A 119,036-nucleotide genomic window follows, 5' to 3' on the forward strand; every position below is an offset into this window, starting at 1 on the left:
CAATTGTTCAAGTAATGGAACTATTAATTAACACAGTAGCTCCAACTTGATTGGTTATTGTACATCTAAATACATGTGTGTACACTGGAATACCAATTGCTAGTATCTTATACCATGACAGTGCACATCTGTCAGATTTAGACTAAAGGCCATTTCTCAGCTATATTGGTTAATTTGTAATCACGTTTCATGGGAAGACGGTTCCTTTGCTTGTAGTGACGCTTATTGTCTCCATGTTCTCTAACGAACCCTATTTTTACCCTTTCACACTCACATGGTTAAGAAGGCTCCTGTCAGATCACAGACACTGGCATTGTGTTCAAAAGCAGCGGCTTCAGGCGAGATCTGGTAGCGCTGACAGGAGCAGTGAGGAAAAGCGGAAGGAGAGGAAGAGAAGAGCTGGTATTTTCTTTCTCCTCAGTCCCAACTGCTCCATGCAAGATTAGGACAAAAGAAACAAACGGGACCCTCCAGAACAAGGTCAATAGGAGCAGCCATTTAATTGATGTCTCTTCCACACCAGTAAACGTGGTCAGAGAAGTTATCTGACGCATTGGGAAGTTATTATTGGATGATAGAGAACCTGTGCGGTTGAATCTTTGAAAAGAGTGTTAGGTGTGCTGTTTTTCTACAAATGCAAATGATGTGATTTTACTATGAACATTGAGCTTTATATGGATGATAACTCAATACATTTATGCTACTTTGAATTAGTCTCGGTTTAAAAATGTTAGCCCAACCAAATTAATACCATTAAGGGTATTCATATGTGAGCCAAGAGATGTATTGACCCCCAAAAGGATGTTTTTAAACACCAGGAATGAGCAGGTGAATAACGACAGACGTGTCCTTGTAGAGGAGCTTTAATGACCTAAAGCTTCTCCATGGGAGTTTTCTTAGTCATATATTTGGACCTCCTCCTGTAGAGCGGAATAATGTGTATCTCAGCCATAATCAGCGGTGAGCCAGGAGACCAGGAGAGAGCTTTATTCATGTTTGAGAACTGGGAGAAATGTAGCTGTCTGAGGATGAGCTGACCTTATATCCTGAGATATCCTGTTTGGATCTCATGGAGCTGAGTTCCCCATACAATATTTTGGTGACTCATTCTGCAACCATTGAGTGCTGTACTGTCTCCTGCTGCTGAGTGTGTGTAATGGGGTTTGGCGAGGAGGCTCCCAGATGGAGCAGACCAACCTCTAATTACTCCCTCGGAGGGATGAAACCAAACTCCTGTGTGTGTGTGTGTGTGTGTGTGTGTGTGTGTGTGTGTGTGTGTGTGTGTGTGTGTGTGTGTGTGTCTAAATTAAATGAGTGTAGGGGGTAGTTTTCTCTTTCTCCCTGAACACTTTGGATATTTCTAACTCTCCAGAACAGGCTGGATGTCTCAGTGAAGACAGTGGACACTGTCTCTTGCACAAAGATGAGAACACTGGTGGAATTTCCATTTGGACGTATATTTACTCAATTTGGCTTGAGTATTTCCATTTTATGCTACTATAATACTTATAATATATATATATATATATATATATATATATATATATATATATATATATATATATATATATAATACTCTACTACATTTTCAAAGCCGATGTTTTTCCTTTTAATTAACATGTATTTGACAATTTCAGTTAGCCAACTAGTAGGCTTGCAGATTCAGATAATTGGTACAAAATGTAAATCGACTAATTAGCTGCTGCTGTTTTAGTCGGGTTTTTAAAATCTTAGCGGGACTAAGATTAATTAAATAAAGGTTTTAATGTGCTTTGTGTAAGATTTGCCACACGCTTTAAACAAGTAAAGGGCAGCATTTCACCTCTACCACGGGCCGTTGGCGCTAACCCAGCGTGGCTCCAACCTGTGTAACAGCAGCAACAGAAAGTGTGCTGATCCCACAGGCAGTTGGGGCAGTTTGCCAGGATCAGATCCCAAAAGCCAGATGGCTTCTTTGCCGAGAAGAGTGTCAGAGAAGCTCTTTTTTTTCATCCTCTCATGTTGGTCCGAGGGCAGACTGGACCCTTTCAACTAAAATGTTGGCCATATTTGACATAATTCCCCATTTAATCAACTATGAAAAATAGTCTGAAACTCAAAGGATAAGTTGGTCTAGTCATGCTTATATGTGAGCTGCTAATTGTTCATTGTCTGGGTGTTCAGACAACTGTTTGTAAACTCTTCTGTTTTCATGCTTATCAAAACCTCCTGGGATAGGCACTGATTAATCTGCTGGCCCACGTGAGAGTTTATCTGCTTTCTTCTGGGGTCATTTTTTATCTTGTATGATGGTGGTGCTCTGATTCTCAAGAGCATGCTGAGGACAAGCAGACGCTACAATAAGCCCAGTTGAATCACAAACACCAAAACGTTTAGCTGTCTCTTTAACACTGAATTACTTCCTGTTTGGATTGGAATAAATAAGTAGGAAGACACCGTTACACGTTAACGTTACACTACCGCCTAGATGACAAGCTAAACATTCCCTAAAAATACCGCAGTGCAAAGGGAATTGCAAGTTCCATATTAGGAGAAGTGGAAAAAAAATCCTTATAGTAAGATTAACATAGTTTACATAACATTAATCTTGAAACACTATTGCACAAAGTAAGCTCAATATATAGCGAATGCAGGCCTATCGCTACATGTTGAAAAATTTATAATTTATGCTACCAAGAAAGATTGACATGAAATGTCTGTCTGTGTCTCACTCCACTCAACCATGAAATATGCAGGTTGCGCAGAACGCTTGTCAAGTAATGAGCCGTTGTTCTCGGTTCATCTCTTTAATTAAGTAGCTGTTGTGACATTGTTATCCATGTCATCAATAGCATCTTAAAACATTCGCCCAAAAACATATACTTATTTTTCATTAAAAGAATCCATGAGTATGCAAATATTTTTCTTTTCAAAGGTTCAACTACAGGACACAAGATGTCTCCTACGTTACTAAAAAGTGAGGTTTGTATCTGACGTCATGACATCCTGTTCGTATTATTCTGCACCATGAAGGTCAAACACCAAATGAGCAAAAACATTTTTTTGAGTCAAGGGTGATGATGTTGATGAAAAATTATAAAATATACATATAACATATGCATGGATTAAGTTGCTATAACTAATTAAATCAGATAATACAGCATGGATCTATATACTATTTTCATAGTACATTTATATGCACACCCTGAGCCATTCTAAAATGGTTGATATATTTAGCTCATCTACACAGCAGCTCAGTCAGTGGTTTATCACAGCAAAACAAAACAAAAACAACTGAACTGTACAAACTGAGTAATTAAAGTTAATTTCACGCATCTGCAGTTCGTGATCCAGCAGACGCCGAGGCATTAATCATAATTAGTTGCGATGCTCAGATGCCCTCCAGACCTATCAATCAGCAGACCACCTCTGGCCCTGACGCCAAGCTGAGTGCTGTCTGCACTGCTGAGCAGGTCATAAGCTGTCAGCAGCCACGTTGACGAGTCCACTGCCACCAGCAGAAAGAAAAGGGCAGCAAAGACTGTCACCAACCTTTTCCACCCAGGCAACCACCTGTTCGAAAAAAAAAACCTTCCTCTGGGAGACGGGACCCGTCCGTAAAGACCGAGACCACCTGTTGTCTCAGAAGCTTCATGCCAAGAGCTGCCACCTAACTACCTAACTGACACCTAGTCCTCGAAGGATTCACTCACTGCAAGCCCACACATTTCTGCCAGTTAGCCATGTTACAGTCAAGGCATATCACATGCAATGCCCTTTTGAAAACAGCCTTGTAAAACTGACTGTTTAACATATTCACTAAACTGTGTACCATTCATCTCCAGGGATGAGGCTTGGAGTCAAATTGTATTGTAGTGCTACAAAGAACACAAATGATTTGACAGGTTGTTTATTGATCTTGTTTGTGACATATATATCTTAGATGTACTGTATATTTCTCTTTGAATTTCCACTGCCATGTGGGTTCTGTCATTACCCACACCTAGGAACAAAAACAAAACACACGTAACACATTGGTCTGCGGCTTAGGCTTTAAAATGTAAATATAAAATGCACTGATTGCAAATTAGCTACCAGCAACAAGACAGTAGCCACATCAATATCTTTTTTTGTATTCCTTAAAAGAAAATCTTATTTTGTCTTCATATTTATTTCTTAATAATGTTTCTAAACAATTATGCAGCTTCAGTATCACCTGTTAAGTTATCCACACCTGCTCTTAGGAGGAGCAAGGGATGCATTTAATTCCATGAGAAAACAAATTTCCTTCATTTATTTTTGCAGATATTTTCTCCACTTCTTCTAATTTAGAACATGCAATTCCCTGTGCACTGCAGTTCTTGTCACCACTAACTATAGTGTTCATAAGGAGAGAGTGGAGACAATCATGTGCTAGTGCCAGCTGCTTCTCTCTACTACAACTGATGAGCTTCACTGGTAATGGGCGGTTCATGTTTGATCCAGCCTCCAGTCTGCAGGTGCTTTAGCCAACCAGTAGAAGTCACTGGTCTAGTAACACAGACTAGAAACTTTTAATTGGAGCTTCACGTTCGATTCTGGATGGAAACATTCAACTGTACCACAACTACAGCAATTATCTTTTGTAGGGAAGGAACACATTTTCTTTCAGATGGCAGATTTTTTAAATATTGCCTGCAAAAAATGGAGAAAATCAAATACATATATATTAAACACTTTTACCTGTGTAACCGCATTTTGCGGACAGTCATTATTTACAATGTTAACGTCCTCCAGACTTGTCTCCACTAACTATAACTATTGACTGGCAAACGTTTACTCAAATAGGAAGAGAGCGGGGCGTAGATGTTATCCTTCTCTTCCTCTGAAGAATACGGGAATTCTGTGAATCTTCTTTCTGAAGATTAAAGTGGCAGAAATTATCCGTTTTCACCTTCGGGATCTAAAAACGATCTATTGTCCGACCAGCAACTTTAAGACTATCACCTAGGGCTTTCTTTAAAAGCATCAACGTTGCTACACCTCCTTTCAGTCACATGGACGGCCCAGCGTCAAGGTGAGCTGTGATCACAGGGACTTCCTGTGGCCTCATCCAATGTTTGGTTTGACCCATATCTCATGCATAGGTGTGATTTTAACGTCTGATGGGGGATCGTGTGGTTAAATCCCTTCAGGCTTTGGGATGTCTGAATCACATTCAAATGTCTATATCTCTGCTACTGTGTGTCATCTTCTGAGTCGATTCCCTTTATATCTTGTGACTACTATACAAATGGAAAAAAAACTATGGGATCTTCAGATTCTGAAGAAAAGGACATTTGTGATAGATAAACAAAAATGGGATAACTACAACTTTTTTTTAAGCTATACAGAACATAAAACACGTTGGCTTTCACAGTACAGGGACAAAAAAAAGCACTTCTTGTACCATCTCAGCTCTGCTTTGTGGCTAAAGAGAGGGGAAATAAAAACAGAGGGTTAGCAGTGAAAACTGTAGGGATGAATACCTGCGGAGTTGTTTGGGTGTAGGGCCGGAGTTGAGCACTGGGGCTCAAGATGAAATTGGGACTTGGAGAGAAACCTGTTTTCTTCTTGGGCCCTTGACCCAAACACACACACACACACACACACACACACACACACACACACACACACACACACACACACACACACACACACACACACACACACACACACACACACTATAGACAATTGCTTTGCGGTGCTAGAAGCTCACAATGCAATTCACATTCTGCAATCCAGCCTTTGTTCAGCACCATGGACAGCAGCCAAGGGGCCAACTTTATCAATTTAACAGCCTGCCCCAGACTCAGCAGCCAAAAGTTAGGGGTGGTTTTGTGGTATTTGGGTTGCCCGCAGAAAACCCCCTTTGATTCTCCAAAGGGAAAAACTACTTCGGACCCTTCATGGGCCAACCCACAGGGGGCCCAAATGGGATTAGTGAGGCTTTTCCCGTGCCCACAGTAAACCCACAACTATCCACAGCACGGACACATTTGCTCGGTCTTTTTTAGTGCTTTGAACTAAATTATATTCTCTCCATGCTAACATGCTGGTGTTTAGCAGGGCATATAATGCTCACAGTGTTTACCATTTAGTGTGTTAGATTAATAATAGCTAATCAGCACTAAACACAACATGCAGCTGAGGCTGATGTGAATAGCTTCTTGTGCACATCATGATCATTTGGATGCTTTGTCAAAGTACATTGAGGTGTAAATTCCTTTGAAGGTTTAAGCTGTGTCTCATGGAGGCTTATGTCTTCTAACCTGGTGAGACACATGTTATCATAACAACAGGCTTGATATTAGGAAAATAAAACACGTTTTAATTTTTTCTTAGAGAGCCTTCATTGTGTAATGCCTCTGAGTATAATAATATACGTTGTTGGTAGAAAAACTCAAAGTGGCATTATCAATCTCACACAAGCTAATATCTCATTTGGGAACATTATCAAAACATGTAAATAAGCAGGTTTATTCATTTTCTTTGAAGCTTCTTCTGGAGGTTTATTGGAATGCTTTGTTCTTCTCCAGTAAGGATATGTGGCCTGTCATTTTCATATCTTGTTTAATGTGTTGTTCAATAATGTAGTGAATATTAAAGCCCTTTGAGGCAATACTTGACTTACTAAATAAGCACTTTATTGACTTGCAGAACTTTTGTCTTCTTCCTTGGGGAGTGAGAGTTATTACCATACGGGAAACACAAAGCACCAGCTGGGAGTATGGCAGAAGCTATAATGGAAAAACCTAAATATAGTCAAAGAAAAGTTTCTGAAGTGGACTCTCCAAATAAAAATAAAACAGTGTGTTCATAATAATGATTAAAGCAACAAAAAAAATTAGCAGGAAGACTTGAAGAAAGCACCCTTGCAGGCGGGAGAGATGCGACAAGCTCACTGGCAGGAATACCTGCAGCAGCACGGGAGAGTCACCACTGACACCAGAAATACAACAGGTATATTGTGAAATACAGAAGGCTTTCCCTGTCGGCGATAGGCTTTATCAGCATTGCATGAACTTGTTTGGCTTGAATGTTATATATATAAAAGTTCTATTTTTACATCAAATTATATTTGCATGAATGTGCATCAGCTTTGGCAGCAGGCTGGGTCTTTCTAGCAAGTATAGATTTATACCTCATAATTGGCTTGCTGGTTGGAGTTTAGTGAAGTTTAATTTAATTTAAGTTATTGATCATTTCGATAACCCTTACCCGAATAGCAATTGTTCAGTCAGTTCAACAATCCTAACTAGGCATGTCAAGCTTTGTGTGTATGGGGCTCTATACTTGGGATTTAAAGCTTGGAGAAGTGTCTTTTTTATTTTTTAAAAACAAACAAGACAACAGCATCTTTAACAATTTTAACAAAGAGCGAGAAAGGATTTCAATTTTAAAAAAATAGCTGAAAGATGCCGGCTAGTCTGTCTGTTGTGCAACCAAGTTCCGCTTTAAATCACAGCAGTCTCGATGCTTGGTCAGTGGCCCTCGGCACTAATATCGACATATCACAATAATGATCTATACAAATCAAGACTACAACTCAGAACCACAGAACCTTCTTCAAACTTCAATTTCTCCTGATCAAGCTGTCCATAGAGCTATCAAAGCCCAGAGGAACATCCGACTGTGCCAACTCAGGTTAAAACCCTTGAGACTGCAGCTGCAAACAACACATCTAAACTGCAGCAAGGCCACGAACCACGGAGGGAGATGTTGTAGACGGGTGTAACAAGGTGCTTTATGTTGTATGTGGATTCAACTGAACCGTGGCTGAACAAGAATGCCAAAGCAAAAAAAACTTTTCTTTCAAGTTCAGGGTGGATGCCAAGCCATGGTGTTCTGAAAGGTTTTTCAGGGAAAATGATGCGGCTCAATGGATGATTATATTATTATATTATTAATCTGGAATTTGAGAAGGAATAAGGATGATTGAATAGGTGTTTAGCTGTACATTAAAAGACGTATAAGGCAAAACGATGAATTGCATCAATGCTCTAAGTCGTTGATATGTACAACAATGAAATGTGAAAGAACTAGTTTTACAAATTATCTTATCATTCAGTTACACCTATGAAATATTTTGAATCGGGAAAAAGTAGCTGTCTTTTTTTTAAACAAAATAATGAAATTTGGCCTTGTGTTTACTGGTTGAAACACTGAGGCTATATTTTCACCCCACTCTTCTCAAGTGTCAGAGAAAACGAGTCTAAAAAAAGGGGGCCTTGGCTGATTTGCTGAAATGTTTCACTGTCTCAGAGAGTTCAAGCCTTGGAGACTATTAATCTATCAATGACTTGGCTCCCCGGCCCCTCCACTCTGACCTTGGGCCATAAACAGCATTACTGATGTATTACAGGAGCAGCGACTGAATAATTACACAGAGGAGTTGAGGGAATGACGCATAGCATGAGAGGCTGGATGTTGGGTATAAATAACATATGTATTTGATATGTATTCAAGATACTGTGTGGGGTGAAATCCCGGCGTCGTGCATGATTATAATTAATGATGGTTTATGAGCCATAAATATAACATTACAAAGAAAACACTGTGTTGGTTAGCCTGAGCACGTTATAACACCATTAAGACCACACCATTAAGATCACAATATGCCTTTTACTTGGTTCATTCCTCACCATGTTCATCAGCAGCACAGCACACGCATGTGCTCCTGGGTGAGGAAAACTTCAATTGCAGCATTTTTGCATACATATTGATGTGACCTTCTCCCCTGCATACAGATGGAAAGCACAGGAGCAGCATCTATTGTAGCTATGGTTCAATCTGCCTGATGGGGAAGCTAAACTTTATTCTTCATTCCCACCTGGCCCATCCTGCTTCTACAGCTGTGCCTCCATGTGTGAACAAATGAAGCAAACAAACTCATCTTCACTTTTATATTTATTTATGGATTTATCTGTGCCTTCTTCTCTGGCATCTCCTCCAACAATGCCACAGTTTTAGAAAGATTATAACTGCAATAAACAAAAACATACAAGTTGCAAATTTGTGCAAATACAACTAATATGGAGTTCAGAATTGTGCAATGAATTGTCAGCATAGCAGACTTGTTATTATATTTCATTAACAGACCTCCCCTATATTTCGATGAGAAAAACTCTGAAATTCTGACTCCTAAGTGGAAACCCAACTAAGTACTGAACTAACATTAGCTAGCAAGAGTATAGCTGCCGCTAATACAATTTCAGCTGAGAAAGAATAGGGATCGAAACTGAAGTTTAAACACAGCTAACAGACAACCTTTTGATTGTGGGGAATCAAATATATATTTTTAACAAATATGTTTGTATACTGATAGTGGACTGACAGCCGATGAAATTCACTGTGCACTGAAGGCAGAGTGTCGTTTCCCAACCACATCAAGGTTTTGAGCAGCGCTTGGTATAATCAAAAGGGTCTCCCACTGGTGTCCTCAGAAGGATTTCACATGATATTCGTTTACTTTCTTTTACGACTGTGATTGACTAAATAAAAACTAATGGAATAAAAACTAGGTAGATGTGATATTTTATAATGTGTATTTAACTGGCAGTTGGTTGGACAAGACAATTGCATTTTAGGAAATGTAGACATGAGTGTGCCAATACGTGACAGGCTGTAGTTAAAAACAATGTTATCTTCACAGCAAGTTGCATTCAGTCAGTGTTGTGGGCCAACAACTAACTATGCATAGTATTGGGCCATGACCTATGTAACAACCGTTGACCCAGTAATAGCTTTACTACCAAAATATTGGAATACTACTTCCACTTCTGGACCAATTCTGGCATATACACAGAAAATCTGTCCGTCAGTCAGCCGACACTGGCGGAAGACAGCCAGAGTCGGCCCAGAACTGACTGCTATCTGGAAAGCGACCGCCGTGTCAACTACCTGTGGGTTTGAGAGTACGGTGGAGTTGTTTCAATTTTGTTATGTTGGACCTCCAACCACTGGGGGGCGTAAGGCAGAGGTCAGATGAGACAAGGCAATATAATCAGGAGGGGCACTAGGGCCAGCTGTGGCTTAATTGCAAAGTTTTTGACCCTGGTACAGCTGATGTCAATGTGGTAACATACTGTAGATAGGAACATGTTTTGGATTTATTTTATGATTTTGATTATACACAAATAGGTTGTGCCAGGACGTGGTTATCTTTTTGTTTTGTATCACAGAAGTCACAGCTACACAAGAGACGCACACTGGGTCCAACCAGTCTGTGTGACAGAGTAACCTAATCAGGTTACCCTAACATTAAGGGGTATTTCCATTTTATATTCGTAGTCCCTCATTAAGAGAAGTTTAATTCTGTATTTCTAGAATTTCTAGTTCTATTTATGTCGCGAGCCAAGAGGCTTAGTTGAAGATCAATATAGATTGTTGTGTATTATGTAAAGATGATGCATAGCCATTGAAGACCAGGGCCCTATTCTTCGTACCTGGCTCAACAAAGTCAAGCAAATATCCTATTATCCATCTTAAATTAGCGAGATGATTGACATCAGACTAACTCGGTTTCTCCACGGCTGATCCACAGGGGCTTTTCCGATGTTCTCTGCATCGCCGACACTGTACATAAATGTACCGCTCGCAAAAAAGTGCAAGGCTGCATAGAGTCTGTGAGACGGCCAATGCTCTGCTGCGCTGTGTGCCATTCGCAATGTACGGCTCGAGGAGGTCCCGTAAATACATTATTCCTTGTCGGCAGAATCTATAGTGCCACGTACAGTCATGATCATGTGAGAACAGATCTTGGCGATCTTGAAAAACTCTCTCCCTATAAAACTAATATAAATAATATCGCTCTTTCCTTAATGAGGAAGGGAGCTGCCTTTTTTGTCCGATGGGATTGGCCAGTTTATCCAATGAATTTCAGTAAACCTGCCCACGAGCAGGTTTACATTTTTGGCTGTGTTGCTATGGTGATTTTTCTAAACTTGCTTCGAGGAATCGAAAAGCCTGACCTACGTCATCTAATCCTGAAAATTTGCCCGCTAACTCAGTAAGCCAGCTACGAAGAATAGGGCCCTGCTTTTCAAAATGACATTCATTGGAAAATGTCGAAAACAAAAGAGAAAGCACATTAATTCTTCAAGTGAAAAAGATAAAAAGGTAAGGTATTCAAAGTGTTTTGTTGTTAAAATATTTCCAAATGGAAAGGGAGTGTTTGTATTTTTTTTCTTCTTCCAAAATGTGTTTTTCTATAGATGCAGAAAAGCTCTTCATCCAGAAGAGGGAGCTGCGGACAAACAAGGTACTCCGGGGCCCTACACCTGACCATCCTGAAGGACACCATCCAGCGGAGCGCTTTGGACTTTCCTAGTTTCTGGGCTAAAGCACGTCTGGGGTTGGATGTCGCTTGGGTGACCTTCTCAACTGCTCTTCCGGCCTGGCCAGCTCCGTGTGTCCCCTCGGCGCCCCACCCGACCCCACCGGAGCTGCGGCCTGTTCCTGACCCCGGTTCACCCGACCCCAGCTCTGATTACCTAAAATGAGGAAGAGGCATGTCCGGTTCCGTAGCGCACAAGGCAACTCCTGCCATCTCGTTCATATACAAAACATTAAAGAATCGGGGACCTCATTGTGAGGGCAGTCTATGCAGCAGGACGTTAAGAGCAGGAGTGAGTGTTTTGCCTTGTTTGAATTGAATTGCCTTGTTGTTGAAATGTGCTATACAAATACACTTGCCTTGCTTTCCCTTGCCGAAGGAAAATATTATCATGGTTTGATTTTTTCTTGTATCCTGTTTTATTTTGAAGTCTGTGTCTCTTGTGTCCTCTGTTTCCCTGCACTTCCTGCCACTGACTGGCCGGCCAGCGTTTCTGAGATTAGAGTGAGACAAGGAGAAAAGTTGATGTTGTGATCTTTGCAATAAAACACATTTGATGTGACGTGTCGAGTCTTGGCCAATCAGCGTCAAGATGTCTACAGCGTCTTCATTTCCCTCCAACTTTTATTTTAATGGAAAGCTAGTCAACTTGACATCACGTTAGCTAACGTTTTTGGGTTGTGCATTGGCGCACAACCCAGTTCAGTAACGTTCAGTTCTGTAAAGCTTCCCACTGTCCCAGTATTTCATAAAAAATGATAAAGCAAGGTATGCTAAATGCAGCGCTGCTCCAAGGAGATCAATTACAATAAAAAGGGCTCACATGCCCTCTCTTCACACTTAATAAAAGTCACCTTTTTCACCCCCTATGAGTTTGCCGGTATGGCATCTATATCCTGCTCAGCACCAAACAAAAGAGAGACACAGTTAGGGACAAGCTAGAACTTCCCTCAGGAGTTTTTACCAAAAACGGAGCTACAAGAGTGTGGATTTTGTACTTACAGTTGCAACATGGACAGAAACTGTGTTGCACTGCTAGATGTGCAAATAAACAACTGTACGCTAACAGCTTCGCCACAGCAACTAAACATTTGTTACGAGAAGTTTAAGATCAAATTCATCACCCAGGCTCAAAATTCTGCTTTTAAAACCAAGAACTGAGAACTTTCTAGAAACTCTCAAACCAAGTGCAAATATTGTTAACAATAAGCTGTCCTCAGAGCTTTGGAAGACTTGAGGAGCGCTGAACTGTGCCAACTCAGGTTAAAACTCCTGGAAATGGAGCTGAAAACAACAAATCCCACCACGGCAAGTCCATAAGCTAAAGTGAGTGGATGTAAAAGCACTTGTTACCTCTGACAAGTGCTTCATTCATAAATCAATTTTTCAAATTAGTTTAGTTAGAATACCATTCATTTCTAATTGCAATGTCATTTAACGTTTCTCTATAATTCTCTGGATGTGTCATCTTGTGTCATATCAAGCAAACATAACCTGCGTTCAACAGGGAACTTAATCCTCAGGATTGTTTGGTTTACATCCTGTTTAAAGCTGCAGGATACATATGCCAGTATTAATGTTGAATGTCACTACAGTTGTAGTAAAACACCCATAAAGTAATTACAAAAGAAAATTCACCTTAGTTCAAATAATGGACTATTAAACGTTGCAAATAAGATGATTGCTTCAATGCAATAAGACCATTGCATTGAAGTAATTAAATCATGGGGATAGCTGGCAAAGATAATGAAAAGTTGAAAGGGAGGAAGAGAAATACTAGGAAAAAAATATTTTCAGTTTAGTTGTGTTTGACTAAAAGTACTTAGGTCAGGGTAATCTTTTTGAGATGCAAATTACACAAATAATGTGAAAGTTAACTTAACAAAGGCTTCACATGTCAGAACCGAAGGTTGCCGCCCGGGTTGGCCTAAGAAGAAAGAAAGTAGAGCTTTGTTAAAGAAACATATAATTTGGTTTCAAAAAAGATATTTCTATTGTCTGTAGTTTGTTGTTGAAGTAATAAAAATTCCTTTATTGCAAATCCCTCCCTTGGGAATTTGACCCTGAGGGACTGCCCTGACTCACCACCAGATAAGCCTCTTCACATTCTTTTGACAACGCTGAATATTATGTTTATTTCAATAATGTTTTACCATAGTTCTAAAGAACACTGACCAAAGGCAACTGTCTGTAACTCCTTTCTATTGTGTTATTGGACCAATGCTACATGTTTGCCCTAAACATGCAGTATAACACTCCATGGCATAAATCTTTTTTGATACCTCACACAAAATCAAATCATTTTCTTTTCCTGAAGAAGAGACATAATTTTACTGGAAAAAAAGTACACATTAACTGTATATAAATCCCAAATTGGCCATGTACCATAAATGCAAAAAGGCCAAAGTAAACAACCAAGCATCTATCACATATGTACTATATGTTACTGCAACACATCATCTGTCAAGACACCTGGAGGTGAGACTGAGGTCCCGCTGACATCCTGTGTGATGAACTGAAGCAGTGAACAATCTGAGGAATGAACTCCGACTGTTTGCGTGCATAATATCAATAAAACATGAGGTGTTGGAGACTTTGTGTCCGCCAGATCGCTTTTATTTATGAAGCTTCTTCTGCATAATGCTGCTGAAGATGTAATCAGTGGAGCAGCACAGCCAAGTGATCTATGTCTGTACTCTTATCTGATCACTGGAGGGTTGAACCCTGGCAGGGCAAGGTGATGTTGAAAAAGACATTTTTTTTATCTAACGTTGAAGCACCAATGTGGCTTGATGGTGATAATGTATATGTATCAGGAGGATTATTAATTCCCCTTGTGGAAGCATCCACAGTACCCTCCACATGTTCCCAACAATCGCTGTCTCCAAATGACTAAGATCCTAAAAAGTAGCAGAGGCAGAACCACACTCTTGCATTGTTCTGACTGAGGAAATATGACCCAACGTTGGTTTCTCAAGATGCCGCTTAATTCTGACACTTTTGGAAACATACCTTCTCTAAATACTGTACACTAGTGAATCAAGTCTGTGTTATGAGACATGCTTGCTCAATCATATGTTTTTCAAACCTGACACAATGTTTTGCCAACGTTGAGCCCACATTGCAATGCCAGATACATTTTCCAGAACAATTCTGATAAATACAAGCTGACAACAGAGGTCTGCGATGTCGTTTATAATCAGGTGGGTGGCGATGGCGGTTCTGCTTGCAGCTATGCGGTCTCATCAGATCACTAATCAGGGAGAAGGCTGCTGGTAATTATCCAGCCCACCTCCATTCTGCAGCAGGAAAAAGCAGCCGAGTCACCACACTCTCCACCTAGCCTCTTCACTTCTTACCACTAATTGCTGCTGTTTCATCTGCACGGAGAAACATTAATCAACTCTCTTCATTCAAGTGAGAGCCCATTTATACATCACACTTGACACCAACCTTGAGTGAGCAGTGTGTTAAATTCAATTAACATTCCTGTGAGCCATTGAATGCTATTGCACACACGTTCCTTTTAGAGACAAGCAGAAATCCTAATGGTATTTAGGTAATTTGGAATCATGTAAGCTTGTAGTGATACTGATTCAAAATGATTATTTGAAAATGACAGCAGCAGTGACGGAAGCTCTGAGGAATTGTAAAATAATCTGTGACGGGCATGTAGATTAAATTGCTGCTTTTGGGGAAGTGGAACCCTCAGGAAAATCTTGTTCAAATTATCAAGTGGAAAAGAACTTTGAAAAGTAAAATGACTTCCTCTGAGGAACAAAAGTGAGCGATGATATACATTGAATACACAGAGGTCCACTTTTCAAACTTCAAAGAACAAATCCAAAACCTCTTTCCATGTCAAGTAGACTGGGTTTAATTTGTAGATTGATTATCAGATGATATTTTAGAAAATGCACATTTGAATAAAGGCCATTATTTTAAGTTAACTCCAGGCTGAAGGCAGTGTTTTACGTTTGCACAAGTCTGTTGCACCTCTGACCACACACTGAGTTTCATTGATGGGTGTGGCCGGGTGTGATCAAAAGGGTGCCAAACTACTACTTATTTACACTTTTCAAGAAATATGGTCTACCACCTGCTAGAATCAGACAAAGCATTATCAGCACTCTCAAATTCAGCCATATTCAAACCCACATGCCACCTTGCACATGCTGTGAAGCACATCAGAGGAAGAAACTTTACCCAACACCAAAATAGTCATACTCTCTGTCGCAAGCACACATCTATCACACAACTCAGAGCACTGTATAAGCATCTACCTTCCCCAAAGCCGAACATCTACTTCCCTATAGTGAACTAACTCAAATTAATTAACACCATCGCAACACACTTTCCGCAAGAGGCATGCTGTGTACGGTAATTAAAAACAATAAAGCATCTGATCTCAAATGAGCCGCAAACATGCATTTAATATTCTTGTTAAAAATTATGTGATGCAGCTGCTGGCGTAAGAGCCTCGGCCGGTGTATTGCAAGTTTGACATGATGAGATTCCTGTATGTCCTTCTTGAGTGTGTTCTGTATTCCTCACCTGGGTTTCAACCAGATTGAGTCTCAGCCCCAAGACTGGATTCTGTACCACCCACCTGACCTCTTAGAGATTATACTTCTAGATATACAACACATCTTAAACAGCAAATATATTTTGAAGGAAACATAAAGCAGTAGATTTTGTTTTCTATTAACATAATGAGGAAATATTGTTAATTAATGTATCCTGCAAAGATGTTAGTACTGAACCTATCAGTACAATGTTCACTGGCAACATATTCAATTTATTTTTTGCAAAAGATTTGATCTTGCAATACAATGTATGCTAGTAGGGAGCTTTTTTTTTGTTGCTTTTTCTATGATCATATTTTTGGCAATGGCAGCTCTTTTTTAAGGTTAGGAGAAGATCATGGTCTGGTTTAATAAAACATGGTTTAAAATTGTTACACAGGTGAAAACAACTATTCAAACAATTCATTGAGACGTGTTTTACCCAACACAGAACCAGTGCACTGATGGTCAAGGATCATCTTGATGAGGCACAACTCAACTTGTGTCTCTCTCAGGTGTGCTACATCAGTGGTTTATAATGTCACGCAGATCCCCTCATGTCAGCCTTGATCCTCCCGCATATCTTTTACACAGAATCCTCACTACAAGATAAAAGTGCAACTCTGTTGCGCAGTTTAAAGCCAGTTGATTTCAGGTTACATCTAATAACCATTCAATGTTTTAAGACCAAGAATTGAGAATAACTTCTCAATTTTGAAGCACGTCAGACAAAATCATTCTCACATGCTATTTACATTATGATGAGATATTAGAGCACACATTCCATTTAAATGTTGACTATTTCCTTCAAAGTGACTGTTAGAAAAATAGAGGAAAGGCTGAAGCCCACAGACCGAGAAACACAGAATATGTCCTCCTCATTTATGCCCTTTTTCAAAGTTTCTTTTCTGTTTGATCTTCTTAGATCAAACAGATGCAAGATTTTCTTGAGATCTCAAAATTAAGACTTGGGCCTTTACTGATAAATTGAAGATAAAGACCGGAATACAAACAATTTCCAAAATAGCAGGAAACATCACATGGTCCAGAGAAAATGGTATTTAGCAACTTTAATCTCTATCATCCCTTTGGTTTTCTCTTAAGCAACGAGTTGGTTAAGTGCACATTCTGTGGGCTGTTTATGTAATGTTATATAATATTTGGGTATTGAAGAGTTGTCAGAATGCCACCTACAGCCAATATTGCCCGAGGCCGGTTTAAATACTTTATGAACATTACAGACCATAATGAGCGGCAGGAAAGCAAATATTTCATGAAAACTAAGATGATGAAATGGACTTGCTGTATTGGCAATTGCATTGTATCATAGCAGGTTATATGCAGATTTATGGGATAAGTGATGAGGGATTATTTTTAGAGTTATGTATTATTTTTTATCTGCCAAGGCTCAGATGATATACATATTAATTTGTGTCAAGGTCACTTTCTGTTACTTGTTTCAATCTAGATGTGAATAGACTGAATATGTGTTGTGGTTGAACTCTGCTCTCTGTTTAGCATCACTAAGCACAACATTAAAACTGCTTTCATTTCATGCGAGATCTTTAACCTCCAACTTTTGGATTTGGGAGGGAATGTCGTCATGAAAAATTACTTTGCCATTTCCATCTCCTTGATGTTTTAGTCATTAAGTCAGCTGTCTTTATCTCCACTCCGCAGACAGAAGCATATTAATACCCATCAATAATGTCATGTACTGCACAGAACCCTCGCCTGGAAAGTTTAGGAGGAACAACGATCTGTGATGTAAATTTATGTTAATTAAATTTGCTCTAGAGAGGGAAAGTCTTGCCGTGTTTCAGCTTCATTAAACAAGGAAACAGAAGACCGCAGCTGCTCACTGTTTTTCTACCACATCTATTGACAATGCAGGGATTTTAATTTTCATTAATTTACTTTAAGCTCATCAATAAAGAATACGAGTGAATCCAATACAAAATCAGGTCAAAATTTAGAGTAACTTAATTTCAGCAGTTGAACATATTGGCAACATTTTGATTACAAAAAAACTAAAAAGGTACACAACAATGATTTGGCAAGCTCATCTGACTGATGACATGCTTGAATAATATCAAGGGCAGCCCCGTCAGTCATGATGGGTTTCACCAGAAGACTAATGCAGATAAAAGGCTGCACAGACGTTCAATTGGATCAAAGGCCGGGAGATAGAGAAGGAGCAGTTTAAGTTGGTGTTATACCAGTTAAGAAGGTTTTAAAGCTCATATGATTTAATTTTCTGAGTTGGACCCAGAAGGAAATGTAGTACTCAGATTTAAAATATACTGCAAGTCTGATGAGGGAAGTGGGAACAGGTGAGCGGGTAGGTGGCGTAGTCAGGTGATGGGGAATGGAGGGAACAGCGGTTACTGAAGGTCACAAGGGAGTAGCTGTGTCTGACAGCAGAAATAATTCAACAGTGTGCTACAAACAAGTATTGATGATAATGATTAATGATAATGCTTACGAGGAATATGTTGGTCTCTATGCAGCTCACTTTCCTGATTTTGTTTTAAGGTGTTCTTTACAACAATATTTTAGATTAAACAAATGCATTTTTTAACCAGCATAATGGTTAAGACTGAATCTGGATAATGACTTATGCTTTACAGACCTTTTGCATTCTCATTATCTTGATCCACGATACATTTTTACTAATAATATGCAAATAAGTTAGCTCAGGATGGCGGACTTGTCCGCAACCGTAGCCAGTCCCAGAATAATGGAAGTCATGGAAGGTCATCATTTATTTTTAAATCACTTACCTACACTCACTTTTTAGAGAAGACTTGTTAGCTACTGCTATATTTGCATCTTTTGCAGTGCTTAAGCTAACAGGAAGAGGCCGATTGATGAGTCCGATTGATGCAATCGTTGCATGTTTTTTTTTATTCTACAAATAGTATATCCAGATACAGATCAAATCCGAAAATTAGGTGTTAATGGGTTCAGTCAAATTAGCTGTAATTGGTCTTGAGGCTAATTTCTGAGACTCGATCAGAAGGCTTTCACCATGCTTTCATACTACACTTGTTACAAACAATGAGCTAAACAGCAGGCTGGTGGCCAGCAACAGCATTGGCTCAACTCTAAACAGTCTAATCTGTCAACTTCCTATCAAACTAGTCACCGATCTACGGGAGTAAGGCAGAGGGGCTGCGGGTTCTGTTAGCTATTTATTGTTTAATTTGTGGTCTGATAAACAGTGAACTACTCCAAACAAACCGCGCCAAGGGAGTTACACTCCAGGGTGCTGTTTAACCGGATTAATAAAGCTGGTGTGAACACGCCCTTGGTTTAGCTTTGTGGTGCTCCAATTGTTCTTGCCCAGAGGTAATCATGACACCAGCTAACTACCCAGGAAATATGCAAATGCATGGCTTTCTTGGCAGCACAGGCATTTTGAAAAAGAGATACCAAAAAGCAGGGGTCAAGAGTATGCTAAATGCTTTCATGAACCATCATTGTTAATCCCACACATCCATTATTATGTAGGAGTATTCTGTGCTTGAGAATCAAAGAGACATTTGTTAATTTGAAAAACCATAAAAAAAAAGCATCTTGAAGACAGACGTGGGAGATAAAGAACAAACACCTTAGCAGTAAGGAAGCCGAATTTGAGCATAAAATCATACTGAATGGAGGAAAAAACAAACATTTCCAACGCAAAATATTGCAGAGGAAGTATAAATAATGAGTATTAATATTTGGATGGATGGTTTTCATTACATCATTTATACATCGTGGTCAGCTACTTCTTTCTGTTTCCAATAGCTTTCCAAAATACTAATTGTTGGCAGATGGGAGGAGGTGATAGACAATCAGAGCTTTATAGTCCGAGCTGCTGAAAGCTTCACTGTTGAAAGTTACTTTAAGATGTCTGGTGTCGGCTGCTTTCTGCAGGTGGTGCAGGCAAGAAGAAGTAAAAGTAAAAAAAAAAAATCCATGTCTCTTTGTAAAGCTTTTATTTTTCTCATGATATAAAGAAAAAGCACAGCAAGTAACATAACAGCTTTCTGACTAACTCAAATACTTTAAGTGTGTAAGATCAGACCAAATAAGTGACTTTAATTTTGTATTCATATATACAGCAGATGGATTTTAGTCGATTCTGAAACTGTGCTTTTGCTGAGCAGTTAAGCCGAAATGTCATACATATGTCAATCCTCCGCTCATTCTTCTCATATTTTGACACATACTGTATGGCTCTGACATCTCATATATCATTGTAGAAAAAGTGCTTTATAAACGAACACCAAGTCCAAAGTTTTGTTCAACTGGAACAAAATTAATTCAGCATGTTTCCTTTTGATAAATTATTTTCAATACGTCAGAGAATTATTATTGTTATGAGCACACAAATTACCATTTACATTTTGAAATATTTACGTCCTTAAAATGACAGCAGGGAGGAACTAAAGAAAAACCTCACAAATTGTTCTGTTTTTGACTTCACATCTCATTGATCCACCGGTACCAGTGGCTCAGGGTCAGGGTGTCGAGTAAACTGAGCTCTCGGTGGTGAACCCTCCTGCTCTGTCCTGTCGTGTCAGTGGGCGCTCTGGGCTCCTGCTAAATGAAATACTCCTTTTGGTTTTCACTGGGAGCGCTCAGAGAGTCTGCCTGGCTGCTGAAGGGGTGCTCGTGGCCATCTTCAGGCTGAGCTGCTTTCACTTCCTGGTTTCGGTACGTCTCTTTTCTGCTGCAGAGGAATCTGGCCAATATCGCCGAGGCAGACACAGTGATGAAGATCACCACTGCAATCACCCCTAAAAAAAACAACAACACAGAAGGACTTGGACCTTTATCGTCCAATTGTACGACATGCACACACACACATATATACATACATATATATATATATATATATATATATATATATATATATATATATATATATATATATATATATATACACACATACATATATATATGTATGTGTATATATATACATATATATATATGTATGTATATATATATACATATATATACATACATATATATATATATACAGTATTTTTTTAAATATATATATTTAAAGAAATATTTCATGCAACATCAGCATATATCACTTAAACACATTAATTATTAAACATAGTGACAATGTATGAATATGGTAGTTGTAAGGGAGGAACCTACATCAACTTATATGTACTGTATATCAACTAGAAATATACTGTTTCATATGCCAATATCTGGATATCTGTGAAGACAAAGGTGTGACCTGACATGTTTACTAGCTGTGACACTAGTATTGTTTTCACATTGTTATTCTATGTGCATGTGTCATCATAACCAAACGTGGTCCTGCAATACCTACTGTAGAGGGAACTATCACAGTAGTGGTTTTAAATACTTCCCCAGATGTTTATATGTCTATCAAAATAGTCTCTACTTCTCTTCATCTGTGATTTCCATCCCCCAAAAGAGTGTTCTGTATCCAATCACTAACAATTTTTTTTCCAGGTACAAACTAAATTACATTTATATCACCCGAGTTTATGGTTTTATTTGTAAACCAAAATAACCTTTGCGACACAAAATACTACTTGACTGATTTGAACGCTGCATTTAAGTGGTTTTGAAATTCAAACGCTAGTCAAAAATCCTTTTTGAAAGTTTTCTTCATTCAGATCCAACATCTTCCCATTAAACAGCCAACCCATTACCGCTCCTCACTGCCTTTTTTCTCCTGAGACTCTGAGATCAAAACTTATTCTTGCCTCGCCTTTTTTAACAACCCTCTTTACAATGTTAGACTCCTTAAATATAAAGTTCTGATTCAACTGTTAGGATATTTTCATGAACTGTTCTTACTCCTGCTGAGATCGATGGCATTACCTCCAATTAGTGCTGAATCACTCCTGATGGCGTTCACTAAAGGTTGACCTGGATCCACTGAACCAGGTTGGTCTGTTGAGAGAGAGACGGAGAAGATAAAACAATAAAAGCAGAAAAGGAATCCAGAAAAGTGAGGTAAAAAGTATAGATGAGAAATAATTTAGAGCAAAGATGAAGGGGCGAACAAAGAAGGTGAGGTAAGGTAGTCTATGGCCGTAGAGAGAGTCGCTCAGAGAACCTTCAGTCAGTGCAGGCTTGTTTGAAAGCCTCGGAACAGCGTCAAAGGACTTCACTACAGTTGTCTTACTAATCTCATCTGTCAAAGTGCCATCACTCGGTCTGCTTACTGTGGAAGATGGTTAATGAGCCCATAAAAAAGTATAATGAACAGCCCTAAGTATACTATCAAAGACATTTCAGAAAGGGAAAAGGGTGGGTTTCCTAATGATATTCAGTATGAGGGATGTAAGGACTAAGTCTGCTCTTTGTACCTGATAAGGAGTGTGTGGTTTCTGTCGCGTATGGATCGGCCGGAGAGGAGGAACCACAGCTCGACTGGGACAATGGGCCACTGATAATAACAGAGCTGTCGGGGTGCAGCAGAGCGGCTTTCAGAGGACTGATGGAGTTAAAGAAAACACCTGACAGACAGCCGGTGAACCCAAGAGAGGCCAAGCTGGCGAGCTCTGCCTCCAACTCATCAGACTCTGAATACAGAGAGAAACACAGAACAAGAGAGACTGAGTAAGAGGACACATTTGTTATCAGCATTTGAAATAAAGTAGTGATAAACATCTCTCTTGATAAGGCCACATGTGGGAGGATAAGTGTTCTCTCTACCTAAGCCTTATACATTTTAATATCCATTTTGATGCTGCAAAACCTGCTGGAAATGATTTGGCAAAATAACATTGTGGATGAAACTGAAAAACCACACATCATGCTCAAAGGCTTTTTTCATGTTTTTAAATGTTGAAGACCATGTTTTAAAACAATTATTCCTATAATATTCATGCATGCTCACTGCAGTGCTGTCTGCAGGCCTTTTGCCAGTTCTGTGCTCGCTTGCCCGAGGAGCAAAGGGTGGAGGCACAGCAGCAACAGCGCTGATAGAACTAGCCTGAGAGGGAACTGGATTTGGCGTGGGTGCGACATTATTAGCTGTAACCGCCGTATGAGTGCAGTGCAATGCGGCGCAGCGGCCATTAGACTGAAAATGTGGCCCCCTGAACAATATAGAATAACCCTGCTGTATGGTATGACATTGCGAGGGTGGATACCTTCATATTCCAAGAGCGAAGTCAAGTGGATATTTTTTATCTGATGATGTGTTTGTCACTCACAACTATAACTTTCACGATTTTGTCACTCACCAGATTGCCTCTCAGCTGTCAAAAAAACACACTGCCACTGAGTCTCACTTGTGGCTGAAGTGCTAACACCATTATTTGTGACAGAAGGTGCTAAATAAAGTCTTCAATAGCTATAAATGTCAGTGTGAACTATTATTCCTGCAGTGCAATTTGATTACGCAGTACATTAATGCCACCCATCTAAGTTATTACCGATGAGAAACAACTTTTCACCACATGAATGGACGACTGTAGATCGGCCTGGCTGGAGAGGGCTGTGTATTTGATCAGGTTTTGATTAAGTTTAAATTGAATGTGATCCTCTCAGCAGCAAGAACATAATTTGACTTTGAATTATATATCTCATGACACACGTATATCTATTGGGCAGCCTGCAAGGTGGAGGGCAAATGGGAAACGGGAGAATAAGTTAATGGCACAACAGATTTAATTAACAGATGTAGCATTATTCTTATTATTATTAGTCTATTGTTACTAGATGAAAGACAATCACTGCAGACGCACCTCATGGCATCACCATGTACACCATGTGCCGCCCTTAGCACCAATAGAAAGTGCATCTATTCTTTTTTTACATGGTTATTACTTTTCTGCATTAAAATGTCTGAGTACTTCTTCCACGTCTGCACTACCTTACAATCATGGCGAGATAAGATAAGTTAAAAAGGTAACGTTAGGCTGTAAATGCATTACACCGAGGTCTGAGTGAGTGTATCCACAACAAGTCAGACTCGTGTTAGTCGTGATGACGTTTCGTAGTCTCATATAGTCTGTAGTTAGCAGCCACCTATTTTAAAGACAAAATTCATGAGAGCCGCATTTAGTGATGTAATATATAACATACAACAAAATGTTAAAATCTCTTATGCCTACTTTCAACACAGATCTTATTTCTGTCAGCTAACCAAAAATCCCCAAAAACATTGACTTTGAGACAAACTGAAAGTGCTAAAATTCTAACTCATCAACCGAATTTATGACTCATTCCTGCATTTCAATTCAATTCATTTTGTACAGCCCAACGTGACAAAATACACATTTGTCTCAGAGGGCTTTACAATCTGCACACATACGACATCCTCTGTCCTGGAAGACCTCACATCGGTTCAGGAAAAACATTAATGGGGAGAAAAAAGGAAGACACCCTAGGGAGAGCCACAGAGGAGGATCCCCATTATATGGTAAAAGTGCTAAATAGAGTCTGTGACTTCCCAAACAAGGATCTGGATGTTTCTGCGAGAAGGCAAACCTTACAGTGACAGCACTGGCCTTGTATCCACAAACTGACTATTACTATCCACCTACACCAAGCTGTTGCTCTTTACCCACCTCTCTCTCTATCATTATCCCACCCTCCCTCTCTTCCTCTCTCTGTGTGAGCAGCTCAGTCTCTCCATTCTTTCCTGGTCCATTAGTTAGGCTGATAGATGACAGCGCTGGCAGGGAGTGACAGTATATCAACTATCTTGCTGCCTCTCTGATACTGATATGACTGCCCGAGTCCTCTGGCTCAGCAGAGGGAGGGCTGGGTCACACACCAACACGGCCTGGGTCAACAGCAAAACAAGAATTTAAGGATCTGAATGTAAAAACAGGTCCGGCATCAATTTGTTCTTGTTGTGGTTTGAGTACAATCACCCATATGTGCTAAGGTTTTCAGCTCCAAAGACCTTCAACATGATATGGGAGTTAAAAAACGGATGTATGGATAGATGATCAGACTTTTATGTAATTTGTCTCCATCAATGTAACAGATGCCATCCATGTTTTGATGGGATCTGTTTCAGTTTAACTTCTGTTAAAACAAACACTGCTGGTTGGCTCTCCACCAGCAAGCAATTGAATTACTTTTATTTGTCATGGAGTTTTGGTAACTAAAGTTAGTGAATGGGCTTTGTTTTACCCTGACCCTTTCTATCTAAAACAATACAGTTAGTAGCCAGTTCCCTGTGCTATTTAATGACATAATTACATCAACGTTGTTGCTTGAGCAACACAATGCCGCTGGCCACGTTGGCATTTTGTTAATTTAGTTGCTAAAAGTATCTGCGAATATTCTTTAAAAAAAAGCCGACAGCATTGAGTTATTGTGTAGATAGAAGATCAAGTTGTGTAAATAAGTTATTTTCATTTTTGCATTCAATAACTTTTGAGTCACTGTATACTATAATACTGAATGCATTTTATGTTTTTTAATCAGGTTACAGCAGTGGTGTGAAAAGCACTTGGCAGCAGGTACAAAGTCAAGTACAAACATATAATTCAAACAGGTAATATTTTATTTGCTTTATAGCTTTTTTGTTTCCTTCCTTTGTTTCCACACTTGTGTCTAATTGAAATCATAAGATATTATGATCACCTCATAACAAAAAGTAAAGTCCATCTGGAGAAACAATTACAAAATGTGATCTTGAGATGGACCACACTTAGAACTGCAATTTAAAATAAAGAATAAAAACAATTAAAAAAAAATAAAATACTCGAGCACAAGTTAAAGGTGCATACAATTATTAAAATGTTCCATTGGTGTGCATGGTGTTGATAAATTACTGCTGAGCATGCATGAAAAAATAATGGATTCAAGAAAACTCTGTTGGATGATTTTGCACTTAGTTGAAGTGGTTGTGGCAAATCGTGTCCCTCTGAGTCCGGCCATCTTTATTGGGGGAGTATCATCTCTTTCTACATTTGATAGATAGATATATACTTTATTCATCCCCAAGGGGAAATTTGTTTGTCACAGTAGCAAGACATAAAAATAACAGGAATGAAAGATGCTCAATATATAAAAACTCAATATATACAACAAAACAGCAGAGTGTATTCATTTGGGAAATTAAACAATAATAATAATAAAGAAAGTGCAAAAATGCTAAGTATATGTAGTGTATATGAAGTGTATATAAGTATGTACAGTGAGTAACAAACAACAAAAGCGGTGCGAGGGCTATTGATGTTGATTAATTAACAGAGGATCTGGCCAGAGGTGACTTATTGTAAAGTCTTATAGCAGTGGGAAGGAATGTTTTTTGCAGGAGCGCATCTTTCTCCTCTTATTGTGGCAATATTGTGTAACACCAACATTATATCACACTCCCTCTCTGGAGTGACCCTGAGTCTTGAGGATGCCAATTATTATCGCACCACCCTGGCTCTTGTCCTGCAGGGGGCCAGGTTGTAGCGAGACGGCGCTCCAGGCTTAAGGTCAGGGGGTCATTAGAAAGGTCAGGCAGGAGTAGCCTCTGTGCAAAAGGAGGGTACCATCATATTGTCCGATAGTGACATAAAAAGTAACCATAAGTTATTCGCTTCACTTAAAGAGCCGTAAAAGAAATAATTGAAGCTTCAGTCATTATTTGGAAGGTAAGTTACCTTGTTCACACCCTGGAATCATGTACAGACCATGACACATTTGGCTTCCACATCTGTGATGATGTGGAAGGCATCACATATTATCTTGCAAATGAGAATGCGTTGCATTGCTATCTGAAATGAAGATTTGACTTTGACACTTGTAGCCATGTCATTTACCTGCACATCGATGCTGTGAAAAGATTTCCTGTTCACATAATCTCCTTCGTTCACACTTAAAGCTTTATTAGGAATCTGTGTTCCATCCACACAGCCAATTACATTTAATACTCCTGAAATGTCAGATAATGATTATTCATTGTTCAAACAGCTCAGTACCTAAAGCCTTCATACTGTATAGATTTTTACGTAAGATTAACCAACCTGTGTTCTGTAGAATTCCTTATCGATAGCCCTTACTACTTTATGTCACCCGAAAAACAACAAATATACAGAAACTATTGCAGTGCAAGGCACACTTTTGCTTCCCTGATATTTGCAGCATCTCCAATATCATACAGGGAGCTGCCATTGGCACACAAAAAAAAGCCAAGGGCAATGCACAGAGTCTAATGATGTGAGTGTAAATCCACAATGAGGGAATGTGAGGTTTAAGAAGGTTGTTGATGTAGAGTGTGGATTGTGATGAAAAACAATCCATAATCTATTTATCTATCCATAAAACTCCTCTGACAATGACAGAATATCACAACAAGATCTAATGACTCGTTCTCGGCAAAGTGCTATGCGAATAATTTGAGCCTCTTTTTCAATTGACCCTTCAATGAAAGGGCACAACCTTCTCAAAGCAGATACAATGTCTGATTACATTCTCTGCTACTTAAATACTGCTCCTGTAATGTGGCAGGTTTGTTTCAGAGCATAAGTTGTCACCACTCCTGAACTGGACTTGACCCAATCTTTGTATCTGATATAGAAAAGTCGCAAATCCTACTTTATGGAACGGGGCCCTGGAGGCAACATCACACTTCCAACACACATCACAGAGGTAAGCAACACCTACTGTGCTATTCTGGGGGCATTTACAACTTCATCAGGTACTTGATGCTTCCTGTAGAGCATTGGGTCCACTTTAAAATCCTCACTCTTACATACAGAGCACTGCACGGCCAGACTCCTGCATATGTGGCTGAACTACTTCTTGTGTCTAAAACTTGTGTTTTGTTTTTAGTTTTCTCGACTCCTGTACAGCACTTTGTGATAAGTGCAATATAAATAAACTTACTTACTTACTTACTTGATAGTGAAGAGGCAGATAGGAAACAAGACGAAAGAGCCTCATTTTTAGCTGTGCTCTCATCAGCCGTATTGTAGGAGCTAGATTGTAGCTGTGTGTTACAGGGCGCTGTACTTATGCTCTAACTGACGTGCATCTCCTTAAAAGATGTAACTCTACGTAAGGGTTATGGTGGAAACCACAAGAGCTGTGATTAGTCCTTTAAGTTTCTAGTGGAGTTCATACAGAAGACAATGTTAAGCGAGGCTCAGTAATCTGCTCATTTACAGCAATACACAGCCTCCATTGCATACCCTCTCTGCACTGCCGCTCTGTATCACAGTGAGTGAATGAACACAAACACAGATATTGCACAGCAGTAGTCTCCAGTTGAGTAATAGACCAGGCAAAATGGAAGTTACTTGGCTCTAACTCCATTTCTGTAAGTACGCGCATAGTCCACTGTTGTAAAAGCAGTTAGTGCAGTTAAGCACGATGGGCCTGATCACAAATGACACATCCATGCAATGCAGTGTTAGCCAAATAAAAAAAATTAAAACATACACTGTACATGTCTAGTAAAGTAGAAATCTCGCTTAAGGGTTAGTGTTAATGAATTATGCAGCAACCCTAACCGACATGCATAATCACTGAGGTATGTTTCTAGAAATAAATGGTATTTTCCAGCTAATTCCCCAATTTTATACTTTAACAAAATTGTATTTAATATGTACATTTCTAATTCTAAAAGCTCTTATGATACCAACCCTATTTCAGACCCACAGACCCACATGTTTGTGACAGCATTTGTTTCTTTCCCCTTTAAGAGAATCTTGGGACAGATCTGTCCTGAGGACAACAGGATTGATGTGAACGTAAAATGTTCCATCAGGCAGAAAGGGGCTGAACTATACTGTCTGACTTCCTGGTTTAGTTTGACTCCACACACAGCAGCTGAGACTTATTGGTTGTTATGCTATTTTGCCGGGTGCTGACTCCAATCTTCCAAGTAATTTGTTCTTTTCAATCTCTCCTCATTAGCATACAAAGTGAAGGACCTTTTCTAAAGTTATTACCATTACAGCTGTCTGAATCCCCGCTCAGCGAGATGGACATGGAGACTGTATTACTCACCGCTTCGCTAACAAAGATAAAAGTTCACCAACGTACCCTTATGCATTAGTGGAAAAAATGAAGCCATTTGCACGGATACTTTACCTGCCCATATAGCTTTAAAATGCATCTAATGCCACATAACAGTGACTTAAGTGGGTGGCACCACCTTTTGTCATTTCTAAGGTTCCTTTTTTTGCATCTCCACAGTAAAGTGCTCTCTCTGTGACCATTTGAATATGGATGTCAGCGTGTGAATAAATGCACCACAGCTGTTGCTCAGACTGCAGCTTTCCCTTTGGTCCGCCCAACATAATGAATAGAAAACAGCACAAAGCTCCAGAAGGTTTTTTTTGTCTCATAGGGCCCAAACATCTCAGTGATGTTATTCAAATGAGTCGGTTTAAGTGCTGGAGTCTGAGTTAAGAGAGTCTCACTCACCCTGCACTCTGCCTAGAATGAGTGATTTGATGCCGTTGAACTCCACATCAGATGTTAAGCTGAAGTCCTCCCTGGTATTCTGGTCAATCTGAAAGATAATGTATGTCACATCTATATAAAGGTAACAGCTTAGCAGGTAGAAAGCAAACACTGATAACAGCAACAAACTGCCAAGGATAGCATTATGTTAAGTGTTTAAACAAAGGCTGCCCTGTAAAGGAACGACAAATGGCTGCAGAGAAGCATGCAATTACTAATGAAAAGCTGGCCGGAGGCTAAACCTCTGGTTTGACCTGCATATTAAAATGGGATTCAACCCCAAAGCTGGAAACCAGTAGACCCGGGAGACAGTGTTTCACAGTAGCTGAGCAGAGAAGTGGAATAGATTCTGAGATGGTATATGCCTCGGAGAGAGACACTTTTATAATAAAAGAGAGTGCGTGATGCATCGCTTGCAAACACAGAGATTTGGGTTTTAGTGAATCATTTATCAATAAGACATCCTCCATTGTTGATCAACATGAGATGAAATGGGAGCCACTGAAAAGGGGGAGATAGAAAGTAGCTGAAAAACAGAGAGGAAATGTAGCATTTATTATTTATTTATTATATTTGGTTTCTAAAAGCTTTTGGTCAGAGCCGGGATATCGAGATATTTTGATGCCCACGGTGAGATATCCACTGGCACGCCTGAGGAGATTGTTCTTTTTTAATAACTTTTTATCCTAATAAATAATTTGAAGATTATTTCTTACTGGCGTTCACTGTCACATCACTAATTGAAACTGCTGGCTGATCCTTCTTTATTTTGTGGCTGGTCAGTGTTTAACTGATAGCAGTGAGGTGTTTTTGACAGCCGTCATTCACAAAGCAAACATCTGGATTTATAGCCAATACCCATCAATACACATTCCTGTATTTTTCCTGTGTTCCTGTGGCTAGGCCAAGGACAACCTTACTTTAATTTGAAATTATTTTTATCTTATAGGTGACTCAAGTTAAGGATGCTCCTTTGTTATGTTTATGAGTGTTATCCCAGTTTGGATTATCGTATGACTTGGAGGAACATAAGTAAGCTGGGTACTCATATACATGTAAACATGATTCATTTGCTGTTGGAGAATGAACCATGGGATCACAAAATAAGCATCAGCCAGAAATTGCATTAAATAATATGACAACCAGAGTTAGTGTCCTTGTGCAGTCTGCCTTTCATTATTAGGTGTTGAGTGCAGTGTGAGCGCTGGGTTGATTGACCAATGTAATGCATTTTTGGATGACATTTAAAGGAACATTGAGCATCTGAAATGAATTACAAAAGATGTCTTCCTACGCTTTGGTTTACAGTGTGTGTGGTGAAGAAGAAGGGTTGCGTGTGTGTACCTGAACAGAGACAGTGTCTGCCAGTCTCCTGACGACCACCGTGTGCAGACGTCCATCAGCCAAGTTCGTGACTCTGCTGCCGATCACTTCCACTTCTCTGCTGCTGTGCAACTTGTACCTCATCTCCAGCTCATCTTTGCAAACACAGAACAACAATACCATTTTATAATTTAAAGCAAGCATGTACAATATCACATATCAAGTTTCAATCCTGTTTTCTTTATTAGCAATGAAGCATGTTTTAGGATAGATCAAGTGCCATGTTCTCTTACTTTAAATCTATTACATAATAGTGCCAAATTATAACATTCTGGAAGAGAGGAGTAGAGCTTTATTTGTCCCTGAGGTGCAATTTGACTAACCCCCTGAATAATGAATATTAGATATAAAACAGATGTAATACAAGCTGGTGCTCAAAACTATTTAAGTTATATATACTACTATAAAGGGTGATGATACAAATGCAAAGAGAAAAGTAAAGAGGCACTTTTAACCAGTCTTTGATAATTAATTAGACACTTTATCCAGAGAAAATGTCCATATTCTGGCTCTTAACATCTTAGAAGACATACATTATCTCCTTTAAAGAGACATCTCATCCAGAAATATGAATGTTCCAAGATACCAGCTTTTGAACTAAGAAGCTAAAAACAATTTTGTAATTTGTGGATTAATACTATCTCGGTGAATAACACCACCATATTAAATTAATTCCTCCTTCTTCTTTTACATTGTTACACTTAATAAATTCCGTGTCGCTGAAATAATTGAATACTCCAAGATGTCTGCAGACTTAACTGATTAGCAACAATGATAGAAAATAATCTTTTTTCAAAGATCTTAACCCTTAATAGTTAATGACCTTTTCAATAATGTTTTATAATTATGTCTCTCTATGGGGTTTTTTTTCACAGACTCCCAGAGCAAGTCCCAGATTATCTTGATAATAGAAACAATCTTGCAGAGGGCAAAGAGAGTTTCACACTGAGCGAGTGACTTAGATAGTAAAGTTTCTTTGTTCGCAGCAGCTCAGGCTCCTGTTACTGCAGCAGCAATAGTAAGAAACATGAGAAAAGCCTTTGTGGTGCATCCAAAAGAAACCTCTCTCTGGGATTTAATTAGATACTTTAGCAAGACTGCAGATAACTGATCACGACTTGATACACTAGGCAAAACTCGACTATTTCTCTCACTAATAAAAAAAAAGCTGAAACTTACCTCTAATAACGGTTTGTAACAAAAATAAAAATCCTAACAAAGATATTAAAAGTACATTTCACTTCATGGCTTAAGGATCCCACACAATATGTTCATCAATGGTTCAGTTTGCTAGTTTTTGTTCAAAAGTAAAACATAAATCTCGAAATCTCAACTTCATGTATGTAAAAACATAACCTATTTACAAGTTGCACTGGATAATGGCAAACGTTGTTTTGCTATGCAGGAATGCAGGAATGCTGGCATAGCTCTTTGCTAACCGGAGCTCTGGGGAGCTTTATAACAAAGCCAGTGATGCACATTTGAACACAATAAACAATCACAATGGCAGGAACAAGAACAAGGGAAAGGGAAAGGGAAAGAGGACCCCCTGCTGCAAGCAGAATTATCATTTAATAGTAACTGCACCAAATGTTTTCTTTGAACCTGACACTGTGCATAGCAATTGTCCCGCCTGCGTGGAGATTTGGGCATCAGAGGACTGAATGCAGAGGGAGAAAGAAACCTACTTTGTCCTCACCATGTTTGTTGATGAGCAGTGCCAGGTACTCCCTATAGAAAGAGTTGACGTGGAGCAGCAGTGCAGGACACTGGCTGGTCCTGAAGCTCAGGGAGATGTTTTCTCCTCTCAGCGTCATATCAGAGTAGATGGAGAAAGGCAACGTGCTGCTGTTCCTGTTCGGTTCATAGGGCTCCTTGAAGTTGTAGGCAACAGACGTTGATGACTTAAAGCTGGCTGAAACCTCTGCAAGTAAAACAATTGATAAGTGGACAAATATTTTTCTTGTTGGTTTTAAATGTTGAATATTTTAGAAACATAATACAATGCATTTACAATATCAGCATATACAAGGTAAGAGTCAGCCACATTTAAGTAGTTTCTTAAGATAAATGAAACATCTTGTTTGTAGCAAAGGTCATTTTCGATTACATGTAAAACATCCAATAGTTTTTGTTGAATGATCTAAAGTAGTACATTTGGCTGATTGGCAGCGGTGGGATTTGTTAGTTCACTCTCGGCCAAGAAACTGTTGTTTTACGTCACAATGCCGGATGAATCAGACAACTCGGTTGAGTAGGCAAAAGTAACTTCCAGTTCAGGTTGCCTGGAAACAGGAGTTTTTGGAGATGACTTCAAAACTCCATTCACTGTGACCGGCCTAGAAACAGTAATACCCCCAGTAAAACAACACATTGTTTGTATGGCTTGGTTTTCCTTCAGATTAAAAACAACAAACAAAACAACAACAACTCAATAAGTGAACTTTGAAGGTGCTGGTAGGAATATTTTATCCAGGCTAGCATATTCCAGTCTTTATGCTAAGCTAGGATAGCCAGCTGCTGGCTGCAAAACCGATACACATGAGAGTTGTATTCATCTTCTCTAACTCTTTGCAACAAAGTGATAAGTGTATCCTCCAAAATGTTGAAATATTGTTTAACAGTATACAGTATGTCTACATACTGACAGCATTTGATATGTTGACTTTCAACACTGTCCAACAAGCCCTTGATGCATCACATGGTAGACACAATGGCATAGTGGGCTAGCAGAGTCCTTTAAAATAATCCTGATGCTTGACCTTCAGGACAGAACAGGCTCATTATGACGCACTCAAAACGAGCATTGACAGGTCAAGCTATGCAGGCAGTGAATGAGAGAGACAGTCAGGGTCAGTCTAATGTCTGCGGACTGAAGGGTCCTCTTCAGAAAGCAGCATCATCTTTGCCCTCTCCTCCAATTTAAAGCACCAGAGAGAGGTCACACTCGTGTTCTGTAGAGCTTTCGGGTAAACCCCTCTGTCAGCTCACATATTAATCAAAACTTTCTGCATTTCAAGTCAATGTGTATTTTTTTTTCTTCTTTCTAGTTGTTTTTCTGAAAGAGTTGCCATAATCCTTCTGAAACTTCTGGATATCTGACATTTTTGTTGGTAGCAACTGACTTGCTTGTTGGCTGAAACCCTCCCCCTGAACACCGAATGCCCAAAAAATAGCTTAGCATCAGTAATGCTTCGTACACAGTAAACGCGTTGCGAATTTGACACGCGAGTAGATTATATGCAAAGTCAATGCACAGACGCAATAGGTTGCGGAAAAGTGAATTTTCCACCGGGCGGCGCAAATGACGCGTTTGACGCAGCACGAATTCGCGCAAGTTGAACTTTTCCAAGTTGCTGAGTTCCGTAAGCCAATCAGCGTTGAGAAGCTCCACCTATCATCACCGCCGCCTTGCCGTTGCTGAATCAAACTGCTGCTGGTTCGCCTGAAGTAGCGCTGGTAGCGGCCGTCATTCAGACGCTGTTGTGGGACTACGGATAATATTATGAACCCAGACACAATGGAATTTTATGTTCCGACGTATGTGGAATTTACACAACAAGTATAAAGCAGAACTAGTGGTTATTTCCATGGTGGATGGCGGAAACGGTAACTTTTTTTTCTTTTACGGAGATAAGCCACGCCCCCTTTTAGGCGCGAGTAACATTCGCAACGCGGTTGGTGTGAACAAAGCATTATTGTCGAGCGTGTAAACTGACGCGGTAAACGCGGCGCGAATATTCACAACGCGTTTGGTGCGAACGTAGCACAACTGGATGCAACAGGCCGAGCTGCAGAAGCTGCTGGCCTGGGACATGCAGTTTTTAGTCTGCAAGTATTTCAGCAGGCTATCAAATGTATTTTGTACTATTATTTGCTTTTTCAATGAACGTTTGCTTAATTAGTTAGCAGCTGTTGAAAATTGCAAGCAACTGTAAGACAAGCAAAATCAACAGTTGTATACATGAGAAGCTTTCTTTTGTCTTCATCTGTCTGTTAACACAGATTAATTGTTATCAAGACGCTTGACAGGCTAAGGGGGTGTGGCTTAGCATACTGTACAATTCAGAGTTTCTCATTAGTTACACAAACACCGAGGGGTGGTAAGCCAGAAAAAAAAAATATGTTTTTTGAATATGTAGACTCTGACGACCTAACTGGCAAACAAACCTCTTCCTCTTTGTTTGGATAGCCCGCAATAGAACGCACAGACTAAGCTCGCGAAAATCAATAAAAAGTAGCACAGGCAACTGTTCAAACCAAACAGTCAAGTGTTTTTATACTGATTTCATATGAGAGACATATTATAAACTCAATGTTGAGTGAGTGCAATATAACACTTGAAGAAATGAAGCACTAAGATAATTATGCCAAATTGATTGTCAGAAAAACATCACATGTAACTTCTTAAATCTTTTAACATGTTAATGTCATTACTGTAATCATTAAAATATGACTGTTGGAATATTATAGGAATATTATGCAGTTCTGGAAATTATGACATTTAAAATAGAGTTTAGTTTTAGTGTAATTGTTATCGTTAAAACATGCAATACCAGATCATTCTCCTCCCTTTCTTTCTTTCTTTCTTTACCTAATGAAATGTGTCTGGAGAGGTTGTATGGCGTAACATAAAACATATCCGCTCTCCTTGGACACAGTAATGAACAAATTCTAAACTTATTCTTAAGGAAACTAAATTCCCACGGCCATTGCTGGGACAAAAAACTAAATGTAAGAATTAGAAGTTAGAGGAGAGACTATGTTTTATCTTTAAAATCACATAAGGCTTTTGTGTCCATTGTATCAATCTGTCCGTCAAATCGAATCGTAGAGTGTTGGATCTTTTAGCGAACTTAAACTTCACAGGTCTGAAATCATGTTATCTGTACCTGTGATGAAAGTTCACATTAGCTTGAAAGAGAAATTCATTGGAAGCAGGAGAAAACTGTTTTGCATTGACATTAAAATGTCATCAATTGTTACTTTTAGGCACAGAATAACATATTACAGTATTTATTGACAAGTTCTCTAGTGTGTATTTGAATGTATGCACCTTTATGACAGAAGGCTCCAGTGTAGGCTGACTGGTCACAGTCGCAGGAGAAACCATTAACTCTTTCCACACAGCGACCCTGGTTCTGGCAGAGCGAACCGTAGCTGCTGCAGTGGCCCGGGCATCCGGGTCTGACACCTGGGGTGATCTTCGCCCTCTCCTCCAGGTCCAGAGTCACGCCGTTCAGCTGCAGAGAGCGGATGCAGCCCAGAAAGCCCTTCTGTCTGGAGGCGGTGCCTCCTGCAAACAAAAACAAATACTGTCCATATTATACACAACTACTAGAACACTGTGCCTTTAAGCTCAATCAGAGCTTAAAGCCTGCCCAGTATGTTTAAAAGCAACTCAGCTATATGGCTCTTATAATCAAGCCAACCCAAATCAAAGGTAACAATAATTAAAAAAAAATCTGAACTTTAGATAACTTTATATACAACTTAAAAAGTATTCACTTATATGGAGGGATGTAAACTTTATTGAGATGTTTTAATCGCGGAACTGATTTAATAGTAACTTAAAAAAGGAAAAAGAAAAGTTTTAGCCTCAATAATAAGCTTAAAGGTGCAATGTGTAGCTGGTATTTTAGTTGAAAACATTCAAAATATTAATTGACATTATCAACAGAATGTGCCGCGTAGATGGTATGTCATAGATGTCTATGCATTGTAGTCAGTCTGTTGTGTTGCAAAAACCTAAACCTGCGATTCTCTTAATAATGCCAGAATGCAGCTGCCGTACAAGGAAAAACATGTCGACCTGCCTAATGAAATAAAAACTAAAGTTGGAAGAAAAGCACACAGTCTGGCAACAGTGGTCACACTTCCTTTTCATTCTCTCTCTGTCTAATTGTAAATCAATATTTGTTGGTTTTCTCTGCAGTAAATCATTATTTATAGGCACATGTTGCCACTGCAGCACAATGCCATGGAAGCTCTGAGTGCATTGAGACACTGTCACTTCCTGTATCGCCGTGCTGGATGTAGATTGACTAACTGAGTGGATGATGAGCCATCTGGTGTCTCATATTCATTCTTTCCACAAACAGGCGAGAGTCTTTTCACCTGACAATTAGCATTCTAATATAACAACCTCACACTGTTCACAGAGTTGAGACTTGGAAAAATTATTCTAGGGTTCAATGCTGACGACATCTTTATTTTACATTACAGTTGTTATTATTCTTGGTGACTGGAATTGGCAGGGTATTACTCTCTAGTTTGAGTCTGGCGGAGCTTTAAATGTTCATCCAGAGCAGCTTTTCATTGCACTAAATCTCTAACCTCTGTGCGCCTCTAGTTTCCATCTGCAGCAACAGTTATTAATAAGAGATTGCACAAAAATAGCACATATAGCAGGAAATGTAATATTCGTTGGCTCAATAGGGAAACATTTGATGACACTGAATAAAAAACATGCATTCTATTAAATTATGATTTAATCAGCACAATCTAAACTGTGAAGTTTGTAGAAAAAAAATGGTAAAAACTGTAAAAAAAAAGGAGCAATGTTTCAGTGAACTTTGGCCAAGACCAATAACGTACTTTTGAGGGATGGAAACTCTGACAGAGAGAGAGAAACAAAAGGACAGGAACTGCCAGAGAAAGAATTCTGGGGGATTAAAAAAAACCCTTCTCTATGACAGTAAGGCTGTCAGCCACCTCATGGTATTAGAACGCCAAAGGGGACTTGTTTTGCAAAAAGCACCAGGGCTACAGTGCTACATTAACACACTCTGGGGATGAGAGTACTCAAATATTTTAGTCAAGTAAAGTTACTTATTATATATTATAATATTTGCTTGTGTAAGAGTAAAAGGTAGGTCAATTTAAAATGCACTGTGAGTAAACATTACTGCAGTTTCAAAGGTGGGTTTCCAGATTACGGACATCCATCCATCCATCCATTTTCAACCGCTTATCCGGGGTCGGGTCGCGGTGGCAGCAGGTTCAGCAGGCCGACCCAGGCTTCTCTCTCACCCGCAACACTTTCCAGCTCATTCTGGGGGACCCCGAGGCGTTCCAAGGCCAGCCGGGAGATATAATCCCTCCAGCGTGTCCTTAGTCTTCCCCGGGGTCTCCTACCAGTTGGACGTGCCTGGAAAACCTCTAATGGGAGGCGTCCAGGAGGCATCCTGACTAGATGCCCGAACCACCTCAGCTGACTCCTTTCGACACGAAGGAGCAGCGGCTCGACTCCAAGGTCCCTCCTGATGTCCGAGCTCCTTACCCTATCTCCGGCCACCCTACGGAGGAAGCTCATTTCGGCCGCTTGTATCCGAGATCTCGTTCTTTCGGTCACGACCCAGAGTTCATGACCATAGGTGAGGGTTGGAACGTGGACCGACCAGTAAATGGAGAGCTTTGCCTTCCGGCTCAGCTCCCTCTTCACCAAGCGCCTGTTTTACAGTTGCAGCTGCACCTTACCCTCACTCGTGAACAAGACCCCGAGATACTTGAACTCCTTTGCTTGGGGTAGGCAGATTACGGACATGTTAAACGGTATAACTACTGAATTAAATAACACCTTTAGGCTACTAAAGTGCTATAAAATGTCCGCCTATACACTAGCAGAACAACATCGTAAGTATGAACCGCCCCACAGAGCCCTTATGTTCAAAGCCTTTGTTCCTCAGCTCACAATTGATTATCAATAATACATATATTATCGACTTCCTCAGTGTTGCCAGTAATGCGGACAAAACTGAATAAAATGAAACAAAAATGAGCAATAATGAATAATAAAGATGCTTCTGGACACTGTGGCAGAGCAGCGAAGATAATGAAGCTACAGAAATGAAATAGACTGACCCTTCTGCTGGAGCATTAAACCAGAGATTAATTAATTACTGCAGATGCAACCCTCTCTGCAGATGCCAAGTCATTCCCCGAGACACTCCGACACACGAACACTCGGCCAGTAATAAATGCATGCAGATGTACTGTATGTTTTCCAGATTATCAGATGAGGGCGGAGTTACTCTTCTCAGGCGCTCTGTCCTCCTGCAACCGCAGACACAACAATTTATCCCCTTTCTTTCTTCTCATAAACACAGATATTTTTTCATATCAACCAACACAGACACCATAACAACACAATAACTTATTTATAAGAGTGTTATCTTAAATATAGATCATACAAGGATGTTTCCTACAGTGTGTACACAAAATGAATAGCTTCCTACGGCGATAAATAAAGATGAACCATAATAACTCTGTGTCATATAAATTCAACCTATGCAACATTACGGCTTATTAATTTAAAATATGTAATAAGCAGTCTTGTTTAGTTTTACAAATCAATTTGATATATTACAAATGGGACACACTATTGATGGCGATATAGTAGTCTCTGCAGTGCAGAGATTTATGATTTCACAGATGGGAGGCTGGAAACATTATGGATTAACAATAACAATTTCTAGAGCACATGGCCTTTCACGTTCCAAAACAAGAGAGGAGAGACAACCCCTTGCACATTGCTTTGCTGTGAATCAAGTATTTGTTACAAACTTCTGATCCCATAGTCTATTTCATAATTCCATCATAATTCCATTCAAACATATGAATACCTCTGCATCGGCAGTAAACACCAACCCAGACAGCAATACCCACATAAGGAGAACAACATGATCACTTCGTTCTGGCTGTTCAGCGAAGATCATTATCTTATTGTGGCCAGAGAATCATTGCTGAACACTTTCTCTCCAATCTCATCCTTAGTTGTTGGCTGCCAGAATGCTTGTTTACAAATTAACGAATATCCACAATATTTGCCCAAAGATAAAGCCTCAGAATACAAGTTGGATTTTCATCCACTCAAACACAGTTAAACAGATGAGAGGTTAAACATAATTATGAATGTCTGTGGAATAAATTAATTGAAAAAGACTTCAGGCTGATGAAGTTGAGAGGAACAGAGAAACAGAGAGAAGTGGAATTGTTAACCAACTTATACAACCTTGTCTCAAAATTACATTCCCACATAACTTTCTCAATTAAGAAGCATATTTTAAACGTAAATACAATATGGCAGGTTGTGTTTTGAGGTCCTCTCCTCGGAGGGTAAGGAGCTCCCAGACCTTGCTGTCTCTCTAATTTGCTTGCATTCTTGGTTGCTGTAGGTTAGCTGCTAACTGCTGCTAGCAGGTTTTTGTTATCTCCTGGTTGCTGCGCACAGATAACACATCATTCAAACATCACACCTATTCCGCTGTCCCGGCTGTCCTTTCACTCAGACGTTGGCTCAGCTCTGAGACTCCATCCGCTGCGCAGCAGTCCTGCCTTGACAGGCTGTTTGAAAGGGGCTAATGTGTCATTAGGTAAATTGCCCATTTATAGAAGCCTATCTAAATGAGAGCTAAACATTGTCTGGAGGATTTAACATTGCATGGAAAATGACTTTTTGTATACTTTCCATGCTCTTTTCAATGAGAATGTAATACATTTGTTTTCATGCAATTTCCCAATCAGCAGGTCAATTGGGCCAATGCAGATGTAGGTGCAGCCTTACAAGACACACTCATTTGGCAGGTAATTATTGCTGTTAGATGGTGTTTAGGAATAATTAACTCAGCATCTATTTAATAGCACCAATGTTGTTCTCTCAATATAGCCATATTAGCAGCATTAACAGTACAACAGGCCAGTTGGGTTCTAAATGGCTCTGAAGATGAGGTTCACTGTTATTATACACACGCAGCTGCCTGGTTTCCTGAACTCCAATAGCTACCCATGTGGGACTACTGCAGCGCAGAGTAAAACGTTGATCCCATAATGCTGTCTAATATAAACTGAATGGAAAAGAAGGAAGACATTGCTGAATTTCCTTTGTAAAATCAAGTCCACTGAGGTTAAAATTATCTGAATAGCTGCCTGCTGGTTGTTGAGACAAAAATACTAATCTCCTGGATTTCTCCACTCATAAAATGCAAAAGCAACATTTTGTGCATGTGTTGCTATAATTGCTGTCACGGATAAGAAAGGATAAGACACAACAGCAATTGTCACTTGCACGCAGCTGCTAATGAGAATAATGTTCAAACACCATAAATGACTTTCTCCACCTAATGCGTCATCTCTCTCCTTACGATAACCTCAAACTAACCCTGACTCTTTTTTAACATAAAATCCTAACACTACTAAGCCGTTTACGTTCTCCCACCTTAATTTTTCCTCACATTTCAAAGGCATTGGTAAACAAACACACACGCACGCACGCACGCACGCACACACAGTCCTGCCTCTCACCTATGAATAACTGGCTGTTGAGCTGCAGGTGACTGTGTCCGTCAGCAGGAGCCTGCTGCGTGGCGGCAGGGAATTCGTCCACACGTAGCGATGCTTCCTTCACGTTTCGCTCGGCTCGTACGCTGTGCCACCGGTTGTCATTCAGCTGGATGCTCGTCTCCACTCGCACCTCCAGCGGCCCGTTTCCCACATCGAAGGAGAAGACGACTTCTGAGGCAGCTGGAGAGGAGGGTAATGGTCAGCAAAGTTACAGCAGTTAGAATAAGAGCAAAATAAGTTGGTAAAAGAGTGAGATTGTTGTACACAGACTCTTTAAGAAGCATTTGGATGCCTGGGTGGTGCCACACCAGCAGAGTGAGTTTGACTTATTTCCGCCAAATTCTACCAGGCTGATTAAGAAACCGTCCCTGACACTTTGAGATAATTGTGTCCTCTGCTGAGTGAGCCATTGACATACTTATGTTTCCCAACTCCATATTTGCACAGAGAATAACACACTTTAAACAATTCATCATGGTAGTGTGTGTAATGGTGTTGACACTCTTACAGCTGTAGTGTGTTATGTTGGTTCTATTTATGTATTCATATATGATGAATTGTGACTTTCAAAGTGATGGCAGTTATGGCAGTAGTATGAAGACCGTATTCTGTCAATTAATCCTCCACAGTTAAGTATGTGAATGGAAAAGGAATAGGGAGTGGTGTTACATTATTTCATAGTTTAAAAATAATCTTTGCAAAAGAACCTTTAAGAAAATATTTTGTTTTCTAACCATTTATCATTTGTTGTAAAAATGCAACAGACTTTGTGTCATTGTTGTTAATTGTAAAAGCATTTTCCCCACACTGTGTCATCTTTCAATGAACCCATTAGTGAGTCGTGTTCCTCCATCATAATATGTTGGCAGAAGTGTGAAGGGACTTCCTCCCATCAGACCATCTGCTGGCAGGATGGACAGACAGCTGGACACAGCTCTGAGATGATTCAGAGACCAGCTCAAGGCCAGACAGCTACAGACTGACATCTGTTAGTTTCTCTGTGTGTTGTTTGTGTGTTGTGTTTCACTGCTGATACCAAGCTTGAGCACCAGTCAGAGATCTTGCAGTTGTGTTGTATCAACCTTATCTCGAGCTATTACCTTCTTCAATCTAGCTCTGCACAGTCAGCATACAAGCAGCTCTTAGCTCAGTTTCTCTTCACTTCAGATCTTCATTCTTTGTAATATTGAGATAACATCTAATCACAATTTCCACATCTAGTGCTAATTGTGTAGGCTCACTGTGAATGAGAATTGTGTCATCTGGCTATGAATTGCTTAATAATTTCATTTGGAACTAGTAGCATAGCAAAATTATCGCATTTACTGGTCCATTAACTTTGCAGGTGGGCAAACCACTGCTTTGGTCCAGACTGAAATATCTAAACAATTATTGGACAGATTGCTATGAAACGTTTGGATGACTCGTAATGATTCGTTGACTTTTCCTGTAGTGCCACAAGCAGGTTGACATTTGTGGTTTTAAGCTAGATATCTGCACAACTATGGATGGATTGCACTTTGATGAAGTTTACTATTACAGCCTCAGAGAGCCGTAATAGTAAACTTCACTGTTCTCCACTTTGTTCAGAAGTGGAAGAAGTATGAATATATTTTACTGAAGTAAAAGTAGCAATACCATAAATACTCTATATAACAATCCAAAAAGTTAAAGTTGCAAAAATATTTGCAATTAAAATATGCATAACGTACCAAAAATAAAAGGATAGGCTTTATATTATATTATATTATTATATTATATATCATTGATGCATTAATGCGTTCATGACTATAATTTAGTAGCTAAAGATGGAGCTAATTTTAATTGCTTATTAAACTACTAACTGGTAAATAGGGAAATAATAACTTTATTTTATCTTATCTAAATCTAAAACAATATATCTAAATTTCTTTGTTGATTATATTTTTGCATTATTCATTTTAATCTGCAAAGCAATAGAAGCGGAGTAAAAATACAGTATTTGCCTATCCAGTGGAGTAGAAGTAGAGAGTAGCATTACATGTAAATACTCAAACTTGTACCTAAGTACAGTTCTTGAGTGAATGTACTTTCCAGCCCTGACTTTGCTGATACATCACACGGAGAGAAAACATTCAACTGTTAAGACATGAGAATGTACCACCTGTCATATATGACAGGTGGTACATTCTCATGTCTTAATAGAAGCTTCTAGTGGGCACAAATCCAATGCAGTGCACTTTCTTCTTCAAGTACGTAGTAAGTATGTGCCACTACAGTGGGACTAAAACACCTAACTTAATGTAGGTACGCATGCTGCAGTCATTAATCTCTACAGCTCTATTAGGTTTAGAACTTAACCTATAATAAAGAGGTGAGCTGAAGGCCACATGGAGTCTGTTCATCCATCACAACACTGCCAGCGTGCCTACACTTCACACAACATAAGTTATCAGAGAGGTGACATGTGCATGAGCACAACATCATCATCCATCATGAATGATACTGACAGTCGAGGTACAGCTGTACCGCTGGTGGATTGTGGAACTATTTGATAGAGAAATCCAGAGACTTCATTTGGAGGTTTTTCTCTGGTCCAGCTCCAGTCACGTTACTGTAACAGCAGTGATACTGATACCGAGTCTGAAAGAACACCAGCTGGCATAATAACAGTAATAGAGCTGCAGTGAGATAAGAGATGTGCTTACTAATGCCGGGGGTTTCCTCAAGGAGGAGGGTTATCATGTGTCCTGTGTGTGTGTGTGTGTGTGTAATTCCCACAGATCACTTGTCAAACTGTTGTTTCTTGGATTTCATGCGACAGACTTCTTTTTTAACTTCCACAAAACAAACTAAGATAAAAGCATCTTTTTCTCTGCAGCATACTCATTTATTATTGCACTATAAAGAACATTAAATTTAGGTTAGAGCATTTTCTGATCTGACACCACTATCAGCAGGATATCATTTAAAAGTGACTTTCAAGACTTAAAAATAAAACAAAAAATCTGTTCTTTTTTTCTATGGTAAAGGCCTGGAAAAGTTTAGGTAAAGACCACAATTTGGGTTAAGATATGCACTTTGCTTACTTCATTATGGGTCGGGAAACATTATGGTTTGTGTTGCATTGTCATGGTTAAAAATAAACTTTGGACTGTCAGTAGAAAACAGGAAATGAAAAGCGCTCTCTTTTGTCACTTATGAAAGTAAAAACAGGGGAACTTTAACATCATCATGCTCTTGTTGGTTGTTGCTGTCTTTTATATTATATTGTTTAGATTACACTTACAGCTGAGTTCAATCCGGATGAAGTCCTTGATGCCAAGATTCTCCAAGAAGACCCCAGAGAAGGACTTTGTCTTGAACAGGAAAGCGATGTCTGCATTCAGCTCTCCATGGAAGGTGGGAAAGTGAAGGTAAGATGTCTCCTTGTCAAAAAACGCAGCGTTCCAGAAGTTCTCTGAAAGTGTTAAACAAAGTGCTTAAATGCTTCATATGCTTCCTTATCTTTTGTTTTTCTAAAAAAGAGTTTAAATATGAGTTTTTTCTTTCAAAAAGTGAACATATCCGTCTGGAACACAGCTTATTTAAAGAAATCTCATTATGATGGCTGTATAATGAAATCCGTGTAGTAAACAAATGCACCAACTGTTCAGCAAATTAGCCGAGAACAAAGTCATAACTCCAGGGACGCTATCTCATTTGTGTTGATTTATCTCTCATGGTGCTTATTTATTAATTAATTTACTCATTAAACTGAAGGCTGAAATTAGAGGCAATTAAAACAAGGTGAAATTAATCACTTAGATTAGTTTTATATCTTTTCACTGGAGGTTGTTATTAGAGTACAAAGTAAGTCATATTTTAGTTGCTGGTCTACTAATTAGCTTGTGTAATTGGCCTATTAACCAATTTTCCACTAGGAAATGAAATGGCAGGAGGACGATTGGATACACAGATTCCTGTAGTTCAATTCACCGAAGAGTCCAACAACTCATTAAATACGACAGCTTGGTCAGTAGCTCTGAGCGTCTAACTGTGTCACTCTAGTCTAGGTACACCTCGAGCATCAGGTATGCATGTGTCAATTTCCGCTTCTTAAAATAGGCCTACATTTTTACAGTAAACAAATTGGCAAGGTTTAGGCAACAAAACTACCACCCTGTCATTATAACCACCTTTGCTTCTGATGGGCAAGAGTGACAATACGGCAGCTGGTCTGTGGCCCAATGCTTCAAGCTACGACGCTCCATGTTGTGTATGCCGACCTCCACACACAGACGTTATTGCTCCTAACACCGTGTAACGTGACTTCCTCCTTTACTCCAACCATATGGCAATTCATTGATTAATTTCAATGCCATCAAAACACATATGTGTAGTATAGAACGATTTGAATAGGGAAGAATACATATGGAGAAAAAACGAAGTGACAACATTGGCACCAACATCTTGACAAACAATAACCAGCAACTGAAATGGACTTACTGTCTCCATGACAACGTAGGGGTCCCACCCTGTAGGCGGCCTCTGACCCTGCCCGCTGGATGTCACCCAGCACCAAAGACCTGATTGGGAGGCTCTCCTTATGGGTGAGTAGACCTGAGTCATCAGCCCTGTCAATGAGGAGGGTGAGGAGGACAAGGAAGAGGAGGAAAATGACAAGACAAGAAGGAGGCAGAAAAGAAAAAGAGGAGTAAGAAGGAGAAGGATTACAAGAAGTAGAAGAAGAAAGATGTGGAGGAGAAGAAAAAAACAAGACAAAAGAGGGGGAGAAAAACATGTGGAAGAAGGAAAAGATGGGGAAGACAAGAATAAAAAGAGGAGGAGAGGAAGCAAAAGAAGAAAGTTGGAAATGAAGGGGAAAGGAAGGACAACAAGGGAAGGTGGATGGGGAGAAGGATAACAGAAAAGCACATAAGAAGAAGAAAAAGCAAAGGAATAAAGAGAGAAAGAAGAAAGGGAAGAGCAAAATAAGAGGAGGAGGGTGGGTAAGAAGATGAAGAAGACAGTGGTGGAGAGGGAAGACAATGACAAGAGGAAAAATGGAGGTGTGGAGAAGGAGAAAGACAAGAAGAAGAGGAAGGAGTCACACAGGTGAAAAACAAGGAGGATTGGAGGAAGGAACAAGTTAAGGAGGATAATGAAGAAGCACATAATAAGAAAGGTGTAGAAAAAGACGATGTGGGGAAGAAGAAGAGAAGGAGGTTGATTAGAACAGAAAAAAGGAACGAATTATGTGGAAAGAAGAGGAGGTGAAGAAGGTTGCAAAGATTACAAATTAAAAAGTTGATTGATCATACATACTGTACATAAGCAATGTAAAACGTGTGGCCACTTGAAGTCAGATCAAACAGTTTTAGTAAAGTGGGACAAACTGTAACATTGAGCTCTCCAATGTCTTCATTTGTTCACAAGCAAATGAAGACGAGCATTGCAGCTGACACAACATGTCTCTGCAGACGTTTGGTGGAACCGTTTTCCTAATGAACGTAGGCTGAGTGATTCATCTGCACATCCACCACCACTAGTCACTCTCTAGGCTCTGTGGTGTTTCAAATGGTGCCTCGCTGCTGTGAACATTTTGTCAGAAAATAGATCGAGCACTGCGAGCCCACACAGCGCCGCAAACGTGATGAGAGATTGACGACAGAATAAAGTCTATAAGAATAAAGTAGGAGTCGCACAGATTAAGGCAGTGGGATAATAGAGAGAAGGACCTTTGGCGAAGCAGACAGTTGCAGGATTGGTTACAATGTGGGAAAATGGTAATAACTGCAAAATTGGTTCCAGGATTGGGGAAGGTGACCTAAATACAGAATTGCTTACAGCATGGATAAACGGATTTAAATACAGGAGTGGATAAAACATGAAGAGGGATGCTGAAATATCTTGAGATTCATCCTGGATGTCTCATGGCTGTCCAGTACGGCAGAATGCCCTGCTGGTAAACACTGCATTGTTAATTAATGACTTTATTGGAGCAGTAGGGCAGATTCCACTGAATCATTGACTCTCAGGAGTAGTAGTTTTATTTACAAAGACCATCTTATAGGTTATTTTATATCTATCCTTAAAATATTTCCTTTTATAGTTGGTCCATCCAAACAATTTCAGTGATAATACAATGTTTAATAATTTACTGTGGTACAAATGCAGTTCAGTTTGATACAGTGGTGCTTTGAGTTAAATCAGCATTCTAACATGCTAAAAATGATAACAGGATAAGTGCTTAACACCAGCTTGTCCACATTAACTATGTTCACCGTCTACATTTAGCATATTAGCATGCTAACATTTGGCAGCACAAAGTAAAGGGGCTGACGGGAATTACATTAGTATCGCAGATATTTGGTCATAAACCACCATTTTTTGATAACACCAAAAGTCAGTAGGATTCATCGTCGAGGGACATGGATGTATGTACATTATGTCATTAATGTCACTAAAAATATTTAATATAAATCCATCAAATAGTTCAGTACAGACCAAATTGCTACACCAACCTCAAGTGTCATAATGCCAGCATGGCTGAACATGTATTCTGTGGAAATGTGTCTTGCATTACAAAACGTCTTCACTTTTTCTAACTCCCACAATAAGGTACAGTACCATTGGTCGTAGTCGGCATCACAGTTGCAGTAGTGATTTGAATCCAGACAGTTGTCCTGCAGACCACAGGCACACTGCCGGCTGCCCGGCAGAGCCCCGCCCCAATACGTCTGGATCTCACCTGGACCCGGACCTCCCACCCACCAGGTGAATGGAGAACCCTCTGAAACACACACACACAAACACACACAAATATACACCACAACCCAAAATCCTCAGCCGGCAACATCACTTACTGTATTAAGTCACTTGCACTGACCGAATGCAAAAACATTAACATTCAATGCATCTGTGGTTGGCAGAAAAAAAAATCCTAGCAACTAGGCTGAGAAAGACTCACCCATACATACACACACATACACAGTGGTCAAGTGTTTGCAAAGTTGTGAAATTGTGTCCATGAATATGCGTACATAACAGTTATTGCAAATTAGTGCCTGTTTTGCTAAAGTGATGAAAGTTAAAAAAATTTATTTCACATAATTCAACAAAGAGGTGGGACAATGACTTCTACAGTAGCTGACGTTTGAATGAAAAGTGTTTCTAACAGATTCCGCACTCATCTATGTTCTCATAACAAAACATTCTGTTGATGAATTAAGTCAGCATTTGACTTGCAAATCAAATGGGACATATAAATGTCTTCATGTCAATTTCCATCACCTTCCCCCTTTATTCATCATCTTCCATCTGGCTGTCACCACAACACCCATTCATTTAGGATTTCTACACAAACCACTACACTTGTCTCTCTTACAGCCTTGACCGTGCATCGCTGCAGTTTTCTCCGCTAAAATTGGACAGAAAATGGGCAGCTACTTTATGAAGACACCTCTCCCTAATAAGTAAGTAAAATGTATGTTTTGCTGAGATACTCAATGATGGTTCACTGATGACAAAAAGAGCATCTTTCTTCAGTGCAGTTTGAAACTCAATGTCTACTTTCCCTTGTATATGAGTAAAGGTAATGTAAGTGACGTGGGTGTATCAGCAGGAATAAATCAGTCAAACACGTTATGGGTTTTCCTCATTACTTTAGTCAACAACTCCACAATCCAACCGCACCGCCAAGTCCACGTCTTCTCTCTCCATATCTCTTCTTCTCCCCCTCACTTTGCCCTCTCACCTCCAGACGCCCGAACAGCGCTGACTAGTGGTCATAACTAATACATGTAATTAAGTTTATATTATACAATTTCACTCTTACAGTAAGAACATGTAATATGTAGATTATTTTGGCAATAAAACCAATAAATACCATAAATAAATACATTTTTAACCCGACCACTAAAAAACACAATGTCTTCAGAAGAAGGAATAATAAAAACAACCTGGAAACAATAGCAGCTGATGAATTACTGAAGAAATCAAGTGATGGTGCAAATAAACCTTGAGCTGCTGCAGTAGAGTGAAGGGGATAAAATGCACATTTTAAATGTAATTGATGTTTTAATTAGGTTCTAAATTAACTAAATCAGCACTTCACACCACCCCTTTCCTTTTCCAGATATAGATCCCTCAGATACAGAAAAGCTTGCTTTGCAAAGACCTTTGTACCTACCACTCCATCATGCCATCATCCTCCATCTTTAACACACTCAAACTCACAGAAATGCAATAAAACAACACAAACAATGACAATAAAATGTACACATTCCTCCAAAATATCCCATCTCAATAACTCAGATATACAGAAAGCATCTGTGGGCATAAGTCTTACCTGGTGTGTTGAGGAGGCGGGACTTCCTGCAGTGGTAGGACAGTTCCTGCTCACAGTGCTCTGATTGATTGATGACGGCTGCAAACTGCTCCTCTTCAGTAGCGTAGTCGAAGTGGGCTGACTGTTGGTTTCGCTCAGGGGAGGAACGCACTCTCGTCAGTTCTGTGTTATTGTGATGGATCACCATCCATGCCATGTCTTCTGGTGGACAGACAACAAGATGAGACAGACAGACGGGGATAAATAAATAAATACATCAATAAACATATTCATATATGGTGTGTGTACATGAGTGAAGATGTGTGTTTTTGTGTGTTACCTGTCATGTTACAGTAGATGAGCTGGGATTTGATTGGTCCACTGCCGTCCACGTCTATGTGATAATGTCCTGATGTGTTGCCTTTGTGTTTGTACTCCTCACATGACTTTTCATATCTCGCTGTGAAAAAAAAAGAATTAATCGCATATCAACAATAATACATCTTCTCACGATCAGATTTGTGAGGAAACGTTGCCCCAGTCAACTCCTAAAAGCATCGTTCAAGACTACACTTCCATCTGCATTGCTGGCTCCGATTCAGTCAGAGACACTTGTTAGATTAATGGATCATTTATTGCAAATTGTAGTAAAGTAAGAAACTTGAGGGAGCTCTTAAAGAATCCAAGCAACAATAAGGTGTCCGCTTGGAGAACTACCCATCAAGATAACAATACCAGGGATGCAAGAAGTTGGGGTGGTGGAAGGAGTTGCAACAGTAACTCAATCAGTGTTGGCATCAGCAGAGTGACAGTGAAGGCTGAGTTTATAAAACACGAGTCAGCTGGTAGCTGACCGGATGAGTCATCAATAAGTCAAAGCTATTGTGACAGCTGAGTGGGACTTCAGTGCTCGGCCTAAACAAACACTATGCTTCATATGTGTCAAAGATGTGGCTAAGTCAACAGAATTGTCCGCATCATAATGGTAATTCTGTCCTGTGCCACTGAGATAGTTAAGCAAGCATGCGTTTAGTTATCATTTAACTTGTGCATAACAAGATAGACAATCACCAGAAACAATGAAATACCTTGTCATGTATTGTAATTGTCTACTCACCAATATCTTCAGATATTTTTGTTTACTGTCATACATAAACAGTATGCAAATAATCACAAATAGTTTTTTGAAAAAAACTGGAAATGATTAACATAATCTGAAGAAAGCTGCTTGTTTCCAAACTGTATTATAATATCTCGTGATTGCCTTTCAGGTGTGAATTTCTCCAGAGGCAGGACAGTGAAGGCCAACAAGATGAACAAAACAAAAGGCATCAATAAATCAAACCAGTTATTTAACAATAAACTTCATATTTAAAAAAGTGCAAAACATGTATATGATTCCCTCTGGTTATATCGGGTTTGCGCACAAACAATATTCTAAAATATAAAGAGAGAGTTAATTAATGGACAGTGGAAAACCCCACATTGTATACATGTGTGGTTTTTCTTTTTCTCATGTCAGTGAAACCCTTTAAACAGTTCACTGATAGAGCACGAGAAAGGTTTCGACCCCAAATATTGAAAATAGTGTGTGTGTGTGTGTGTGTGTGTGTGTGTGCATGTGTGTGTGTGTGTGTGTGTGTGTGTGTGTGTGTGTGTGTGTGTGTGTGTGTGTGTGTGTGTGTGTGTGTGTGGGAACCTGCATTTGTCCCTGATGCAGCCTTGAGCTGATCATACCACCAGAGCGTAAAAAGATTCAATCAAAGTTTGGTGGTGTAATCAAAGCCTGAATCTCTTTCATTTCTAATTTGACTCACCTAAAAATACTGTCGGCAGTCTCCATGTTGAAACCCATTTATGTAGAAAGAACAGTGCGCCTTAGGACTCACTTTGCTTTTCTGACATGCTCTTCTGCTCTATAACTCCCTCTTGGTCCTATCCTCACTCTCTCCTTATCTTTCTCTCTGTATAACTTCTTCCAATCCTCTTTTTTTCAGGTTTCATCTTTCTATCTTCTCTCCTTTCCATTTCCATATCACCAGGGTGTGAGTTAAATGATTTTGCGGTTTGTTCTGAGCCTAACAAGAAGTCTTTCATTCTAGTTCAAATGTTCTGACAGCAATATATAGAACTGTTTTGAACACACACAAAAAGAATTATAGTATCGTTGCTCTCGAGACTAAATATAAAAAGGTGTGGGAAGTGTTTTAACCCGCACTTTTAAAAACTATCTCTAAGAAACTTTCAATAAAGAAGCCCAAAGTTATTTCATCAGAATTAAAGAACATTTTGCACAAGGGTTCAATATTAGATTTGCGCAGAAAAATAGTAGTTAATGTTCAAGCGGAGGAAAGCTACAGCACTATGCTTATAAACATGACTTTCTCTGTATCTATGTGTGTGTCATTACTGTTTGACAATCATTTTGATCTGTAAGTGTCTTAATGAATTGCCTGTAAACCTCACATACCTCTAAAATCTAATTACTTAATAAGTAGCAGGAAGTTAGCAGCACATTCGCTGATTCTGTCCTTGATGTGTGCTGTTTGAAATGGAAGAGGGTGGATATTGTGGATTTCGTCTACATCAGGATGCCACTGTTATTTCATCGCTTGCCTTTCAGTGGATAAAGTGAGACTTTATTTCTGTATTAAGTATTACCAATAAGGCTATTTTTGCTAAGAAGCAGCATATCCAATTTGGTGCAAACGTATCCACAAGCTTGTTTAAGCTCATTTTATATTAAAAGCATATTTCATTTGATTTACACAGTATATGATGAAGCAAAATGTGCAACGGATGTGTTCAGAGATGTTTTTAGTCATTGTTTCGTGTATTTTACAAAACTGCAGCAGTTCAATTTCAGTAGAACATATTGTCTTATCTCAATACTGACCAGTTTAGGCACACCATTTGTTTTCACCTTTAATCAAATCAGCCTGTTGTTCGGCAAACAAAAAGGGAGTTCCTTACAATAAAAACATGGAAGCAATCTCTCGTTTCTCAATAAATCGTATTGTTTATGCTCCCAAATAAAGGAAATTGCTTTATCCTCTGTTTTTTTTTCAACAAAAAATACTGCTAAATTGTCTTTAAGTGGTTCTCTGTCTGTGACCAAATTATACAGTTTGAGGGATAGGGGTTGAACCTCTCATCCCTTTAGACTTGGCTAGAGTTGCACAAATATACATCACACAAATATGCACACACATGTAAAACTAACAAATCAAATAATGTAGTGTGCCATCTGTAGGTGTCAGGAAGCCAAGCTTTTAAAACTTTCAAATGAAATGAAAATCTAATTTACTCAGTATAATAAAGTACCAACAATCTGTTTAGTCTATTCCCGATTGAACACGGCTAATTAAAGTTCTGAAACAATGGAGTTGGGGAAAAGTAAATTAAGTGTTAGGGGTTAAGCACTTAGAAGCAACGAGAACATGACTGGAATACTGGATTAATCCTATTCTCTATTAATCAAAGACTTTATTCACAGTTTCTCCAACATTTGATATTAGATATTGCACAAGGAGTTAATAAGGAGAAAGGTGATGACTCTATTTCTGTTTCCAATATTGTATTTTGCTTTTTCAGTTATCTAAGAAAAAAAAACTTTCAAATAGTAAGAGGGGGTGAAATATGTTCAACTGCATTGTATTAAAAAAACACAACAAAAGCTCATAACATTAATAGTATTTATATCATAAGCATGTACTGTAACATGCATGAGACAAGTTATAACACATATAGATTTTTCCAACTATAATTCTATTGTCTTGTTAGATCTATGGACACAAATCCACAATTATATTTCAAGTGTTTTTCCTTCTTATATAAATGATAATTGTGGGCTGGATTTATGTAGAATTTGAAATCCAGTTCCTTGTCTATTAATGTTTAGCATGTACTGCAACATACTTCAAATGTTACTTTACACATAACCCTTTCATATAAACAACAAATAATAAACGGTCTTTTTATTTATTTAAATGTATGAAGAACATCCGTCTCATTTAGCTTGCTTTACCTTGTTATTACTTTGAAAGCTTCTCTAATTTATATATGTTTTATATTTTTATTTTTTATTATTATCATAGGCACAGACACATTGTGGAATTGTATTTCTTATCATCTTGGTCCTATTATGCTCATTATTTTAGACTTTCTTCTTGTTTTTTCTTATAATATTTTATTTTTTCCTTACAGTCCTTTCAAATTGTCACAATTGCAAATGCAAAAGGACTTTGCACCTTGTTTTGAAAAAAATGTTTTATGTATAGTTATTCTTATTATCATTATAGTTATTAACGATAGGTGGCAAACTATGGCTTTTAGTGATGAACCCATGGATAATTATCACGTTTCAATATCTGCTGAATTGATAAATAGAGAACGGCTTGCCAACATGTTTATCATATTAACTTATAAGGTGATGTCTTTAAAACATGCCCTTACAGCATAATGATGATGATAAGGTCATTAAAAAGTACTGAGCACATTTCCACACTTGAATAACTTCCATTCTCATCATTATATTTTAGGCATCAAGCATTTGAAAGACCTGCAGATGCCCTGTTGCTGGTTGCTTACAGCTGTGGCAGGTGGCTCCTCTGTAGCCGCTGTTGGAGCAGTTACAGTGGAAGGTGCTCCAGGACTGAGTGCATCTACCTCCATGTTCACAGTGACTGGGCGAGCACCTGAGAGACAGACAGAGGCACAGACACAGAGAGGGAGAGAGAACCTTAGTGTCTGTTCAAACTTAAAAATACAATGTTTCTCAAGGATTTTGATATGAAAAGGAACAACCGGCATTGAGCACACCTGTCTGTTCTCATGAGCAGGTGCGTGGGAGGGATCTGAATAAAAGCAGCCTTAGAATTTAGAAAGTTCCAATCTTTTTTATAGATGTAAACTTCACAAGTTTTTTTTCAAGTGGAGCACAGGTGCATGTTCAGAGAGGAAGCAGAAGTTGAAACATACCTTTGTTAGTATTGTTAACTAGCATTGCATCAGACAGAGACAAAACTCTTAGACTCCAACCCAACCCTGTCTCGAAAAAAACAATGAAACCTTATATTTATTTACAGGTTTTTATAAAAGGAAAGTTTTTTTCAAGACATGGAACTGTGTTTTGTGCCTTCATTTCTGAGTTTCTCCTAAAATGCGAACAGGACATTTTTCTCAACAGCCTCTGATCAAACTTGTTTTAATTTGTGCTTAAAGTGGTGCTATTAGAGGCGAGGGGAGGTCATCTTTTGTTAATGGCCTATAACATTAAGAAGTCAGCTGCAAAACAGTTCCAAGTTATTAATTAGAGTTAATTAACTCTAGTTGAGTACTAATACGCTGATTCCAATAAGGAGGTCTCTCATTTAGAGTCAATTTGAATTTATCACATGGTGCTACATGGAGATTAGACCTCATTGTGACACAGTCTATTAAAGGGGGCAGTGATGCCGTGGTTAGTTCAGGAACATTCCCCCCTGCAGTCTAGTGGGGGTGGTGGAGAAGGGAGCTGATGGGATGTGGAGCAGGACTAGAGGTGAATGAAGAAGTCAGAAATGACAACTGACAGCAGCAGAGGGGAGAATAGTTTAGAAATATGACCACAACCTTCATGAGGATGTGCTGGTTGAGTTCAGGACTTCCTCAAAGTGCTTTTTTTTGACAATATCCCCAGTTCTGGGTCTGCAGTTCTCCTCCCCTGCTGAGCACAGCCTGAGCCCAGCCCTGCTTTTCCTTTCTGAATCATGTAACAGTTTGCCATAACTCCCTGAAGGCCAAATTAAAGACCTTCTCCATCATCTTCCTGAACTCCTCCAACACCCGTTTTTCCCCTTGACAACCGCTGCAGCTCTTCTGGCCAACCAGTACCTGTCTGCTGTTAGACACACCTGGACCAGCCTGAAAGGCCTCCCTCTTAGGTTGCCGCCACAACTGACACAGATGGCTTCCCAACCACAACTCCTAGCAGCCGCTTCCACAATGGAGGCTTTGGACATGTGCCGGTCTCCCCCGGGATGACAGGGGCTTCAGCCAGACCTTCCCAGTCTCCCCCTACATGCTTGGGTTTACCTGTCCGCCAGACTACTACTGAAAACCAACCACGGCTGCAGATCTGACGTTACGACCACAAGGTCGATGACTAATCTTTGGCCTCGGATGTTCTGGTACCAAGTATCATTATGAACCACCCGACAATCGAACATGGTGTTTGTTTTGGTCAATCCATGACTAGCACTAAAGTCCAACAATAAAGCACCACCTGGGTTAAGCTCAGGAAAGCTGTTACTCCCAATCCCAACTTCTCCACCTGTACATACAATCCGACAGATCTACCCTGATTAAAACAGGGTTGAAATTAAATTTCTTCAACATTCACTTTCATTTTAAGATCATCATCAACATTTTGATTGAACTATTAAACCTGATTTCCTCTGTAAAATAATTGGAAGTCAAGCAACTCAGTAGGCAACTCTATCCTGCAGCATTGGTGGAGTTTTCAGTAATTGTTCGCAATCCAGTTTGCAACTCAATATGAACACAGAGAAAATTACAGAGGTTCAGAAACACAAGCCTGGATGAAGTTGTGAACCTGTCACACTAAATCTATACTACACATCTTTTCTATGATGTGAGTGCAGACATAGAGTCACTATAGCTGACAGACAGATCGTTAAATAAAACAAGAAAACTGGACCTCTTGGTGACCTGTGTTTCTTTGTGTGTGTGTGTGTGTGTGTGTGTGTGTGTGTGTGTGTGTGTGTGTGTGTGTGTGTGTGTGTGTGTTTTGACAAGGTGTATTATTTAGTTGTCAGGAACCTGACAGAAGCGAAGAGGTCAGAATTACTGCCTTCAGACAGCTTCATTGATCTTGCTTCAAAACACATGCTCGTACAGTGAGGAGAGGTCTGCCGGAGGGAGTACAGCAAGTGTGTCCTAAAGGTGTCGGTATGCTTCAAACAATGTCTGCCACACCCTCCTTCAACCCTTTTCACGTCAGATTTTGGAGCCGTCAAACTATTTATATATTTTTCAAAAATGTAAATAATAAAATAAACGTATGTCTTGTTCCCCCCAATTATTTTCACAATTTCCGTTACTCTTCGTATGTACAGCCCAGTGCAACACCATGAATGGCATCAGGGAGAGAATGTCCAACAATGTACGCAATTGAACGTGGTTCAAACCTTGTTGAAAAGAATGTGTCTTGGTTGATCAATACTTTTGGCCTGGCAACCTCACCGTGACTAAAAGACTAGGAAATCGCTGCTTCCTAAAGTTTCTATGGAAATAGTTTGACGCGTAGTGCACTTGGTTTTAAACAAACAAGATACAACATGTGGAGACAGCTTTAGCGTCCTTGTTTATACATTATTTCTCTCATGAAGACAGTTAGGTGTAGCCAGTGTGGCCAAGGGAAAATGGTAGCACTTTATAATAACTACACACTATTTAGCATTAGTAAAGCATGAATAAACACTTAATTCATCACTTATTGTTCCAACATGAACACTCATTAGTAACTGAATTACTAATGAGTTATAAAGCATTGGTCCAACATGAACACTCATTAGTAACTGAGTTACTAATGAGTAATGAGTAATGAGTAACTGAGTTACTAATGAGTGTTCATGTTGGAACAATGCTTTATAAGTGATGAATTAAGTGTTTATTCGTTTATTCGTGTTTTACTAATTCTAAGTGTGTAGTTACTATAAAGTGCTACCGGAAAAATAAATGTCTGCTGCTCACTTTTGAATCCCTGATTTCTCTTGTGCATTAGGGAGGGGTTCTTCAACATGATCTTTTTAATTCGACGTTTCATTCTCAAGTCTTTCAGCCACCACAGGGAGATGGTTCAGATTTGGAAACTTGCATATATGTGTGTAAGGAGAAGTGTGGATGATAAGAAATATACTCCTCAATAGCTTTTCCTAGAGTCAAAAGCCCTCAGTAAGCAGGCTGTCAGATGGTTGACTTTTTGCATCCCCTTGATTGGAATGTGAGGTGGCACCTTATTTTGTATTCACCTCTTATTCACCTCACTTCTTTTTTGGTGAATGTGTATTTTTATTTATATCTACGCATCTATCTGAATATACACAGATCATTGTTAAAAACTTGCTGAACAGAAAAATACACCCATTACAAAGCTTATATAAATTAATCTATATTACGTGAATGGATTTAAAAAGCAAATATGACTGCAAATGCAGTAAACTCTGAAAAAAGAGACTGATGCAGCGCTCTCCAAGGTCCTGCACTTCAGTCAGTCAGCAGGAAGAGAGCTGTCCAAGGTGCTACTTTCTGTCCACACTGACAGCCACTGGGACGGTCCAACCAGTGAGCACCATTTAAAATCCTTCAGGTTATTGGTGGTTTAAATATACCTTGTACTAGTTCTGTTCTGGTTGCTAAGTCTTTAATATGTCTCCCCAGTTTACTCCCAAGTCTCTCTGTGTCTCTCAAACTGCTCAGTTCAAGAATAAGGCTGATGATATTCTATATTTTTGTTATTATCAACACAATGCATAAAAAGACCAAAGCCAACCGTGCATTCATCTGCCTCATTCTCAGCCCATGTGTTGCTATAGAACATTTTAATGAATGTATAAAGAATATATAGACTGAAACTGAACTACATTGGACAGGTGTATTGTGACAAAGGAGTTTAATGGAGTTATATGGTGCAGAAAAAAAGCTATCTTAGGCTTTCAATACATAGACAATACTTGTTAGTAGAATCAATTAATTGTTGGTTTTGTATTTTAACAGAGCTAGTGTGCTTTAAATCATTATTCCCTTGTCTAGATGTTTATTCTTGAGTCATAGATTGACAATTGCCAAGTCTTGTTGACAGTAATGTTTTTTTGTGTTGCCAATAAAAGCACCTTGAGGACGTCTACAGCTTTCTGCTTCTATAACTATACTTGTGTTTTCAACTGTCTCTAAAGAGGACAGCAGCTAATAAAATACAAAATGTTCCACCTGTGTATCTAGTTGAGTATGGTAAAGGGAAGACCAGCTTCATGCAACACATTTATAATATGATTTTCAAACATGTGGTCCAAAACCAAGGGCAAAATGAAAATAAATCACAAAGTGAGTGCTTATTCTTATCACTGTTTTCACAAATCCCAAATTGACTGTGGAAACTACTTTGAACCAACTCAATACACAAAGCAAGGAAAAAAAATCATCAGAAAAGTTAATGACGGCAATCAGCCGGCAATCAGACGGCAATCCCCCCCCCTCCCCCCCCCCCCCACACACACACAGCAGTAAAAAGAAACTCAGATAGTGAGACTAACCTGTCGATGATGCCGCACATATCAATCTGCAGGTGGCTGTAGTTTCCCAGGAGCCTTTGTTGCACCTTGATCAGGTCAACTGGTTGGTTATCCACAGTTAAGAGACGCATGCAGCCCTGAAACACTTTGAAGGGGTTCTTACACGCCTGACCGCTCTCCTGAACAGGGCATGCTAGGGAGGAAAACACAGGACACTCTTATCAGTGGTTGGTCTGCAAAACAACAGTGTCAGAATATGTCTAACTTCATCATGGCATGTGGGAAGTTACGGATGCCAGCTTTGTTACAAGGTTTAAACTTCACCATCATATTCTATAGGGGGTTAAGATACACAAGCTAGCACTGTATAAAGTAGTAAAAATGTACCACCTTTACCAGCTGCAACATCATAGTGATATACACATTACTGCATCAATCCAATATTAAAATATACATTATTCTGAAATAAATCATTCTGCAAAATGAATACTTTTACTTTCGTTTTTTTAAGTGTTTTTACACTTTGAACTCTGACTTAAGTACATTTGTGAATGATTGAGTATTTATCTACACTGTCACATTTATACTTCTGACTACATATTCTACTACTGCAACTAGCTCCCATTTGTTTCCACTCCAGAACAAAAACTGGACTTTCCTGTGCTCATTTTCCCACAGTAGAGTTTTCAGATTCAATGTGCATAAGTAACTAATTACTCAAACATCGCTGCAGAATAGACACAGGGTTTTGTTCTCCTCCTCGATATCTGTGTATCGGACGAGACTGCTTTCTGGTTCTCTGTGTACCCTCATCTAAGCTCTTACTGTAGGTATGAGGTGGCTCTCATATAAAACCACTCTTCGCCAAAGGATGTGAATGAGCTCATGACTTATGCTTGAGGTTGATCCTGGATGGTGGCAATCTGCGGCATAATACAGCATTCCAGCATACCAGCTCTATGTCGCTCTAATTATAGTCAGCCCATCAGGCGCAGTTCGACAGGATGACTCACTGGTTATTGTCACTTGGAATTTTAGGAGCTCAAAAGAAGATTTTGTTGGAGCTGTTTTTCTCATGGCAGTGATAATGACTCATGGAGGAAGTTTTTGATATGCAGTGTTTCACTTTTGGGGATTAAAAATCACATCACCACTGGAGTCAAACTCACTGATTCAAGATTCAAGATGTTTTTACTCATATGCACATATAACAGAGTTTTTCTATACAATGAAATGCTTATTTTGCTGGGTCCTCCTAACACACAGAATTAGAATAAACTTAAGGTAAAAAATAAATAAAAATAAGGCACAAAATATAGAAGATATAACAGTATTGCACAACAAATATAAATAATAATATAATATACTGTTCCATAATCTTACAGTTTTGGTATTGTGGTTGTCTTTATCGGGCAAGTAACCATATATACACTTCCGCACCCTGTACATATGACGTCCTTCCGGCAGCTCAGTAAATCCAAGAATCACATGGTCTTTACCCAGCCAATCATCAAAGATCACTCTATGTCACACCACCCGCCTTTGGGGAATTTGACCAATCAGCAGAGACCTGAAGCGCAGTTGACTTTCTCTTTTTTCAGGGGGATGAGTGGTCGTCCCGCAACCACAAGGTAGCCGGTTCGATCCCCAGTCCCCCCATAGCTCACATGTCGAAGTGTCCCTGAGCAAGACACTGAACCCCCAACTGCTCCCCGGGCGCCTCACAGGGCTGCCCACTGCTCCCTATCCAGGGATGGGTCAAACGCAGAAAAGAATTTCCCCAAGGGGATTAATAAAGGATCATTTCTTCTTTCTTTCTTTTTTTTCTTCTTCATTCATTCCCGGAAGAGACGGTTTTGCGCTCTCTACAATCACGGGTCAAACGACTAAACTAACTATAGTAAGCCGAAACTCCCACATGTTATGCTTGAATAGTTGCACTAAGTGATTACATGCGTGTTTTTTGTGGAGGACTTAGTGAAATTACGGCATGAAAAACGTAGGCACCATATTTAATCATACGCCCGTTTTAGTGTTCGTTTTGGGACGTTTTCCCTTTGCAGCTAACAAGCCATACAGTGCATTTTCTTTACAAATAAGGCAATACAGCTTAGGAATTTATGTTTTAATGTTTGTACAGTGATTCAGAGAGAAGGAGGAGGAGGAGGAGTGGAGAGGGAAAGACTAGACAGCTTTATGACTTCATTCCTCTGTGTGGCATGATGATAATTATTACCCGGTTACCTCTGTGAATTTCAACCAGTTGTAAATGTCCATGTCAGCAGTTTTCACAACTTGAAGTCTACTTTTGGTAGACTTTAAAATATTTGAGAAGAGAAGGTTCTTAGTTTAAAAGATACAGCTCTCTTTGGCAGCTCTCCTCAGCTGTGGCTACAATCAGGTAAATCTTTTTTTTTTTTTAACTGTTCAACAACAGATAGAACCAGGACACATGATGCATCATTTTTGTGTATGTCTTCTTACCACCGAAGAAGAGTTGACTGTCTGTGGTGAGAGGAAGTGGGATGCTGGCGTGAGCTGTGGCTCCTTCGTCTTCGTCCACTGTGATGCTCAGATGATCTTGTCTGGAGTTCAGCTCAACGCGATGCCACTGACCATCATTCAGACCTGAGCCTTTAAGCACACAGACACACAAACAAACATGCTAAATAAATTACCGGTTTGGGTTAGTTTCCAATTTCATTATGACCTTCATGTACAAGTGATTCTTTTATTTTGTTTTGCTATCTGGATTTTCCAGTAAGTCAGGAACATGAATCACAGTTTTATGGATCTGTTCACTGTTGTGATTTTAAAAGTGCAAGCGAGGGGAGCATTTTTTTTTAACTCTCAACAGCTCTCTCTCAGGGCTCTCAAGTGTCCCGCATTGAGCGTGACTGTCACGCATTTCGGTCTTAAGTCGCGCCCTCCCGCCACACATCGTATTTCTCACGCTGAAAAAAAACTCTAGGCTATTTAATGTGCCGCAGCGCACAAACATGACCTGGTCGCGCTGCCCTCACCATGGAGGAATCAAGCACGTCTCCCCCCGAATCCCCTGCCAATCAAAAAAAAGAAATGGGCTACACGAATAGCCAATCAGAAAAACGTATCTGTTGTATCTGGGTGAAATATAATAATAATAATAATATGTCACTCTTACCTGTCTTAAGAACTTGAGAGCCCTGCATTTATAAATACTGGGGGGGGGAGGATATGTCACTCTTACCTGTCTTAAAAACTTGAGAGCCCTGCTCTCTACATGTTGACAGCAAGCCGGCGGCACATAGCTAGGGGTGCTATCAGTGCTAACAATGCAAACTATGGCTGACAGAGCAAAAAGTGACAGGGAACCGGAGGGTGTGTGCTACACTTCCACGATGTCGCTACCAGTTGGGACGGCATTATCAGCTGTAATTGCTGTATGACAGCAGTGCTGAGCAGCTTACTAGTGAGGCACGCTCACATGCACTTAACATGCACTAAAAGCACACGCGGCCAGCCCGGCTATGCCAAAATAGCAATGAGAAGCTCCGATAACAACACACACAGAGGGAAAGCAACTATCTGTTCAGAGAGACATTACTCCACTATTTCTTTACATAGACAAATATTGTTTGCTGCTATATTAATGTCCAAAATGGTAAATACAGCTCCTTTAAGTATGTGGTAAGTTAGTTTGAGTGCGTTACTTAAATTACTGAAATAATGAGTAGCCAAGCCTGAAGAAATATGACATTTCAAAAGTTTAATGAGTCAGAAGAAAAATTTGGATTTGACAAAAACATCTTAATTGATCAGTTTGTACTGGAGCTTCCAACAACATATCAAGGTCTTCCACTGCAGACGGAGTTTGACAGGGGTTATAGAAGTCAGAAGTTCAATACTGCCGAGTCATGACTGAGCCAACTATCCACTGAGGAAGACTGTGACATGCAATTCAAACCTTGAGACTATGGCTTTTAATATTCAAGAAGCTGTAGCATGAATCTGAGCTCTGTTACAAAACTGAACAACATGGGTAACATACCTCTCTGTAGGTGTAACTCAGCAAAATCCTGCTTGGACCAACCTGCGCTCAACTCCAGCTGGGCCCTGCCAGCTTTATTAATCTGTAGGCGGAGTCTTCCCTCACTCAGGTACAGCCATACTGTGCCCTCCTGCTGTAAGAGGTCAAAGGTCAAGAGAAGCCCAGCCTTGTTCCACGTGCGAAACTGCAGCGCCACAGAGACAACACCTGATGACCAAGATGTCAATCCTGGCAACTGCAGGAAGCTCTGGGAGTCAGTAAACGTCACAGCAACTGAAACTTTCTCAGCACAAGAAAAGGTCACATTGCCCTGAGAAAGAGAGGAAGGAAGGGATGGAGAGAATGATCATGAAAGAGATAATATAAGATTAATATTCATTAGTTACAGAGGCTGACTAGGTTTGACTCTGTGTCACTGAGGTCTCATCAGCAGCTCTGTGAAAAAAAATGAAAATGAAAAAGGACATCTTTATTACCATATTGATATCAGCTGAGCCGTTAAAATAAACTAGAAAACCGGTGGCATCAGGGTCACACAGCGTTTGAATTAACTTATACTACATGACATTGAGAAACAGAAATTCTGAAATGAAAAAAAAAGGCATCAGAGGCATTAGCATGATTTAAATTTCCATTACACATTACAAAATATATATAATCTATTGAAAGAATTAAATATACTCAGCAAAAGGGATATGGTGTGTTAAGATAATGTATTGAGGGAAATATTTTACATTGATTCCCATTATTATAAACTCATATGAAACAAACCTGTGTGATGTCTACTATACATCAAAAAGTGCCAGTTTCCATCTCTCCTCCTTCTCCTCATTTTCATTATCTACCTCCTTTCCTCCATAATGTATGTTACCAAGTCTACTTTTCTTCTCAAGTTTGTTTGCTTTGGTACATACTATATACCCAACCACACGCCTAACTGGTAAAGGTGAGTCGCCACAGCTCACCTACTTCTTTATAAGAAGAAAAACTAGTTTCAAAGATGCAGCAACACATTGACTTACCACCACAGAGGCCTGGTGGTTTTTTTTTTTAGCCAGATGTATCAGGTTGAGGTCGTTGTAGAGCAGGTTTTCCATGCAGCCATGGAAGTTCCTGTTGGAGAGAATGGGTTTCTGCAGTCCATGGCTCTGGACAGCTCCCAGACTTAGCTGCATAAGAAAACAACACACACAAACACAAATATGTAATAACCATCACCCCCTGCAGGAATGAAAAGTTGTCTGAAGTTTTGACAATGAAAACATATTCATAGAAATATTCTCTTTATTCATAGAATCAGTATGATCTAGTATGGTCAGTATTGCAACCAACCTGAACTCAAGCTGACCAGAATATATTCCATAAAGTACAAAACCAAAAAATGTTGGTCGCCAACTTTTAAGTGGACAGGAGTTTGGTACATACAATATATTCTAAATAAATAGAGTACCACTTAAAAACATGCGTTTTTTTTGTGTGCTGACAAGCTTCTTTCACCTGGTGGATGTCCCAGTGGCTGAGCTCAGCTGGGATGTGGACCTGATGAGTATTTGTATCCACAGTGAGGTCGAGGTGAGTGCTGAGCCGCTCCAGCTTTACATGGTGCCAGTGCTGGTCATCCAGCAGACTACCCACAGAAACAAGAAGCTGTCCACTGGAGGATGAACTCACACCTGCAAGGAAGGTGAGGATGTGAAAAACAATCGACCGTGGTGTTTTGACGGTAGCTGAGCAATGTCTTCAGGTATTGCAGAAATCCTTGAATGTGCAATTCCTGCTGAGGAAATGGAATTTTTTTTTTTCCAGAGGTGTACAACCCTAGAAAATACTTTGCAGTTAGCATTCTGTGTCCTTCTAAGGACAAACATGCTTGAAGGAAACATTTTCAAATGCTTCCTATTCCTGGCAATTTATGAAAATCTAAAGGAAGGTTCATGTTCTTTAACAAAAAAGTCATGGAAACATTGCAGCTTCAGTTGAATATTCCCATCTTTGTTTCAAACAGGGAGGTGGGGTCACTGAGGTCAGCCTCTCTCATTAGAGAGCACACATAGCTGTATGCTGGCAGGGAGGAGGAAGACGCACAATACATGATGAGGCTGCAAAATGACAGCAGGACATAATTAATGACAGACCCTACACCAGCAGGTCCAAATTGGTGAATCCATCTTTCCATCCCCTCACGTTTTGGGAGAGAAAAGAGTTTCTGCTGACAGAAGGAGCTACAACAGAAGGAGCAGGATACACCGAGTCATTAATTATAAAGGACATTGTCTTTAAAGGGGATGCAGATATGATAGATGGATATTAAAAAAGTTAATGTAATTTACATCCATGTACCAATGGTATAGGTACCTTGTTGGAAGGGTGGTAGTAATTTTGAGGTGATTTTGTAGGCTTAGGTTTAACCAAAACACTTAGTTATGTGTAGGAAAGACATCATGGTTGGGCTTGCAACCATTGCAACCAACTTAGCATAAGAAGAGAAAACACATAACTTCAAAATAACTCAACACTTTCAGACACAAACACCGGTCTCCTGATCGAAGTCCTTGTTTTGTGTGACCCGCCTTCTATGTTGTTGTTTTTTGTCTTTAAACTACATCATCACACTCCATCCATCCATCCATCCATTATCAGCCGCTTATCCGGGGTCGGGTCGCGGTGGCAGCAGGTTCAGCAGGCCGACCCAGGCTTCCCTCTCACCCGCAACACTTTCCAGCTCATTCTGGGGGATCCCGAGGCGTTCCAAGGCCAGCCGGGAGATATAATCCCTCCAGCGTGTCCTCGGTCTTCCCCGGGGTCTCCTACCAGTTGGACGTGCCTGGAAAACCTCTAATGGGAGGCGTCCAGGAGGCATCCTGACTAGATGCCCGAACCACCTCAGCTGACTCCTTTCGACACGAAGGAGCAGCGACTCGACTCCAAGCTCCCCCCTGATGTCCGAGCTCCTTACCCTATCTCTAAGGGTGAGCCCGGCCACCCTGCGGAGGAAGCTCATTTCGGCCGCTTGTATTCGAGATCTCGTTCTTTCAGTCACGACCCAGAGTTCGTGACCATAGGTGAGGGTTGGAACATAGACCGACCAGTAAATGGAGAGCTTCGCCTTCCGGCTCAGCTCCCTCTTCACCAGGACGGACCGGTACAGCGCCTGTTTTATTGCTGCAGCCGCACCGATCCGTCTGTCGATCTCCCGCTCCCCCTTACCCTCACTCGTGAACAAGACCCCGAGATACTTGAACTCCTTCGCTTGGGGTAGGCAGTTTGTCCCCACCTGGAGGGAGCAATCCACCGGTTTCCGGCAGAGCACCATGGCCTCAGATTTGGAGGCGCTAACTCTCATCCCTGCCGCTTCACACTCGGCTGCAAAACGCCCCAGTGAATGCTGGAGGTCACAATCCGAGGAGGCAAACAGGACCACATCATCCGCGAACAGCAGAGAGGCGATCCCGAGACTCCCGAACCGGATCCTCTCCGCCCCCTGGCTGCGCCTAGATATCCTGTCCATGAAAGTCACGAACAGGACCGGTGATAAAGGGCAGCCCTGGCGGAGGCCAACACCCACCGGGAACGTGTCTGACTTACTACCGAGGATACGAACACAGCTCCTACTGCAGGCGTACAAAGACCGGATAGCCCGTGCCAACGGGTCCGGCACCCCATACTCCCGCAGCACCCCCCACAAAAACCCCCGAGGGACCCGGTCGAAAGCCTTCTCCAAGTCCACAAAGCACATGTAGACTGGTTGGGCAAACTCCCAGGACCCCTCCAGTAGTCTTGCAAGGGTAAAGAGCTGGTCCACTGTTCCACGACCGGGTCTTGAATCTGAGGTTCGACAAGCGGTCGGAGCCTCCCTTCCATCATCACACTCTAAGCGTCTAATAAGGCATGGGTTGCTTAATTCAGCTAGTTTTACATTTTCAGAAGTCATGAGCCCAGTTTGAACAAACAATTTAAGTTAAGTTTAGGAAACTCACGCTTTTAAGGCAGCAGGGAACTTTAGATGGAGCCATGTTTATTGTCTGCTTTCAGTCTTTATCTAAGATAAGATAAACAACCTGGCTCCAGTTCTATACTTAATGCACAGACATGAGAGCTGATAACAGCATTTCCCAAATGTCTAACTATTTCTTCAATGCCATTTGATGAGGTGACGCATTGGGTTACAACTTGAACTGAGAGCCGGTGATCGATAAAAGAAGTCTGAGGTAAAACAATAGAAACACTTTTATTCATGAAACTCCCTCCTCCTCGCAGTCCTAATTCTCCTCTCTCTTCCTCACCTTCACGCCTGTGAGGAAGGAAGTTCAATCTGAGAGCACCTAAACTTGCCGTTGTCTTATTTGTCCAACTAAAAGGAGCACAACTGCTTGATTTATCCACATTGAGTAGGCTAATATTGAATTGTCTCGTCTTTAAGCTATGAAGTCTACGCTGAACACTACTTTCCACCTTCAAGGAGTCTAGTGTTCCAGACAGCTCCCTGAGGCATATCACCTTATCATATTCTGTCTACTGCTCCATTAAGGCTCTTTGCTCAAGCTCTAAATCTGTTTATGAAGGACGACAATGACAGGTCTTATCAGGAGTGACTGTCATAATTGTTTCAGCGTCACGTGGTGCCGTTATTTGAAATACAGCTAGACTATAAAAAATAATGTATTTTCTCTAAACCAATTCTCAGCTTTAGTCACAGTTAGGAATTTAATGTATCACCATAACCCCCCCCCCCCCCCCCCCCCCCCCCCTCTACCCCTTCTCACCCCGTCATTTCTGTCAGGTCTCTGTCTCTTCAGTTCAACTCATATGGGCTTTATTCACATGCTGTTTTGATTTATTTTTTTTTAAACATGTAGCCATTTGTATAAAGAGAGTAGGGTAAGTAATACATCAAAAACAAATTGGACTGAAACAACTTATTTATATCATGTAATACTTGATAATATTGCTAAAACACATAAAGATTCAGACAGTCCATCTGTCTGTCTGTCTGTCTGTGGGCAGATTTAGTCACCACTATAGCTTCACAACTGGACAAGATGCAGCCACAAAATTGTACATGTGTGTAGTTGAGATCAAACAGATTTTTCATTGTGACTGGTGTGATTCCATTGCAATATAGTCTCTGGTTTTAATTTCTTTTTTATTTTATTTTGTAAATTCTGTAAAAAACGAAAATAAGGGAAATGGTTATCACACTGTGCAATCACACTGTCCCTGGTTTGAGTCAGATCATGGACCTTTGTTGCATGTCATCCCTCCTCTCTTTCCTTATTTTCTGTCACCTCTTTACGATCTGCTACCAAAAATATACAAAAATAAATGTCTTTCTCTTCCCCACCATCTTCAGAGGCAAATCATTTACAAATCATGTCACTGACTGTGTAGCTATGTGTGTAGCTTATCTTGAGTTTGAGACACAAACCGTATTGCTGCTTCACACAGAAGAAATCCACAGTAAGCAACGTATTATACAGCAGGGGAGTGTGTCCCATGGCTATTTTAGCAATTTCAGGCTCCTCTGAAAATACAGAGGCTGCTTACTGAAACTCGTATGAGGCCGTTAACAACAGAAACTGCTCCTGGAGGCTCACTGTAAATCACTGTTAAAAAAGTGGAGTAGAGTAAGCAAATGCAACGGTAATCACCACGATTCATTGCCTTATATTTTCTCAACTAGAATACTTTATAGATAGAGATTCATCTAAAGCGATTAGTGGAAATATATGTGATCATTATGATCTTTCATAACTGTAAAATCTTAATTATTCAGGGATTTTTGCACCATAACACAGCCAGCATCCAGAAACCAACCACAACATGTCCTGATACAAATAAAAGACAGGGTTTCGCTTAACATGCAACTCGGCCTGCACGCCTCTCTGATGCCATCCTAATTTAGTCAGCAATACTTAACAACACGCGTCCAGAATGCACTGGAGCAGGACACACCAGCCCTTGGTGTATTTACTGTTGTGGATTACAGCTTCCCTGTGACAGTTCAGAAGTGAACTGAATTATGAAGCAGTTTGCTACATTAGAGCAAACTGACATTTTGATCAATGTAAAGCAGAGAAGATACAAGATAGTTTTGGATAGCGTACATAAATTCTAATGAGCCAACCAATTCATTCCAACTGCTTGGACAGCTACGGGCAGAGAGAGAAAGCCTTACTATCTCACTGTTGTGTTTATCTGTTTGCTATACTGCATATATGTCTGTCTTACTGTTTTTATCATCTGTAAATTATACTAATGGTGGTTACACAGTGTTTGACAAAAGCACATCTGCTCTAGTCGAGCTTTTTATGTTTGTGTTTACAAGCTACACACATCCCTGATGTGCAATGTTAGCCATCATTAGCCATCTTTAGCTATTCTGCGTCTCAGACAGCTTGTTAATCTCATGATACGACATGAATCACCAAGAGAGGCCCAGGACCGACAGGATCAGGCTGCCAAGGCTGCCAGGCTTGGAGAGATAAAGTATGAAGAGCCCCGAGAATAGCCCACACTCTGGAGCTATGGATATAATGCACTACATCTTCAGGTTTTATCTTTGAAACCCTAGTTTAAGCTTCTCTTCTCTTCTCTTGAGCCAAGAGCGGACTGTGGAGGAGCATGCTGTGGCTCACGGTGGATGCTCCAAGCAATTGATCTAAATTACACTGTCTGCAGTCTGCAAACTCCAGGGAGAGTGGGAGGGAGGGAGAGAGGGGATGTGTGTACGAGAGAAAGGAGAGAAAGACAAAGAGCATGCAATTGAAGAGGCAAATAATCACCTCGGAAAAAAATATATAGCAGGGGCAGAATTGGGGCCACATATGAGAAAGGCTGTAATAACAATAACAATGGAGAGTGAGGAAACACTGAAAAACCCAGAAGAAACAGAAAAAGAAAGGCAGACATGGAAACAACAAGAGCCAGAAAGTGAAGCATGCAATGACAGCGCTGTGATAGATTCTTTTTTTCTATTTCAGTATTGGCGATATCACTGGGTTATCATAGCTCAATATAATCTCTGGTCTAATACAAAAATGAACACTGTTTATATTGTTTCCCGGGTACGCAGAGTTGTTTGAGCAGTTTCTTGACTATCACTTCAGGTCTAAGGAGATGTGACATGCGTCGTTCAGAAAGTAAAATAGATACATTATTAAATCAACTAATGCAAAGCATAATGCAGCGATATATTGGCTATTGTGTGTGATTGTTTGAGAAACCACACCATGAAGAGATAAGGCAGCAGTCAGATAAGTAAGCATTACATGCAATTGCAACGACTGCTTTTAGTTTGAACAGATGTTAAAATGCAGTGTGACCAACAGCGTTGAGGGAATGCATGGAGGGTCCTACAGACACAGCGCCAGAGGTGGGGAGCGTGAAGGAACTGCGTTGAGCGCAGCATTCCCAGGGCCTTTTCTTGCAAGCTTGCCAAAATCCCCAAATGGGAAACTCTGGGGATCAACTGCGACTGAACTCGTTGAATATATTTCAAAAAGGAAACTTGCTAACGGTCCCACAATTGTTCCTCTTCATACTGTATTTCCTTTAAGGTAAAAACTTAGGAAATCTCGAGTCGGTTGCAGACATGTTACTGTTGTGTCAAAAGGAAAAAAGATTTGGCTCAGGGAACCTGAAAGTGACATGAACCTGAAGCATTTTCCCCAGAGAGCCAAAGCCAAAGACACATTTCCACTGAGGTGGACCATAAAGTCAATCTAATCTATTGTACTGAATGAAATATGTCTTTTTTAAACATCAATATATACAATGCAACTGTTGTAGTTACTTGAACAAACAACTACAACTTTGAAATGTCCGTATTACTGTAATCTTAGTGGATCAACCTTTCCACTGCGGACATTTATTTATTATTGAGAACTAAGTCACTGACCAGTGTAACATCCCAGTTTGCGTCCCTTAGGGGACCACCATTTCATGTCATTTCCCGTCAAATCTTAAGTCAGTTATCTAAAAAGTCATACAATGACAGCCAAATTAAACGCGGCTGTAGCTCAGGGGGAGGAATGGTCGTCCCGCAACCACAAGGTAGCCAGTTCGATCCCCATTACACGTCAAAGTGTCCCTGAGCAAGACACCCAACCCCTCGATGCTCCCCGGGCGCCTCACAGGGCACCCCACTGCTCCTTAACCAAGGATGGGTCAAATGAGTAGAATTCCCCCAAGGGGATTAATAAAGGATCGTTTCTAATTTCTATAAAACTTGAAATGAAGCTGCGTGCCTTAATCAGACATTGAAGATAGATACTCTATTCCCAAATCAGAGTGCAGTGTGTGATCCAACAGGTGAAGTAAAGACAGCATATAGTGCTAACATTACAGCTGAATTCACAGGAACAATTCTCTCATGCCCCAAATCACTGAAACAAAATGTCTGCATGTGACAGACTGTCCTTCCTTCCCACTTTCCACATGGTGAACTGAGCCAAAAGTTTAGAGGGCATTCCAAAGTCCAGTTTGAATGTTAAAGATGTTTGACCTATCATTAGGACCATGCAGTGTTTAACAGATTGTGCCATCATGCATCTACTGGGCCTTCTGACAGGAGATAAAGCAGGGTATGCTTTTAGGGCATGGCTACCTTTTGATTGACAAGTCATTACCAAAGGGTTGTCCGGTCTGGCAGTTAACCATGTTTTTGTCTTACACTTTAACTCCTTTACAGTATGCTTTGAGTTCATAAAAGTGAACTGCAACATTTTGCTTGATTGCAAATGTCCATTGTCTCATCATACTTCTGGTTGCAGAAAACCAAGATGACGAACTCAAGGCTTACAAACCGTAGTACCCAAACCAATAGGTGAAGTCATGAGGACTATGTCCACTTCTTATATACAGTAAGTGTTGTGTCAGACTTGAAAACATGTTAACCGATCTTATCCAAAATTAACGTAATTAAGGGCAAAAGAAAAGTCCTGCTTTTCCTGTAAATATTGTTAAAAACGACAGGGATGTAATCATTTTAAATTACAGAATCAGCGTTAACCAAAAGTAGAAAGTAAAAATAATGGTTGGTGAAGTACTCCAGCATCCAGATGGCATGGTTGATGAGAGGTCTGCCATATGGAGATAATACGATGGTCTGACAGTCCAACAACACCTTAGGTTTAACCTTGTTTACACCAACACAAACACACATGGACTCCCATCGCCTCCATTCTATGCAGTTTGGGGCGATGGACCGTGCTGTGCTGTGCTGTGCTAACCCACTGTGCTCCTCAAAGTTCATCCATCATAGATTAAAAAGAGAATATGAAAGCAGATGTCATACTGAGAGAGAAACAGAGCGAGGACGAGAGAGTGAAAAAAAGTCTGGGGAAAAAACAACACAAGACAAAACATGTTTTCACCTACAAATAAAGCTGTCCTCCTCCACAGTCATTGACCTGCAACTACACGCCTGCAATGGTGAACAGCACCAATTCCCCAAATTTATTCAAAATCTGATTAGTTTTGTCTGAGATATTGCTTGCGACATATGGACAAACAAGTAAACACTGTACTGAGTTAATCGGCATAAGCAGAGAAAAGCGTAATACCCCTGAGTCTTCTCAAAATTGGATCAGTGGTATCTTAGAAATCACATCTGACAAACACACAAGCAATCCAGTAGATGGTCAGAGACCAACTTGCAGCTCCCTCCATTTCATTTTTGGGACAAAAACACACTGTACAGTTTAGGTGTTTAGCTGACATTTACTCAGAGAGCAATGAACAGATAGATACAGCTGCAGTGTTTGCTGGAAGAAAAAAAGTCTAAGTTACAAAACACTTGATTAAATTCCAATATCCCAAGTTTCAGCAACATTACACCAAACACTTTCAAGCCATGTGGATCAATCCAGGAATTCAACTAACACTATGTATTGTTCCCCCACAAATGTAACTGCATTCCCTCTGTGTTGCAAGTGTGAAGTCCATGATTGTGTTTGTCAAGAATGAACAAATGATTAAAGATCCATTAAGATACTCGTCTGCAGCCCCACTAGCACCATAAATTGTGTTAAAGAGATTGCAATCTATATTTAGTTTTTTTAATAGATATCTTTTCCAATAAGATTGCAGAAGAGTAAAAACTATATATCATAAAGCTCTGAGCTCACATGTGCAGCAAGCGCACACAAAATGACATTAACACACATTTTACAGCAATATACCGTTTTGTGCAAACTGCTAATTATTAAATACATTAGTTCTTGATTTGTTTGGTTCAGTCATATGAGTGAAAGTTAACACTATTCTACTCGTATATGACTGTACACATTTTTTTTTTATATATTATATTATTTGCTATATCATGATATTTGTTTCCATTTCTTTCAAATACATATTATACAGTAGTGTATTATTACTAAATACTGTACGTATGATACACTACATAATACATTTATATGTTATTATGTGTGCCGAGTTTATTATTCATACCCAACTTACATCTTACTGTGTGTAGTACACACATCTTGGCTCAAAAATTTGCACGACTGGATTTCTTTTACGTTAATGTTTGCACAATATACTCTTGTACAGCATAATGGTAATTTACCATTGCTTTTTGTGTGTGCGTCTCTAATATCCTTAATTTCTTTCATTTTTTTACAATGTCCTTCAAAAAGTTATTTATTGGTTTCATGTGAATTTCCCCTGGGAATCATTTGCCTTATCGTATCTAAATATTGGAATACTAATGTCGATACCTTGTTGGTGGTAGAGCAGCAGCCGTCCCTTCTCCAACACCAAAGTGAGGCTGTGATCTCTTTTCCCCTCGGCATGAAGCAGCGTCCCAGAATTTTTGAGGGTTTTAAACTTCAGAGAGACCACCTCCATCGCCGCCCAGCTCGGACGTACACTCCTCCTGTAGACCAGGCTGCTGCTGCCATCAAAGTTGGCCACATCAGAAGCTACAGAATGAAAGAGTATTGGAGGAAGAGCTTTGTTACACAAACAAAAGAGATTCCCTTAATTCTTCAATAACATTAATAATTGATTCATAAAAGTGTTTGTGTGCAGTTTGCTAGTAGTGCAACTATTTAGCATGTAGCTTTAACCACATAACATTCATTGATCATCCTTTGTTCCATTGAGAAGCTTTACGATTGAAAAAGTATCTTTGGAATCCCCACTAGAGTCTGAAATAAGGTCTGAGTTTGAACAATGTTTGACTAAAAACTGAGTTTGTATTGAACATGTTTTGTTCATGAGGTTAATGTGAAGAAAAAAACGTCACGCCCTGTTGCAACTTAGAGATAAGCAAAACTACAAAAAATTTGTGCAAAGAAATATTAGTGCAAACAAAACAGGAAATATTTTGAAATTCAATTTCAGATGTTTTTGTTGCAATGACCAGAGATGCTTGAATCGCTTGTATTCCACAGTGGACGAAACTCATGTTCTGTTTACAGCAAAAAAAAGTGACTAAAGAATCAAGCACACTAGTGACCATTTGTGCTGTTTATTCTGTAGATTCTTTGGTTTCTTCACATTCAAATGTGTTTTGTCCTATGCAGCTTTGTCATAACTCTTATTCTAAGATGTCACAAGTCAAAACTGAAAAAAAAGTATGAAAAGAAGAACTGGAGCCTGTCTGAACCAAAAAGTAATCTGTCTTGTATTCCATGAAACAATGAACTAAATGTCCTGTCAAACCCAACCTGCAGTATGGAGGACAGTACAGACAACTTCTCTGTTTGTTTATGGTGAAGAAAAACTAATGCCTCAAAATGATTATTGTTTATTATCTCGTTACATGCAGCATCCTAGATCTATGTCACTAAATGCTGAAATGTTCGAAAACTGTTATACTTCAATTGAGTAGAGATCCCAGAAACCTTTCTTTAAGGCACAAGCCAAAGATGACAAAGAAGTAAAATAAAGATATTGGACTTACTATAACGACATCCATATATCTCCAGTCTGAGTCCAGTCCTCCCAGTGGGGTTCCAGTCCAGAGGAATCAGACGGAGGTAGCGAGCTATCACCGGCTGTTTAAGCTTGTACTGTACCACAGTGTCTGCATTGCTGTTACCTGGGAAAGCCTAAAACGACAGAACATGTTGCTGCAAAGACCTGTTGATAAACTATTTGTAGTAGCCGCGATCAGCTGTCAGCAGGCGTAGGTCAAAATCCACAGCCCGCCACTGGCTGACAGGAACGGAGGATCTTTTTTTTTGTACTTTAATGCTCATCATGTTGCTAACCAGAGGAATGTATGACATTTGAAGTTTGCAGCCTTCCTCAAGAATAAAAGCTACAATGTTCTAACTTTCATTTGGCAATAAGTATGACATGTAAATAAAAACATGTTTGCAGTGAAACAATCCTACAAAGAAAGAGATGCACTAGTTCCCGAGCATAACAACTCTCTCTAATCCCAAAACAGTCTTTCTGTGTTTTCAAACTTTGAGCTCACAGACCATTGATCCCAACTGCTGATGATGTCTCTCCCTCCCTCTGTCCAGTGATCAATAACTGTGGGACCTTTTCTGTCTCCGCACCGAGCCTCTCTTCAAAGACTAATGGGCTCCATTTTCCCAATCAGCTTCCTGTGGGAAACCAGTAGGATTCTCTGCTTGACAGACAAACAACTCTTACACTGTAGACCAGGGGTGGCCAAACTTTTTGTTTTTTGGACCATATACAGGGACATACAGTATAATGATTCACAAGCCGAAGAAAAGTATATACATAGTTTTCAACCAGTTACACTTTCAGGAAATCCGTGTTTAGACCAGAAAACCCCATGTGCCATAGAACACAAATGTTCTATCAAAATAACTACATATTAGCAAATATCTGTTGATGTTCAAGGCCTAAGGACCAAATTAAAAGATTGCAATTGAAATGTACATCCAGATGTAAATATGTAAATCTAATCTTAAAATGTAACAAAGAAATACGGCCAAAATGTTCAAATATGGTTTTCTGTGCCAAGATGTTAATACAATCACTAAATTTAGCTAACATCTGGCGTTGACTAAATTTAAAAGGGTGTGTAATATAGTGTTATTTATAAGAGATCTGCTTAAGCCATATTCTAGTTTATATAAAAAAAATTAAGAAATGTAACACTAACTGCGGCCCGCCGGCCATAGTTTAGCCATCGCAGTCTCCGACCAACACGAGCATTGGTGAGGGGAAAAAGAAGAAGCTGCATGTGTGGTTGTGTGTGCATGTGCTCTGCTGGTGTCTGTCCTCCTTACTTGAGAGTGTGTGTCCTGAGTGTGAACTGATGTGGCTATGTGAGTGAAATCGTCTTCCCTGGTGCTACGTGATTGTAATTTCAGTGGTCGTCTTCAGGGTTTTGAAGGGTTGAGCCGGCTGGGCAACAGAGCGTTAAGCTCAGCAAACAGCTCTGTTTCCTGCGGTGGAGGCTTAAGAGAGCGGCATCTCATTTACTGAGCATTTTTTGAAATATGAGTAGCCTCTGACAAGTCCTCAGTCAAGGAGAGTGTGAAAGGTAGAGCATGAGAGGAGGAGGAGGCGGAGGGATCAGGTGTAGAATAAGTACTTTCCAGTAATACCACATTGTAAAAATACTCCAACACAAGTTAAAATTCTACATTAACATTGTTCCTCAAATAAAAGTACATCAATATTATATGCAAATAACGAGCTGATAATGATGGCGTCTCGCAAAAGCTTGGTGTTGTTGGCCGAGGTTCTGAGGCATGGATGTGATAACATGTTTGCCTTATAGTGGGTAAAATAAAAAATAGGCCTACCTCGAAATTAGACTTAAGTACAGTTTAAGTAAATTTAGGGATGTGTTTACGACCAGAGCAAAGGGAGAAATAGGGAGCATCTGCTGAGAAGTCAGTGTGAAGCTGAAACTGATACAGCTGTTTTTGCAGTCAAATCTCCTCCTGAACTGACACGCTAAGCTGGCCTGACTAATATGGAGCTTTAGAAACATACCGAGAGCTAATCTGGGTTCATCACCTTTCATGCAGTGTCAAACCAACAAGTTTTTAAGCTTTTAGAAGTCATACCCTGTTCTTTCTCTTTTTAGTGATGACTCCCAGACTTCAGAGAGTTTGTATCCTTCACTATGAGAAAATCTCATCCTGTCAAATCTAAATCAAAAGCATTTCTCCTGGCTGCTACTGCAACAAGGAGGGTGCACTGTCTTCAATAAAGGAGAGGGGAAACGCTTGACTGTCTCTGAATCAAATCTAATGCTGTTCAATCAACGGGGGCCTGCATGGCTTCCTGTCATTCTGACATTCAGTACAGTAGTGTGCTTTATCACACACATCCCTGTAGTCGAGCATTCTCTCTCTTTACTGAAACATGGAATGGTTACTAGCTTATGACAATGCTTTAAAATGCAGGAAAAAAAGAATTTTGAGAGCAAAAACACTTTGGGGAATACACAAACATACTTCATACACAAGCTTGATTATCAGCTGCACTACAGAATATTCAAATCACCACATGCAAATCTCAGTCAGCTTGCTCATTCACATTTACATTTTAGACACCGAGCTGACACTCTTATCAAGCTCTCAATGACTGAGCTGGCAAGTGTAACATCAGAGTCTTGCTTGGAGACTGATGATGGACACCTTCGCCTCTGCAGGAATCAAAGCTGTGACTTTTTGTGCACCAGGCAGTCTTTCTAACAACAACACCAGCCTCCCTTCAGCAGAGGTTCAACTGTTTGACAGCAGCTCCATGCAGTCGACAGAGTCCTGCCCAGGTTTCTTTCATTGTTGCATCCATTATTAATAAGGAGTGAAAGTCTCCCGGTGAGCCGACTTGCTGCTGCAGGCAGTACCAGTCCCCACAGATCATGTAAATTATGTCTATGATAGGGAGGCCAAATATATTTTAACTTCAATGAACTTGAGCTTTTGAGCTGCACTACCTCCGAAGCAGTCTTCTTAGCTGTTAAAATACCAGATAATGATATATTTGTTGTAGTTATTGCATCCTTATCTTGGTGTGAGCTACAGAGTCACTTTAATCTAACATGGCACATAACATGACAGCGTAAGGACAATTTAACCACTGAATGTATACATGCCCTTTTACTGAACACCGAAGAAAAAAAATTAAGTTTCTTTTGAAACATATTTGCTTTGGCAAATTAGTTGTGCTTTTCCTTTTTGTACTGTTTTGATTAATGTCTACTGCAGGAGAGTTACCCCGAAGCTGTCTTCCTGCCGGTGTTGTCTCCAGTTGTGTCCTGTGTCGCTGAACATCAACAGGTAAGCCGTCAGCCAATCAGAGCTGCCGTATCGTCCCTGCGTAGCAACAGCAGTGATCCGGGTCCGCCTCCCCAAATCAACCTCCAACCACTGGTATCTGTCTGAGACGAGAGGGGACCAACCTCCAGCTCCTGGACGGGGACAGAGACAAAGAGGGTATGTTAATGATGAGGTGTCTGTGTGTGTGTGTGTGTGTGTGTGTGTGTGTGTGTGTGTGTGTGTGTGTGTGTGTGTGTGTGTGTGTGTGTGTGTGACGAGCGGAGATGCAGAGCCATGTGACAGAAGTGAGAGCAGAGATTAAGAGACAAATTTAAGTAATGAAAAGTGATTCACTATATTTTAACCTACCTGAAATTAATCTTTAAAACTGTGAATTCATAGTCGCTTTGCGCTACCATTTTAAAGCTGGCCAATAAAAAAATCTCAGTTTGGATAAGAATACAAAATACTTGTTTGCCATAGATTTGTGGTGAGGGTTTTGCAGACAGGAATGCCAAAGAGAAGGCTAACATACTTGGAAGGTACAGTATATAAATGAATGCTTTGTTTCTAAAGTCATTAGAGGAAATAAGTCACATTCAGAGGAAACCCTGCTTTAGTATAAACATAGTTTATCCAATTTCTGACTTTGATTTAAGTCCATTTACATGCTCACAGATTTAAAACCCTGCAATACATCTTCCTGTGGTCTCATGATGACAAATAACAAATCCTCATACTCAAAGATATTAAGTGTATTTGATGCACATATTTAGAGAAAATAGATTTGACTGTGCATCACCAGGGTGGTATTTAAAGCAATTTAATGACTGTCTGCAACTGAAGTGTCAAGATGCGTCCTGCAAAACCTGCTCGGTTTTTATGGAAACCAAGGTGATTAACTCACACTATGTTCATATTTTAGTCTTAAACAAGTCCCTTCAGAACTCTACAAGCCTGGAGGACGTCTGTCTGTGTAATAGCAAACTATAATGGAAAAATATGCAGATTATATGAAAATAATACCACTGTATGTATTAAAATAATATGTTGACTGCTACAGTGTGACTGGTGCATTCAAAAGGAGCTGATTTGTCAAACTGAGTTGACCCCAATATTATGTTTCTATTTAATGTCTTCCCTGCTGTTTGCCAAGCAACAGGTGAGTATGCTCTCTACCTCTAGTGAAAGAAAGTGAAGAGAACACATGGCAAGATGATTACAGGAAACACACCCAGTATATTAAAAGGACATGGAGGTATACAAAAGAGCAGTGAGTGGTTTGTGCCATGAGAGGAGGAGAGAAAGCTCCAGTTTCACATTATTTTGCTTGTCCAGTCAATGTCCTGTGTTCAAGTTCCTAATTTATAAATGTTTAAGGTTGTTAATAAGGATGGCTCAGCAACAACAACACAAACTGCATTTGAAAAAAAAAATTGTGAATTAGGCTCAGAGTTCAGTTCTAAATGTTGGATGCATTTTTATTAAGATATGTTGAACCTGTGTTAAGTCAGAGGGAAGAACCGTCTGAAAGAAAATATGTTGTTGTTTTGTCATTGCAAGAGAAGGAGAGACAGCAGAGGATGAAAGACAGACAGGGAGTGAGAGTTGTGCCTCAAAACAGTAGCTGACCTTTGTTCCGTCATCTAGCTGTAATTTCATTTCTAGTTTGGATGATGCTGGCATGAGAGAGAGTGGATTTAGAGCGAGTGAGTGAGACAAGAACTATGGCAGGACCTGATTATGAAGAAACATTGGAGGTGATGGAAAACACTGCAACAAGATAATAACACTTTGAATACTGAGAAGGATGTGTGTGTGTGTGTGGGTGTGTGGGTGTGTGGATGTGTGTGTGGGTGTGTGGATGTGTGTGTGTGTGTGTGTGTTTAAGAAGAAGTGCTGAGTGAGCGCAAAGTAAATCCATGGTGCCCTAACAGCAGATGGAGAGATGTCTCCCCTACTGAGCGCACACACACACACACACACACACACACACACACACACACACACACACACACACACACACACACACACACATGATAACACAGCCAGCCAAAAGAGCACTTGTGCTTTTGTTGCAAAGAGGATGTCATGCTGAAATGAGGGACACACAAATCATAACAACATTTCAGACGCACACCCTGAAGTGGACACGTTCCCTCGTCTCATCACATCTATTATAAAGCTACTTTATTCTTATTTATTAAATGATCATAACACAACACACTGTGAACCCATATAGGATACTCCACGAAAGCGCTGTAGGAAAGATGTTTTTTTTTTACTTGTGAAAGTGGTATAGGGCGACAATTGGTAATCAGTTTGAGATATTTGAGAAAGTTTGAGACATATCTTAACGATTAGACACTTGTAGCTTGTTGCTTTTACAATAGCTCGGTTCCTGTTTTCACGCAACTGCATTCGTTATCTTTTCACTTTGAAAAGGCCTTTGTGACCTTTATACCAACATTATTTCTTTCCGCGTTTTACAGCAAGAATAATTACAACACCAATAATCAATCCAAATTCAACATGTTTTTATTTTGTTTCTACAACTTTCAAAATCAGATTAATGGATAGGAAATACATGTGTGTTGAATTAGCTGAGTCTGAGGCTATCTTCTTTTCTCTTTTGTCTGTGTTTTTCCTCCACCAGCTGTTTCAGTTGCTCGTTAGGGCAGCAGCTAAAGGCCAGAGCTAATAAGTACCACAGTAACAGACATGAACACTGACAGCACAAGAGGACAGAGCAGACATACTGACCTTTACCCGTTACAGCTGGATTGGAGAGGAAAGAATTGAAAAACATAGACAAGAGAGAGAGTGACAGAGCGAGAGAGGGAGGAAAATGAACTAGCATCTCTACAGGATTGCAGAGAAGGAAATAGGAAGAGAGGGAGATGGCGAGAAATAAAAAGTGAGGTAGATACCTCATCAGGAACTGGGGAAGAAAATAGAAAGTGTCTAAAATGAAGGAGAGCAGAGTGTGCTGAACAGTTTACTCAAACCTGTGAGGAGAAAAGCATTCACTAAATCCACCATGTTAGTTACTTGTCACCTGTTTGATCACCGATACAACAGTGTATGTCATGCCTGTCGGTTCTGATCTAGTAAATCTCCTTATTTTCTTCATTCAGGAAGGTAATTGAGGTTAAACACAGGTCGGGAAAATTGCATTGCCGCTCTGCTGGACAGTCAAATTAGCACATTACCACAATATAGCAGTCAGAAGACCGTGACTTTTAGAGTCACCCACATCAAAAGAGCAACCAACCAAACACCCTCAGGAGCAGCGGTGGTCTGAGGCTGGACAAGTAGTCTGGAGGAAAGGTATATGTGCGAATAAGACTCTTGTGAAGAACTGTTTGCTGTCAAACTGTAAATATCAGTGACACAACCAGGTAGATCTCTTGAGCTGCAATAAATCAGATCCCTTTGACTGAAACGTTGCAGTATGCACAGTGATAACAGGCATTACTGTCCCACATAAACGGTAATATAATAGATTGGTTTCCCAAATATATTGAGCAAGAAATGAAATTGCTGCCTGGATTATGTAATTTACGACCTATAAAAGCACATCATACAGTTACACTAGGTTACATTTCTGAGCAAAATACTTTCAGAATGTCCTTGAAACACTTATTTATAGACAATTTTTTTCCCAAAAAACTTTTTCCATTTTGCATAAGGAACACAAAAGTTCTCAAATGTAAAATTCTGTCTCAACATAAACATACGCCCTTTATTTGACTAAACTAATAAGTCTTAAATTGTAGGGAAAAAAGGAACTATTTTAGATACTATGTGATACATTTCAGTCTGTGCCAAAAAAAGTATTGAGTTTTGATACTGAGCACTAAAAATAGAGAAGATAAAGCATTTCCTGTTTTGAATTAATGGACCAATTTCATTGCAAAAGGTCTCTAACCACAAACTTGGGAGTGTGACCTTCTTGTTTTCCGAGAATGTGTATGTGCTGGTCGATGGGAGACTGCTGCCTAAATCAATACAAGTTTGATTAGTACATGGTTGCTCATCAGAAACAGATTTTAAAATAAACATAGCTATATTGCAGTATTGACTGCAGAATTTTTCCTTCTCAAAATGTTTTCATCCAGAGATCAAACAAAACAAAATGCAAGGATACACATGGAAGATGTTGGGGTCCTTTGTCATTTACTTAAGTTTTTCAACAAGTAAAATAGTGGATTACAAGTGGAGTACAATAGTGGATTCCTCCAAATAAGTGTATATATATATATATATATATATATATATATATATATATATATATATATATATATATATATAGCTGCAAATCATACATTGATTTATTTGGATTAGCAGTAAAGCATCAAAGGGAAAGTTATTTTTTAAGAGCTTCCTCTTGGCACAGTTTTAGAACAAGGATGTGTGTCAGGGGTGGATTATGAGTTTTTTTTTTATAGCAGCAGGGGTGGGAGATTAAATCCATTTTTAGAGATTACAAATTCAGATCCCACATCAGACAGTTTGTGCCCATCAAAAACCACAAGTATCCTTGATTTCTTTTCTCCAGATTAGAGCACCATTTTAGTGACAAATATCACTTAAAATCTAAATAATAATCGGCATATATGGAACCAACTCGGGAAACCCACTGGGATTATTTTAAATGTGAGGCAGATATGAGAGAATCAGCATCACCATATCCCTCTAACTATGTTAACTATGTTAAAGACAATAACAAAATCTGAAACCAGGATCAAGTTTGAGACTGGAAATCCTCCATTTGAACCCATCTGCAGAGATACTATAAACTACAGCATACAAGAAAACAACAGACATATTCTGCATACCCTTCCGGGGTTTGTTCTTCAATGAGGGTTGAATGTCTTTAACTTCTCAGCTCGATGCATTCAAGTACCTCCCTACAGAAGCCTCTATTTTCAACATGATGCTGTGAGCCAGAAAGCCCAAATCTGACCAAGAGCTCACTTTACTTGTGCTGGTTGCACCTTCATGGCTCTTTATCATTTGTCCTATAGTTACCCTACAGCACTGGTTAGGTTAGCATGATCAGATCATTCCCCAAACTGCAAACTGAAACGCGTTTCTCGACGCATGCCTATGAAAATATAAGTGGGTAATATCTGGATTTGAAAAGGATTGATATTAGGTTTAATATACTGCTAAAGGGAGACTGTGGTCTGTAACACCACACACTCAGCTAGTCCACCTGGTGTTAGACAGAGCCGTCTCCACAAGGAGAATTAACTTCACCCATCGTCTCTCTTGATAAGACGGTAAAAGAACACAAGACCAGGCACATTATTTATATTCGTTCTCTTCTAATTGCTATCTGCACTGTGTTGGTGTCAACTGGGAAATAGAGGCTGACACAATGCTTGTCAGGGCAATGGCTTTACTAGAAGGAGCGGATGTGTGCGCCAAATAAAAGTAATGTTTGGCTAGAATGGATACTGTTGTTCCAGATGAACACACTAAGGGGAGGACACAGGACAGATGGGGAAACAGGATACAAGCCATTACAGGAGGAAACAATCAGCCAACGTGAGTTCCAAAGAGAGGTGGTAAGACACAGACAGCCAACAGAAGTATCAGTACCAGGTTAAAATGTGTGAATGAGTCTGACTGGGCTTGAGGAAATATGATATGTAAAGTAATATTGCAGTGAATTTTAGGTGGAGCTTAAGGGCTTTTTCTGACAATCTTGGAGGAAATATGCTGCTATTTATACAAAATATGCACCAGAGCAAACAAACAGCTTTATTAACAGTGATGGGAAGCAGCAAAGCAAAACAGGACATACTAAAAAAGGAGCAGATTTTAACATAGCAGGCCACTGGAACATGTGTATGAGTGTCAATTATACAAACCTTGAAAACAGGTACAGTGAAGCAGTGAAACCAGTTTTAGGGGTCTTGCAGGAAAATACAATTGGGAACCAGGCTATGAAGATGCTGCCATTGGGGAATTTAAACAAAATGTGGTCGGCAGCTTAAAAATAAAGTAACAGGATTACTAAGTAATGGGACTCGAGCTAACATGACTGAAGTTTGCAGGTTGCAGGTTTCAGCGGTATCAATAGGGTTTTTCTATAAAAGTAGACGTGATTAAGATGATGGTGTTGTCATACAGAAGCAATAAGTCACTATAGCTAGACAACAAAACATGGAAACAGAGAATTTGTGTCTTTCAAAAGACCCATATGATCTTTAAAAAAAAATTGTGTTTACTTGGAAAATAATATTTAAAAAAAGCTAAAGCAAGGTAAACATGGTTCCTTATTACATCTGCTTCCCTGGCAGTAAAAAAAATATTGGATCCGGAACACAGGAAAATATGGATGCTTAAAAATACAGTATATAAAATAAAATGAGAGAGGGATGTAGAAGCAACAGATAAAAGTAAGAGGCTTTTAGCTGCATTTTGTCAAGGAATTAGGCAATATGTATGAATATAATTAGATTCATGGAGAGAGTGACTACCTCAGATTAACAGGATTTGAGCAGAGGAGCTGTGGTATTTAACCAGATAAAATGTTTAAGAGCAGCATTAAACAGGCACCTAGAGGTGGCACATTAACATCACACAAAGATCAATCAATACTTAATTCTACGGTTCCCCGACAACGTTCATTTCAACCTACAGCCCCCTGCTAATATTTGAATCCCCTTTTCAAATCTAAATCAGCACTTCCAGAAAATGATTACTGGCTGATGAAGTGTTCCAGGCCTATTTCAGCGTAATTACCGGGGTTCTAACGTGCAATTATCAGTATGGCCCACTGAAAAAAAACAAGACAGTTTAGATGTTAAATACCGCCATTAACATTTGCCTATAAATGCTAAATGCTGTCGTTAACATTTGGCTGTAAGATGGAATGAAGTTATCTCAATGTTTTCTTGGTTGTTAAAACTACAATTACAGACCACGCTCAACAAGGAGATTGACAAAAGAGTGGCAGGACAAAGAAAGGAGAACATACAGGAATGATGAGAAAAGGAAGGAGAACAGGTTTTAGCGAAAGCAGGGGAGTGGACATCCAAAGAAAAAAAAGAAAATGTTTTGGAGAGATGGGAACACAGCAGCACAATGGGGGGCAAACATAGAGAGTTAAAAAAAAGAGCATCCAGTCGATAGACTATCATGGTCCCTACTTGACGTCAGAGTCATTGCAGAGTTCAGCTGCTCATAACTGCTGATATTTGCACATACGCATGCAGCCTGAGGGGAATGCCCCTCAAAATGTTTTCCTCATCTCCATAACAGCAACAAGACAGTCAAAGATGACCTTGTTGACTGACTCAGTTGGAATATCGATCATCAGGTGAGTCCCCAACACTTCAAATGTGTTTGCACCGAGCGAGCTGCCAGCGAGATGCATGACAAGTCAAAGTGTGAGGACTGGCAGACTGCACCACCAAGAATATTTCCATTGCAACATCCATCTGCAGCTTCATTTTGCTTATTCTCAAAGTGAAAACAGGCCCCTCTTCCCCCTTCTCATACTGCTGCTTGCTTAGTTGGAGGGAAAAAAACACGACTCCATGCTGCTATTGCAGACTAAATACTGGAGACATGCACTGATCAGCTTGTATAAAAAGCCCTTGCTGCTTTTCTATTAGCCTTTGTGTGTGTGGAAAACCAAGTTGCCTCTGTGAAGGAGATTTTTAACACGAATGGCCTCATCATTTTTTTATTCTAAGGAATGGCACAGTTGGGGTCCGATAACAGTGGAGCTGACTGTTCAAACTAACAGCTGGTATGCTTTTTCTGCTCTTTTTGCTGTGATCTCAAAACAAGATCAGTTAATGTGATTTGGCTTTTTCTTGATTAGATAAACATTATCTTCAACACTCAGATGTTCTGCCCCATGAACTTACTGGTGAATGATGAATCTGCTTATATTGGCTTGGTGGCTCAGTGTGCAGACTGAACACACATGGGTCAACATTAGAAGAGCTGTTCAACTTAGATGCCTTTGATTGAAAGTGAGGTTTTATGGTAGTAAAGAGTTGCTCAACTTGGGCAAGTCCTACTCATCTCCAGCAGTATAGTTTACATAAGCAATACTTGTCAGTTGTTGGAGACAAAAAACATCCTGAGCATAATGAATGAGTGCCATAATGTGCCTCCCTGGCCTCTAACCCAGAGCTCTGTGTCAAAGCTCCTATCTCTGGCCTCTCCCCAACTTCATGACATGCTAATTGTCTACTTTGCACATTGTGATGCACCTGGTAGTAAGATTAAATACCAGTGCAGGACTGTTGCTTCCTCCCGTTGCTGTTGGCTACATTCAGTGTCCAGCCATAGCAGGGTGCAACACTGGAAGTGGAGGCAGCACCGTAATGGGATTAAATGGCTGCCATATGTGAACATTCCTGTCAATGCCAGCCCCCATATGTGTGACCAGCCAAGTTGGGACTAACTGGCAGCAGCGAGGGCCAAGTAGGCATTTGGGAGTTTTGTATCCTCTATATCCCAGCTGGCAATTTGGCTTCTGATAGAAATGTTGTTTTGTTTGTTATAACACCTTTATGATGGATGAGACACTTCACTGGCTACTTTCGTCACGTTTGCCCTCAATAAAGCAGTGAGAGGAATACCAGGTGAACAAGGGTCACTGATGTGGACTCCAGAGAAATTTACAAGCTGCGAAAATTAGACGCAAAACAAGAGAATACTATTTTCTCCAGACAGCATAAATATTTTACACTTATTGCAGATATTTTGGGGTTTACAAGATCATCTGAGATCTATCCTTAACTTGCCCTAACTCAACTCATGCATTCCCAAGACAAGATTCTGCAGAATTTAGGCCAGCGATTTCCAAAGATTTTTAGACCATGGCTCTCCATGTCATGGCTCCTAAAGCCGCCTAAAACCACAATTGCCTTTAACAGGTACGCAGATGCTGAACAATTTTCATCATATCATACAAGTTAAATATTTAAAGCCAATTCCCAACCACTCAGAATAAAAGCCAACAGGTACTCTGCAGATTTACAAATGAATACTTGACCTACAGGCATACTATGCAGTAACCGTCGCTTACGGTTTGTAAATAGGACATTCAAAGTTGGCCCCTCTTTTTGCCGCTCAACGACACCAGAAGCACTAATCACCTGATTGTGGTTGCCAGCCCAATGTACCACCTGCAGCAAAACTGACAGCCAACCCCAGATTCACTCAAGTTTTGGAACAAGCTTGGCGTTTCACCTCACTATATATGCATTTTTTTTCGGTGCTGTGAAGCCCATTTTGCTAGCTGGATGCATGCTTGTGTAGGCCCAGTGCCCTTAGGCTGAAACATACCAAACATGCAGCAAAACAATAAATCAACAGGCAGAGGGTATGTTTTCTGCAGGCATATTTAACACTAAACATTGTTTTTCAGAAAAACACTGCAGAGTATATCTTTAAATAAACAATGAACAAAATGACAACCAGCCGGTTTGACTCCATCAACATGTATGTCATATACACCAGAGATGTGGGAGCCACATCACACATATATTATGATAACATTGGTAACTTGGTTACTCCAGTGAATTACTCCTCGTCCTCTATAAACCTGTCCGTTGAGTTGTTAGTCAAGTAGTGTTCAGTCTGATTTTAGTATTGTTGTTAGATCTCTTTACCGTATGAAAAATCTTTAAATTGCTTGCTCTGTCCCTATTATTGTGACTACTCAGCTCCTGAAAAACTGCTGCGCTGGAAAGCATGTTGTGTTACTTTGACAAGTTGAATTGTCATGCAACAGCTGTGGCTCAAACTTTCAATATGATGGTTTGAATATTTCCTGCTGTTTTCTTCTGTTTTGATGTGTTTGAAAATGTAATATAAAGCAAAGTTAATGTAAATGTCGCTGATTTGTTTTAACTTGGTGAAATGTCATTAACATGCACAATAAATGAGCAAAGAAAGGAATAAGAATTCTTTGTGAACCCCTGCTGCAGGCTGCTGGAATGGGTCCAGCTGTATGATTGGCTTTATGTTTCAGTGGTGCCTACAGACCCAAGAAATGAGCACAACAAATTCACTGTCTTATCAATGTCCTGCATTGTATTGGAATGTGTTCACAGGAATGAAATTGTGCAGCCTTCACAATTACATTTTGCTGATTTAACTTCAATTTGTCTTCCAACTTCATGTTGGTCAAATTTGTCTTGCAGTAGGCATAAAACCAAACGTGTCCTCCTCAAAGCTCTAAAGCCATCCATGATTTACATTTCAATTTAGGCAACAAAACTACTTTGTTGGGTTGAGTAAAAGATTGTGTTATTGGTTATGCTACTTTTGGTTTCACATGTGATGCGGACACTGTACTGCTGAGGGAAGTTCCTGAGTTAACTTTGATTAAATGACTGATTTAATATTTGTGATGCGTGGCGAGGTGAAGACTCCCTCTTGGATCACTGCAGCCTACAGAACAGAACTGTTCACATTTCAGAAGATGAACTTTTTCTCCATCTCTTCCCAACATTGCACTGGCCTGTAGGTGCTTCTTGACAATTGATGTCAACAACTGACTGAGTACGTAAAGTTTAAAGCTGCAGAAGGCCAAATGTTTTATGAATAGCCAGCACCCAAAACCCCTCATTCGTCATGCTTAGAAACACAACTGTGATCAAATGGAAAAGATTACAGCTGGTAAAGAAAAGGGTCGAGATGAAGGTTCTGTCGAGTGACTCTGATGTTTGAGTTGGATGGAATAAATGAAAGCAAAGGAGACATAAAGAAATTTAAAAAAGGAGACTACTGATGACTACTGAGTGTTTGAAGGTAATCTATCTTACTTATTTAGTATCCCACCGTTAAAACTTTTGTTCACTTGCTAGTCTTTCAACCGCTCTTTCTCACTTCCCTCTCTCTCATGATTTCAGCTTTCTCCCTTTAAATCAATGTGTTTTTACTCATCGGAAAGCCAACAACAAAGTGGTTTATTAATGTTAAAAAAACAGTCATTATTTATGGAATTAAAGCCATCTTGAAATGTACTATAAGTAGTAACACATTTAAGATGGACAGTGAACTTAGCAATGCATGATTCCTCACCTTCTCTCCTGTTGACCTTGGCAAAGACCGGCCCATGGCTGCTGGTTAGCTGGGAGGAGCTTCTGAATGATGACGGTGGCAGATTGGCTACCAGCGGGCTATCACATACCTCTGTGAACCAATCACAAAGCAGAAAAGACTGTTTAGAATCATGGAGAGTTTTATTGAACCTATTGATCGATATGGTACAGTAAGTTATTTCTATATAACGATGGTGAAAAGCAGACTGAAGGAAGTGAGGAAGTTTTATTCTAATGGAAAGGTCAAACTTGAGGCTCTCTTGAGTATACATAACATACAATGTTAGGTTAGGGCAGATAATGGGGTCACACAGAGCAGGAACATGAATAAGACAACTTTGTTTCAGTGGGAGTCAGTGGAGACCTTTTCAAGCCTCATACGCTTTGATGATTATAAATGTCAAGGGTGGGAATTGAAGTTATAAATTGAGTAAAAATGGTCTCTGAATAAGTGACCCATGAACATTAGGATATGGCGTGTGTACATATTATACTGATGTACCGACAAACAACGCCATGGCAACAGCCTCAAAGAAGAAATTGAAGGGTACAAGTGTGCCAATGTTAAATATAAAAAAACTGAATGTCTGTAAAGTATTGAGTATGCTTTTGTGTGGTAGAGTAATTATTCTGATTATCAATTGATTTGCCTATGTTGCAATACTCTACTGCTGTAAGAGCCACTTGTCACTGAAAGGTAGGAGGCCCCCTTTCCAGTGGAAGATCTGTCAGCCAGTATCTGCCCTGTTGATATGAACTTTAGCAAGAAACTACTTTGAGGACTGTTGTTCTGCGTCTAACAAAAGCAGTTATGAAACAGGAGCATTGGCTTGTTTACCTGATTATTAAGTAATTATCAATTGTTCACCGTTTCCACGATCACTGCAAAAGCGCAGTCTAGAATGTTGTTTTTTTAATGGATTTTGCTTTCCAGCACTGAGTAGAGAGCAATTTCAAATTATTTACAACCCATTCAGAAGTGCCAGATCCCATCTCCCTCCTATGACAACAAGGCTTCCGCGAAGATTACTTTGTCAACATTATTGTACTTCATTTCTAGCACAGAGAGAGTTTCATTGCCTGAGACTATAAAGCATAGACTGTTGACAGTTTTGAATAGCCTATCATATCCTAAGTCTACCCAGTGTAACCCCTCTCCTCTCTGCAGACACTGATCTGTGCCTTTCAATCCAAGTTCATAATTTTCTGAATCTTCCATCCATCCATTATCAGCCACTTATCCAGGGTCGGGTCGCGGTGGCAGCAGGTTCAGCAGGCCGACCCAGGCTTCCCTCTCACCCGCAACACTTTCCAGCTCATTCTGGGGTATCCCGAGGCGTTCCAAGGCCAGCCGGGAGATATAATCCCTCCAGCGTGTCCTGGGTCTTCCCCGGGGCCTCTTACCAGTTGGACGTGCCTGGAAAACCTCTAATGGGAGGCGTCCAGGAGGCATCCTGATTAGATGCCCGAACCACCTCAGCTGACTCCTTTTGACACGAAGGAGCAGCGGCTCGACTCCAAGGTCCCTCCTGATGTCCGAGCTCCTTACCCTATCTCTAAGGGTGAGCCCGGCCACCATACGGAGGAAGCTCATTTCGGCCGCTTGTATCCGAGACCTCGTTCTTTTGGTCACGACCCAGAGTTTGTGGCCATAGGTGAGGGTTGGAACATAGACCGACCAGTAAATGGAGAGCTTTGCCTTCCGGCTCAGCTCCCCCTTCACCAAGACAGACCGGTACAGCGCCTGTTTTACTGCTGCAGCCGCACCGATCCGCCTGTCGATCTCCCGCTCCACCTTACCCTCACTCGTGTACAAGACCCCGAGATACTTGAACTCCTTCGCTTGGGGTAGGCATTTTGTCCCCACCTGGAGGGAGCAATCCACCAGTTTCCGGCAGAGCACCATGGCCTCAGATTTGGAGGTGCTAACTCTCATCCAGTGAGCAATCTTATGTCTTTCTTAATGGAAGTGCAGAATAATATATTGGAACATTTGCTTTGAACTATCATCTCGTAATATCACCGCTCTAACCCCTCCTCCTTTGACCCCAGATATGTTTAATTTAAATGTTTGGCACTTAGATAGATGTATACTGTATTCATCCCCAAAGGAAATTAGTTCAATACCAATAAATACCAAATAAATACCAATTACAGTTTCATCCCAGTTGTCAATTGTCAAAACTTTGGTTAATGTTTTTCATGTTTCCAGATGGGAAAAAGTAACATGTTTCCAAGCAAAGTACGAAACAGTTTTCTCAAAGTAATAAAGGAAAACTACTGAAAACATCCAACCCATCCCTCTGGTTTGACTAATAGTTTTAAGGACCATATTCTGGGGTTTTTTCACCCTTGATTATGATAATCACTCAAAGAAAACAATCTGTATAGATTTTGGTAGATCTGCACACCTCTCATAATGCTGTAGTTTCTTTATCTCCATCAAGCTGAGCCTGAAGCTGACAGAGGCGAGCTGTGGAGTATAGAGGAGCAGCGACTGCAAAATACAGTAGAATCTGTGTAGAGAGATGAAATGAGAGCTCTAAAAACTCAGTAGCTTAATGTGTCACGAGAGCTCGGCCTCTGCAAGATGAGCTGGTTAGAAGCAGCAGAGGTGTCTGAACAGATGAGGCTGATTTTCCTCGGAGGAGAAGTGACATCTAAAAGGTGACTGTGAGAATAAGGTAGAGCACAAATAAAGAAAGCTTAGAGTACACTGCAGGTAAGAGGCTGCTGAACTGTCAGCCACTGACCTGGGCTTTGTCAGACACGGACATGTGGATCTACAAAGCCTTTCTAAAAACAGAGGAATGATGGAACCTCAAATTAATTTTTTGATAGAAGGATATACACTAACAGCAGACGAAGATCTGAACCTACAGTAGAAACCTAATATGTCTCAACAATTTGTTATCACAGTTCAGTATCATTAACCACATATGAAGATCTTCCAGGACATATTTGATGTCATTAAAACCATTATTACCTTCATCAGCCTCATCTTCTCTTTTATCTTTGCTTTTGAGATTTCTTCTTTCTTTTTTTTAAACATACAAAGCTACATCTGGTCTAGGAAGATCTACATCTCCAGTTTTATAACCTCTCAAATGGCCTCAAGTTTGCCAGTTACTGGTTTAACCTGGCTTGTGGGAAAAGTGTTTTGTTAGAGACCACTTAGTATAAAAATACTAAAGCAGTTTTATTTATAATCAATCTTTGGACAAATGAATGGCGTTTGTGTTTTTGCAAATGTCATGAGGATTTTCTAATAGAGTCCTTTTTCTGGAACCATACCCAGGAGATCCAGTTTAACTTCAGTTTTCTGCAAGTTATACTAGTTCAAAAATTGTTTTTTTTTACTAGTTTTGAACTATCTGCAGTATATCGTCCAGTTTACCATTCTCGTGAAATAACTGAGTGCCGAGAGAGATAGCAGATCCAGAGACGCTGAATACTGATGAGTGCCATCCATCACTTCAACAAACTAAGGTGAGAGTTCAGAGCGGTGCAAGTGTCCCAGACGGTGAGTGTCGACGTGTTGATCAGAGTGAGCAGGATGTAACAGCAATCATCACGTGGAAAACAGCTGGGCTTGTTTGTTTACATACTTTTCACCTTTTTAACAAAAAGATGCCAAAAGACACACCTTTGTCTTTTTGCACCTCTTTGTTAAAAAGCTGCACCGCTCTGAACTCTTACCTTAATGCTGGGAACTAAAAAGGCACACAAGAGTATAAACCTCAAAGCAACTCTTCTAACTTAGAGGTAGCACTAAAAAAAATTTAAATAATAAAACGTGACCTCAAATGTACTTCCTGAACCAGAAAACATACCCTTTGGAACTTGAAATCAAACCGCTGTTTATGTTTTCTTCACAATAATGGATATACATCAAAAGGAGCGTATTATTAGACCGTTACACGCTGTCTAGTCAAACATGTACGTATCTAAAAAATAGAAAAGAAGTACAAAGGACCGAACCAGAAAGAAAAAGAGGATTGATACTCAATTATATTAAAGTCAAAATCTCTACTCAAGATGACATCCTTCTGACAATGAGTAAAAGATATCTGCGTTGTCTTCTGTAAAAATGTGTCACATTGCCTCTTGACTTTGTCACAACAAGTCCACACCCAGCAGTTCTGTGAGGTTATAATTAGCCACATAGTTACTTGGAGCTAAATGCTAACATCAGCTTGATAACACAATACCTCAACTTCTATCTATCGCACAGTTTGATTGCTTTGCAATGATCGTTGTAGTATAACTGAGCCATCAGCATGGATAGAGTCTTTTTTTAAGGTAACTGTCTGCTACTCAAAGTAATGCCACACCACCAATGCCAGCTGTGATTGATATTGAATTTCCAAAAGCCTTCGTAAGTAAATAAACTTTACTTAGTAACCCAGTTTGTGACTTTCTATCTGAGTTGTGAGGTGTCACTTAAAAGTATTTTGTTGAGTCATCCAGAATTGTGTCAAACTAATAGTGAGTCTGGTAAAGCGTGCAGTTTGGCTGAGGCTGGTGTGAGTCCTGCAGACTGGAGCCTGACAGCTTAAATGAGACGCTCTGCTGCCGGACTGACTGCTAACAATGAGACAAAATGCTTGTTGCTCATTTCTACTCCTTCGCCTGTCTGTTGGTGGCTAAAGCACCAGACAGGCCCGTAATTCGACTCATTCTACTCTCATCATCTTAGACCTCCCCTGGTTTAAATAAAATAAAAAATAAAAAATCACGTTAGATTTTCAGATAAACTGCTCACTGAAACATAATTAACTACTTTTCCTCTGTAAAATGGTATGAAAACAATGCTGTCATTTGTTCTGTGCTAACTGCATTAACGTGCGACTCCATGGGAGGCCGAGCTAATCAGCAGAATTTAATGATCAAAAGAAATCTGCACTGCAACAAAGTAGCAATTAAAAAATTTATCAGGAGTCGGCGAGGTTTAACACTTTAGCGCACATACAGATTGCTGAGAGAAACCAACAAAAAAAATGTATGCGGAACATATCAGTAATGAGAAGGAAGATTAAAAAATCATTGACAATGAAATATGTCAGTTTTATGCAGATTTGGTAGAGTTGCTCCAAGTTACATCACTTCTACTAATGGACCCAGGAGGAGATGTGTGGAGTATGTGATGAGACTTGCAATAATGGATCAAATTTGAATTTTAAAAAAGGAACAAGAACTTAAATGGCATTTTTCTATTTTCCTTTTCTCATTAAGTCATTTTATTTACACACACAAAAAAACTCTACAAATGATAATGTTCTTTTGCCTTCAGCACTTAATACTTTTGTTTTTAAATAATCAAGCAAAGCATTGCCTTCTTTTCTGAAAGAAACAAAACGGTTGTGCATGCCTTAAACCTCGAGCTGCAAACATTTTGAAAGGCAGTGTCAGTAGATTTCAACAGAATGACACATAATCACAGTTTGAGTTATAACAAGTCTTTTAAGGTTCGGGGACTTTTGTTATTGACTTTTGGTGGGAAAAGGAGATGGTCAGCAGTGTGATTGTTGTTTTGAACCCGTCCACCCACCCCGTCCTCCCTGTGCATGCTGCATACAAAGCTACTCCATCTTTGGGATTGAGTTGTAATCAGTATGGCAGCTAGAGGGGTTTGTCACTTGAAAGTAAGCAATTATTTGGGGCATTGACTGAAACAATTGATGCTTTTCTTTTTCTTGGGAGGGCAGTCACCTGATGTGAGAAAATACTTATTTTAGACTTTAATCAAACATTATTATTATGTCAATTGAATAGATGTGTGTTGGTTACAACAGAGGATGCGTATAAGCAGCCAAATAAAAATATACAGCAAGAAACTAAATTACAACTTTTTATATTCTTTACACACAAAAACAAACGTTAATCCATTCAATATTCCTGGTAACTAGTTTGTTACTGGGTAAGATGGAGTGTACAGGTCGTCACAGTAATGTTGGGCAATGTTTGCATAATTATTCCTAAATCTTCCCTTCTGCAGCAGCTTGTTTAAGAAGAGACATATTAAGTGAAATGGACATCGTCTGAAAACAATAGAATATGAAAGCTTCTATTTTTTACATTGAAATACTGTATCTTCAGGACATGCTCTTGACTTTTGCTGATCCCCAAGGCCTCTTCACCAGATCTTAAATAACAGGCTCTCACTGGTAAATGCTTGTTGTATAAAAGATAATTTACAACCTGGGTCATCTTTTTGAGGTTAGCTATCATTCTGGTTGGTCATACATAACTGGACTTGAAATAGACATGGTTAAACTCTGTCTGATGTAAAATGTTGAAATGGGGTTACAGCAATACGATCCAGGAGTATTAACTTGATGGTGTCCGGTTTGAGGCGAGCAGAAGATTCATTCAGCCATCAAATAATCTTTTTTCACAAAGAGTGGGAGGTCCAAGAAGAATCAGGACATGAATAAGAGTCCTGATGGTAATAATTACTACTTACTGTATTTCAAGAGGCACTTACATGGCCCGCTCACACTGCCACTCCACTCCAACAAATATATAGGCTGTCATTGAATCGGAAAGCAGGGAGGTGAAAGCAGCAGGTTAAGTCATTATTAACTGTATTTATAGTTAATCTGATGTCAATTTGTGGTTTAATGGATTGAGACAGGAATAGCAATGAGGGAGGATGCCAGGACTTTCTTTAAGCACATGGCTTTCTGCTACTATACACATACATATATACTACACACACACACACACACACACACACACACACACACGCACACACACACACACACACACACACACACACACACACAAACACACACACACACACACACGGCAAGAACACTTTAAAAGAAAAGTCAAAGTTATTACTTGGGTCTTATTTTGGCAGTTTGTGGTTAAGAGACGTAACTTGTGTATTAGAGGGCTTGATGTTTAAACAGCATATTCTGTGCTAACGAGGCAATTATCAGAAGTCATAGCTTCACAAAAAAAGCTAATAGATAAACTACATTTTAAATCTGTTCACCTTTACAATAAGGTGTCACGCTTGTCGTCTCTCAGACAATCTGCCAGAAAGGAAAATAGCAAAAAGTCTGTTAGAGGCACATGATGCATGTTCTGCAACGTCCGACTTTGCTCTGTTATTGGTTGACTCAATACGTGGAACCTCATTATTGAAATATGACAATGTTTCCATCCGGACCGGCCGTTTGACATTGAAAGTACATCAAATAATTTAATTGTTGATACATTTCCTATGCATTTATTCCTGCTCACAGATCCTGATCAATGGAGCACATCATCAAGAATTTCCTTCAAAGAAAAAGGTAATTGCATTGAAAACCCATGTTGCAGTAATGTTATCCCACTGGCAGGAAAGTAAGATCCTGACACAGAAGAACAGGATTTTATTACTGAAACTTGTGTTGCTGTGCACAACAGAGCTGCAGCTCTGTGAAGGTGAGATGAGGGGAGTCAGGCGAATTAATCTGACATCGCACACATACACACACACACACACACACACACACACACACACACACACACACACACACACACACGCACACACACACACACACACACACACTGAAGAAGAAAAAAAAGAAAACCCACTGATGGGTGAAATGAGAGAAGGAGTTGGGAGTGTCACTGCATGGCTTCAAGACGGAGGGCAACTACAATGAATGTCCACGCAGGGCACTGAACCAAACTCCTCCACTTTTCTCTCTTTTTGTGCGCACTCCTCATTCGTTCTTCTACTCCGGCCTTGCTTTTCCCTCTTCTCTTTCTTTGTCCCATCGAACCAGTACAAATATAGTGTCCTTTAAATTCTCTCTCTCTCTGTTCAATGTCAAATGTTGTGGCTCAGTTTTTCCCCAGCTACCTCCCGTTTCCTTAATTAATTTAATAATCCTAAACTCTTTAAGGATATGAGACTTTCAAAACTTTTGAATAACCCCTACAAATCCCCAAAATCAGGGCAAGTTCTCTTTGCTCTTGAAAAATAGGGAGAAATATATAGCAGTCGTTGGAACTTGGAATCCATATAACATTATTAATTTAATTCCTTATGACTCTTTAAATGATATGGCCTACAATTTATATATGTAAGTACATATTGTAATTATTGACAAGTTTAAAGCAGTTAAAATCAATATTTTGTATTATATCATTATGATATTAAACTGTTCGCCATTACCCATATCAAATGTATAGGTGTTACGTCATTGTGTTTCCTGTAAGCCCTACTGTCCCCTAGTGACCAAATAAATATTGAAAATGAATGCAGGTTTGAAATAGTACTTTTTCAAGCAAAATACAACTATACAACAACTTGTTGCTGACACACCTGTCAATCAAACAGCATGTAGCTGTTCTTTGTCTTTCCTCCCAGGGTTTACGTGGTTAAATAGACATACGGATGTGGAATTCCATGCACACAGATGAAAGGAAAAATATTAAGTTGGAATCAACACGTTGTTGATCAAAATTAATTATTTTGAATGGAAATATTGTTTTCATTATGTTTCAGAAAAGTGTTGAAGTTCTAGCTTAAAGGGGGACCTGTCTACATCAATACATATTTTAGCATTACCCTTTGGGGACACTTTTAAGTAATGAAGTGCCTTTTTTCAGGTACTTTCAATTATATTACGTTATACTTAAACTGCACTACATTTCAGAGGGAAATATTGTACTTGCTACTATTAAATCTGACAAATATTGTTAATACATAACATATAAAACTATAAAAACTGTTGCAAAGCAACAGAGATCATAATAATACATCCTGCATTAATAATATGAAATGATATAACTCTATAATACTTCCTCCAGCACTGATTTTCTAATCTAAAAACTATAGAAATATTTAATTTCCTGAGAGAAAAGACTCACTCACCAGCCTTGCTTTTAGGAAAATAAAGAAAGATATTGAGTTCCCAGTAAATCGGCGTGTCACTCATCATTAACCCAGTGCGTTTTGGCTAACAGCTGATTCCCACAGTTTCTATACTCCCCCTGCTTCACACAGTGAAGAGTGACCTCAGCAGAATGTGGCTGATTCTTGGACCAATAACGAGTCATCGGAGATAATGACAGGGCCATTTGATGAATGGGTCGGTTTTTAGGGAGGCAGACATTCACTGGGGAGTCGGCCTTGGGCAAACACAAAATCCCTCAGGTCACAAAAGCAGATGGATGGACTGCAGTTCTCTGTCACTTTTATCGCTTAACTACTTGTCCCTGGATTAATAAATCTAAAGTCATGACTGAAAGCTCCAGGCTCAAACCACCAGCCGCAACCACCTTTATGTAACCTTGACGTAATCAGAACCTCTTCATGACTCCACTTTGACTGAATACAATTTCATAAACGATGCCATAGAAGAAAAGTAAGAGGCGATTTATCCTCTACTACTTTGCTCTTTCCTCATGGTGGTTCTCGAAGACTCCACCATCTCATGTAGCATAAAGGACAGCGGGGTTTTGCAGAGAAAATGTCTCGCTCATTCACACCAAATTGATTTTATTCAGAGGTTTATGTTCTCTCAGTGCACACCACCAGCTCATTGAAAAGTAATACATTCTGATGAGACGGGCTGTTCGCATATGAAACAGGGAGCGCGGCCCAAATTTAAATCAACTCTTCTTCCAGCCGTTTTTTTTTTACCAACTTATTCTTTGTCTGGCGGTGGACTGGGGGAGCAGTCAGACACCAGTCTGAGAAAATAACAGCAACTTGTGTTTCCCTCTTCAACCTCTGCTAGTTAAATGGTCAAACACAGCTATTGTCAGCCGTCTGAGAGATCTGCTCTCCTGAAGACATCCTGCTGCTGTCACCGGACAAAACTGTGTTTTCTGTCAGGTTTTAGAACAATGCAACAGAAAAGTGATCTTTACCACTTGTGTGGTACCGATGGTAATTGCAAAATTAAACAAAACTAAGAAGAGTATGTCATTATGTGAGACATCTACACTTGAAGTAAGGGGAGGAAGAAGGCAACATTAGTGATGCTGATGATAAATATGGTGTGTGATAATGATTAGTTGACTATCCTCCCTAGGAAAATAAAATAATTACAGCACACATCATTGCACAAATGCTGAAAAACATCTTGCGTTTTAATGATAAGTGACCTCTTGCGGTCATGCAAATAATTATTGTCTTTCTCACTAGCAATGGCAGCAGCAGTATGACATTGTTATAGTGCCACAAATAACTTAGAAAGAGGTCAGAGCAAAAGGCTGCGATACATACGCATATGACATTTACACTGGAGGCTGTGCAGCAGTCAGCACTGGCTTATTTTAACCATGAACACAATGTTTCCTTTAAACTTCTAGTTGCCTACATTTAAAAAAAAGGACGACTGCGAGGGATTTAGTGGCATCTAGTGGTCAGATTGCAAGCAACTGAATACCCCTCCACTCACCTCCCCCTTTCCAAGCCTACAGGCCTCCAGGAAGCATAAAAAGGCCCTATCTAGAGCCATTGTTTGGTTTGTCTGTTCTGGGCTTCTGTAGAACAAGCCGTGAAGAGGACCCGCTCCTTATGTAGATAGAAGGGGCTCATCCTAATCCAACAAAAACACAACAATTCAGGTGATAATACACTACTGAAAACACAAAAGTGAATATTATATTTAATTTCTGCCAATAGATACCCTTGAATGCTTCACACTACTCCTTTATTAACCAAACCTTAACCAGAAGCGGCAGATCACAAGAAACACTTTGGACATCTTGTACCTCTCGACTTGATTTAGGTTTAGAATTAGGTTTAGTGATGTGAAGCTAGGGTTCGGAGTAATGCTGCGTTCACATCAAAAGCGTTGAGAAAATTCACTTTGCTTTTGGTGTGAACGTAGCATTAGGCATGCAATTGTCATGGAGTTTGTGTGGTGGTTAAACAGCATCTAAAAATCCAAGCGCTCTCTCAAGATGTACGTCAATGTGTGACATTATCTCCATTTGAGCGATTCATGGCGTCTGACCGCTCTTTGTTCAAAACAGCTTTCTTTGCCTTCACTTTTGCCTAATTTGTAGAACACTATCCAACAACGCTGGATATCAATAGTGTGTGTACAGCTATTTTGAATGGCCACACCCATAGAGAGAAGTGAGACAAAAACAATGAAAATGTATATAATGGCGCACATTTTAAAACAGTCTCCTTGAGGCTATTCATATAGTGTTATTACACTTAAAAAGTGATAGTTGTAACATACACGGGGGAAAAAGAGCTTAATTAAGAGAAGTTGCCTATACTCTCTCACCTCTACACAGCAAGTGTTAGAGAGGAAGGGACATGCACTCTGTTAACTGGAAAAGAGAGAGAGAGTGTCGCTGAAGATGATGAATGTGACAATGACATAAACCTCCTGTCCTTCATGCACAAAGCAGGATGAATGATATGATAGTTCTTTACTGAGCTGAGACTCCTTCATTGCTTAGGAGGCATAATCTGGACAGAAGACAGGTCGTTTAGTGGAGGATAAAGACTGTGCTTCATATATTCTGCAGCACACTGTAACTGCATTAGTCACAGTGGAGTGATGCAGTAAATTTATGCTTTTATTTGACTCTTGGAGATTGTCGAGTTTGAGCCTACACAGACAATGTCACACAAGTTGGGTCAGTTTGTTTCCATACTAACAATACCAATTTGTTTTCCTGGCATAGCTGTTGCCCTCCCAAACAATATAAACAACCTATACATACATTCCTCTTTTCTACTTTCCAATCTGTGTGGGAAAAGGCTCTGTGATGTTTTTTGTCAATCTGCCTTCAGGAATGTCAGCTGCCCTCATTCAGTGTCTTTCCAAGAGAGTGCAGCCTTACAGCGGGGAGGAAGGTCATCAGATGGTAGCGGGCCACTACTTTAAGAATTCGGCGACTGGAACGATTGATTAAAACATCAGTGAAGAAAATATCAGCATGCACTCAGAGACGGCAGGGAAAATAGATCTATCTATTTCTCACACTTGTTGCAGGGTGACATACCATATTCCTTTGAATATGGTTTCTCAAGCAACCATTAAAGAAGCAACTTTTTCAGAGACTTCAATTCTGAAATCATCCCTTAACCCAACAACCCACTTTTTAGGATCTTTTCTGAATCCGGTTCTGAGTAAACTGGAGCCAAAGAGCCAGCAGCAGCATCCTGTGCATCTCTCTCACATCTGCACAGAAAAACCACAGTTTCTCCTTTCTCTCATGAGGGAACATCAAATGCTGGGGAAAAAAGCTCAAATAAGAACACAACTTGTGGGATTCACTGTTTCTTAACACTTGACGGCCATAAATCCACTGAGGATGTGAGATCCCTTTCAACAACAAGACCCCCGAGGTGGTCGGCTCAGACCCAGAGAACTGTTTAATTTGCCAAATTCACAGAATAAACCACACAAGCTACAGTGCTTCTTCCCAAACTGGAGCAACGGGTCGCAGCACAGATCAGAATTGACTGTCACATGCAGATTTAAAGAGGGAAGTCAAGGCAGCGGCTGTTTATTTGGTTTATAAAAAACATTGAAAGCAAATTCCTTGACTTTCTTTTTAGGAATAGGCTAGAGCTGGAAACAAGCAGTCCGTTAAATCGTTAGATTAACTGTTTGATAAATGTTGAAATCAGTTTTTTAAGTGGCAGCAATGTGAATATTTGTTGTTTCTCTGATTTAAATAATTATAAACTGAAGATCTTTGGATGTTTTGGACTGCTAGTCAAACAAAACAGGACATTTGAAGGTGTCATCTTGGACTTTTTATAGGAAAAATACATGTTATAGATTAGGAGAAATCGACTGATTAATCAATAATGAAAATAATCCCTAAATAGTTTGATTAACTAATACAGATACATGTTTCAGTGATTTGGTTTCATTCTAGTTTTATGAAAAGTATCCCTTATGCATGTTTGACTGATGTTCGTTTTGCAATATCAAGACAAAGAAGAAGAAAAACACTTTAATCTTGTTTTTTCCTTCCTACTGCTCTTGTTTTGTCAAAGTACAGCGTCTCACCAACATGTCATCAAACCGCCACATGCATGATCCCTCCTCATCGTTAGCCCGTACCCCGACAGAGGAGTGATGTCTTGGTGCCATAACAGAACACGGCGGGTCCCTTTTGGACCAAACAACGCACTCCACAGCAGCAGCACGCGCACAGAGCCGCTCACCTTCTTCACCTGTCCCACAGGAGCCGAGCAGTAACGAGGCGACCAGCGCAGTAATCCCAGCGAGTCTGTTACTCCCCAAAGGCATGTTGGAGCTACGGGATGCTGCAGAGTGTTGTCCCACGAGTCTGTCCGCCTCCTCCACTTCTCTCCTCTCCTCTTCTCTCCTCTGCTCTGCTTCAGCTCCGCTGCGCTGCAGTAGCCTGCTGCCACAATGTGGTGGGGCCGGCCGGTACCCAGCGAGGAGGAGGAGGAGGAGGAGGAGGAGGGTGCTCTTACATCGCCTGCCCTTCTATCAAGAGCTGGAAAGAAAAGAAGGAGCGAAGAAAGGAGGGGAGGGAGGGCTTTACGAAGCTGTTGCAGGTCCGAGTTCAGCGCGCCCCTCCTCCCACATCATGAAGAAACTCGGAGTTCGTGGGACTCGTGGCGCATGTGGCGAGTTGCTGTTTAACTCTGAGTGTATAGTTGTGGGTCGTCTCAACTATCTAAAAGCAATACTCACATATGCATGAGACCAGGGGTATTGACTCTGAGATAATGGGTAAAAGCTCCCTCGGAAACAGAAGCAAGACACCCAGACTATTTGTGGTCGTTTTAGTGTCTTTTAGTCGTTTTACATCCGGTTTGGCAGGTGAAGCCCAGCCCCTTTGCTAATACATCTATGGATAAACTCAAAATGTGTTTATCTATCCTTTCAAACTATACCAATAACTTTTCAAACATTAATTTGAAATAAGCACATAAATAAGCACAATAGCTCTATTTAAAAATGGACAAATGTTTGACAGAAATACCTCACAGCTGCAATGCACCTCCAGCCAAAGAAAGACACCTTTTGGCAACGAAAGAAAGAAATTGTTATCCTCTCACGCTCATACCAGAGTCTGAATAGTTAGACCTTAGATTCATTAACATTTAAGCCTGACAGGCTTTTGGATTTCAATTTGAATGTTTGGCAGAAAGTATCAAAACACTTATAATTCTGTGTGTTCTTTTGTGAGCACTTGAATTTAAGATAAGATGCCCATCAATCAATCAATCAAATCTACATGTATCCCCCAGGACCACACACAGGCCTTCACGAGACAACGCCAACGTTAGATGAACACCCATACATGTCAGTCATCCACAAATACCTCCGGACTGACCTTCTAACCAGGAAGAAACAGCAGTGGGGCTTCTGTGTGTCCCTGTGAAGGTCAGTGGGAGCGGCGGTAGCTTAGCCTTGCTAGTGTTCACCCACACAACCTTTGATTCTTCCTCGCAACGGCACACCATTTCAATATCAAGGTCATGTGTTGCAGGCTGCCAGCAGTTTCTCTTTGATGAGGGTCTAATTCCAGGTGCAATGCAAAATAAATGGATTTTACACCTCAAGGGCAAAATCTTCAGTCAAACATTAGGGGCAACCAGGTTAAGGTTGTTGGTGGATTTTTCTGATGACAATGACAAGGCAACTCAAATCATCCTCCAGCTTGTTACACTGACAACAAACGACCAGCTGTGTACATTTACAGTGGTAACACACTGGTTTATTTCTAATATGTGTATCAGCGATGCTGTAATTTAAACTGGCTTTGTTATAGGCCAGGAGGAAGTGGAGTCCAGAGACCATCCAGTGTGATTTAGAATCAGTTTAACACTGAATACCGAGCGTTCTTTTAGCTTTTGGAGGAATTTTATGACTGTTTAAAAAAACTGTAGGGAAAAACTTCCAATTTTTATATTCTGTGGGGCAAGGACCTCGTCCCCAGCAGCAATTACACACTTGTTCCACCGTATGTGACAACTCAGATATATGTTATTAAGTTTTTACACATAAATCAATCAAAACATCACATGCATTGGCAAGTGTGTGTGTTATTTCCTCCAGAGTTTAGTACTTCAATTCATGACTAAATAGCTGTTTCGCTGTGATTCATCTTTGCTGAAGAGATCTGCTGGTTGCACAGCAACACTGTAAAAAGGGGGGGAGGAGGGGGGGGGGGGGCAACCTCCACAGTCCTCATAAGGATTGGCTTGGTGGTGGAGGAAGGAAACATGGATGCATAATCTTCACCTGGTGTATGGTGTGTTGCACCTCACACTCCATCAAACACGCAGTGAGCTCTCATGGCTTGAGCCACAAGCCACCTTCACCCCTAGGCTTTTCCAAATCGACCTAGAGCTGGTCACCGTGCACCACAAAGGAAATACGTCCAGCGCAAGAAGATGTTACTCACATGCACCGAAGACCTCGTCGTCAACTCACACTATAAACACAGAGAGGCCGCACATTCCAGTCAATGCCAGGGCAGGGGGCCCTCGTGGTCAGCTTTACCACACCAAGGGGTCTGGGGGCACTCACATTGTAAGCACTGAGGGGTCTGAGGTCTGTTATCATTACCCAGGGACCTAGTGGTCAGCTTGCGCTGTGCGCACTGAGAGCCCTGGCATTTACGTTTTTGGGGGCCTCCTGGCAGTCCGAAGCCCTGGAACAGTTGCCCCACTGGCCTGGTCCATAATCCAGCTATGACTCCTGGGGGGCTTCAATCATTGGTGTGGAAGCGCAATTCCTGATCTATCAACCTCTCAAAAGTACCAAGTATCAAGACAAGATGAAACCTCACTTCACTGTTTTTTCAATGTTTTTTTTAAGTAAAAGGATTTTAAAAAACAATTTATTATAGGCTTTCAACCTTTGTTAAAGGCTTCATTAAATGTAGTCAATCCAAACTACTTTGTTACGGTTCTAGAAAGATACAGCTTCACTAAAGGACACCAGAGAGAGGCATGTTGCAAACTGCAGCTTCCGTGCTAGAAAAACAAGAACCGAAACCATGACATTCCAACCTCTCCCGTTAGGTTTTTAGGTGTCACACCACTTCTGCCTCTGCTTCTAAGCGAGGATATTATTCGCAGGATGACAGGAGGTCGCTTGTCAGAAAAACCTAAACTTTGGTTGTTTTATGGAAAGCATTCAAAAATAAAACTTGGTATTTTTGTCATGCGCGGCCTCATTGTTACACGGTATGTTAAACACAAGAGGACTTACGGTGAATAATAGGTACTATTCAGAACGAGCACATGCATTACACCACCTTTCAATGGATTCATGTGTTGCAGAAATGTGGAGGAGTTTACATTTTGAAGCATGAGGGAATCCATCACAGCCTCACCTCACCTACAAAATAAGCCTAGTGTGGAGAAAGTTAAGAGATTTACATATGATTTGCATATTATGCATGGCCATACAGGTGCAAAGAGGCTTATTTTGGCATAAATCCACTGCATGGCTCCAATTTCCTGCTCTACTGTACCCCACAAATGAGCACTAACAAGACCTTAGTGGTGAGCCAGAATGAGCAGCGCAGCGCCCGGTTCATTTCCCTACTGATACAGTGTACTGCCAACACTGATGAAGCTGCTGCATGATCATATTCAACAAAGCATGCATAGTTAGGAAAGATAGCTGGCAGCAGAAATAAAAGGAGGCACCTGTTCATATGCAGCAAAGGAGGGACAGTAAAGAGCATGTGCTTATCCTTCCACCTGTTTTTATGCACATTTTACACATACAAACAGGCGATTGGAAACCATAAAGATGTAAAAATCTGCAACATGCAACAAATTGCAATGGAAGCAAGCAAAATACATATCCAATGGCAATCCAGGACAAACATTTTCATAAAAAAACAAGGTTTTAAAAAGAGATTCCAAAAATATTAATAAAAATAATAATGAAGCTTACTTTATTCTCAACCCTTTATCATGACTGTCCACATTAACTTTCTTGTGGCCCTGTGAGGGTAGCACCACAAGCAGAAACACAACAACTGGCATACATACAATTGTGGTAACATTTTAGCAGTTGGCTATATTTACACAACCAACATTAATTTAGAGTAGTGTTTTTGTCCACCTGACCAGTCCAATATACACTCTCATTTGCAATTGTTTTCTTCTGACGAAGACATCTGGCTATTTAACTAGCAAGTTGCTAACTTTGTCTGTCTGCCGTTCCGTGATGGCAAGGTAGCACACAATGTTTTTTTGTTTTTTTCTGCTGCACCCGAAAACAACACGAGTGGTGAGAGTGAATCATACATTTGCTGGCAGTAAAACCAAAACAATGACCTAAATTATACAAAAATTGCACCAAATGGCTGAGAGGATCTGCAAAGGGAGGTAATAATCACTCTGGGTGACCCTTTTCACGTCACCATTTGACATTTAAATCACGTACACAAGGCACGTGATTTAAACGCCTGCTGAGCTGGGCCAGATGTCTTCAGGTCCCCGACCACAGGCACTCGAGGTGAATAGAAACGTCCCCAGTTGATTACTTACATTAAGGCAAATATTACAAGTTTTATGAAATGTTATGTTTCAATATGCAAATAAGCATCATCTTATGAAATATGTGCTAATTTGCAAGTCTGAACATTGGATAAAGCCAGGTTTTAAAATTCTTTGTTCATTTTATTGACATTGTCATTTTACAGAGGGAATTTTGGATATCCCTTTTTATCACACCACATATCAGCCATATGAAAAAAGAAATCAATTTTCACTCGGAATAACAACGTTATAAATCAGGCTATGAATAATATATGAACAAACCCTTCAGTAAAAACCTTCAGAATATGAAGGTAGAAAGCTTGGTTTATGTAAGTGCTGCTGAAGTGGAGATTTCTGACTCATAATATAAGACAGCCTTTAAATATATTGTTAAATTACATACATATTTTGTAGACAATACAAGTGAATAGGGCTAAACATTTTAAGTTAAACATATCACCGTGAAACTTATCCCATTCAGACAATTATTATTTTTTTTTTATTAAACTTTTTCTGAAACGTTAGGAGAAATCTAAAGAGGCATGTTTTCTTTCCCTGCGATAGACTGGCGACTTGTTGATCGGCTCCAGCGCCCCGCGACCGCTAAACAGGGATAATGGATGGATGGATTTTTTTTTTCCTCTAGTCTGAAAGAAAATAAGCACCTAAATGTGTATTTTTTATGTTTTCGTTCCTCTAGTTTTAAAGAAAACATGTTATGGAAGCAAAAAAGCTAAAAATCTCAGAATTGACCATGCAATGCATGAAAAAACAAGGTTTTTGCCAGTTTTTTCTCCCCTTAAGTACCTTTGAGTAAATAATTCAGACAAATCAACTACAGTTCAATATGGTATGGGTTTACTGCAAAATCAAACTACATATACACCAAGCTGCATGGAGCAACACATTATACCGTTCTATACTCGCCTAGTTTTGAGCTCCCTCTTACTGCTTCTTTCCTTAAATTTGACTATATCCTCTCTTCACCATTGTTTCCCTTCTTTGGGGGTTTTCTGCCACTTGCTATAACTAATAACTAATCTACATTCTTCAGGATCTATTGATATGTATACAGAACATATTCTCTATTCAGGACACCATTAATTGAGTATGTCTATGGTGACAACAATATAACTTAATTGAAAATAATATATGATTGATAAGCTGACAATTTTCCACCTAAATTAATCTCTCTCTCTCAAACTCACTCTATACAACAGAAAGAGCATTTATTAATTTTCTTGTGTGCGCACAATTGACAGCCAACCAATAAAATAAAGCAACTGGAGTCCCAAATCCAAACTATCTATACTTTTCTTGTCACACACACTCATTTGATTACCAATCATCAGAGCTGTGCTGTCTGACATCATCTTACATGATTATTGGAACAACAAACAATCAATAAAACAACCAATTAGAAGAACATTCCTGTCTTCTCATCAAGTTTTGACCTTTTTACAACACTGCTGAAGGGGGGTGAGAAGAAATTGATTATTCACAAATAACCTTATATTTGAGAGCGTCCTATTCAAAGTCTTGATTTCATAATTATAAATCAACTCAAGATGCCTGGTTATTGTAAAGTTAGATATCTCAAAGAAAAACAATATTTTGTAGTATCCTTATCAAACCTTGAAAGACATTTTTTTAAATCAAAGCTTAGTAGTTGTTTACGTTCTTTCTTTCTCTCTTTCTGTGTCTGTCCTTCTTATCCGCCCTTTTTTAGCAGCTTTGGTCCCTCAAGGACTTTTGCTCACCTTCTCCCAACAAAACATTTCTGAAAATACAATAAAACATTGTGTCATAGATGGGAACATAATTCCACCATCACCGCCCTCTCCTCCTGTGAAAAGCGCAATTGAAGATTGGATTGATGATATTTGCCCCCTTGATTATGTGTTGCCATATCTGATGATATTGCCTTACAATCACACAGAATGTGAAACGATTCTGCTGCAAAGGTGTGAGAAAGGTAATGTCTCGCACATTGTGAAAATGCACCGTCTCATCTCAGCCTGCTGACTTGTTTGCTCTCAGAAACGTCTAAAATATTACCATGAACATATTCCCCATTCTACTCTCAATACAAACATGTTTTATTATTAGTAATCGTATTGCTACTTCTGGGCTTCATCATAATGCATATGTTCTGCATGAATTTTATTTTCAAATGCGCTTTTTACTGGAACTCTAATGCCGTGTTCACACCAAAACAGTTGCGAAAATTCGCAACGCTTTTTCGCTTCTATCGCGCCGCTGGTGTTTTTTAGTTTTTCGCAACCATCGCTGGGGAAAGGGGGCGGGGCTTCAGTCCCTTTTCGCCGCGAAAATCTCCTTCTTCATTATCGTTACTCGACCATGGAAGGAGTAAAAAGTTTGTCTTGTAAAGCACCGGGTGACCGCAGACGGCAACTATAAGTTGGTCCTCCATTTTGCTGATGCAACATAGACGACCGGACGGCGGTGACGAGCGGAGCTTCTCAACGCTGATTGGCTTTCGCAACTCCGCGTCATGCGAATTATTCGCTGGAGTTGAAATATTTGAACGCCAGCGAAACAGCGAAAAAGCGGCGTTGCGACGCCGTTTCGCTTCTATCGCGACGCTCGGCGAAAAATTCGCTTTAACGCAGCTGTGCATTGACTTAACATGTAATCTGGACGCGCGAATATTTCGCAACTGTTTTGGTGTGAACACGGCATAAGGGAAACCGCAAAAACACACCAATACAAAGGAATGAAAACTAGAATAATGTTAAGAAAAGTTAAGCAGTGATATGAAAAGCCAACAAATTTTAGTCCAGTTTTAAAACCATCCACCGTGTGTATGCTTAACCAGAGTTTAGTCCTGGCGACAGCAGGAAATGGGCTGCAGCTTGATCTGAAGGTGCAGAGACATTAAGTAGTACTGGGTTCACATCAGATCTGTCAAATTAACTAATTTCTCTGCTGCAGATTGGAGTTTTAGTTTCTCAGAGGCGGAGCTGCTCCGGAGGGAGAGTCAATGAGCAAAAGCAAGAAGTGAAGGCTTCCTGGCTCAGTAATAAGCCCCAGAGAAAAATGCAAGAAGAGAGGTAGCAGCGAATGGTATGGAACCTATTGCTGCTGCTGACTACAAAGAACCTTCTTTCCAAGTTCAGTAAGTGTTTTGTTAAATGGATTCTGTTTGTTGCCCATTTATTGCGAAGAAAGAGTTAAGGAAGGAAGCTGAATCAAGAGGCTGATAATGTATTGGCTTGTATTGTGTACTCGTTCTGCCTCTGCAAAGAGGTCAGAGGTCAGGGAGGCTACACAAAACTAGTCCTGGAACTGGCAAAGATGACTTTATCTTACTTTTATAGGTTTATAATACATCCAACATTTCCTCCAAGTACTCTATGGGGAAGCAAACACAACAAACATACAACAAACAATGTAATCATAAAAGAGTGGATGAAAATCATGTGAAAAGTAAACATGAAATGGCAATCCAAAAGAGACAAGAGAAGAGACAAAAGGAGATCAAACTAAGTTTGGAATCTTTATCTGAAGACAAATGTATTTCTTCACCCTTTATTGTGACTTTCTGCATTAACTGTTTTTTGGCTACTTGAGGGCAGCACAACGAGCAGAAACACAATAACTGAGTGACAAACAATTGTTGTGGTTAACATTTTAGCAGTTGGCTCGTGTTTTTTGTCCACCTGACCAGTCCAACATCCACTCCCCTGAGGAAGACATCTGGCTATTTACCTACTAAATTCTCCACTATGTTCAATAGTTAGTTGCTAACTTTGTCTGGCTGCTGTTCGGTGATGGAAAGGTAGTGCACAGCGTGTTTTTAGAGTTTTCTGCTGCAGCTGGAAACAACACTACTAGAGCAGTCAGTGTGAAACAAAACAACATTTGCTGGCAATAAAACAGAAAAAACTATGAACTGAAAGATGCTAAAATGCTGCATAAAGCTGAGTGGAACTGCAGAGATGGGTGATACTTATTTGTGGGGGGCAATACTGATCAGTGCAGCTTTAAGTTAAAATGATTTATTCCTAACCATTTATTTTGGTTGTCAGTTATCCACAACTTAATACACTTTTCATTTGAGGTTTCTAGACAAAATCTTCCTCTCTCAGTCTATCTAGGGGACAGGGTTTAGTTGCTGTGTAAGATAACATTGACTGTTGGTATTCATTTATTTCTATCTGCTGTTAGCCCTTGTTAGCATATAGTGCAAATGAGTCTCAGTGGATTCGTTGAAAATATTTGCCTCATTTATCCCGATATACGCTTCTGTTTGATATTAAGACTTTTATGCCGATTAATATCTAAACATATGTATGCTTGTATACTTAGGCTCCCTCATGCAGTCACAAACATACACAAACATATCATTCCTCCATCAACACGATACATCTTTGTAATTGCTTTTTGAGCATTATTCCAGTCAAAGCTATAGATTACAGACGAGTGAGTCCAGTAATTCCAGCTCCCCATTGGGCATCTAACTCCTCGTTTGTTTACATTACAGTTCTTACCTTTCAACTTTGTGTTTTATGCTTCTTCGACTTGCCTGGTGACATCCTTTCAATAGATGACATGAGTAGAGATAGAAGTAGCTTTTTAATGGCTCTGGAGTGCATTTCAGCTCGCTACTTCTATACATGAGTGATTCACAACCAGCGGTGCTTGTACCCAGGGCGTACTTCTACAGTTGTAATGGGGTACGTGGAGAGATTGTGGAGTAGTTCAAAAAATGTATAATATATCCGCATGCTGTATTGAGTCAGCCTAGCCAAACGTAATATCGTAATATGTTACCATTAGGACAGAATGCAAACTAGTTAACAAGTGGGCAAGCAGAATAGTTTAAAATCACTTAGCTACATGGTCAGAGTAGGGGTCAAATTCAGGTTGTGGTGGCTCGAAAGCATGCTTGCTAGCTAACGGTACCCTGACTACTGCTAGATACCTTGCGCTGGTGCAGTGGGCGCTGGTTTCAGGACAATGCCCGGCCTCATGTGGCCAGAGTGTGTAGACAGTTCCTCAATGACGTAGGCATTGATGGCATAAATTCGCTTCACATTCCCCAGACCCCGAATCCCATTGAGAACCTCTGGGACGTTATGTATCCGTGCCTCTGACGCTGCCAAGTAGCGCCACAGCCTGTCCAGGACCTCCCTGATGCCCTGATCCAGCTCTGGGAAGAGATCCTTCAGGACACCGCTCATCAGGAACATGCCCAGACGTTGTCAGTAAATGCAGACAGGCACATGGGGGCCACACCCACTACTGAGGAAATTCACACAAGTTGGATCAGCTGTGATTTTGATTATTCATTTCAATTTTCTGTGTGACTTTGAATCCAGCGCTCAATGGGTTCATGATTTTGGTTTCCATTGACCACTTTTACGTCATTTAGTTCTCGACGAATTACACAATGAAGATATCAACAATCAATGAAGATTTTCAACTTCAATATTCCGCTTATCTAGATCCGATGTGCGATTTAAGTGTTGCCATTATTTTTTTGAGCAGTGTACAATATGCACTTTTATATAGTCAATTGTGAGAAACAACATCCTGTTTAAAGAGTTAATGTGACATAGATGTGGAGGTATATCAAAGAGAAAAAGTTGGGAACCACTGCTCTACTGTTATTGGGTCTGATAATCTAGAATAGATGCATACCGTTTGAATCAACTTCAATTATTGCTCTTATCTCCAGTTTGAGTGTGTGTATAGTTTTTAGCTTGCTCATTTACATTTGAAACGATTTTACACTAACTGGATTTTTAAACATACAGTATAGTCATATGGAATTCGTGAGAGTGGAATATAACATGGCTGAAAAAGCACATTTAACTGTAAATGTCCAGCAGTTAAATGGCAGTTGATTCACTTTCTGAATGTTGATAGAAAATGTATGTTATTTCAAACCCTTTACGGTCGAGTTCAGCTGATATGGGATGATTACATTTTATATCGGAGTATATAATTGTGGCCGTGCCTATCGTTATGATTGGACCTTCTCATGGGGCAAATAGCCTACTGAGAGGGTGCAGTTGTGCTGCCATGTGTAATTGTATGTAATTTATACTGAAAAAGAGCATGTGTGCTCAGCAAAACTGAGCCTATAAAAAGTGATATTATTATAGAGATAACATAAAATAATCACCATTTGTTCACCTTTTCCAGTTTTCTCATATTCTACTCAATTTGTCAGAGTCATGTGATAAGGGAGTCATTTGAGGGTTACCGGACAGTGTGGTCTATCCAGCTACTAATCCTGATATTATGCTTTAATTTGCTTCGACATGAAAATATTCACTTTTGCTTTGCAGCCATCCCTGAGCCACTCTGCAATCTACTGTCCCCATTTTCCCCCACCATACTCTTATCTATTTTGCAAACCAAATGGAGCCAGCCAAGTGATCAATGCACTCTTCCTTTAACTTTTTATTCATAACATCTGCTGCTGGATTCTCAGGGCTTTTGGCAGGTCAATTGGCTGGAAAAATATTCAGTGTCTCCATTGCTGAAAGTTTCTGGAAGAATCTCAACATTAGTTGTATTATTTATTCATTTTCCAAACCTACTTCTCCTGTTCATGGTCACATGGAGCAGACGACTTATCCCAGCATGCAGTGGGTGGAAGGAAGTGATACACATGCAGGTGCCCAATCTCTTTTCACAACCATGTGTAATCTGTTATTTCTTATTATCATATTATTGATGTCCAATAATCCAAGTGTAAAATGGGCAATTGTAAAATATTCTGGTCTGTGAAGGTTTTGTCAGGGCTGCTCCACGTCTCTGCCCAGTCACCCTTGTAATGAAAACAAACACAGCCTCAAGGTGTTACTCATGAGACTAGATTTATAAAGCGAGGTCAGATAAGAGATGTGAAAATAACAGTCTATAAAAGTGATATCAGTATTCATGATTCCTCTGTCTGGAAATCTTCTAATATCACAGGTTTATATAAAAAAAGAAACCTTTCTCAATAGGATTTCTTCTTCTTCAAGGAAAACACTGAATTATTGTGAACTTCTCCTCAGCTTTAATTATTATGTATTCAGTAATAATTAAAGTAGAGCTCACTCTGTTGGATCAGGCAACAAGCCTCCAGGCGTACATTCGTGCCTCGTGCCAGCACATCATGCCTGACATTATCATCTCTGACTAATATCATCATACACTCATTGTCTGGTGCGAATATACCCCCAACACATCTCTGCTTGGGCGGCTTGTGAAACATCCCTGATAACAGTAACCGCAGCCCTTCAATGTGAAATGAGTGGTGTTATGTATCAGCTGAACAGTTCAATCTGACTCTTTTACTGTCCTGCTCCAGAGACAGTTAATAGTGCTGATGAGAGGGATTCAGCTCTTTAGGGATTCCTACAGATCATCGTTTTACATCCATTTAGCTGTAATAATTCTATAGTTAAGTGTCTGCCTTATACGACAGTTATATCTGCATGCGAGCTGGAATCAGAGAGGCGAAACATAAATGTAACCACAGCCAGATGATATCCTCACACGCGCTTCATTGATTCGGGCTTTGCAGTAACTGGCACATTTTAGGCTTGGTTCTGGATGGAAATGTAATTTTGACTTATTTTATGCATTAATAAAACGAATGGAAGCTTTTCTCATTATATCTAAAAAAGTACAAATAAAAAAACATTTTTTAGTTACTATGGGTGCATTTGTAAATAGTCACTCTGATTGCGTAGCACATACTGGCTCAAACTGTATTTTTTGTATATCCGGAGCACTGACATTTGGTTATTCAGAGCACTCTCTTAGCAGCAAAGCGTAGATTGGAGGAGACAGAGCAGCAGAGCGCCAAGCACAGCAAATGTGGGAAAGTTACTGGTGTGCTGAATTATTTAATAAAAGGTTTAGCTTAGCTAACTGGGTTACATTTGCACTTACTGTACTTCTATAATGTCAGCTATAGCCATGTTTAAGTTATTTTCATAGGCATAGTGTTACAGTCTCATGTATTCCGAATCGATCGTACGCACCAATTGAAAGTTGTATCAGCTCCAGATTAGCCAGACTGCTAGTCTATTAGCTTGATGAGCAGTGGACTGAACGTAGAAAAAGGGAAATTAACAAAGCAACTGTAAAAATGACAATTACATTGACATGATAGTTACAATGATGTAACAATGTCAATTAAAGATGGTCCCGAACAAAAGAAAAAGTTAAAGTTAAAACGGTAAACTCATGCACTGAATGGCCATATATGAACAGTAAAATATATTTTATTTTTGTTTACATGAGGCAACCTAGAAGTGTAGCAGTTGCTACTATTTTTATATTGGTTAATTGAGCCAAAAGAACGTGTAACTCAGTAATTAAACTGAAGTGTGAAAATAGACAATGTGTCTGATTGTATTGTTGTCAGTATTTTTTGAAGTGTTTTCCACACGAGATACAGTATAACAATCTATACATTATGTCAAATAGATTGGTTTTGCATATGGTGAATAAATTAATTCTGCTGAGTGAGACTAAACGAACACGAGTGAAGTGGCCATGTCTCATTTATTTGTCCTGTTTGCAGAAACTTTACGGTACCGTTCGATACCTGTAACACATTAACACCAGCAATCCTACAATTTCTGCAAGGTCAAATTACTTTTTTTATGGAAGCTTTGGCGAGAACATAGATAATGGTTTTTAGTTTACCTGTCAGAAACATAGACTGTATAGATGTCACACGCAAGGTAAACCGGCGAGAATATTCTAAGTATAGCACTTAAACTTGTAAAGACTTAACACAAACGCAACAGTTCCCCTTGCATCCATGGGGAAATGACTCCAGGCTCTATGACCTCCTCCAGTGTGGAGGGCTGATGTTGATTCAATTTATTTTCCTTCACTGACACCGGGTGTAGCCAGTGAGTGTGAATCCCATATCCAGGATAGTTTCATGTGAACATAATTCAGAATAAAACGGGCTGTCTGTTTGGACAGCAGATCCAACTGTGCACTATCCTTTTCCATGTCTTGTTCCAGCTGAGAGGCCATGTCTGTCATAGCTGCCGGACTGGTAAAGCTCGCAGGTCGTTACGCCTCATAGACTTCTCGGTGGGAGGCTCTGGCCCTAATATCACGCTTCACAACGCGCTCAATGCCCCGCAGCCTTCTGGAGAACTTCACCTCATCCTCGGTGCTCAAACAGCACCTCAATACAAGTGTTCCTCCTGCTTGCTCACTAAAGATCAGTGTCAGCTGAGTGAAATACTTACCAGTCAAGGTTTTCTCGTGACAGACTTCATGTCAAGCTGGAGGCTAAAAATGTCGACCCCCAGTGTTTTTCCTCCGATACCTAGGGCTCTTAAAACATGATGCTCTAATCATAATCTGTTGGCAGAAACACCTGTCACGATTGACCTCCTCTTGCTTGAACCACAAAGCACCTGGTCCCCGCAGCAATCATGTTAAGGCTGATTAAACACAATTATAATTACAACAGATTGTTTTCAGTCTTTTCCAATTTAGTACAGTCCATTTACTACCTCTGATCCCCTTTGTTATCCTCCCAGTGGTACTGATGATTGTCTGTGAAAACCAAAAGCAAAGAATAGTTTTCAGATTCAAACTTGAGGACCTCTCTCTAGCTTTCTCTCACTCCCTTCTGAATAAACACCAGTAACACATCCATCACTTAAGAATTGAGAAATCACAGGAGTCGAGAGATCTTTTCTTTTTGCAGAAATGGGATTTTACAGTAAATCTGAAATGAAGTCCTTTTGAGGAATGCAAGGATGGTGCAGTATGCAGTATGTCAAGGTAGCCTCAATGTTCACTTACACAGGAAAGTATTTCAAGCTTTGGTATATATTGTACTTTATGACTGGTCCAGATCAGTTCACCAAAAGTTTTCTCACTTACTATACTTAGTGGTATATAGCAATGCTAAAGTTAAGATGAATACATCTCTGAGATTTCGGCCTGTACCCCAAAAACAGTGGATGTCAATGGAATTCAACATTTCTCCAATGTCCCTTGTTACTTTGGATAATCCATTTTAAATTCAATGAAAACTGTTCACAGCGAGGTCTATTGATTATCCATTGATTATCCATTCAGTAACCATTGATGCATTGTTTCTGGAAAGATAGGTTGCTGTTAGATATAAATGTAATCATTTAGTGGTGTAAACACTGAAAACAAGTAATTTTCATCTATTGTACTGGGGTGGAGACATTGGAGCATTGGTCATCGTGCTAAACATTAAAAATGACATACTGTATGTTTGTGTTTTTCTGATACCTCTTGTGTATGCTGGCTAACCGTACAACACTTTGTGCCCCTCACACATAGCTGCTGTGGTAAAACTGTCATAAATGTTCAGGATGTATCCCTCTTCTGTCTCAGTAAACAACACACAGGCCCTTTTAAAACAAACAAACTAGAGCAATAATAAACTCTATACTATGTGGATTCTGTTAGATGGGGTTCTGTTTTTAAATGAAAATCCTGCATGCTTTGAACAAATAATCAAATATACTTTAATCAGCCTTAATACACATATCTACTTCTTTTTTATTGCATGTTTAATGAGAACTATTCAAAAACAATCACGCCTTCCAGAGAAAACTGAGCTCATTGCCCATGACCTTATCTTCACTCTGAAACATGTATTTATTTGCTCCCCCCCATCTTCTGTTCATTAACGGAGAAGAATAGATAAGACTGGAGCTGTTGGAGGGATGTTGCCCAGCAGGAGCCGCCTCTCCGCAGGGCGGGGTCCTCCTTATCGGCCCCACAGGTCAGACGGGGATGTCCAGGCTGACAAATGAGCAGAACCCTGCAGAGTCAATGTCATCTGTGGGTTCATGCCAAGCCATCTCAGCCTCCGTCGGCCCCAAATGAGAGATCTATATTTATCCTTCCTGGAAATGTCTGTGTGCGGGCATCAGTCTTTCTGTCAGCTTGCGTGGGTTTGTTCGTGTATCCACCTGAATCTCTGACTGTCTTGTGTCTGCTTCCTTACAATATAGGCTACTGTGCCACCTGAAGCCAGTTCTTACATGAGGTAGCCTACGCTTGCAAATGAGGCAAGTTTTTTTGCATCTCGTGCAAGCCGGGAGCGTGCCGACCGTTATCTGTCGGTAATAATACACTGACTATGGATGGATTCATACAGAACTTCATACAGCCTAATTTCTAAAGACCCAAACTATCCCTTCAATTATCACCAGGTCTGTTGGTATATATATATTTATATATATATATATATATATATATATATATATATATATATATATATATAGCTCTTATCACACTGAGCAGCCAAGTTTTTCTGCCTCCTCTGGGTCTTTTGGACATCAAGTTGGGTGCAGATTTCTTGTTTGTTTTCATACAGGCATGATTATTTAACCAAGAGATCATCAATTGCCCAAAATTCACAAAGGCTCATTGAAAATATCAAAACTGGCAAGGAATTCAGAGATATATACATTTTGTCCTCGTACGAGTAAAGCTCAAAAAACACAATAGTCGACTATAGCCATAATGATTGTTTTTGTCAAACCCTCCCTCTCTAACTGGTATGTGTCCGCGTCAAAAAAAAAAGGCTTCAAAAACCATGTTTTAAAAAAAATTGTCTCAGATCCAGTAGAAAGCTCTGGGGAAAAAGCTATTAAATAGATTATTTTGTCAAATGATTTCTTTTCTCAGACTTAGAAAGCGTCTTTGTCAGGGTGAAAAATACTTCTCAAACAAATCTGGAATCTCCTCCAATTGTTCATCCTAGAGATGCCGTGCTAGAACAGATTTTAGAATCGGAAGAATTTTCTGCCATACCTTCGCTGCAAAACAGACAGGCTTTATTGTCTCTAACATAAGCGTTCTGCTCAGCTCTTTAAGGGATCTGCAGAGGTTTACACTCTAGAAACCATATTGGCTATACAAGACAGTGATAGAGCCGTAGACCAATCAAAGGAAATAAATGATGTACATCTCTTCCTTGTTATTTTTAATAATGGTATTTCCCTATCACCCTCTGCTTGCGGTTCACTTGCTCTTAATGCATTTAATACTGCTACATGCATATTCCACTAACCAATTGAAGTGTTTCCCCTTAGAATTTCTTTTTATTATTATTATTTCCCTTCTGTACTTTTCTCTCTCACTCACACTCCCGTTTGTGCTATTTTCTCCACTTAGCACCTGTCTGTTACAGCGGATACATATTTCATCTCAGTCAATCACCATCTGACAGATGGAGGATTGATCCACCACACATACCCACTGAGAAATGGGAACAATAAACATACCTGAAGTGGAAATGTTTCAAATTTCCTTGAAACCCAGATAAAAGCAGTCTCACCAGTCCAGGGCAGGGAAGATATTTCATATCTCGGTTCCCTGACATTGATTTTATGGCGTTGACTTGAAGTCCTGCCATTATTTTCCCTGACATGCAACTCGTGTTCTCGTGTGGCTCGCATCACCCTGCCGTGGTGTATGGGATGACAGATGAAACAGATGAAATAAAACCACAGATGATGAAACACTGCACAACAGCATCTGTGTGGAAGGACAAGGTGCCTTTTAAGCCTTGACGCCGAGCTTCTACCTGTCAAATCCTTTTCGGTGATTCCTCTTCA

General features: G+C 39.9%; 1 protein-coding gene across 1 annotated transcript; it reads right to left on the bottom strand.

The window, feature by feature from the left end:
* Positions 1-20,490: 20,490 nt before the first annotated feature.
* Positions 20,491-102,190, bottom strand: LOC306739280 (contactin-associated protein-like 4; the record flags this gene model as incomplete). The annotated part of the gene is made up of 24 exons (XM_079221259.1): positions 20,491-20,687; positions 21,760-21,831; positions 22,251-22,466; positions 29,275-29,362; positions 30,658-30,791; positions 32,396-32,620; positions 35,753-35,992; positions 40,999-41,217; positions 44,306-44,476; positions 45,505-45,632; positions 47,629-47,791; positions 49,349-49,549; positions 49,668-49,787; positions 53,918-54,024; positions 58,642-58,813; positions 61,105-61,254; positions 62,693-62,960; positions 63,673-63,819; positions 64,148-64,323; positions 73,369-73,572; positions 74,559-74,706; positions 77,818-78,011; positions 88,927-89,037; positions 102,106-102,190. The coding sequence occupies 24 exons, from the start codon at positions 102,188-102,190 to the stop codon at positions 20,491-20,493; spliced, it is 3,936 nt and encodes a 1,311-aa protein (XP_079077385.1).
* Positions 102,191-119,036: the final 16,846 nt, after the last annotated feature.

This window comes from Taurulus bubalis, assembly GCF_910589615.1.
Source record: "Taurulus bubalis genome assembly, chromosome: 7".
In the NCBI taxonomy this organism is placed as follows: domain Eukaryota; kingdom Metazoa; phylum Chordata; class Actinopteri; order Perciformes; family Cottidae; genus Taurulus; species Taurulus bubalis.